The 144,179-nt window shown below is 43.5% G+C and overlaps 1 protein-coding gene across 3 annotated transcripts; it reads left to right on the forward strand.

Annotated features, from left to right (window-relative positions):
• Window positions 1-36,710: 36,710 nt before the first annotated feature.
• On the forward strand, window positions 36,711-88,971 carry LOC140905265 (ADP-ribosylation factor-like protein 8B). Of its 3 annotated transcripts, none has more exons than XM_073328234.1 (7): window positions 36,791-37,008; window positions 44,785-44,865; window positions 73,247-73,320; window positions 80,940-81,033; window positions 83,489-83,556; window positions 85,922-85,992; window positions 88,375-88,971. In XM_073328234.1, the coding sequence occupies exons 1-7, from the start codon at window positions 36,886-36,888 to the stop codon at window positions 88,488-88,490; spliced, it is 627 nt and encodes a 208-aa protein (XP_073184335.1). In that variant the 5' UTR covers window positions 36,791-36,885; the 3' UTR covers window positions 88,491-88,971. The 3 variants fall into 3 exon arrangements, with proteins under 3 accessions (XP_073184338.1, XP_073184335.1, XP_073184337.1); XM_073328236.1 differs by lacking the exon at window positions 88,375-88,971 and adding an exon at window positions 87,040-87,172; XM_073328237.1 differs by lacking the exons at window positions 85,922-85,992; window positions 88,375-88,971 and adding an exon at window positions 87,040-87,431 and having other exon boundaries at window positions 36,711-37,008.
• Window positions 88,972-144,179: the final 55,208 nt, after the last annotated feature.

Below are 144,179 nucleotides of genomic sequence, written 5' to 3' on the forward strand. Positions count from 1 at the left end.
ATTTCTGTTCTTTCACTGAATGAGTTAAACTCCCACCATCTGAAGGAGGTATTGAAGAAGCTACTGGGGTTTGAATTTCTGGGGAAGAGAGCAGTTGAAGGTTTTAAGGGATCACAGCTCTTGAACCTGGGCCTGTGGGTCCCCATGTAGTCCTCAGACCACAGCCACTCTCCATCAGCTTGATGGTATCAGCAGGGAGTGTGGGCTGCTGGACCCTAGTTCATCATAGGCACTGCCCACAAAGATCTCAATTGGAGAAGCTGTATGACCTCTCCCGTTGGCTCAGACTACTATTTAAGACAGAAGGAGTTTTGGGAAGTTGTCTGAGCAACTCAGCAAAACCCTGGCTGGCTGCTACATTGGTCCAGTGCTTAATTTGTGCCAGGGCTGAGCCACGGCACCTCTGGGCTTGCTGCATCAGTCATGAATGTAAAACAGTTGCTGGAGCCCTGGCAACTACTTGCTTGAGCCCCAGAACTTTTTTCATTACAAATTAAGCACTTACCCTGACTTTTTGCCTGACTCCTGGGACCTGTCTTGTTCCTGATGTCTGCCTTGTTCCAGATCTCTGCTTCTATGCCTTGCCCCAGGCTCTGATCCTTGGCTCAACTCCTGACTCTAACCCTGACTTTGACCTTTGGCTCTTGACTCTTGCTCCAACCACCACTGCTCTAACTGCCTGTTCCGGTCTATAACAAAGGTGAAGTAACAAACAGGATTAGGAAATTTTTTGACAATTATCTCTTTTCACACGCTTTGCTTGATGCAACATTCTTAGAAAAATTGGGGGACTAACATTTAATGGCTGGGTGAAGAATTTAAATTAAATTTTCTCTTCATATGTACATATACAGTCCTACTTCCAAAGAATGTGAATTGATCTTTGTCTGGTTTATTAAATTGCTTCTTTGCCAGAGCTCTGGTGAAGAGTTTTGGGATCCCGTGTGCCCTGCTTTGTCAAAAGGGGATCCCCTCTATATAAAATATACCATTTACGAATACTTGCACATCTCAGTTTTAAACATATTTTTTCACGAAAGTTCACATGAGTATAACTCAACTATTTGAAAGGTGGAAGAGGGTGAACACAAAGGGGGTCTGGCCAGCACTTAAACATATTCATTTTGTTAAACACTTGCAGATAATGCTTTATGGTACTCACCAAGCTGTAGTTAACATTAAGGGCAGCCTAAACTTACAGTGCTGCAGCGGCAGAGCTGTACCAGTACGGCTGCACCTCTGCAGCACTTGTGGTGAAGATGCTCTATACTGATGGGAGAGAGCCCTTCCATCCGCATTAAAAAAAAGCTACCCCCTGAGTGGCAGAAGCTGTGCACACTAGCACTATTCCAGTGTAACTTATGTTGTTCCGGGGGTGGAATAGTCACACCCCTGAGTGACACAAGTTTTGCTGACAAAAGTGGTAGCATAGACATAGTCTATAAACTAATGATTGAGGCTATTAAACACAAAACTATGTCCAAAGAACATTAAGGTTGCAAAGTTCAGCACTCAAAAGTTAAGGAATGCCAGCACTTTGCAACATTAATTCACCCCTCCTATGCACGTGCATTATGGTATAGGATTATACTGCTTTTTTCCATAGGACCTCTGACTCATTCAGCGTGCAGTATGGATGGTGCTCAATGAACGAGCAGCTATTCAATATTTTGTTTTATCCTCGTTCCATGCATGGCTCTAGGCCCTATTTACTGCACATTATTCAAACCCTGCTCTGAAGAAAAAAATATTGTCATCTTGGGCTTTACTATGGTACCTGAGTGCTTCACAAACAATTGATTTTCACAACAGGTCTAATGCTATTATCCCCATATTACACAGGGGGAGCTGAGGGTCAGAGATTAAGGTCAAAATTATCCACCAACTTTGTATGTCAGATTTGATTCACCACGACCTGAATTTTTAGAATCCTTAGCATAACAACAACATTTGATACATTCAAAGCACAGCTCCCATCAGTTGCAGCTAGGAGTGCTAACCATGCCAGCAAATGACAACCTCAGGGCTTAATTGCACTCTATGTTCATAGCCACATGTTTGGGGCAGTGTGGAGCTATATAGGCACATGGATTTGTCAAGAACAATCATTCCAAACCAATCTAATTTCCTTCTTTAATAGGTTTATTCACCTAGTGGATGGGATGGGGAAGTAGGTATGATTTATCTTGATGTTTAGTAAGGTTTTTGATACAGTCCCTCATAGGCAAACTAGGGAAATGTGGCCTAGATTACGTTACTATAAAGTAGGTGCACAACTAATTGAAAAACCATACTCAAAGAGTAGTTATCTATGTCTCACTGTCAAACTGGGAGGATGTATCTAGTGGGATCAGCAGGGCTCTGTCTTGGTTCAGTACCGGGTACAGTTTAACACTTTCATTAATGACTTTTATAATGGAGTGGAGAGTATGCTTATAAAATGTTTGGATGAAACCAAGCTGGGAGGGATTGCAAGCATTTTGGAGGAGAAGATTAGAATTCAGAATGACCTGAAGAATTGGTCTGAAACCAACAAAATGAAATTCAATAAAGACTAGTGCAAAGTACTATACTTAGGAAGGAAAAAATCAAATGCACAGCTACAAAATGTGGAATAACTGGCTAGGCAAGAGAACTGCAGAAAAGGATCTTGGGATCTTAGTGGATCACAAATTCAACATGAGTCAACAATGTGATGCGGTTGCAAAAAGCTAATATTCTGGACTGCGGTATTAACAGGAGTGTTGTATGTCACACGCAGGAGATAATTGTTCTGCTCTGCTCAGCACTGGTGAGGCTTCAGCTCGTGTGTTATGTCCAGTTTTGGGCATCACACTTTAGGAAAGATGTGGATAAATAAGAGAAAAAGTCTTGAGGACAGCAAGAAAAATGATAAAAAAGTTTAGAAACCCAGTTTTTTTAACCTATGTTTAATCCTGAAAAAAAGGCGGAGGGACCTGGTAACAGTCTTCAGATGTGTTACAGGCTGTTACAAAGAGGACGATGATCAATTGTTCTCCTTGTCCATTGAAAGGAGGACAAGAAGTAACTGGCTTAATCTGCAGCAAGAGACATTTAGATTAGATATTAGGAAAAACTTTCTAACTGTCTTCTGGGAATTGACATACATATGTCCTTACCCCATATTTTTTTTCCTATTGAGGTATCAGCATAGCTAGAGATGGAAGACAGCATGGGCAACGTTTTCAAAGGGGTCTCAGCCTAGCTAGTATTTGTTCATGTGCAACATTGTACATACAGTCAGCACTCACTTGTGCATAAGAATAGAATGTATAGGCACAAAGCTAGGGGATTTACCTGTGTGAATTCTAATCTTTGACAGTGACTGAAGTGAATGAGGACAAAAATTGCTCAAGCAGATGATTGCATAAACAAACTTGCATATGCATGGAAACACCATTTTGAAATCTGATCTCACATTCAAAAGCCAAGGTGAAATGAAAGATTACTGCCTTCTACATACTGCTTCAAGCTGTGAAAAGCAGCACCAATGATTACAATTTTTTTTTTATTTTAAAAGGTGTAAAAATTACAGTGGTATTGCCAGTTCCCTCATTCATTGATGTTGGTGTCACACTGTTTGAAGTGGCTCATGACCAAGAGTGCCAAATTCTGGAGTGCAAATTGGATACTATTAATTTAGGCTTAAATAGAGACTGGGAGTGGCTAAGTCATTATGCAAGGTAGCCTATTTCCTCTTGTTTTTTCCTACCCCCCCCCCCCAGATGTTCTGGTTTAACTTGGATTTAAACTTGGAGAGTGGTCAGTTTTGAAGGGGTTTTACCAGCAGGAGAGTGAGTTTGTGTGTGTATGGGGGTGGGGGGGATGTGAGAAAACCTGGATTTGTGCTGGAAATGGCCCACCTTAATTATGCACATTATAGGGAGAATGGTCACTTTGGATGAGCTATTACCAGCAGGATAGTGAGTTTGTGTGTCTGGTTTTTGGGAGGGGGGTGAGGGGGTGAGAGAACCTGGATTTGTGCAGGAAATGGCCCAACTTTATTATCATGCACATTGTGTAAAGAGTTGTCACTTTGGATGGGCTATCACCAGCAGGAGAGTGAATCTGTGTTGGTGGGGGTGGAGGGTGAGAAAACCTGGATTTGTGCTGGAAATGGCCCACCTGGTGATCACTTTAGATAAGCTATTACCAGCTGGACAGTGGGGTGGGAGGAGGTATTTTTTCATATTCTCTGTGTATATATACAGTCTGCTACAGTTTCCACGGCATGCATCCGATGAAGTGAGCTGTAGCTCACGAAAGCTCATGCTCAAATAAATTGGTTAGTCTCTAAGGTGCCACAAGTACTCCTTTTCTTTTTGAAATTCTGGGCAGACTCAAGAAGCAGATTTCACTAACCCAGTAACAAAGGTGAGCTCCCAGAGTACTACAATATTATAATGGAATAACAGACAGTCCCCTTAGACACTCTAGTCTATCTTGCCACCCAGGGAAGTTGGACTTAATGATATATTGTCACTTACATATTTAAACACACAAAGCAGTCAGGTTGCTCCCAATCCCAAGAGACTAGTCACTTCACCCCAGATCAATTTGTACCTTAGATCTCACACCAAAGACAACACTGCTAGCCAATCCAGTAATAAACTAATCATGTATTAACTAGGAAAAAGAAATGAGTTATTTACCAGTTAAAGCAGGCAACATATACACAAGTGAGTTCAGTCTGTGGTTTCAAGAGCAGACAGATCTATTAGGATTGAATATTTTTTTCAGGGCTAACCCATGCTAAGCAGCCTGAGGATTTCTATGCTTATGTTTAGGAATCCTTGCCCATCAGAATCCAGACAACATAAAAGAACCAGTCTCCCCTTGTCAGGTATTTTTTATCCCCTATACCCCAGAGTTCAAAACCGATGGGATGAGTTCATGTGTAGGTCTCTCCTTCCTGGAGGGAGTTAGGAAAGCAATCAACAAAGTCTCTGTCCTTTGATTCTACACAATGTGTCACGGGTCATCTTGGGTGCTTGTGAAGCACTTTACCTTAATCAACACTCCTTTTCATATTTTTTGAGTTATGCAATTATAGAGGTTTACAATGCAAACACTCAATATAACTTTATATCATGGGCTACAGAGGTTATCAATGAGATTAATACATGCAGGATCCTACAAGCATTGTATAAAGTCTAAATACTAAACATTATTTTTAACTTATCAATATCTATTTTGATGATGCTAACACAAGTGAGCTGGACTGGTTTCCACCTATGCATTTGTAAGTGCTCAGTGAGGCCTTGCGTGGGTTATCCCTGAAAAACAAACATTTGATTCTGATAGATGTCAGCTTTTAACACCATAGACTTAACTCAGCTGTGGTATAGGTTGCCTGCTTTAACCTATAAATAACATTTCTTTTTTCCTAGTTAATAAATCATTAATTTTATTACAGGACTGGCTACCAGCGTTATCTTTGGTGTGAGAGCCAGGGTACAAATTGATCTGAACACTGGCATTATCTGGCTGGTCTGGCAGAGTCACAGTTGGCATTTTGGGCTTCTAAATAGGAGTTATTTTTAAGAATCGATAAAAAGTTTCACTGGCTTCTGTGTATTATTTGGAACTCAATACACCTGCTTTTAAATGCTGTATTTGAGCAGCTGCAACAGATGTTTGCTTAAAGTTCTTACCCCTTTCTTGGCCAAAGAAATTTTTAAGGTTTAATATTTGAATATGTAATAACCCCTTACTAATTCTATATTGTGAGTTTGTGATCTATTTTTACTCAATCTTAACATTAAAGACAAAGAACAATGCAGTTCACCTTATAAAATAACCTTCTGAATTGTTATGCCAGATGCTTGTTTGATTTAAGTAACTGATGGATGGAGAAAGCGGGACTCGTAGCATCAATGGGTTAATAGATTGCAGGTGTTCCTAGAGCTAACAGCAACCTCTGTAAATCGTCACTCCCATTGATACAACTTTCCTCGCTAATGGAATTTTCAGTGATTTTGATATAGTAGCCCCTTTATGTTTTTTAAAGTTAATGCTTAAACCTAACAGAAAGCACATATAATATGTCTTGCAATCCATTATCTTCACATTTTCAGGTTGTCAGTCCTAATAGACATGTGCAGAAGAGTGTCTGAAGGTCTTAGATTTATTATGGATAAACAATGTTCTGATGGATTTTGGATAGCAAGTTATCATGAGCAAGTGACAACTTTTCCATTGTAGCTATAGACTTGAGTCCACCAGGCAAAGGGATTTCAGCCATTAATGTTTCAAGTTTAATCATGAATAATAATAATAAAAATAATAAAAATCTAGTGTACTGCTGGGCAGTCTTGATCAGCTTCAATACAAATACGTACGTCACTGCATCCCTGATAAAGGTCATTAGACCTTGAGTATACAGCCGTCACAAGACACCAGAATTTATGCATGTTTTTCTGCAACTGAGCCACCCCCTGCTCCCCTTCACATTAAGCAGCCCATATAGACACAATCCTGGTTACTCTTCACCTCTATATTTCAGAAACAGAGCTGAAAATAATCCAGGCATCCCCAACCACTGGAACCTCCCCTGTTAATATTTTATAAGTGGTAGCCTAGAGTTTCGGCACGCCCATAAGTATGTCAAGGGTAGGCTTTTTTCACATTTGAAATTATATTAGCTTGTGCAAGTTAATGACCAAACAAATCTCTGTCGTGAGCTAACATATGTTGTCAAAACTTCTTGTGCATGTGTTTGTTTCTGTCTAGCTCTCAGAGTTGTACTGCACTGGCAATCCTTTGCCACGAGAGAACTCTCAGGACCACAGGCAGGAGAAGAGATGGAGACACCAGGAGGAGAGAAGGTTTCCCAGAGAGAAGTGAAAAGAGTTTGGAGGCACCATGAGCTGAGATCCCATAGTGGGAGAAGTTGGAGAGGGGAGGGAATTGGAGGCACCAGGGGAGTGTGGACAGATCACTCTCTCTCTCTGTTGTGTTTGAGATAGACCTTCCCTTTCCATGGAATGTACCTGTGATGGAGCCTACCTCCATGGTGCCCTCTTGTGACCTACTCCTTGCTCCATCATAGCACCATATAGACATAGGAACATAGGGATCAGACCAATGGTCCATCTCATCCAATATCCTGTCTCTGACAGTGGCCAGCACCAGATGCTTTGGGAAAGTGCAAGAAATCTTATAATTGGACAATTATGCAAAAGCTCATCCACAGAGATTTTCTTCCTAACCCCCATCAATGAGTTCTCTGAAGTAAAATGGTTTATATACCTTTCCCAAACTCCTGGCTAATGTAACATTTTGATGTTTACATGATTTACTGTTTATTAATAGAGTCTTAGCCACAGGCCACTGCACATAATACAACATTTTAAATCAACACAACTCCAAAAAACAGATACAAATTTTAAAAACAAATTAAAAATGCAAGATTAACCCTTCCCTAGAATCAGTTACAACTTTAAAATCACCATTCTAATATGATCTATGAAAATAAGATAAAATATTAGGAGTACATAATTTCATTTAGGTCAAAATTAGCCAGTCTTTCACATACTTTTTTTCTTATTCTCTGACTAACCAGGCCAACAGGGTGACAATCTGTATTACTGAAACATTCAGTACACAGCAAGTATTCTAATTTCTAAGCTGATGTGGTAAAAGGCATCTGGGTTGGGAATGGGGAGAACCACTTATTTCGTTGACAGTGCAAATTACAAGACAATAAATAGTGTGGTAAGTCTTCAACCTGGCCAGACCTGCATGGGCAAAGACTTCTAGTGCCAATATACCTCCCTTCCAAATAGGTGGTCTGCATCGTTTGGAAAAGGAGACCTATAAAGGCCCTCAACATATTGTTCAAAATAGCCAAATATATCTCATAACTATGGATATCTTTTAGGTGAGAAAACCAAGGAGACATAGTTGTTGTATGAACAACTGCCATATCCAGTTGTTTGAGGATATCTTCTGCTCTGAGCTTCACTAACATTTTCACACTTTTGCCTACAGTCCTAAGCAAGTCAAGTTCTGAAAAGCCCGAAGAATGGAGAGAACAGTGAACTTGCAAAAGCCGAACTTCCGGGAATGTATCTTGTTAATTTGTTTCTCTAGACATAACCTTGGAAGGAGTGTCCATTCATATGCTGAATATGGAGCCAAGAGTTAATATAGAGGAGATGAAATTTCACATTCCCTTACCTCTGGCCTGAGTAAAGCAGCGGGAATGTAATTTGGGAGGCCAATGTTCTCCTTAAATATTATTGTTTTTCACAGCCTCTAATTTACTATGGTTCTTCCAGCCCAAAGTTTCACACCATCTAATATTTGGCCACAGACTTTAGCCCTGAAAACTCTCAGAGTTGGGATTATAAAATTGCGCCCATGGACCCAAGTGAAACACAGCACTGTTTGAATAGAACTTAGCTTTCTTTTTTACCTCCTCTACATGTTTATCCCATTGGCCATTTTATGTAAAACAAATATCCAAATAGGGGAAAAATCTGGCCCATTCTACATAATAGCCATCAATTGTCTATTTATGTAGCCTTGGTCAGCAACCAAAAACAATTACTTCAATTTTCTGGTAGTTTATGATTGAGTGCACCTGCTGGCAAGAGGAGCTGAAGTCCTTTAAATATGCTTCAAGCCTATAGGCGTTTGAGACAGAAAATCTGTGTCATCTTCATAAAGGACAGACACAAATCAGTTCAGAATTTTGGGAGGGAAATACTGCACCTCTTCTAAAGCCACCACCTCATTAATATAAAAATTAAAAGGAAAGGGTCCAATAACTAGCCCTGACAGACCACCTTTTGTGATAGATGTAGAGTCAGTTACCTCACCTTGCTGCCTTACCTTAACCTTGGCCACTGTTAGGCTATGAATGGTTCTCATGAGGTAAAGTAGTCCCTACAAGTTTCCCCCAGAGATGACCTCTGTCAACAGAACCAAAAGCCAATTTCAGGTTGACAAAGGGTGCATAACATTTTTGCTACTTGGGGAAATAGATATATTAATAAAATGAGAGGACAAAGTAGATATCAATGGTAGAACAGCCATTCCAGAAACTGGCTTACTCCTTAGCAAATAAATTACAATTCTCTGCCCAATCCTATAATCTCCCCAGGAGAGATCTGGTGGTAAATTATTTTTTTAAAAAATTTAGAGGTTAATTGGGTGATAATTCCCAGGATCTTTTCTGTCACCTTCATTTATAAATTCATTCCTCCTTCTGTAACTATATGGGCTTTTCACCACTTTGCTGGCACGTAACTGGTAGGTGCCTCTATGTGGGGGAGGAGCAGCCCAGATACCACATATCCTGTAAACACAAGAATCTCACAAATCAAAAGGATAGTTGTGGAGAGAAGAAATGGCATCTGAAACTTTACAATAAATCATCCACAGTGTAAGGGAATTTCTCCAGTACTTAGAGGTGGGGGGCGGGGGGAGGGGGGAAAGTTCTCACTTGGCAGGTCATTCAGCCGGACACTCCTGTTTTTAAATGGTTTGTCTCCTGTCTGGTACTGACACAAAATTGGACATGGTTTTTGTCTGGTATAATGGATGTGTGTGTGGTGGGGGGGAACCATTTTGAAGAGCATGCTCTTCTACCCCACTGCCACCCCACTGCCATGACCTTGCACACACCATGCATGTGAGATCTTGCCAGCAGCGGTAGGGTAATGTGCTCTTCAAAACAGCATCCTCCAGGTGGCACGACCTCACATGCACTGCGCATGGTGTGAGGTCACACCAGCAGGGGAAGAGTCACATAGGCAGAGGTGTGCCCAGGCTGCTCCCAGAAGTGCTGGAATGTTTAGTATTTTGGGGATGCATGCGTGACCACACTAGGTCTCTCTCTCTCTCTCTCTCACACACACACACACACACACACACGTTCAGCTTCTGTCTTGGCCAACTCTGCCTTCCAGCTCATTGCAGCCGATTCCCAAGTCCTTGCACCTCCTCTTACTGCTCTCGCCTTGTTGACTCTCAGGGCCCCGTATATATTAACCTGCTGATTAGTTCTCCATTAACAGCCAGTATTCAGCTGGAACAACTACTGCTGGTGCTCCCACCTCCAGCTGTATCAGCCAGCATGACAGGGAGGGGCAGGAGGGACTCCTCCTCAAGCAACATCTCTCAGCTTCACTCACATCCCACATCTAGATCCTTGGCTTCATTCACTACTTCTCGCAACTGCCTCTCCAGCCACTATGTACACTAACCTGCTCCTGCCACCCTGCTCACTCTTTGTCATTGGATCTGCTTCAGCTTAGGGCTGCTGCTACTGCAGGTCAGCTCAGGCCAGTCTCTGCAACACAAGGTGCAGCCCATCAGATCACTCACCAAAGTAGCCACATTCCTTTCTGTTTAGCTAGAAAGTAGGGAGTTACAGCCTGCAGCACTTGGAAGCTAAAGGACAACAATCAGCAACCAGCCACCAATGGCCAGTACCCTTTGGTAGTGCCTAAAGGTAGTCAACTCCAGGCCCAGCTTATTATCCTGGAGAAGCCCCCCCCCCAGTATAATATATATAACAAATCATTTTCTGACTCCTACTACACTTTTGGCACAACAATCTTTGTGGCAATGAGTTCCAAAGGTCATTTTTATTCATTTTTACATTTGTTTTTCTATTTAATTGACTGGCTCCTTATTCTTGTATCCTGAGAGAGAGTAAATAGTATAGGAGCATCCATTCTACCTTCATTACCCTTCATTACTTTGTACACCTCCCCTCCAGGCACTTTTCAGATGGCAATGCTCAGGGACATGGGAAAGCTGGGTTTGAGTTGGCAAGGTGCCTTAATGAACACCTCCCTCAGTGCACATAACTATTAGATTTCTTAATCTAAACCTGCCTCTCTGAATCACCTGCATCTGCTCTGTAGTGCTGTTCATTTCAGGGCAACTCAAAGGTACTGGCATACCTGAGAGGCAACTGCTGGCACTTAGCCCAATGTGAAAAGAACCTAAAATCGTAGGCCTATGCGTGCCAAATGGCCTCTTGCCTATCAGTAGTCAAATAAAAACAGAGACGGACAGGTTTGGAGAGAGACAGCCAACAAGAGCATTTTGAGGACAGGCTGAGATGTGGGTAGCATTCCAAGAACCCCAGAACAGTTCTCTTTCAGTATTTGCATCATATTAGTATATCTTGTTATACATAAAGCAGAAAAGAAACAGGAAAAGAAAATAATCCAGAACCTAATGTCATGCAATTGAAATTAAGATCCTGACAAATTCCAGAAAATTAGATAGGTGTACAAATTAAACCAGATCAAAAGTATATAGAATCATAATATTTCAACACAAAAAACAATATGAAAAACAGGCTAAATTCTTTTTAAAAAATCAGATTATAAAGAAGCATTCAGTCATGTAAAAATGCACTTACATTATTAAAAATGCTTTGAAAGGCATTTTATGCCCCAATTCTGCAGGCTGCTGGAAGACAAGTGCCCATGCAGAGCAACTTGCGAGATTAGGCCCTTAGGTTCCAAAACAGTGTTATGATGTTCCACATTCATGCACTTTTACTGCAGTACTAACAAAAATCATCACTTTACTAAATAATTTGGATAAAAGATTTTGAATACCTGCCAATGTTCTGAAACACCCCCCCCAAATAAAATAAAAAAAACAAAACAGGTGATACTAAGACAAGTATTTAAGGAGTGGATCCTCCCTTAAGCTGGCAATAACTGTGGTTCAACCTTAGAGACTAACCAATTTATTTGAGCATAAGTTTATGCTCAGATAAATTGGTTAGTCTCTAAGGTGACACAAGTACTCCTTTTCTTTTTGCGAATACAGACTAACACGGCTGTTACTCTGAAACCTGTGGTTCAACCCTTACTCACCTAAACCTGTGCAAACCCACTGTCATCAGATCAAGCCTTCAGTGACACCTGCACAATCCCTATTAACCTTCAATGGGTTTGCACAGATATCACTGAGAGCATATGCTGAAAACAAGGGGCTGCACATATATAGCTAAGAGCAAAATTTAACTTTCCAAGGGCATGTCTACATTATGAAATTAGGGCAATTTTATAGAAGTCAATTTTTAGAGATCAATTTTGTACAGTTGATTGTGTATGTCCCCACTAAGCGCATTAAGTCAGCGGAGTGCGTCCTCACTACCGTGTCTAGCATCGACTCACGGAGCAGTGCACTGTGGGAAGCTATCCCACAGTTCCCGCAATCTCAGCTGCACACTGGAATTCTGGGTTAAGCTCCCAATGCCCAGTGGGGCAAAAACATTGTCGCGGGTGGTTTTGGGTAGATGTCATCAGTCTCCCCTCCCTCACTCCCTGCGTGAAAGCAACTGCAAAGAATCATTTTGAGCCTTTTTTCCTGGGTTACCCGTGCAGATGCCATAGCACAGCAAGCATGGAGCCCACTCAGCTCACCACCACTGTTGCCAGCATTGTAAACACCTCACGCGTTATACTGCAGTTTGTGAAGAACCTGGATAAGAGACAGCAGCACGAGGAGGATTGTGAGGAGGACATGGACACAGACGTTCCTGAAAGCATGGGCTGTGGCAATTGGGACATCATGGCAGCAGTGGGGCTGGCTGATACAGTGGAATGCCGATTCTTGGCCCGGCAAACAAGCACAAACTGGTGGGATCGCATAGTCTTGCAGGTCTGGGATGATTCCCAGTGACTGCAAAACTTTCGCATGCGTAAGGCCACTTTCCTGGAACTCTGAGTTGCTTTCCCCCGCCCTGAAGCACAGGAATACCAAGATGAGAGCTGCCCTGACAGTTGAGAAGTAAGTGGCGATAGCCCTGTGGAAGCTTGCAACAACTGACTCCTACTGGTCAGTTGGGAATCAATTTGGAGTGGGCAAATCTACTGCGGGGACTGCTGTGATTCAAGTAGCCAATGCAATCACTGACGTTCTGCTTTGAAGGGTAGTGACTCTGGGAAATGTGCAGGTCATAGTGGATGGCTTTGCTGCAACGGGTTTCCCTAACTGTGGTGGGGCAATAGATGGAACCCATATCCCTATCTTGGCACTGGAACACCTTGCCAACCAGTACATAAACAGCAAGGGATACTTCTCAATGGTGCTGCAAGCACTGGTGAATCACAAGGGATGTTTCACTGACATCAGCGTGGTATGGCCAGGAAAGGTGCATGACGCTCGCATCTTTAGGAACTCTGGGCTGTTTGAGTAGTTGCAAGAAGGGATTTACTTCCCAGACCATAAAATTACTGTTGGGGATGTTGAAATGCCAATAGTTATCCTTGGAGACCCACCCTACCCCTTGCTCCCATGGCTCATGAGCCATACACAGGCAGCCTGGACAGTGGTAAGGAGCAGTTCAACTATAGGCTGAGCAAGTGCAGAATGGTGGTAGAATGTGTCTTTGGACGTTTAAAAGCTCACTGGCTCTGTTTGCTGACTAGGTTAGCCCTCAGCGCAACCACTATTCCCATTGTTATTACTGCTTGCTGTGCGCTCCATAATATCTGTGAGAGTAAGGGGGAGACGTTTATGGCAGGGTGGGAGGTTGAGGCAAATCGCCTGGCATCCAATTTTGAACAGCCAGACAACAGGGCAATTAGAAGAGCACAGGTAGGTGTTCTGAGCATCAGAGAGGCTTTGAAAACCAGTTTCATGACTGGCCAGCCTATGGTGTGACAGTTGTGTGTGTTTCTCCTTGATGCAAACCCGCCCCCTTTGTTGATTTTAATTCTCTGTAAGCTAACCACCCTCCCCCCTTCAATCACAGCTGGCAGAGGAAATAAAGTCACTATTGTTTTGAAACTATGCATTCTTTCTTTATTAATTAAAAAAAAAGGAAGATGACTGATAAGGTAGCCCGGGTGGGGTAGGGGAGGAGGGAAGGACAAGGACACATTGCTTATTGTAGCCACACTACAAAATAACAGCCTTCTGCTGCTTGGGCCATCCTCTGGAGTGGAGTGGCTGGGTGCCCGGAGCCGCCCCCCACCCCCGCATTCTTGGGTCTCTGGGTGAGGAGGATATGGAACTTGGGGAGGAGGGCAGGCGGCTGTACTGTGGATGCAGCGGCGATCTGTGCTCTTGTTGCCTTTTCTGCAGCTCCACCAGACGCCTGAGCATGTCCATTTGCTCCCCCATTAGCCTCAGCATTGCATCCTGCCTCTTCTCATCGCACTCACTTAATGCTTTCCTGGACTCTGCCACTGAATGCCTCCATGCATTCAGCTGTGCCCTATCAGTGTGGGAGGACTGCATGAGCTCAGAAAACATGTCATCACGAGTGCGGTTTTTTTGCCTTCTAATCTGCGATAACCTCAGGGACGGAGATGATATGGGGAGCATAGAAACATTTGCACCTGGGGGGAGATAAAAAGGCCGAGTAAAATTTAGGATGATACATTTCTGAGAACAAAAGAGAGACTCTTCCACAGTGAATCAAGCAATGCACAGCAGACAGCACATGTGCTTTAGGTACAAGGTCGCATTTTGCCTTTTATATTGAGTGCCTGCCGGTATGGTGACACATCACACATGGCTGGGCAACAGAATTCTTTTTCCAGGCAGCCATGGTAAGCCAAAGGGTACGCGGGTTTGGCTTCTAACGCCTTCATAACATGTGGGAATGTTTTCAAACTGCAGCGTCCTCCTTTCCCATAGCAAACAATGCTGGTTGGGTTTGCCATTTAAAAGGAGGGGCTGCGGTTTTCAGGTGGATGTGCAGCACACACCTTCCCCCACCCCTCCGCGTGGCTATTTGGGATGATCCCTTCACCCCTCCCCCCATCGTGTGGCTATGGGATGATCCCTTTTAGCCAAGCGCAAACAGCCCAGCATGAACGGGGTCCTTTTACTGTTCCCTTACAAAAATTCCCCTATTTCAACCAGGTGACCATGAATGATATCACTGTCCTGAGGCTTACACAGAAAGATAAAGACTGAATGTTGCTTGAATGCGACCAAAACCCAGAACCATTTGCTGCCATGCTTGTGCTGCAATGATTCCACACTACTTGCTACTGGCTTGGCATGGTGAAGTGTCCTACCGTGGAGGACGAAATAAGGCAGCCCTCCCCAGAAACCTTCTGCAAAGGCTTTCAGAGGACCTCCAGGAGAGCTTCATGGAGATGACCCTGGAGGATTCCCGCTCCATCCCCAGACGCGTTATCAGACTTTTCCAGTAGCTGTACTGGCTGCGAATGCATCCCAAGTCTTCCAGGCAAATCAAACATTAAACACTATTGCTTTTAAACCCTGTGCTGTAGTTACAAATGTGCACTCACCAGAGCTGCCTTCTCTGCCTTCAGGGTTGGGGATCCTGCCTTGGGAGGGTATTGGCTCCAGGGTGATGAAAAGGTCCTAGCTGCTGGGGAGAACAGATTCACCGCTTGCCTGCTGCGCATTCTCCTTCTCCTCCTCTTCCTCATCCACAAAATCCTCCTGTGTTGTGAGAGACTCCCCCTTGCAGGTGTCCACGAACAGTGGAGGGGTATTGGTAGGGTCCCCTCCTAGAATGCCATGCAGCTGATCATAGAGGCAGCATGAATGGGGCTCTGATCCAGAGAGACCATTTGCCTCCTTTTGGTGGGCTTGCCTGAGCTCCTTGACTTTCACACGGCACTGCTGTGTGTCCCTGTCGTAGCCTCTGTCCATCATGCCCTGTGCAATCTTGGCATATATATTAGCATTTCTTCTTTTTGATCGGAGTTCGGCCTGCACAGTTTCTTCTTCCCATACAGCAATGAGATCCCGTGTCTCCCGTTTGCTCCATGCTGGAGCACATTTGTGATTCTGGAGGGACTGCATGGTCACCTGTGCTGCTCGGCTTGCCATGCTGACCAAACAGGAAATGAAATTCAAAAGTTCCTGGGGCTTTTCCTGTATACCTGGCTAGTGCATCGGAGTTGAAAGTGCTGTCCAGAGAGGTCACACTGGAGCAGTCTGGACTGCTCCATAACGTTGATTTGCATCCTCACTACCCCAAATTCGACCCAGCAAGGTCAATTTTAGCGCTATTCCCCTCGCTGGGGAGGAGTACAGAAGTCGATTTTAAGAGCCCTTTCGGTCGACTCAATGGGGTCGCTTGTGTAGATGCATTCATTATAAAATCTACCTAAAGCGGCTAAATTTGACCTAACCCTGTAGTGTAGACCAGGACAAAACCTTTTCAACTGCTGATAGTGTGAGAGAGAGAAAGTTGTGCACTGCTATTCACATCAATGTATTGTGTCTGCAGGGCAGTGTAGGCATAGCCTTAGGCCTTGTCTACACTAAAGGGAAAAGTCGATCCAAGCTACAAAGTTTGAGTTAGATGAATAGCATAACTCAAGTCAATGTAGCTTAGATCTACTTACCATGGGGTGTGCGCTACGCGATGTCGATGACATATGCTTTCCTGTCAACCCTCCTTACTCTTCTCAAATCGGTGAAGTATAGCAGTTGACGGGTAAGCAATCTGCGGTTCAGGGGGTTCTGTACTCTTCCCCCCTCCCTAGTGCAAAGTCTCACTTTCCTGTTAGTTTTAGTTTTGCAGCCAGAAGGAGGCAAAACTAAAGGGAGCACAGCGCACAGCTAGGTTTCCATCAGCTGTCTCTGAGTCTGTTTATCTAAATGAGACACTTAGTGACCATGGAATCTCTTGATATCATGTTTAGAGATTCACTTTTCAGGATAGAGTTTAAACTTAATTAAAACATAGCGGGAAAAATTTCAAAAGCAACATAGGCACTTAGAAGCCTTGATTTCATTGAAAGTCTATAGGATTTAGGCATAGGCTACCAAGTCACTTAGCTGAGTTTAAAAATGTTGTCCGGTATTACTGACCCTTGTGATGACAATATTTTTCTTAAAAAAATAAAAAAACAAAACAACCACAAAGATTTTGGTGACAGACTTTCCTTTAAATATTCATACCCTTGACAAGTTTGATATAATCTTCACTGTTGGGATAGGGAGCTCACCAAATATCAACAGTCTTTCTGGTGGGAATCTGTAGAGAAGCCAGCTTATACAAAAGGATTGCCTGGAGCATCCCAAGTTTTGACTCACAAAGGGCTAGATTCAAATACTCTATCTAATACTATCTTACTCCATGAGTAGCCCCACTGAAACCAGTGTAACTACTTGGTAGCAATAAGGATGTCAGAATCTGACCTATCATGAGCTCTTTCATCTTCTTCTTGATCCCAGTGTACTCTTTGACCTGTCCCCTTTTCAGTGGTGCAAGGTCAAAGAATACACCACTGTTCTAAAAGAGTGTGCTGTTCTAAAAGAGACTCAGGAGTGGGGATCTTGAAGCCAGATCCTGAGCTGATTTAATTCAGTGTAGCTCCATGATGCGATTATAGGGCTTGTTACACCTTTGTCCCCTTTCTGCTCTCTCTGAGTGCACCCTTAAGGTGGTTAGCCTCATGCCTTTACATATTCTGGGGCAGAATGTTGCATGTCTCTCCGTCTTAGACTAGTGACCCTGGACTATAATGCCCTGTGTAACCACCATTCTCAGTCTGTAGGCTTGACTGAGTTCAGGCAGTTGCAGTTCTTCCCTTCATAAGCCTGTGACTGGTGGCATACACTAGTGATCTGACAGCCTTTTAAAACAAAAGTATTTATTTTAGCAATATGAAAAACTTATACAGAAAAAGGATTTTAAAACAATGAACAGTCTATACCTATGTCTTCCTTACCTAAAGCCCTACCATCCTTTGATGGAGACCCCAGGCAGGCCTAGCTTCTTCAGACACTACAGGGGGTTCTGGTGTCTATCTGGGTCCTCTGAACAATTATTCCCTCTCTTGGGGGAGGGTCCCTTTTAATCCTACCATAATGCTTTTGTTCTTGTGTTCAGAGGCCTTTTTCTTGTGCTGGTCAAGACTGGCTGAAGACAGAGGCAAAAAACATCAAAGCTAATAGCTCTGGTTCTGTCCCTTAACAACTTTTCAGTGCTCATTGAGAGATGGCTTATCTTGAGCCATTCTTTGCCAGCTTGCCTGTTTTCCAGATCCAATCCTGTTGAGTTAAACCACTATAGTTATTCAGACAACACCCAATAACCAGGCCAACATATAGTTGTATTGGGGTATAAAACCCTCACAATGGCCAGGAGGGGGTTGCTGAGGGCCTGTGGTACCAATCAACTCTGTCCCACTACACCAGCACTAGGTGTTAGGTGCAGCAAGGAGTGTTAGAAAGAGAGGACTTAGTTAGGTCAGTTGAGTGCTGACCAGGAAGGAGTGCTGACCTCTGCTTTGACTTATGTGAGAAAAGCCAAGTTTTAGCCAGGAATAGGAGACAGCCTGTCAACTAGATGACCCCCCTTGTGGATGGGCAGACTTGTCCCAGGGAAGCTGACCATGCGTTTGAAGACAGGCTCTTGTCGTGAGACATAAGCTGGGCCCCTCTGGTTTCTGCTCCCACACTCTGAGCCGGCTGCGCACCCTGCAGCTCATCTGGTTTTGAACCGCGCCCAGAAACCATCTGTACACGCTCGTGCTCCACACACTGCACTTCCTCACCCTCACGTCCCGCCCTGACACCAAATGGCAGGACTATCTTCCACCTAAAGAGGGTGAGGCGCCCCGGTGGGCCAGCCTTTATTCCACCTTGGTCCCTCAGCCCGCCGGGGACATCAGTTGGTGGCTCCTTCACAGAGCTGTGAGCGCGGGCGTGCACCTGGCACGGTTCACCCCTATACCCGAGGCCTGCCCCTTTTGCAGCTTGAGGGAGAACCTGGCGCACGCCTATCTTAAATGCGCCAGGTTGCAGCCCCTGTTCTGGATCCTCCAGAACCTCTTCTTGAGGTTCTGGCTGCACTTCTCCCCACACTTGTTCCTCTTTGCACACCCTATCCATGGCCCCACGAAATCACGAGACCTCCTCGTCAACCTTCTCCTGGCCCTGGCCAAAGTTTCCATCTATAATACCAGGAGTAGGATGTTGGACGAGGAGGTGCTCAGGGACTGTGGGGTCTATTTCTGTTCCTCCCTAGTTTCACGCATCCAGGCAGAGTTCCACTGGGCAGCGTCCGCTGGCTCCCTCTGCAGCTTTGAGGAGCAGTGGGAGCTGTCCAGGGTTCTCTGCTCGGTGTCCCCATCCGGTATCCTCATTTTGAACCTATGACCTTCACTCCAACCCCTGTTTTTCATTAGTTGTCCCCCGCATTTACTTGGTCCCTGGGTCCAGTGGTCCCTCCCGCTAGGCTGGCGGAGGGGCCTTTAGAAGTAGGTGGGCTTGTGCCTGCCCATCTCCCAGATTTTCCAATAAGACTGGGACATGGGTGAGCGCTAGGTTTCTCCTTGCACATCCTCTTCTCCCTCTGCCAGGGGGGTGTTATTCCAGGCGTGTCTCTCACCTGCCACTGGGTGATCTCTGGGGTTGTCCTTGCAGGGTTTGTTCATCCCCCACCCGCAGGAGAACTCACACTTGCTAGGGGGTGGACAGCCCCTCACTCTGCTGCTACCACAGATCTTCACACCAGTCACAACCCCAGGTCTGTCCTCCAGGCTGCCCCCGCCCTTTCCCTCTGGCAGGGGATCAGGATCATTCTTGACCACCCCAGGACACTCAGGGCCTCGTGTTCTCCTACCCTGTCCAGTGAGGTCCAGGTTTGTTTTCCTGGGGGCTCTATTTTGGGGCACTCCTTAGGCCCCTCCCCCTCTACTCCTTTGTCTTCCCCTTTCGGACTCTGTTGTCTAAGATTTTCTTCTGGTTTTTCATGAGGACCTTGGTCTTCCCCCTCATTGGGGTCCACTAGTGTAGGGGGTTTCCCTCCCCTCTTTGGGGTCCCTCCCCTTTTCCTTCCTGTGGGTCTCCTCCCACTGCCTCCTTTCCCTTTTGGAAAGGGGTCCCAGTCTGTCCCCAGTACCACTGGGTACAGTAACCCCTCCATTACCCCAATCTGTTTCCAGAAAAACCTGCCCCGGGCTTCCAGGGGCACCTGGGCCATTGAGCAGTGCTTCCTATCCCTGTGGACTCACTCAAGTTTCATCCTCGCCTTTGGGGAAAGCCAGTGTGGCTTTACCAGCCCCCTTTTGATGAGTGAGCAGGCCAAGGCCACGTCTACCAGGCCCCTCTGGGGCTTCCTCCCCACTGGCACCAGAATGATGGCTAGTCCTCACCCTTTCCCCCGCCCTCCATCATTAATCCAGCTGCAAAACTCAGCTAGGCCACATTCCATCTCTGGGCAGTCCCCCCTTTTATGTCCTGGCTGCCCTCACTGCCAGCACATGAGCTGTCCAGGGTGACTGGGGGCTCCCCTGGTCTCCTTCTCCTGAGGCCCTTCCCGGGGGGGGTGTTTCTTGGGGTCTTTTCCCCCACTCCAGGTCCTGGCATGTCCAATCCTCCTTCCAGGGGAACCGTGCCTCTGCATACTCCCCAGTTAACTTAATGGAAGCCTCCACAGTGCTCGGCTGGTGTGGCCTGACCCAGACTCTCATGCTTTCAGGGAAGCCCTATAAAAACTGTTTGAGGATCACTCAGTCCATAATTTCTCCCACCGTTTGGGGCTGAAGTGGCAGGGGGCTGATTAAGCCCTCCTTACTCAGCACCCTGTCACAGCCCTAAAGAGAAGAGTGGGGCTCTGCTGAAGAATTGTTGGATGACCCTCTTTTAAGTTCCTCCTTTTCTTTTGTTTTGAGTCTTTGATACCCTAGAAGGGTGGATCTGGAAAGTGTCTTAGCTGGAGTGCTAAGGCTCCAAGCACCGGCACCTATGTTAGGTGGTGGCTGACTATAGGTGACCCTGAGGCAGGGACTGCCATGCTGGGCCACTGGTGGGCACTGCAGAGGTCAACCTTGCCTCAACTATATTAATAAATTATCATGGAGCAATCCCAAACCTGCCACACTCCACTGAAGTCAACAGAGCTATGCCTGTTTACACCAGCTGAGGATCTGGCCCTTGGAGTCAGATCCCAGAAGCTCTCAGGATTTGTAAAAGAACAGTTGTTTTCCACAGCAGGTGTCTTGAAGATCAGACACTATCTTTCTCTTGTCAAACTGTATGCCCTTAACATTGCAAATACTTCTGATGTGGAGTGCCACCCCTTACCTCTTCCCCTTCTGATTCTCCTCTATAAACCATCTATATTAGCATTCTAGTTATGAATAATCTTACCAGGTTTCATCATACTTACTAACTCATTATCATATTGCTTCTAGCTCTTCATGTCATAATTGGATGTCAATTTTCAATTTATCCACACCTCAGTTTACAAATATTTGCATAGTATTTACTGATTGATAAATTAGGCACATACATACCATATGCAAATCAGTGTGGATGACTCATTTATATAGACAGCATATACTTCATTCATGATTCAGTTCTATTTTTACATTCATTTTTTTAAAGCTGTAGCACAATGTGTAGCTATATGCATACAGTCACCAATTAGTATGTACATAATTACATACTGTATCATGTATTTTCAACTTATAAAATCTCAGCTGATCTCTCTGATATCTCTTTGTGGATGTCTGTCAGCTCAAGCTCAACAGAGTTCTTAATCTTTCCACTCTAGCCTTCCCCAGCCACCTCCTTTCTCAATCACTGTGAATAACACCACCACCCTGTTTGTCACTCAAGCCAACAACCGGGCAACAACTTCAACACAGACCTCTCTCTACATCCTCACATCCAGGCTATATTTAAGTCTTGAAGACTGTTGCTGCATAACATCTCGAAGGGCTTGGCTACATTTGCGAGTTAGAGTGCATTAAAGGAGCCCTGGGTGCACTAGCTCACTACCCATCCACATTGGCAAGGCACGTAGAGCGCTCTGACTCCGTGGCTAGAGCGCTCCTGGTACTCCACCACGGTGAGTGGAATAACATTTTGTGCGCCCCTACTGGAGTGCCGCAGCACCAGTGTGGACGCCCTGGTCTGTTAGTGCGCTCTGATCAGCCTCCAGAAGTGTCCCATAATGCCTGTGCTGGCCAGTCTGGTCATCACTTTGAACTCTACTGCCCTGCCCTCAGGTGACCAACCATCAGACCCACCCTTTAAATTCTCTGGGAATTTTGAAAATCCACTTCCTGTTTGCTCAGCCAGGCGTGGAGTGCTCTCAGCGAATCTTTCCAGGTGACCTTGCCTCCACACGCCAAGCGATCCCCAGTATGAAGCAATGGCGAGGTGCTGGACCTCATCAGTGTTTGGGGGGAGGAAGCTGTCCAGTCCCAGCTGCGCTCCAGCTGTAGGAATTACAATACCTTTGGGCAGATATCAAGGGACATGATGGAAAGGGGCCATGACCAGGATGCACTGCAATGCAGGGTTAAAATGAAGGATCTGTGGATGCCTACCGCAAAGCCCATGAGGCAAACAGCCGCTCCGGTGCTGCCCCTGTGACCTGCCATTTCTACAAAGAGCTGGAAGCGATACTTGGGGGCGACCCCACCTCCACTCCGAGTACCACCATGGACACTTCAGAGCTCAGTTCAACAAGGTGGGAGGAGGAGGAGGAGCAGGAGAAGCAAAGCAGGAGCGAGGGTGCTGAGGCGGAGAAAGACACCCCGGAATCCCTAGATGCATGCAGCCAGGAGCTGTTCTCAAGCCAGGAGGAAGGTAGCCAGTTGCAGTGGCTGGTGCTTGAGGAAGGACAAAACAGCAGAGGAGGTTCCGTGAGCGGCTTTTATTTTGGTAAGGAAGTTATTCAGTGCGGGCTCTTGGGGCAAGGAGGGTTAGGGCTGCATGCATGCCTAGATGCAGAATAGGGTGTTGATGTGCTCTCTCACATTGCGGTAACTAGCCTCAGTGATCTCTTCAAAGGTCTCTTCCAGAACTTGGGCAATGCGCTTGCGCAGGTTTCTTGGAAGAGCCACTGTGGTCCTTGTCTCAGTAAGTCTAATTTGTCCATGCCACTGTGCCACGAGGGGCGGGGGAATCGTTGCTGCACATAGGCAAGCTGCATATGGGCCAAGATAGAAATTGCATTGGAGTAGAAGACCCTCCCTTGCTTCCCAGGTCACCCTCAGCAGCGAGATATCTTCCAGGATGAACTCCTGTGGAAAATGTGGGGACAGTGTTCAGTACAGGGGCCCCTGCAGCTGTTGGCTGTCCCCAAGGCACAGAAGCCCAGAGGACGGTACAGCCGTGAAACAATCAGTCACGCTTGACCCTGTGCTTACTCACCATTTTGGGGCTCCTGTGGGTTATGTGAGCTCGCTTTGGGAGGGGCAAATTATGCTATTGTGTAGACTGTGCTTGTCTTTAAGTACAGGGAAATCATTGCTCTGTCTGGTGTAAACAATGCTGCCTCTGTTAAGGGTTGCATTTTGCCTTTACAGATGCAACCTTGAGATCTCAGACGTACATGTTATCACCGGCCGAAAGACTCCAAAGAATCAGAAAGAGGCCATGTAGAAGCAAGGAAGACATGTTGCATGAAGTAATGCAGCATTCAAGTAATGAAAATCAAAAAGTGCAGGAGTGGCGGGACAGTGATAGGAGGATCCACCAACAGAATGAGGAGTGCCAGCACAAAAGCGCGGTGCTCTGGAAGCAAAGCACGGATCGGCTGATAAGCATAATGGTACGCCAAGTGGACTCTATCCAGGCACTCGTAGCCATGCAAGCGGAGCACTACCGCACCCGCCCCCCTCCCCCGGCAGCCCTTGTCCCAAAACTCTTTCCCTTGTGCCCCCATGTCACCTCCAACCCACTTTCCCCAACATCTGGGTTCTTACTGCCACCAGCTGCCTCCAACACCTGTGGCTTCACAGCATTCCAGACAGGACAGCGAAGTATGATAACAGGACAAATGCAAATCTGTGATTGTACCATTCCCCACCCCACCCCCTTTCCCTTTCTGTTTCCCAAGCAGTTGTATTTCTTTTCAATAAATGAATTTTCTTTTCAATAAATGGATTTTTTGGCTTTGAAAACATTCTTTATTATTGCATAAAATAAAAGATACCTTAGCCCAGGAAAGAAACAGGCACTGCAAGTCAGCGTAGCAAACACAGATTCCTACTAACATTGGAACCACTGCACTTCACTCCTGTGTAAGCCACCAGACATTACTGGTGGCTTTCAGCCTCAAATTGCTCCCTCAATGAATCCCTAATCCTTGCAGCCCCACGCTGGGCCCCTCTAATAGCTTAATCTCTGACTGTTCAAATTCAACCTGTAGGTGTTGAACCTTCGAGTTCCAAGCCTGCGTGAATTGTTCACCCTTCCCTTCACAAATGTTATGGCGGGTACAACACGGGGGTATAACGGTGGGGATGCTGTCATCGGCCAGGTCCAGCTACCCATACAGAGAGCACCAGCGGCCCTTTAAACGGCCAAAAGAACACTCCACAATCATTCTGCACTGGCTCAGACTGCTGTTGAACCGCTCCTTCCTGCCGTCAAGGCTCCCTGTGTAGGGTTTCATGAGCCATAGCATTAAAGGGTAAGTGGGGTCTCCAAAGATCACAGTGAGCATTTCAACTTCCCCTATGGCGATCTTCTGGTCTGGGAAAAAAGCCCTGGCTTGCAGCTTCCTGAACAGGCCAGCGTTCTGAAAGATGCGTGAGTCATGCACCTTTCCGGGCCAGCCTGCGTTAATGTCAATGAAATGCCCACGGTGATCTACAAGCGCCTGGAGAACCATCGAGAAATACCTCTTCCGATTAACGTACTTGGAAGCTAGATGGGCTGGTGCCAGAATTGGAATATGCGTGCCATCTATCGCCCCTCCACAGTTAGGGAAACCCACTTCTGCAAAGCCATCCACAATGTCATGCACGTTAGCCAGAGTCATGGTTCTTCTCAGCAGGATGCGATTAATGGCCCTGCAAACTTGCATCAACATGATTCCAACGGTTGACTTTCCCACTCCAAACTGGTTAGTGACCGATCGGTAGCTGTCTGGAATTGCCAGCTTCCAGATTGCAATAGCCACCCGCTTCTCTACCGTCAGGGCAGCTCTCAATCTCATGTCCTTGCACTGCAGGGTGGGGGCGAGCTCATCACAAATTCCCATGAAAGTGGCTTTTCTCATCCGAAAGTTCTGCAGCCACTGCTTGTCATCCCAGATTTGCATGATGATGTGATCCCACCACTCAGTGCTTGTTTCCCGAGCCCAAAAGTGGCATTGCACAGTGGTGAGCATGTTTGTGAATGCCACAGGCAAACTCGTGTCATATGCGTTACTCGAGTCGATATCATCGTCGGAGCCCTCACTGTCACTTTGGATCATAAGGAATAACTTGACTGCCAAATGTGACATGCTGGCGAGACTCATCAGCACCCTCCTCAGCAGTTTGGGCTCCATTCCTGCAGACCGAAAGGGAAGACAGAGCATGCAGTACAAAAAACGTTGAAAGATGGTGCCAAATGTGGATGGAAGCACAGGGATTGCTGGGATGCAAACCGATGCGAGCGTTGGGACAGGACCCAGAATGCCCCGCACTCCCTGCCTCCTTCCCACAAGCCACAGAGCCAGAATGGGAAGAGATGCTCTGTGGGATAGCTGCCCATAATGCACTGCTCCCAATGCCGCTGCAAGTGCTGCAAATGTGGCCACGCCTGTGGACAGACTGAAGAGCTTTCCCTACTGCGCTCACTGAAGGCAGGTTTAACTCAAAGCGCTCTACATCTGCAAGTGTAACCATGCCCTAAGATACAGCTTTATTCTATTCATCTACACACCTAAAGCTCTTATCCAGGTTCTCATCTCACATCTTGATTATGGCAACATTCTTTTTTCTAGCCTTGCAAATGCAATCTTGCCCCATTCATATCCATTCTGATTGCAAAGATCATTTCCCTAGCCTGTTGTTTTGACCGTATCACTGCTCTCTTTGCATTTTTCCATTAGTTCCCCCTTCTCTATCACATTAAACATAACCTCATCTTACATTTTCAAGGTCTTTCACTGCCTAAACCCATCCCACACGTTATCTCTCACTATTGAGAGGTCAGTGACTACCTCAACTGGCCCATGATACCAGCCTCCATTGTTCACTTGTTTAAATTTCTACACATGCACCTTCGTACTTTCTCCCATGGTGCTCTTCAGAGCTAGGAGAAACTCCTCATAAGTCTCCTCAAAACAAATGCATTATTCTCCTTTCAAATCCCTCCATAAAACTCTTCTTTGCCAAGATGCCTATGAAAAAACTTCACAATGGTTAGGCTGCTGGTGTGCTGAGATTACTGCCTATCAAGCTGACCAATAATGTTACCATTCTCTTGTACTCCTCCATCTATCTGTATCCATCTGTTGTCTCTTGTCTTAAATTGTAAGGTCTTTGGGAAAAGAACTGTCTTTTTTCTGTGTTTGTACACTACCTAGCACAGTGGCACCCTGGTCCATGACTACGGATCCTACTGCTATGATAATACAATGTTTGTTTGACAGTGCCCTAAGTGCAGCAGTGACAAACAAAATACAATTCATTAACAGTATTAATAGCCTCACTACATTCACTGTTCCCTCAGGCTAAGGACAGTTAGAGATGGGGAGATAGTTGGGAAGGCTGTTAAGTGTCAAGAGATGGTTTATTGAACAGGGGACCAATAATCTCTCACTTAATGGAAGGCTGGTGGCATCCTGTAGTTTTATAAGGAGGACACTGTTAATATCACTAACAAAGGACCTAGTACCTCACTGCAAGGCTTGACCAGTAAGGAGGGGCACAGGCCTAATTAGGTTGAAGCACCCTCTATCCCAAGCATAGTCTCAGTGAATGAAGCTGCATTCATAATGCACAAAACCCATAAAACTTAAGCTTCCAAAACAGACTTCTTGAGTTAAAAGATAATCTGCTTTAGCATGTCATATCTGCTCTTATATCCTTTTCAGTCCTCTAGCCACTAGAGCAAGAGACAAATTTATAAAGAAGAAAAACACTAAAGAGTTTCTGACGTTCCATCCAGCAGAGGGCACCAATGATGCACATAAACACTAACAGTATGTTACAGGGTGTTGATAAATTGTGTAGTCAGTTGCTTGACCACACTTAGGTTCATTATGAAATATACTCAAGAGATCAAATAACCAATGTCTGTCAGGTTTATTGCTATGAGCCAATAATAATATAGTACAGGATAAAAAGTCTATGCAATACCAGGTTTCAGAGTAGCAGTCGTGTTAGTCTGTATCCACAAAAAGAACAGGAGTACTTGTGGCACCTTGGAGACTAACAAATTTATTAGAGCATAAGCTTTCATGGGCTACAGCCCACTTCATCGGATGCATAGAATGGAACATATAGTAAGAAGATATATAGATAGATAGATAGATAGATAGATAGATAGATAGATAGATAGATAGATAGATAGATAGATACAGAGAAGGTGGAAGCTGCCCTACAAACTGTAAGAAGCTAATTAATTAAGATGAGCTATTATCAGCAGGAGAAAAAAACTTTTGTAGTGATAATCAAGATGGCCCATTTAGACAGTTGACAAGAAGGTGTGAGGATACTTAACTTAGGGAAATAAATTCAATATGTGTAATGACCCAGCCACTCCCAGTCTCTATTCAAACCCAAGTTAATGGTATCTAGTTTTCATATTAATTCAAGCTCAGCAGTTTCTCTTTGGAGTCTGTTTTTGAAGCTTTTCTGTTGCAAAATTGCCACCCTTAAATCTTTTATTGAGTGGCCAGAGAGGTTGAAGCATTCTTCTATTGGTCTTTGAATGTTATGATTCCTGATGTCAGATTTGTGTCCATTTATTCTTTTGCGTAGAGACTGGTCCAGTTTGGCCAATGTACATGGCAGAGGGGCATTGCTGGCACATGATGGCATAAAACACATTGGTAGATGTGCAGGTGAATGAGCCCCTGATGGCGTGGCTAATGTGATTAGGTCCTGTGATGGTGTCACTTGAATAAATATATGGACAGAGTTGGCATTGGGCTTTGTTGCAAATTTGGATTCAGATTACAATCCGCTTCTCCCCCCTGAAGTGAGGGTGTTACAAAGATGGGGATTCTGAACTCCCTGCTATCCTTGAAGTTTAGTAGTGGTTGGATATGGGGTTTTGGTGTAGGTCCAATCTCACTTACCACATATACATTTTATGTCATCATCATTATTGTTCAAAAATTATCTTATTCAAAGGGTACGTATACATTCCTCTTAAACATTTTTATATTTCCAACTATGTCTCTGGAATGGCATGTTGTATTTTTTTAGCTGGAATAAAGGGCCCAAAGAGTTAAAGATGTTAACATGACCTTGAAACTGTCCAACATTAAACAGTTTTTAACAAGGTTTGGGGTTTGTTGTACAGAGACCTCAGCCTGCTTAGTACCATGGCAAGTACACCATTAAACATCTCTTTAACCCTTTATTAAAGATACAAAAAAGAATGAAAAATAGTTAAAGCATTGGAAATCTAAGGTATTAAGTAAGGCTTTCATTTTAACATCACTTGTTCTTTTTTCCTTTAGCTGTAGAGAGTTTTTAAAAAGAAGGTCCCCCTTCACCAATCTGACTGTCTTTAAATTGTATTATCTATGGTAATAGCTGTCCCTTTTTAAGGGGGGTGATGAGAGCGAGGAAGTTAGTTGAAATGAGCTAGAACTGTTGTTGATAAAGTCTGATCAACACACATAAGCGTAACATTACTGTGGGTCATTGCTGAAACTAGTTTTCAAAGCCTCACGGAGACACAGAGCCCCTCAATGTGCTCTTCTGATTGCTCTGGTGGCTGGCTGCTCAAAATTGGCTGCCAAGTGGTCTGCCTCAACCCCACACCCTGCAGGAAACTTTTCTCCCTTTGTTTCACAGATATTATGGAGCACACAGCAGGTAGCGACAACAATGGGGAGATTGCATTCACTGAGGTTGAACCTAGTAAGCAAACAACACCAGCAGCCTTTTAAATGTCCAAAGGCACATTCCACCACCAATCTGTACTTGCTCAGTCTATGGTCGAACCGCTCCTTACTGCTGTCCAGGCTGCCTGTGTATGGCTTCATGAGCCATAGGAGCAAGGTGTAGGCTGGGTCTCCCAGGATCATGATTGGCATTTCAACATCACCAATGTTTTTTTTTTTGCAGTCTGGAAAAAAGTCCCTGCTTTCAGCTTTCTGAACAGACTGGAGTTCCTAAAGATACGTGTGTCATGCACCTTTTCCGACCATACCACGTTGATGTCGGTGAAATGGCCCCTGTGATTCACCAGCGCTTGCAACATGATTAAGAAATACCCCTTTTGATTTATGTACTCTTTGGCAAGGTGGTCTGGTGCCAAGATATCCGTCTATAGCCCCACCGCAGTTAGGGAACCCCATCACAACAAAACCATCCACTATGTCCTGCACGTTCCCCAGAGTCAATACCCTTCTTAGCAGAAGTCTATAGATTGCCCTGGCAACTTGGATCACAGCAGATCTCACGGTAAATTTACCCACTCTGAATTGATTCCCCACTGACCAGTAGCAGTCTGGCATTGCAAATTTCCACAGAGCTATCGCCACTAGCTTCTCAACTGTCAGAGCAGCTCTCATTTTACTATTGCTGCACTTCAGGACTGGGGAAAACTCTTCACACAGTTCCATGAAAGTGGCCTTATGCATTCGAAAGTTCTGCAGCCACTGCTCATCATCCCATAGCTCCATAACTATGCAATCCCACCAGTCACTGCTTGTTTCCCAGGCCCAGAAGCGGTGCTCCACCAAGTCAAGGTGATGCATGTCTGTCGCCAGCATCTGCGAATTGCTCCGGTCCATGGCTTCCAGCAGGGCTGTTGTGTGGCATCCCATTGTTCTGCGCGGTGGCTCCTGCTTTGGCTGAGTAAATACTACAGGATAAGGTGTGAGGTGTTTGTAATGCTCACAACAACAGTGTACAGCTGAGCAGGGTCCATGCTTGCCATGCTATGGTGTCTGTGTGGGGAACCCAGGCTTAGGAAAAAAAGTGCAAAAAGGGCTTGGTTTCTTTGCCATTGATTTCATGGAGGGAGGGAGGTAAATGCATCATGGAAGGCTAACGCCATGTTCCCATAACCACCTGTACAAATGTTTTGGTCCCATGAGGCATTGCAAGCCCAACCCAAAATTCCCCTTGGCTACAAGCACTGTGTAGAGCTCTGTGCGTTGATGCAAGCCCTGCTAGTGAGGATGCTCTCCGCCGATACAATATGCACAGTGGAGACACGCAAGATCGACTTACTTAAATCGGAGGCTTAATGTCAACTTACATAAAATTGACTTAACTTTGTAGCGTAGACATGCCCTAAAAGTTACACTACTCCAGCAATATGAATAACATAGCTGGAGTTGACGTAGCTTAGGTCGACTTACCCCTTCACTGCACTGTGTCAATGGGAGACACTCTCCAGTTGACTTACCTTACTCTTCTTGGGGAGCTGGAGTACCGGAGTCGACCAGAGAGTGCTCTGCCATTGATTTAGCTGGTCTTCACTAGACCCGATAAATCAACACTCGCTGCATCGAATACAGCAGTCTTGATCTCCCCGGTAGGGAAGAGAAACAAGCCCATGGTCTTATCAGCCACTCTGAGACCTGGCAACCTTGACATGAGTATTGGACTGCTTAGGGCACTGCTTTTAGCTTCCTCTTTCTGGTCATAGGCTTACAGCAGTGTTGCAAAATATGCAGTCTTGCCTGGCCAAGCCAGACTTACTAAACAGATGGAAAAAAGAGAGAGGTAGGAAAGAAAAGAAATAAAGGTGGAGAAGGAAAGAACACATGGTGGAAAGGGAGATGAAGTGCAGGTGGTGTTTGGGATTTAGCCAGAGCTGGTGGTGCCTGGGTCCCTCTTTCTCTGGCCCGGACATCTATCAGCATTAGGATGAAGAAGGCCCTAGGTCCCAGGAAATGGTGAAGGTGAATGAATGATGAATGGTGAAGGTGAATTTCATAATGATGAAACTTGCTCCTTCCCCTCCTCTCATCTTGCAGCCAGCGTCACAGTAGCCAGCTTCCCCAAATCTCTTTCTGAGGACCCCAAAAGTGCAATGATGGGTAGACTAGTCTGTTCTCTCATTATCTTGTCCACCTATTAGGCTTACTTTCCAACACACCAATTTTCGTTCACTGATCTCTGGTTCCATACTCTTCTTGTTCACCAAGTGTGATCTTAACAGTTGAACTCACAATTAGGTTAAATCTGTAGGGCCAATTATTACAACAGAGTATATTAAAAATAATAAGCCAGCTAAATCTTAAGAGTGCTTAGAGGACCCAACTGTGGTAGGTGCTGTACAGGCACATAAATCCCTGCCCAGGACAGCTTACAATCTAAATAGACAAGATGGGCAAAGGGTAGGAGAAAGGAAGTATAATTTTACTGATAGGCAGCTAAGTCACAGAGAGATTGACCTTCCCAAAGTCACACCAGATATTGAATGCAGATCTTCTGATTCCCAGTCCAGTACCTCAAACCACAAGAACAGTGTTCTTCTGAGTTGCAGCTACAGAGAGGTGTATTCTTCCAGTATTACATGCAATACTTTGTTTGACTGCCTGCCAACTAAAAACTAAAGAATTTGGCTTTTACAGCAAGAAAGGTCAGGTGACTACATTTTATAATAAAAATTCTATCAACAAAACTTTGTTGAAAAGGTATTAGCAGCGATCATTTAAAACTGATCCCATCAGAGTTTTTCTCCAATTTTGACAGGACATTTTCTGCCATATATGACTGGCTGTTTGTTTCCCTCCCAACACCTCGTGCCACTGCTCTCCATCTCCTCACCACAGCTTCACATCATACTTGCCTTTCATACCCTCATCCACCTCCCTTAAATGTCCTCTCTCCATTTAGCTTAGTTACCCCCTAACTAAATTCCATCTTTAACACTGTTTTTTTAAAGAAAACTCATGGAACAATTACAACATGACATTTGCAGGCCATTATGCTGTTCACTCTGCTTGCATGCTATATCCTCTTTCCCTATTTTGTCTGTTTAGATATTAAGCTCTGCAGGGTGAAGACTGTCTACTACTTTCAAAAAGAAAAGGAGTACCTGTGGCACCTTAGAGACTAACAAATTTATTTGAGCATAAGCTTTCGTGAGCTACAGCTCACTTCATCAGATGCATTCAATGGAAAATACAGTGGGGAGATTTGTATACATAGAGAACATGAAACAATGGCTGTTACCATACACACTGTAATGAGAGTGATCACTTAAGGTGAGCTATTACCAGCAGGAGAGCGGGGGGAACCTTTTGTACTGATAATCAAGGTGGGCCATTTCCAGCAGTGGACAAGAATATCTGAGGAACAGTGGCGGGTGGGTGGGGGGAATAAACAAGGGGAAATAGTTTTACTTTGTGTAATGACCCATACACTCCCAGTCTCTATTCAAGCCTAAGTTAATTGTATCCAGTTTGCAAATTAATTCCAATTCAGCAGTCTCTCGTTGGAGTCTGTTTTTGAAGTTTTTTTGTTGAAGAATTGCAACTTTTAGGTCTGTAATCAAGTGACCAAAGAGATTGAAGTGTTCTCCAACTGGTTTTTGAATGTTACAATCCATTGGTGATCTTCCTGAAAACACCATCCTGGCCACTATGGATGTAGAAGCCCTCTACACCAACATTCCACACAAAGATGGACTACAACCCGTCAGGAACAGTATCCCCGATAATGTCATGGCAAACCTGGTGGCTGAACTTTGTCACTTTGTCCTCACCCATAACTATTTCACATTTGGGGACAATGTATACCTTCAAATCAGCAGCACTGCTATGGGTACCTGCATGGCCCCACAGTATGCCAACATTTTTATGGCTGACTTAGAACAACGCTTCCTCAGCTCTTGTCTCCTAATGTCCCTACTCTACTTGTGCTACATTGATGACATCTTCATCATCTGGACCCATGGAAAAGAAGCCCTTGAGGAATTCCACCGTGATTTCAACAATTTCCATCCTACGATCAACCTCAGCCTGGACCAGTCCACACAAGAAATCCACTTCCTGGACACTATGGTGCTAATAAGCGATGGTCACATAAACACCACCCTATATCGGAAACCTACTGACCGCTATTCCTACCTACATGCCTCCAGCTTTCATCCAGACCACACCACATGATCCATTGTCTACAGCCAAGCTCTACAATACAGCCGCATTTGGTCCAACCCCTCAGACAAAGACAAACACCTACAAGATCTCTATCAAGCATTCTTACAAGTACAATACCCACCTGCTGAAGTGAAGAAACAGATTGACAGAGCCAGAAGAGTACCCAGAAGTCACCTACTACAGGACATGCCCAACGAAGAAAATAATAGAACACCACTAGCCATCACCTTCAGCCCCCAACTAAAACCTCTCCAAAGCATCATCAAGGATCTACAACCTATCCTGAAGGACGACCCATCACTCTCACAGATCTTGGGAGACAGGCCAGTCCTTGCTTACAGACAGCCCCCCAACCTGAAGCAAATACTCACCAGCAACCACACACCACACAACAGAACCACTAACCCACGAACCTATCCTTGCAACAAAGCCTGTTGCCAACTGTGTCCACATATCTATTCAGGGGACACCATCATAGGGCCTAATCACATCAGCCACGCTATCAGAGGCTCGTTCACCTGCACATCCACCAATGTGATATATGCCATCATGTGCCAGCAATGCCCCTCTGCCATGTACGTTGGTCAGACTGGACAGTCTCTACGTAAAAGAATAAATGGACACAAATCAGACGACAAAGTTTATAACATTCAAAAACCAGTTGGAGAATACTTCAGTCTCTTTGGTCACTCAATTACAGACCTAAATGTTGCAATTCTTCAACAAAAAAACCTTCAAAAACAGACTCCAACGAGAGACTGCTGAATTGGAATTAATTTTGCAAACTGGATACAATTAACTTAGGCTTGAATAGAGACTGGGAGTGTATGGGTCATTACACAAAGTAAAACTATTTCCCCTTCTGTTCCTCAGACGTTCTTGTCAACTGCTGGAAATGGCCCAACTTGATTATCACTACAAAAGATTCCCCCTCCCCCCTCACCCCCACCCCCGCTCTCCTGCTGGTAATAGCTCACCTTAAGTGATCACTCTCGTTACAGTGTGTATGGTAACACCCATTGTTTCATGTTCTCTATGTATATAAATCTCCCCACTGTATTTTCCATTGAATGCATCTGATGAAGTGAGCTGTAGCTCACGAAAGCTTATGCTCAAATAAATTTGTTAGTCTCTAAGGTGCCACAAGTCCTCCTTTTCTTTTTGCGAATACAGACTAACACGGCTGCTACTCTGAAACCTGTCTACTACTTTGTTTCCCATTGTTCTAGGCACTGTCCACCTTGTTTTTTGTTGTCGTCCCCTATGCATTATGGTAATAAACATAATCAAGAATTTGTGACATATCCCCAAACCCTAAAAAGCAAGGAAATTCCAAATTATGGGACATTTCAACCATATCATAATGCCACACAATGTTTCTACTGTCAGCAACAGATGCATTTCAAAAGGAATTTTCTTCTGCTTCTAACAAGCGAGGAAATGACACACAACTCAGTAATCTCCCTCTGTATAATGCAGAACTTTAATTGTAACTTCCGCAACATTAACAAATAATTTCAGGTTAACATATGCACCCAGATTCAGTGTGCGATATGTCTTGTATATATATATAAGGGAAATATAAGGTTTTGTGCAATACTATGAGTCAAAATAGCATGGTGAGTATTAGTGTGCTTCCTTATCAGTTGCAAACAAAAGGAAGTTCCTTGTGATAGTGAAAATCCACTCCGTAGGCAAAAACATCTAGTTAACCACAGGCTAGCATGTCACTTCAAATGGGTATCACCAAAACTTGAGTCTCAGAAAAGAATCTGAATGAGAGGATAGGGCCTTGTGACCAGAATTGAACAACTGTTCTCTACGTAAGGGGTAGTATGGGAAAAGGCATTCAGCTGGCTATAGGAGATTGACAGAGGGGAGAGGTATTCCAACTGTAGACTGACCCCCAAACCCAGGGGTGAAAGTAAGTCTAGGGACTTACCAGTATGGGGCTGGGCTGGGACCGGCTCTGGCCCCCGGAAGGGGCAGGGCCTTGGGCAGAAGGGGTGGTGTTGGGGGAGATCAGAGGCAGCCCCGGCCCACCCTGTAGCAGCAAGTGCCTCCTTCCCCCTCCCCGGGGTAACGGTAGCAGCCAGGGGCTCTGGCAGCAGTTTAAAGGGCCCAGGGCGGTAACAGCGGCTGGAGCCCTGGGCCCTTTAAATCGTCCCCGGAGCCCCGCCGCCGCTTCCCCAGGGCTCTGGCAGCAGGGCTCCGGGGACGGGGCTCCGGCCGCCACTACCGCCCCGGACCCTTTAAATCGTCCCTGGAGCCTGCAGGAGTGCTGGGAAAGCGGCGGCGGGGCTCCGGGGACGATTTAAAGGGCCCAGGGCTCGGCTGCCGCTACTGCCCCAGGCCCTTTAAATCGCCTTCCAGCCCCACCGCCGCTACCCCAAGGCTCTGGCAGCAATTTAAAGGGCCGGGGGCTCCAACTGCTGCTCGGAGCTGTAGGCCCTTTAAATTGTGCCTGGGGAAGCCAGTCCACCCCAGTACGGCGCACCGGCTGTTGTACCGAGGCATACTGGCTTACTTTCACCTCTGCCCAAACCTAAAGACAATGCCTCCAGCATGGACCCCAGGCCATCACCTGTCACATCACATCCTCCTCCCCCACACTGTACCAGTCTTGTCTATCTTAGGTACTTCTCTGGCCCCTATCACTGTAATATCGGAGTGCTTTACAATGTTAATGTATTGATTCTCCCACTATTTTGTGAGGCAAGGCAGGTCTACAATCCCCATTGTACAGATGGGAAACTGAGGCACAGAGGGGTTAAGTGACTTGCTTAAGGTCACACAGGAAGTCAATGGCAGAGTGGGGAACTGACCCTTGATTCTCCCAAGAACTAGGCTAGTGCCATAAGACCCCAAGAACTAATTTGCTTCTGCTGCACAACACCCATATACAGAGCCAGTGCCTTGCCCCGCCAGTGACCCTCCATGAAGACCCACCTTGTCAACCCTCACGATTCCCCTACCCCTCGGTGGCCCCCTTGTGATGACCCACCCTATGGCCCCCCACATGATCCCCACTCTTTGTCAGGGCCCACCCCATAAGGATCCACTCTTTCGCTCCTTATGTGACCACACCTCCATCCCGCCACCTGCCCTTCAGTAATAAAACCCTTGAAGTAGGTTTCAGAGTAACAGCCCTGTTAGTCTGTATTCGCAAAAAGAAGAGGAGTACTTGTGGCACCTTAGAGACTAACCAATTTATTCGAGCATAAGCTTCCGTGAGCTACAGCTCACTTCATCGGCTGCATACGAAAGCTTATGCTCAAATAAATTGGTTAGTCTCTAACTTGCCACAAGTCCTCCTTTTCTTTTCCCCTTGAAGTAGGGTTGCCAACCCTTCAGGATTGTTCTGGAGTCTCCAGGAGTTAAAGACTAATTTTTAATTAATGATTATGTCATGTGATGAAACCTCCAGGAATAGGGCCAGCCAAACTGGGCAACCCTACCTTGAAGGGGCCCACCCTATCACCCCTCATATGACCCCCGCAGTAACACCCGCCCTCTGACCCCCTCATGTAATCCCACCGCTCAATGACCCCCTCCCCCCAGGACCCACCCTGCCAGCCCTCATGTGATTCCCCGCCCCTCACGTGACCCCTCCACCGCCCCTCAATGACACCCCGCAGAGACCCAGCCTATCACCCCCAGGCTCATCCCCCCCCCCCCCTTTCCCGCAGCCCACGTGCCGCGGAGACCCGCCCGGCCGCGCCGTCCCGAGCCCCTCCCAGTCTGCGGCGACTCAGCCAGCGGCAGCCTGGGGAGAAGGGCGGTGGCTGGGATCACGTGCGTCTGCCCGCTCAGCTGCTCCGACTCCGCTGCTGTCCCCAGCGCAGCCGCCGCAGCGACCGGAGCCGCCGGAGTTGGGAGGCGGGACGGGGGCGCTGGCCGGGATGCTGGCGCTGGTGGCCCGGCTGCTGGAGTGGCTGCGCTCGCTGTTCTGGAAGGAGGAGATGGAGCTCACCCTGGTGGGGCTGCAGTACTCGGGCAAGACCACCCTGCTCACCGTGCTGGCGGTACGGCCCCGGCCCCGGCCTCCCCGCGGCGTGGTTGTCGGTCTCCGGGAGAAGGGGGCCATGGCGCTGGCCCTCCGGCGGGTTGGGGGGGGGGGGGCTCTGTCTTGTGGCTGTGCCTTTAATGAGATGGGAGAGTGTCTGTAGGGCAGGCGGGGGAGATCTGTGTCTGGATGGGTGGGGGGCGGTGTCTCGGGTGGGGGTGGTGTGTCTCTTTAAGGAGGTGGGGGGGGAAGGCTGTGTCTGGTACGCTGTCACTGGGGTGTCTCTCTTTAAGGGGGCAGGGGGACCCTATCTGCTGCCAGAGGGCCGTGTCTGGGATTGTCTCTCTTTAGGGGAAATGGAGGCGGTCTGTCCCTGGGTTTGGATGCAGCAGGCCCCTAGCCCTGCCTGCTGGATGAACCTTGCCTGTGGTTGGTTCACCCCCCCCCCCCCGGGAGTGAGCCCTTGGGACGGTGTGTAGTAGTACTGTGGTTTGGGGTCTGCGATCCCCTGTGGGGGAGAGGGGGGAGGCTGCAAGCAGGTTTCAGGTGGTCTGCCAAGCATGGCTGGCATTAGACTTGCTGCGGCCCAGGACAGAAAGCCGAAGCCCTGCCACAGGGTATTGCAGCTCGGGGCCCCAAGTCCCACTGCCCCAGGCTGAAGCTGAAGTCTGAGCAACTTAGCTTTACGGTTTCCCCTGTAGTGTGGGGCCCCAGGCAGTTGCCCTCCTTGCTATTCTCTAATGCCGGCCCTAGCCTTTATATGCAGAAAAACAGTTGTGGCACAGCTGGGCCAGTGAAGTTTTTATAGCCTGTTGGGTGAGGGGGGCCCCAGAAGGAAAAAGGTTGAGAACCCCTGTAGTAGTATATGGGGGAACATGGCTTGTATTTGAGGCTGGAAAGCAGATGGTAGCTAGAAAATTTGTTAGGATTTCTAGTGCCTTGTAGCTGAATGCCTGGCATTGCTCTTCCCTCCTGCTCACCTCCCCATGCCCTCAGGAGAGAGGGTTATTGCTTGTGGTGAAGTCCTCATCCTGTCATAAGATCTCTGTAGTGAGTGGGGGATGGGAAGAACCCTGGGACAGTGATCATTTTGCAACTGCTTTAATATCACACCAACAACAGATGTGAGTTTAAAGTAGGTTAGAGATGAGAAAATAGCTTTTTGATTATCGGGTTCATCTATCTCACTCTGAATCCCCTAGGCAAAGGATATTTGTACATTATACAAAGTCACTTTTTCTACAATAAAATAGTGTTTGTTTTATATAAATCATCACAGCAACACCGCCTATCTAGCCAAAATTCACCTGATAAAATAATGTTCTAGTCTGTCACTGAGACTTTATCACCACCTTCACTGAATCCCTTCAGTGACTCACACTCATCCATCACATCAAGTTTTAAACTTTTTTCACCTTACTTTCAATAGGTTTACATCAGCTTGTGTGTCTGATCTGCAGTATTATTGTGTCCTCCTCACACGATGCTGCCCTTAATGTCCTGTTCATCTCCTCTTCTCATTTCCACTTACATGCCCTTTTCCATTCTGTCCCTGTGCTTAGAAGGCCCACTCCATATCAGTTTGTCAAACCACCACTCTTCACATCCAAGTCCTTCCTAAAGATTTGCTTCCCTGATGCCAAAAAGTACACATTGAATATTAGAGCTGTTTGGAACATGGAATACTTATTTTGTAGGAAATTCCAAAATCTATGTAGAATAGGAATGTAACAATTTTTCAAAATGTTCATTGGAGCAAAATTCTGTAAGTTCATTTTGGAAGAATTCAAATGACATTTTGACTGTGTCCAAACATTTAGTTTTGACTTTTATAACAATGCATAAAAGTCTTGTTGATTGTAATGGAATATAAAGATTGAAAGATTTTTACTACTATGTCATGGCAGCCAAGGAACTAGGTAATAGGCAAGCTGGCCAGCAGGTAGCGATCTGAGGAGCTGACCAGTGTTCCCTCTTAATTTTTCCCACATGTGTGCGGAATGAATTTTGTTATGTGCACCAGTACAAAGGTGATGTGTGACACATCACCTCCATATTGGTGCACATAACAAAATTCATATGTGGGGGTGGGGCTGAGGGGTTCAGGGTGTGGTAGGGGGCTCAGGGCTGGGGCAGAGGGTTGGGATGTGTGGGGGGGTGAGGACTCTGGGGTGGAGCCAAGGATGGCAGGTTCAGGGCTGGGGCGGAGGGTTGAGGTGTGGGGGGGGAGTGGGAGTGAGGGCTCCAGCTGGGGGTGCAAGCTCTGGGGTGGGCCCAGGAATGAGGAGTTTGGGGTGCAGGCTGCCTCAGGGCTACAGTGGGGAGAGAGGACTCCTCCCAGTTCTCTCTCCCTGCAGCACCACCTGTGGTGGGGCTGCAGGATAGGCTCCTTTCCCCTGGCTGTGGCAGGTCTAGGCCAGGGCTAGGGGAGGGACGTCTCTTCCCCTGGCCACTGCAGGTCTGGGGCTGTGCTGGGTTGGGGCTGGCGGGGAGAGCCCGCCGCAGCCCTGAGCGCCTGCGCAGCGCTTAATAGGCTGCTGTGCAGCTTTGAGGGCACTTTGGCAACCTGGCTGGTCAACTCCTTTCTGCCTGATTTCTTTCGAAAGTTTCAATGGACTTGACACATTCGCATGGAACACTTTGATTCCATCAAATCAGCATTTTCTGATGGAAAATGTCGACCAGCCCTACCTGTCAATATGTACTGATCAGCTAAACTATCTTGTCTGTCTGTCTGTCTATTTATCTATTGTTACTCAAAGTTAATCTTTCCTTTGGGCTTCCTAATGGATCCCATTGTCTCTATTTTGCCTGTCATTGTTACTGTGATAAATGAAAGGGGGGTAGCTCCCTTTTGTGGACACGCAGCCAGCCAGTTAGCTATAGAATCCCTCTTGGTAGCTGTTCTCTACTTGCTTTATCTGTAAATGGTTTAAAAAGTCTGACTGCAGGCCTAGGTAAAAGAAAGTGAGTGGGCACCTGACCAAAAGAGCCAATGGGAGGGCTAGAACTTTTTAAAATTGGGGAAAAAACTTTCCCTTTGTCTGTCTGTCCTTTTCTCTGGAGAGAGGAGACAAATAGCAGCAATGCTATAAGAAGCTTTAAGCCAGGTATGGAAAATCATCAGATCATATCTAGAACTACTTATCTGAACCCCAGATATGGGAATGTCTAGGAAGACGCGATTAGAGTTATTTCTTTTATTTTTTTATTGGCTCGTGGACTCCTCTGTGCTAACCCCAAATGCTTTTGTTTTGCTTGTAATCTTTAAGCTGGACCTTAAGAAAACCATTCTTGATGCTTAATTATTATATTTGCTCTTTTTAATTCTAGCAATAGCCTAAGTTCCAGATATATTTTCTTTCTTTTTGTTTTTAATAAAATTTACCTTTTTTAAGACCAGGTTTGGCTTTTTTTGTATGTCCTAAGAGGTTTGTGCATATGGTGTTTAATTAGCTGTTGGCAACAGCTGATTTCCTTTGTTTTCTTTCTCAGCTCTTCCCCAGAGGGTAGGTGAAAGGGCTTGAGGGTACCCCCACAGGAAGGAATTCCCAAGTGCGCCTTCCTAGGTTCTCAAAAGGGTTCTGCACTTGGGTGGTGGCAACATCTACCCATCCAAGGTCAGAGAAAAGCTGGAAACTTGGGAGATCAATACCAGCGTGGAGTGGCCAGTATTAATATTTAGAATCCTTGTGGGCCCCCACCTTCTGCACTCAAAGTGCCAGAGTGGGGAATCAGCCTTGACAGTTAGTACTAACTTATGTTGCGGTATCATCCATATAGACACTTGATGAGTCAGTCCCTACCCTGAAAAGATGGCAGTTTAAGAAGACAGAAAACAGAGGAAGCATGTGAGGAAGAGATACAACATATAAGCAAGTGATTGGGGTGGTGATAAGCACACAACTTCAGTCCACATTTGTTTCTTGTTTTACTTTATAATATGGGGACCAAGGTGCGATGAAGGGAAATGGCAGCGGGGGTGAGATCAGAGGAGGAAGGAAGCAGGATAAAGAGGAAAAAGATGAAAGGATGAAGAGAAGCATGCAGGTGTTGGAGAGTGAGGCTAGCAGTGGGGCCACTGGGAGGGTATGTTGTGGGGAAGACCATCAATCAGCAAACAGAAAAGGACGTCTGCAGTTCAGATTGTAAAAGGCAGTTTGCTAACATATCTGGTATTCAGGTGATCTGATGATATGGGCCTCAGCGGTGCTGCTGTTAATCTAGTCTTGTTCTGCTCGCAAGGGCTTGCTGTGCCCTGGGGAGTTCTTGCTTGGCAAACAATAAATCATCTTGCCGCTTGCAACCATTGCAAAAATGGAAATAGTCTTACGATAAGACAACAGCACCAGTGTAATAATAAGTGCGGGTGTTAGCGCTTAATGATTTACAAGGAGTTCGCTTCCCACTAGCAGTGTGTTTATGGTGCTCTGTGCAGGTACACTGGGACTGGCACAAACTCTAAACCTTCTGCTGTAGGTTAGAGGAGAACAAGTTAGCTAAGAAATAACACCTTTTGGTCTTGGGCTGCATTTACATTAGCAAACTCTGTGGCTGTAAGTCATCACGTCACAGCTCAACCAGTGGTAGCAATGTTGGAAGTGGAGCACAGACAGGACCCTCAACTTCTTGTTGTCATGTTACGTAATTCTACTCAGAATGTGCTAGACAATATGGTCGTACAAAATGGGCTAGACAATATAGTGGTACTGTGTGTGCTACAGTTTCTGCCATTACTATAATCAGTGGAGATGCACTACTGAAAAATGACGTGTCTAATTTCTGCCAGCACAGATGCAGTCTAAGAAGAATGTTATGAGATGAATCACTTTTAACCATATTTTCTGATTTGGGGGAGGGCACAGATTGCAGCTATGGAAAAGAACATGTATTGTGTCCTTCAAGTTGGAGATAAGGTATCATGATAGAGAAGGGTTGTTTGGGAACCAGTTCTGAAGTAAACAGTCCATGATAAGTGGTTCACAGTGGATTATTCTTGAATACAATAGACCTGAGGGGATTGGAAGTGTGTGGGCAGGGGGAGGGGACAGGTTGAGTGGGAATAGAGAAACCATCATGACAAAGGACTGAGTGTATTAAACTCAAACTGTGGTGGACCATAAAACACAGGGATAGGATGTTGTTTGTATTGCAGTAGCTTGAGATCCTTGTCAGGGTCCCACTGTGCTAAGCCATGTACAAACATATTGTGAGACAGTCCTTGCCCTGAAGAGCTTGGACAAGATTTTGCCCTGTTCTACCAGTGTAAATCCAGACAAATTCCACTGTATGTAAAGGAGTTATTTGGGATTCGAGCCTGTATAACAGAGCAGAATCTGGGCCATTGTTAATGGTAAGAGTGACTGTTCATGAAAATAGTCCATGTAGTTAACTCGGGTTTCAGAGTAGCAGCCGTGTTAGTCTGTATTCGCAAAAAGAAAAGGAGTACTTGTGGCACCTTCGAGACTAACAAATTTATTTGAGCATAAGCTTTTGTGAGCTAGAGCTTATGCTCAGATAAATTTGTTAGTCTCAAAGATGCCACAAGTACTCCTTTTCTTTTTATAGTTAACTCACTATTTGGAACTATTTAATTCAGTATGCCAAAGCATTTATAAATTTGTAAGCATGTAAAACACAGGCACTCAGACTAGATGATCACAATAGTCACTTCTGGCTTTGCAAGCTATGAAAAATTCATTTCAAAACCCTCAAGCATCAAGTCTTTTGTCTCCTTCAGATTGTCGTTTGTTTTATTGAAATATGATAGAATAAGGATGTCTGACTGCACACCCCTGAATAATTATCAGACTTATTTTTTTCACTTCAAGGCTCCTTATAGTTCTTGAAACAAATAATCTTATCAACAGATTCCTTGATAAGAAACTAAACTGTAGCTCATGAAAGCTTATGCCCAAATATATTTGTGAGTCTCTAAGGTGCCACAAGTACTCCTTTTCTTTATATGCTGATTGGGCAACAATTGGTAATTCTCCTCCGTCTCCACCCCCACCCCTCCCAGTCTTTCAGCTAGAAAGTCCAAGATTGTTTATGGAGAAGAGAACTATAAAAATAATGTCTAGCTTGTAACTGTTTCTTTTCTGCCATAATAGAAATATCTCAGAAAGATGAAACCAGATATCTAGATAGGAAACATTAACTGTTTGTGGAAGCCAATATATACATTGTATCTCCAAACCAGGGCTGTTATGGCTTTTATTTTATTACATATGTCTTCCTTTTAAATATGTCTGATGTATACTTTGCTAATAAAAATGGAAGACTTCCTTTCTTAGGATTAACCAAATTCATGGCTTTTAATGGATTCCTGGCATAACTTTCTAGTTTTTTCCCCAAGATTCCACTGTTTGAAGAATAATCACATTTCTTCTGGTTTCTCGTTTTGAAAGTCAGTTCAGCATAAAATAATTATTCAGCATATAATATTGAACAAATTAGACCAACGTCTTTACCAGAAGATTGAAACTAGCTAGGCTTTGTCTGATTTTATTGGCATTCCAAATTTCTGCTTCTGTTGCTGCTAGGCATGTGGTTTTATATAGGAGCACAGATACAATTGTGTTTGATGATGATGTTTGCATGTGGAGGCATTTATAGAAAGTGAATGAAGCAAAGAACAAGAGAGGGGACATATAGAAACAAAGGATGGGGGCAAAGCACGGGAGAAAATTTATCCATAAGACTGCCTATAGAGAAGTTTGTTGTCCTGGGAACAATATACCCTGAACAAACCAAAGAACTAACTAATAGGAGTTGTTTTAATCTGAAAGGTAGAGAACATTAAAAAAATCATCAAGTGAGAGTAACAGATCTTTATTGGAAGTTTTGTGACTTTTTAAGCCCTAGATTAACACTGGTTTACCATAGTTGGTAGATAAAGGATAGAGCGATGGAATCTTATCCTCTTAACCCCAGTTAATGAAGGGGAAAGATGCAGCAAGTCTGGTATGACCAGTGATAACACTGGGAATCAGTTAGTTGTCAAATGGCATAGAAAATAGCTCCAGTGTAAAGTTGTTAGTGGGAGAAAATGCCGACTATATTTATTAAAGGTACATTTTTGGAGGTGATGGGTGGAGAGGGCATAATGAGTCCTTTACTTAGGTTCTCATTTTTGACCTCCTCCTCTCTCATGGTCTATTTTAGCGCTTTGGTACTATGGTAAAGTACGCTTTAAAAAAACCCTAAGTTCCTTTATTGTAGCAATGCTCATTTCAACTGTGAGGCACTGGACAGGACTTCCCTTAACTTTGTGTATGAGAGAGTATTTTCCTAAAATTTCCCAAATTATCACTCACTCAGCTCCACTTATTGCAGGAATAAGAACCTGAGGGGAGGTGGTGCTTCCAACACCAAGCTACTCAAAATATCAGTTATTCCCTGCAGCACCACCCACTTTCACCATTGTTACCTTTGGTGGAGCTGAACCTATGGTAGCACTGGTGAGGAACTTTAGGAGAAATATCCTTTAGTGTTGTCAAGGCCTCATAGTAATCCAACAGTGCTGCCCCCAGTTTAGCTAAAGGAACCAGATGAAGTGTGTTGAGAATTTCTTTGACTACTTAGGATAATCAATCTAGGAACAAGAGGCCAGACATGAGTCAGTTTTCTCACACTGGCAGGACAGTGTGTTAATCAAAGGATTGGTTCATATTATTTTAAATAATTTACATAATTCTCAATTTATGTTGTGAAAATGAGATTATTTAGATTACAAATGATGAATGTATTCTTAATTAGTTATATTAATTATAACTTTTCTTTTTTTGGTTAGTCAGGGCAGTTCACAGAAGATATGATTCCTACAGTAGGCTTCAATATGAGAAAAATAACAAAAGGAAATGTCACCATAAAGGTAAGTGTTCTTGTTTGAATTATACAAAAGAGGAAGTAACTATTAAAACCAAATATTTTAGCATGGAGTGTGTGTGTGTGTGTGTGTGTGTAATATTTAGTGAGCATGGTGAAAATGGCTGCAGTTAGAATAATTGATCACAGCTGTCATTTTTGTTGTGTGATATAATAGGATGGACTATTCTTTTTAACAATCTTTATTGAGACTTCTTTTGAATATGCACTCTGGTCAGTTATTTCAAGAAACCAACAGAAATATGTTCACTTTTATGAAAACAGTCCTACATAGTGAAGAACACATGATTAAAGTAATCAAGCAAACTTAACTCAGTCTATTTAAAAAATAAAGTTAAAACTATTTTCTACACCTGCCACTGCATCTCTTTCAATTCTTGTGACTTTTCGATGACTCTTATACGTTTGAACTAATAATCTTCTCTGTGCTCTCTTGCTGTGTGAAAAACAGGAAAAATTTACTTGACAATACAAGGATGTAGTGAATCTGACTATATGAAGAGCTGTCCAATGCACAAATTAAACTGAAAATGATGATTTTTTTCCTCCAATCTTTTTCAAATATAGTAATCTTACAGTTAAAACATCAGTGCGGGTGAAAAGCAGACAAGTGTCTAAGATGACAATGTTCTTTTTTAGATGTTTCAGGTCAAAACATGTCATCTTTTTTCCAATAAATACATTCTTATTTTATTTGTCACTGGGAAGTCCCTGCCATGCCAAGCCTTCCCTCCATACTTCTTCAAATGGAAGAAGTTCAAAAATTATAGGATGGGCTGAAGGAATTTCTTTTGGCTCCAACTGATCTAAATTAGAGCAGTATTGAATATATTGAAATTACTGTGCTGTCTCATATGTAAACAGTTATCTGCTACTTCTCCTTTTTTCTTGTCTTCCGTCTTCTCTGTTCTCCTTCATCCTTTCTCCTCCATTTCTTGGAAATTGTCTCTCTTCCCTCTGGATTTGTGGGATTCCTGCACCTGGTTGAAAGCCTTGCCTACTTAGGAAAGTTTGAGAGGGTTTTTGTTTGCTTGTTTTTTAATAGTCTAAGATATTAATTTAAACTGTTGTTAAACTGCCAAAACCTGTCTGTACACTCTTAGGGTATGTCTACACTACGAAATTAGGTCGAATTTATAGAAGTCGTTTTTTTAGAAATCGGTTTTATATATTTGAGTGTGTGTGTCCCCACAGAAAATGCTCTAAGTGCATTAACTCAGCAGAGTGCTTCCACAGTACCAAGGCAAGTGTCGACTTCCGGAGTGTTGCACTGTGGGTAGCTATCCCACAGTTCCCGCAGTCTCCGCTGCCCATTGGAATTCTGGGTTGAGATCCCAATGCCTGATGGTGCTAAAACATTGTTGCGGGTGGTTCTGGGTACATATCGTCAGGCCCCCGTTCCCTCCCTCCCTCCGTGAAAGCAGCAGCAGACAATTGTTTCGTGCCTTTTTTTCTTGACTTACCTATGCAGACGCCATACCACGGCAAGCATGGAGCCCGCTCAGGTAACCGTCACCGTATGTCTCCTGGGTGCTGGCAGACGTGGTACTGCATTGCTACACAACAGCAGCAACCCCTTGCCTTGTGGCAGCAGACGGTACAATAGGACTGGTAGCAGTCATCGTCATGTCCGAGGTGCTCCTGGCCACACATGCATGCAGGGACTACATTAGAAGTTACTTGACCAGGTCATTCTCTTGAGTCCTGCAGTCAGTCCTATTGAACCATCTTACGGTGAGCAGGCAGGCGATACGGATTGCTAGCAGTCCTATTGTACCATCTTCTGCCGGGCAGGCAAGAGATGAGGATGGCTAGCAGTCCTATTGTACCATCTTCTGCCGAGCAGCCATGAAATGTGGATGGCTTGCAGTCCTTCTGCACCGTCTGCTGCCAGCCAAAGATGTAAAAGATAGATGGAGTGGATCAAAACAAGAAATAGACCAGATTTGTTTTGTACTCATTTGTTTCCCCTCTCCCCCATCTAGAGGACTCATTCCTCTAGGTCACACTGCAGTCAATCACAGAGAAGGTGCAGTGAAGTAAATCTAGCCATGTATCAATCAGAAGCCAGATCAACCTGCTCGTTCCAATAAGAACAATTACTTAGGTGCACCATTTCTTGTTGGAACCCTCCGTGAAGTCCTGCCTGAAATACTCCTTGATGTAAAGCCACCCCTTTTGTTGATTTTAATTCCCTGTAAGCCAACGCTGTAAGCCATGTCGTCAGTTGCCCCTCCCTCCGTCACAGCAAAGTCAGACAATCGTTCCGCGCCTTTTTTCTGTGCGGACGCCATACCAGAGCAAGCATGGAGGACGCTCAGCTCACTTTGACAATTAGGAGCACATTAAACACCACACGCATTATCCAGCAGTATATGCAGCACCAGAACCTGGCAGAGCGATGCCGGGCGAGGAGGCGACGTTCGCGCGGTCACGTGAGTGATCAGGACATGGACACAGATTTCTCTGAAAGCATGGGCCCTGCCAATGCATGCATCATGGTGCTAATGGGGCAGGTTCATGCTGTGGAATGCCAATTCTGGGCTCAGGAAACAAGCACAGACTGGTGGGACCACATAGTGTTGCAGGTCTGGGACGATTCCCAGTGGCTGCGAAACTTTCGCATGCGTAAGGGCACTTCCATGGAACTTGGTGACTTGCTTTCCCCTGCCCTGAAGCGCATGAATACCAAGATGAGAGCAGCCATCACAGTTGAGAAGTGAGTGGCGATAGCTCTGTGGAAGCTTGCAACGCCAGACAGCTACCGGTTAGTTGGGAATCAATTTGGAGTGGGCAAATCTACTGTGGGGGCTGCTGTGATGCAAGTAGCCCACGCAATCGAAGATCTGCTGATATCAAGGGTAGTGACCCTGGGAAATGTGCAGGTCATAGTGGATGGCTTTGCTGCAATGGGATTCCCTAACTGTGGTGGGGCCATAGACGGAACCCATATCCCTATCTTGGCACCGGAGCACCAAGCCGGCGAGTACATAAACTGCAAGGGGTACTTTTCAATAGTGCTGCAAGCTCTGGTGGATCACAAGGGACGTTTCACCAACATCAACGTGGGATGGCCGGGAAAGGTACATGACGCTCGCATGTTCAGGAACTCTGGTCTCTTTCAAAAGCTGCAGGAAGGGACTTTATTCCCAGACCAGAAAAATAACCGTTGGGGACATTGAAATGCTTATAGTTATGCTTAGGGACCCAGCCTACCCCTTAATGCCATGGCTCACAAAGCCGTACACAGGCACCCTGGACAGTAGTCAGGAGCTATTCAACTACAGGCTGAGCAAGTGCAGAATGGTGGTAGAATGTGCATTTGGACGTTTAAAGGCGCGCTGGCACAGTTTACTGACTCGCTTAGACCTCAGCGAAACCAATATTCCCACTGTTATTACTGCTTGCTGTGCACTCCACAATATCTGTGAGAGTAAGGGGGAGACATTTATGGTGGGAGGTTGAGGTAAATCGCCTGGCTGCTGGTTACGCGCAGCCAGAGACCAGGGCAGTTAGAAGAGCACAGGAGGGCGCGGTATGCATCAGAGGAGCTTTGAAAACCAGTTTCATGACTGGTGTGAAAGTTCTGTTTGTTTCTCCTTGATGAAACCCCCCGCCCCTTGGTTCACTCTACTTCCCTGTAAGCTAACCACCCTCCCCTCCTCCCTTTGATCACCGCTTGCAGAGGCAATAAAGTCATTGTTGCTTCACATTCATGCATTCTTTATTCATTCATCACACAAATAGGGGGACGACTACCAAGGTAGCCCAGGAGGGGTGGTGGAGGAGGGAAGGAAAATGCTCCACAGCACTTTAAAAGTTTACAACTTTAAAATTTATTGAATGCCAGCCTTCTGTTTTTTGGGCAATCCTCTGTGGTGGAGTGGCTGGTTGGCCGGAGGCAATCCTCTGTGGTTGGGCGTCTGGGTGTGGAGGCTATGGAACTTGGGGAGGAGGGTGATTGGTTACACAGGGGCTGTAGTGGCAGTCAGTATTCCAGCTGCCTTTGCCGCAGCTCAACCATACGCTGGAGCATGCTGGTTTGATCCTCCAGCAGCCTCAGCATTGAATACTGCCTCCTCTCATCACGCTGCCGCCACATTTGAGCTTCAGCCCTCTCTTCATCCCGCCACCTCTCCTCCCGGTCATTTTGTGCTTTCCTGAACTCTGACATTATTTGCCTCCACGCATTCGTCTGTGCTCTGTCAGTGTGGGAGGACAGCATGAGCTCAGAGAACATTTCATCACGAGTGCGTTTTTTTTCTTTCTAATCTTCACTAGCCTCTGGGAAGGAGAAGATCCTGTGATCATTGAAACACATGCAGCTGGTGGAGAAAAAAAAAAGGGACAGCGGTATTTAAAAAGACACATTTTATAAAACAGTGGCTACACTCTTTCAGGGTAAACCTTGCTGTTAACATTACATACATAGCACATGTGCTTTCGTTACAATGTCTCATTTTGCCTCCCCCCTCCCCGTGGCTAACAGCGGGGAACATTTCTGTTCAGCCACAGGCAAACAGCCCAGCAGGAACGGGCTCCTCTGAGTGTCCCCTGAAGAAAAGCACCCTATTTCAACCAGGTGACCATGAATGATATCTCACTCTCCTGAGGATAACACAGAGAGATAAAGAACGGATGTTGTTTGAACGCCAGCAAACATACACTGCAATGCTTTGTTGTACAATGATTCCCAAGTACGTGTTACTGGCCTGGAGTGGTAAAGTGTCCTATCATAAAGGACGCAATAAGGCTGCCCTCCCCAGAAACCTTTTGCAAAGGCTTTGGGAGTACATCCAGGAGAGCCGCGAATGCCAGGGCAAATTAATCCTTTCACATGCTTGCTTTTAAACCATGTATAGTATTTTAAAAGGTACACTCACCAGAGGTCCCTTCTCCACCTGCTGGGTCCAGGAGGCAGCCTTGGGTGGGTTCGGGGGGTACTGGCTCCAGGTCCAGGGTGAGACACAGTTCCTGGCTGTCGGGAAAACTGGTTTCTCCGCTTGCTTGCTGTGAGCTATCTACAACCACCTCCTCCTCATCTTCTTCGTCCCCAAAACCTGCTTCCGTGTTGCCTCCATCTCCATTAAAGGAGTCAAACAATACGGCTGGGGTAGTGGTGGCTGAACCCCCTAAAATGGCATGCAGCTCATCATAGAAGCGGCATGTTTGGGGTTCTGACCCAGAGCGGCCGTTGGCCTCTCTGGTTTTCTGGTAGGCTTGCCTCAGCTCCTTCAGTTTCACGCGGCACTGCTTCGGGTCCCTGTTATGGCCTCTGTCCGTCATGCCCTGGGAGATTTTGACAAATGTTTTGGCATTTCGAAAACTGGAACGGAGTTCAGGTAGCACGGATTCCTCTCCCCATACAGCGATCAGATCCCGTACCTCCTGTTCAGTCCATGCTGGAGCTCTTTTGCGATTCTGGGACTCCATCATGGTCACCTCTGCTGATGAGCTCTGCATGGTCACCTGCAGCTTGCCATGCTGGCCAAACAGGAAATGAGATTCAAAAGTTCACGGTTCTTTTCCTGTCTCCCTGGCTAGTGCATCTGAGTTGAGAGTGCTGTCCAGAGCGGTCACAATGGAGCACTCTGGGATAGCTCCTGGAGGCCAATACCGTCGAATTGTGTCCACAGTACCCCAAATTCGACCCGGCAAGGCCGATTTAAGCGCTAATCCACTAGTCAGGGGTGGAGTAAGGAAATCAATTTTAAGAGCCCTTTAAGTCGAAATAAAGGGCTTCATCGTGTGGACGGGTGCAGGTTTACGTCAATTTAATGCTGCTAAATTCAACCTAAAGTCCTAGTGTAGACCAGGGCTTATTCTGGTATGAGTACCTTTTTTCGGTTTAGTTTGGTGGGTTTCATCTAAACCAAAAAAGCCACTCTTCTACTAGAATAAGAGTGTCCACGTGAGTGGGCTATACTGGTATAGCTGTATCAGTATAACTGTCAAAACTTTCCCATGTAGACAAGTTCTGTGCTTGTACAGCACCAAGTACAATAGGTTCCTGGTCAATGACTAGGACTCTTAAGTATTAAAGTTATACAAATAGGAAATAAGACCTTAAACATTGCATTTCAATGTTTTAATATTTTGCATTCAATTTTTAATGTTATTAGCTTGTAGAATAATCATAGGGCGAGCTGTTAGGTCCCAGTATATTGAGGTTACCTAAACAATTGCATTATAAAAGATTCTTGCCAACTTTTTTTGAGAAGATCTAACATCTCAGTTATTTGCAGAAGGCCTTTGAAATTAGGCAGAATGAAAGCTCTCAAGCTACAGAAGTATTCTTTTTCTTTTTTTAATGGTCCTTGAAATTCTGTTCAATTTTGGCTGAGATATAAACTTAAATATCACAATCTTTCTGCTGTGGTTTGCACTTGTGGGGAAAACTTTGACAGCATGCCAAATAAATAAACATGAACATTCTAAGGCTGGGTCCACACCAAAACACAGCAGCTCTCAAAGTTAGGAAATGTGAGCTTTGCAGTTGCCTGTGAAACGTTAAATCTGCCATCTTGTGCATAAACTTTATAATATAGCCTTTAAATTACATGACCACAAACTATTTTTTCTACGATCCCTGTCTTCGTTAGTGCAGCGGATGGATGAATAAGGGGCAAGGGGAATCTGGTATTTCCTAAATACCAAGTGTTTCAGTTTGCAACCTAAATAACATTCTTTCAACATAGGGGTGGCTTTTTTGGGGGTATATGATACAATGTATATTACATGAACACAATTGCAGAATATAATCCAAACTAGCCAAATCTCTTTGAAACAAAAAAGTTCCCTCTGAAGATATGACAAATCTTAATTGATTTACTCCCCAAAATGGGGAACAGTCTTCCTTATTTGAAGTTTTGAGCAACAACCACATTCTGCCATAATCATAAGGGAATATGTGCTATTTCAAAATATTTCAGAAATACAAAATACTATATTTTTGGAATAAAATGCCTGTTTTTTCTTCATATTTTAGAAAGAAGGGTAAATGTTGGGCGAGTTATAGAACAAACTTCCCCAAGTTATAAAGAAGGGAATGATCCTATTCTATACTGGAAAATGCTGTGGGAATGCTCACATAGATATTGGGAGCAGCTCAAGAAGAATATTTCTGCTGTCCAGAAGAATATTTCTGCTGTCCAGTTCTCCTAAATTTCATAGCTTTCCCAGAGTTGGGATAGAGACTGGATGAGCCATTTACCCTCACGAACAAGCACTTGTCATGCTGTTCTGTTGTATGCTATTTTCTCAGATACCAACTTTTTCAGCAACATTGTACTAGACTTCATTCTGCTTCTAGCAATAGCATGACTCAGAGCAAGTCTTCCTATTAGTGGTCTGCGGCAAACATGTGAGAACTGGTGGCAATTTGTGCAGATGAGATTGATGGCCAGATAAACTTAGTAACTTTGGTGTGGGACTGTCTGAGCAGCTAGCCAAGACTAGCATTACCTACAGCAGCAAGCAGTACTCAGAAAAGATAGAGGAGCTTAAGCTCCTCTATGAAAATGCCTGTGACAATAGTAATAAGCCTGGAAAATATGTCTGGTCTGTGGAGAATTGGACCAGATCCTCAGAACTCATCCCTCCAACCAGCCCAAAGTGCTATAAGGTTCATTTCATTGCAATGGTAGAGGACAAAGAGGATCAGAAAGAAAACACTAGCTCCGTGAATCAGAGGAGAGAGAGAGAGCCAACTGGGGGGTGCCTAAAAAACACTACCAGAAACTTTTGGGGGACCTAGGATCTAGAGATAGCGGAGGAAATAGCAACTGAACTGGGAAGAGGAAATAGTGGTTGAGGGACCATCACCTGTGTACAACAGGTATACTGCTTTTTATTCTAAATGTGTACCATAGAGACTGACTTTTTCATCCCCCCCATCCCTGACTTGTGTATTTGTTATTTTCAGGGGTTTTATGGATGCTACCATTAGGATAAATTAAAGGCTAGCCATAACTTCACATCAGTGTCACTACCTGTCATGCAGCACTTCCAGCCATTACTTCCCTCAGCTTAAACCGTTCTCCTTACCTTCCCCTACCACCCCTTCTTCATGTCTACAGCACAAGTAGCAACTGCCAAACCCCTGTTTGTCCCACCTGGTTCTATTGCCCCACAGTCAGCATCACCCTTGGTAACACTCAGCCTTTGGCTACATGATCTCGCCATCCCCACTTAGCGTGAAAGTGCCCAGATGAACATGCCCAGCGGTTGCTGTGCCAGGTCATGTGTCTGGACTGAAAATGGAGGACAAGAACTGGGAAAAAAATATTTTTTTTTAATAGAAACTGCATTATAAAAAATATACGGATAGGAAATTTTTTGAAAGATTCTTCATATCGGTCACTGTAGCTAAAATACTCGCATTGCATTGCATGTGCTAGGCCATTGCACCTTATTAGCAATCACAGTTCACTTTTTCTGTTTGATACATGAAGTATTCCCAGGCATTGTGAGAAACAAAGGCTAATTAGGGGGAGCTGCTCAGGCTTTTAGGTTGACCAGCTGATGTCCACCAAGGTCCTCAAAGGTTCTATACCCTTGTTTGCTCATTGAAAGTAATGTGGCTGAGGGTTCTATTTATACATTTTATTTTTGATTAATTGTTTTAATAAAATCGCAAAAACATCCCCAAAGCTAAGATACTGTTAATAATATTCAATAATACTAAGACTAAAGCAATACAACTTTCAAATAAACAAATCGCGGTTTACTCAACAAGTTAGCTTCAATACTGGATTGGAATTAAATAATCAAATTAGTTAGTTGTAAAATTAATACAAGAAGTCTAAATTCTAAGAAGGAATTCAAGGAGGTGGCAGTCCATTTGGCTATATACCAGTTATAAGAAGTTTACCAAAATTGGTTGTATCTATAACTTGAAGATGGCTAAATATTTTGATAATGAAATGAAATGATTACTTTAAGTCTAAACTACTATCTTAGAGCTTCTTCCTTAGATTTCAGTTGCTGTGTAGTGTAGTGTAGTGGCTAACCCTTTCCTGCCCTATCCGTAAACAGAGATAATACAGCCCAGACCTAAAAGAACACTAACAAAACTCTTGTTTAGCAGTTGACAGCTGAGAGCTTCAAGTTTCTTAGGACGCTCAAAAGCAGAATGCCGAGCACGCTTTAGTGAATATCTTTTGAGATTGTTTTAGGGCCGTTTAACCTAGGGAACTTTCTTCGTGGTGCCTTCCCTAGGTGGCTTTTTACAGGCGCTCATACACCCAGGCATAAACAACCCTACCTTTCAACCCTAAAAACTAGAGAATAAAAAGGCTGCGATGTCTCCCAACTAATAAAAACAAAGACAAAAATAGAAAAAGTAAAAATAAGATACTGAAGATTAGGGTTTCTTTATTCACGGTCAGCAGTTTAAATAAATCTGACCCAAAATTTTATAAAAATAACTGCAAAGATCCTAGCAACAACCAGCCATTCAACATTCATCCATCAACAAAATTAAAAACAAATTTGAACATATTATGACCAGATATTGTTCTTGCAAACAATACAATTTAGTAATCTTGATATTTATGACCTGGGTCAGAAATCAAACAGCTTATCTTTGAAAGTGTCATGTTGATAAAGAAGCTACTTAAAACCTCTCAAGAAATAAAAACAACTAAAGTTTATAAAAGGTCTCTGTTCGCATATATGCTATTTCTCTCACAGGATATTATGCTAGAAAAGTGTCAGACTATTAGGTTTGGGGGAATAAGTGAACTATCTTTCTTGTCTATTTTCAAATATTAATTTTTTAGAAATCTAGTGGAGATACTAATGAATCTGAACATTTTTTGCTCACTTTTCTGCAATTATGTCCTAGAACCTTTCATAAAACGAGTGTTTGACTTTTGTAATCAAGGCAAAATTCCTTCCATCCCCACAGAAACTTGCACAGCATTTCCCTTCAGAGAGCTGATTCTGTACTGTCACCTGTATGAATAATTCTAGTGTGAATTTATCAGTCTTTCCCCTCTCTCCCTTGCAGGTGTGTTCTGCAAACTGGGTGGGGATGTTTTTCTGAGGCTCCTGTTTGCTTGCATTAACATTTTAGTCCTGGTACACTCACCACCAGCTGTCCCCTTCAAAGGTGTTTTTTTCCCACCTTCGAGGATCACTTTCTGATAACAATCTAGCACCCCCAATTACCCCTATAATTATGTGCTAATTTTAATTTTAGGTCCTTAAAAGTTCTAGGCCAAGGAGAAAGGGCATTGGAATTGAAAACTGAACTGAAATTATCTTACAGTATTTCTGTGGTTAATTGTGGTCATTTCATCTTTCACTGTAATTGCCATGGCAGTGTTATGGACTTCTCTGAACAGTGGTGGGGAAAGGAAATGAGAGTCCCAGTGATGAAAGCGTTATGAAACAGAGGGCCAGGGAACAAATCGAGTAAGGAAGACCTACTTCTGGACACACACAGTGACATTACTGGGACTCTGAATGTTCTGGGTCAAGGAACCCAAAAAGAAGATTTAGGCAAGAGAACAGGGAATTGATGCAGGACTGTTGGGGCTTGAGAGGGAAATTGATTCTGTTGAGTATATGAGAAGTCAAGAAAACCTGAGTGCCTAAGTGGAAAGTAACCACAGGGAAGGGTACTGGAGTGAGTGAGTGAACCCCGAGGTTGGTGGGAACATGAAAAGATGTGGGGGAATAGAGGAGCCTGGGGGTGGCAGGCAGAGGTATTGAGGTGAGGGGGCCCAGAGTGGGGAGATATTTGGGGGAGGGGGATAGAGGGAAATTGAGGGAGACCCACAGAAGTGGATTAGAGGGAATTGGAGAGGAGATGTGTAGCTAGGATGGTGGGGTGGCAGCTGTGTTGCCAGCTCTTGTGGTATTTTGGTGAGTCCAGCAACTTTGCAGCGTGGGTACTGGTCTATTGCAATCTCATTGGAAGATCCTGGGAACTCTAACATTTTTGCCTGTGCTGTAACTTTGCTGCAGTTCTGGCTGGAACCACCAGAGGCAGGCACTGTCAGGTTGAGCTGCAGTTCTAGCTGTTGCCAGCAGGGGCTGCCCCTCCACTTGCCGTGGAATCTGCTCCCTCAGTTGAGCTGCTGCCTATGCAGTGCATGGAAGCCCCAGGGGAAGGCAGCTCAGGGAACCAGTGCCGGATTAAGGTATAAGATAACTAAGCTACTGCTTAGGGCCTCACAATATGAGGGACCTCTAATAAAGAAAAAACTGACTCCATTTCAAATTTTATCAAAATCGGTTGATGAATAAAGGAGATACGGGAAAAAGAAAATGCTCTCTAAATATAGACATTTTTATTCAAATATGACAAATATACACTACACAAATACCCGAATCCTTCACTAATTGTTCATTATTGACAGGCGGGAGGCTGGGGCTGAGAAAAAAACAAAAATTGCACTTGTAAAATTAGTGTTTCTATGAGTAAGTCTGCTATCAGTCTCTTAAGGCAGTGTTTTGTTGGCAAGCTGCTACTGTTAAAATTCTGACCGTACCATCATACCTTAGTTAAACAAATAGATAATCTCACTGCCGATAAAATCGAGAAGAATGTGAGGGCAGAGATGGCAGTGTTGTGAAGCAATCCTGCCAAGCTCGTGCTCGTATGTTAGTGTGTTCTTTCTTCTTTTGATTAGTACAATTGTGTATTTTAGTGTGCACGCCGCTTTCTGCTTCATGAGCTATCCATGCTTCACATGATTGAGTTTGCAGGTGATCGTCTTATGGACTTGGGTCGAGTGGATCTTGAGGATAAATTTGTGTTGGCTTCCCTCCATCAGTTTCGGGAACTTCACAGTAAATATCCAAGAGTGCTGACGAAAGGATAGAGGGTTTTGAGAGAAATTAAGAAAGATATCATATATATCAAAATATTCTGAGTACTTGGTGAGCAAGTTATTTCAAACTCTGTGCATGTATGATTTATAGGCTATTAAAGCCTATAATAATCATTATATTTGCTAGAATATAGGCTAGCTTTTCTCATTTTCTCATTGCCTGTCTAGAGATTACCAGTCTTTTTTCTAGTACATTCTTTGTCTCTTTCGTGCATATAGCTTCTTGTCACTCTGTATGTCTGAGGTGTTTACTCAAGATTAATTAGTGGTCCTGAGGAGACAGAGTATAGAGAAGCGAATGTGAAGAGAGGGGTCTGCCTAGAAAAAAGACTGAGATTTTCTGCTCACCTGGTTTGGAGTGCACAAGAGAGCATACTACCTATAATATATTATCTAAAAATTCTTATATAGACTGGAGTATAGTGTCCAGTTCTGGGTGCCACGTTTCAGGAAGGATGTGGACAAATTGGAGAAAGCCCAGAGAAGAGGGACAAAAATGATAAAGGTCTAGAAAACATGACCTATGAAGGAAGATTGAAAACATTGGGTTTGTTTAGTCTGGAAAAGAGAAGACTCGGGGGGGGGGAAGAGGGCGGGGATGATTACATAAGTTTTCATTTATGTAAAAAGTTGTTACAAGGAGGAGGGAGAAGAATGGGTTTTCTTAACCTCTAAGGATAGGAAAAGAAGCAATGGGTTTAAATTGTAGCAAGGGAGGTTTAGATTGGACATTAGGAAAAAAATCCTAACTTTCAGGGTGGTTAAGCACTGGAATAAATGCCACAGGAGGCTGTGGAATCTGCATCATTGGAGATTTTTTATGAACAGGTTAGACAAACACCTGTCAGGAATGGTCTAGCTAATATTTAGCCCTCCCATGAGGCAGGGGACTGGACTAAATGACCTCTCAAGGTCCCTTCCAGTCCTATGATTCTATAAATCACATATCCTATGCATAATAGATTGTATTTTTAAGTACGGCAAAAGAAAAATCCCAACAATTCATTGTTTTGTAGCAAAAATTAAATTGGAATAAACGTTTGTAAATATATTTTATATATAGCCTGAATAAACTTTGTGTTTCCCTAGCAAAATTAATCAAACATTTTTTCATTTATTCATGTGAAAAGAATAATAATTGTCCTTATTCATGGTGTAAAAATATTATATATCCTCTCTTGTTTTCCTGTGAGTACATAGACAAAATAGCACCAACTTTCACAGAAATATCCTGGTAAAATAACACAGGTTTTCAGCATATATAATATATATATTAATAAAAATATTATTTTTGTTGTATTTATATATAAATCTCAAGGTTTATAATATAACATTAAATTTTTTACTTGTTACAATAAAAACTTTCTGCTATTAATTTTAGTACCAATCTTAGATAATTCAGCATAACCTTCTATAAAAACAAAACAAATCAATTTATTGGAAAAATACAACCTGCATACAATTTTCTGATGGCTTGCTTATTACCTGGGTGTAATTCAGATCAATATAACTAATAGTTGAGCTTTAAGCTTATGGGTTATCCGCATCCCATATCCTTTATTGCCTCTTGTTGCCATCTTATATCCTCTAAGAGTCTCATTGCGTATTCAGACAATGAATTCCACAATTTAAATGCCCCAGCAGAGAAGAAAAAATTCCTGAACTCTTCTAGTAAACTGTATTATTTACTGTATTTTTTTAGTATTTGTGTATATTGTATTATTTACTTACATATGCAATTAGTTCAAAGAATTTGTCTAAAATTGATTTCTATCATGTCATCGTTACAGAGAGGGCTGCTGAAAATGAAGATTATTCTATTTTTACAATTTAGCCTTTGTATAGATGCAAATATAAAGCTTTCATGTTTTGTATATTCAATGTCCTTTCTGTGAAAATAATAAATTCCTTTTTTTTTTAATGGTATGGGGCTTCTTATACTTAAATTCACAGAATCATAGAATATTAGGGTTGGAAGAGACCTCTAGTCCAGTCCCCTGCTCAAAGCAGGACCATAGCTTAGGGCCTCAGCGTGTCATAATCTGGCCCTGGTTGGAACAGAGAGGTGAGAGAAGGAAGTGATCCTAGGTGTGCATGCTTCCCATCTTTACATCCTGTGGGGAGCCAGTTCCTTTGCTGCAACTGAGCTTCAGCATGGAATGGGCCAGGCAGCGGCCGTAATGGGGAGTGGAGAGGGATCTGGGCAGGGATAGTGATTTGGGAGGAGGAACTGAGCAGTGTGTGCCAGGGATTGAGGGGAGAGAAGGTGCTGGGACAAGGCCAACATCTGGTGATGGGGGAGGCGCAAGGCTGGGTCTGTGCCCAATGGAAGTGGAGAGCATGAGACAGAATAATGCCCATTGGATGGAGGGGCCTATAGGGACCAGGGCATGGATGAAGAACCACAGAACAGTGCATGGGGAGGGGATCAGGGAAAGGTGTTGAAGTGTCCCACCTATCAACTAGGAGTAAAAAAGAGTAGGTCCTCCCAAATGTGAAGTGTGCGCGCACATCTCCCCCCTCCCCCACCCCCACGAATTCAGAAAACAGACCAAAAAGGCAATGGGAGTGTAGCTCAAAAATCGTGAGTTTTGTAATCTCATGATTTTTTTTGTTTTTGTTTGTTTGTTCTGTCATGATTTTTCAGCTCAGGGGTAGTCAGTACTGGACTAGGTAGAAGTGGGTGGATGGAATAGAGGGGAACAAAGCAAAGGAGGAATTTGAGAAGGAGAAACAGGGTGACCAGAAGTGCCCTCCCCCCCTTTCCTGATTCCTATTCTATATAATGAGGAATTTTGTGGATGAACAGCTAGGGCTTGGGCCATCAGAATGTAGTGTTTGGTCTTGGGGTTATGGGACAGAGAAATATGGGATTTAGGGAGAGAATGTAATTGATGAAACTGGGGCACAGAATAGACTAATAACCACTGGGGGCACAGTGGCTCTCAACCTTTCCAGACTACTGTACCCCTTACAGGAGTTTTGCGTACCCCCAAGTGTCACCTCACTTAAAAACTACTTGCTTACAAAATCAGACATAAAAATACAAAAGTGTCACAGCACACTATTACTGAAAAATTGTTTGCTTTCTCATTGTTACTGTATAATTATAAAATCAATTAGAATATAAATATTGTACTTACATTTGAGCGTATAGTATATAGAGCAGTATAAACAAGTCATTTTATGAAATTTTAGTTTGTTCTGGCTTCACTAGTGCTTTTTACGTAGCTTGTTGTAAAACTAGGCGAATATCTAGATGAGTTGATGTACCCCCTGGAAGACCTCTGTGTACCTACCCCCAGCGGTGTGTGTACCCTTGATAGAGAACCACTGGACTAAAAACTGAGAACTGAACTGTTGGAGGGGGAGGCACACAACGGATGAATTTCAGAGCAGGATTGGGTGGAGGTTCAATCTCAACGGTCTCAGGCCTCTTTGCCCTGCTGAACTAGGCTATGGGTAGGAGTGACCGAGAGTGAGTAAATCCTGAGTTCAGCCCCAGAGGCAGGAGCGGGAGAACTACTCGGTAGACCCCAGACCTGAATGGGGGGAGCAACTGTGGGCATGTGGAAAAAGTTGTGAATAGAGCCCTGCGTGGATAGAAATTTATACCTGTGAATGCAGATCTCCTTGGATAGAAATCGGTATCTGCAGAACCGCAGGGCTTTCCCAGGAACCATAGCGGTGAAAGGAGCAGAATGTGGGGCTGCCACTCCCAGGAGCCAGCAGCCCATGCCGGCAGTGCCTCCAGCTCAGCCCACTGGGACAGGCACCAGGCTCGCTGGCAGCTGTCCCTGGTCACGCTCTTGTGTTGAAGCGGTGCACATGCCCCCAGACAGGAGATGCAGACAGCTGCATAGAAGGGCAGGGGCAGGGATGGGGCTAGAGGTGGTACAGCTGTGCCAGAAGAGCTGCTGACTTGGGGCACTGGCTCCATGTTCTGCTCCTTTCACCGCTGTGGTTCCTGGGAGAGCCCTGCAGTTCCACGGATACCAGTTTATATCCACATCTGCGGATATAAATTGGTATCAGCATAGGGCTCTAGTTGTGAACTGTCCAGGAGAGCTCAAGCTGGCATTGCCAGCCCTCCTTCTCTGACTGCTTAACTACTGCTGCAACAACTTCTCGTTCCCATGGAATATATAGTGCTGTGAGTCCTGCTGCCTTTTCACTGTTCTTTAATAATAAAGACCTCATCTTTGCTTTAATATACGTTATTCAAAACTGAGGCGACAAATTGATAATCACTACATTAATTACTGACCCATCTCTGTAGGCCAACAGCCCTTCCTGTCCTGCTTTCAGTCTCCCAAATAAAGCTGAGCGAATAACACATATTTTGGTTTGGTGGTCAAATTTGCGGGGGAGGAGCAGGAAAAGAGTTGGGGGATGGATAGGTTCCTTTTGAACCGAAACTGATGGGTGGGTTTTTCCTTTCCCCCCTGAAATGAAAATGCAACAAATTTTTGTTCGAGTTGAAATGAAATGTTTTGAATGTCCAAATTGACACTTCTAAATGAAATTAAATTTTGAAATGGTTCTGCAGATTTCTTTTTTTAAACAAACTTTTGGCGCTTCTGAAATTTTTATTTTATTAACTGACTGGGTTTGTATAACTCACTGGGTTTGTATAATCTAGGAGCAGTTTCATGAGCCATGGCAAAAGTGGGTATGCATTGTCACCCAAAATCAGTGTGGGTTGAGGCACCATTAATGTCAATTTTGTTTAATAGGAATAGAGTTTCGTTTTGTGCCCTCTGAAAAGTCCAGTTTTTGAAAATTCTGGCAGCATGCCCTTTTTCTGGCCACCATACATGTCCATGATGATTCACTAAGATCTGCATTGCCACTGAGTAATACCGCTTTCTGTTAATGTACTCTTGGCCTTTTTTTCAGGAGCTTTGTATGCTCAGCTGTTTTTGAGACTCAGGCCCTAAATATGTTTCCATTTGATCATTAGAGAAGAGTATCATGATTAAATTTTAAAAATATAGTGCATAAAGTGTGTGTCTGGGAAAATTACTCTTGTTTCTCTCAGAAGTAACACAATATTGCTTATCTTGTTACCTAACTGGAAAAATGTCATAGAGTTAGGGCTTCATCCACCTACAGAAAATTGACGGAAGGGTTCTTCAAAGGGCCAGGAATTATTTCAAAGAACATAGTGTTCTCTGATGTATTGCCTGGTGGAAATGTAGTCATGTGAAATATTGTTTTCAATGTATACAGAGCGAGTCATAAAAGGAATCTGCACTGCAAAAGGTGAGATGATAGACCATTAAGAAGTACATCTGGCACATCATTTGCATTGAGCAGGGGAGTGTGTCTTCCACAGCAGCTAATTTGGCTAGTACTAAAAGAAGGCATCTCTTATTAGATACCCTGTATACCTATCCACAGAGATGATTTGAAGGAAATTTCCATTGTTACTTTAATTGAACTGCTTTTTCCCATTTCCTTGACAGTGAAGTTGAGTATTTCCTGAGTGCTATTCCCACTGTGCTAGATGAACAGTTACTGATAATTACTGCCTTTATATTGTGACTTTGGGAATTGGCATTAAATATTATAGGTGTGCCTAGGACCTCTGTAGAAGCACCTTATTCCTCCCTACTTGTCAGTGTACACTATAATGTTGTCAGAAATTGCTGGTGTATGTTGCCCTGTGAGCAGCACACTAGAAATCTGTTAATCTCTGCACTGTCCAAGGATTTAGTCTCTCCCTGGGGAGTTTGGTTCCCATCTCTGTTTCTACAAGATTTCCTGTTTTTACTTCTGAAAACAGTTTTTTTTGTTTAAATCCTGTCTGGTTGCAAAGATAACCTTCTGAGTAGAAATAAATGTGGTTGTATGGAGGCAGACATTGAAAGAACAGCATAAGACAAAACTACCCTTTCCCTTCCTGCAACTTTCTATTACCGGTCAAATCTTTCCACAATAAACGCTTATCAAAAAACCACCAGTGCATTGAGTCTCTAATCCACCTACAGCTTTCCACACTCTTAAGCCTGCCTCCAACTGCATTCCTGCTCCCTTGCTAAAACTTTCCTGGGCACAAAAAGGGAAAGATTTTCCCCTTAAACCTGTTATTCAGCAGGATAGCTGGAATTTTAAGAAAGAGTTTTACGCCCAGATAAAGTATGGAAATTGGACAAGAGGGATTCCTGTTTTTGAAGAATTTGATTTAACAGATCAGTGTAAGGACACTAAAAGGAATGGTGAATTTAAAGCATACTGATTACCCTAACTTGCTAATTAAAACGTTAACTAGTGTTTGTACTGGACAGCCCTCTCAGAATATGAAACACTTCTTATATGCTAAGAATTATTACTCCACAGAAACAGGAATGAATGAAACAATTTATAAATTTCTGTGGGGAATATGATCTGCCTCTGAGATTTAGTCTGAACAACATCTGCTTAATGTGATTTACATATCCTCTTTAGCAATGCATCCACCTAACAAAGAATCTTCCTCCTTATTCTACTCCTGGGGGAATTCTGCACCTGTGCATAATTAGTAAGCCATGTGTACTTTTAATTTTTGCACAGAAAAAAGCTGTTGCTGAAAAATTGCTGCAGTTCCACCTTTTGCCCACCATAGGGCACTGTGGCAATAGAACACAGCAGCTGTTCCCAGCCAGCTAGGGGGGAGAGAGTCTGCAGAACCTTCCTCACAGTGCCTGTAGGGCCAGGTCGGGAGATGGGCTTTGGGGAGACAGTGTCAGGCTGCTGGAAGGTCAGATGGGCTCATAAGGGCTAGTGGGGGAGGACAGACTGGGGCAGGGGCTGAATGGGAGTGGAGGCACAGGGCTACATGGGGCGGGGATGCAGGGCCACTTGGGATGGGGAGAGTGGGTGTCTGAGTGGGGGTGGAGGGACACATATGCCTGATTGAATGGGAGAGGCCAGGGGTCAGCCAGGGTCTGCATGGGGGAAGCTCCCTAACAGTCCGTCCCCATCTCCCCCCCCCCCCCGCCCAAAACCTGTTCCATACTTTTCCCACCCATACCCAGCAACCCTCCAAGTTCACACCTAAGCTTCTTCCCAGCAATTATTTCCCTCTCACTGCTCTGTCACCCCAACTCTCCCCAGCCGTTGCACTGCTTCTGGGGAGTGCGGGAAATATGGTTCTCTATTGTAGTTTAAATGAATCGTTACTCAGAGTTCTATGTTAATAGGCCTACTAAGGAATCTGTTTTTCAAAAAACATTTTCTGAATCTTTTTTGTTGTCTGCATTGTTACAGACATACTTGCTGACAGGTATTTTGAAATAAATGACCAAAAATAATTGAAACTGGTGTGATTATATTGTGTTATTTTTACAAATAAAATATGCAGAATTTTAAAATCTTGTGCACTGAATTTTTAATTTTTTGGTGCAGAATTCCCCCAGGAGTAGTATTCATTTTGGACATACTCCAGGGCATTTTCCAGTTCTTCAGCTGTGCTGGTCAACTTGGGATAATCTTGCCTATAAAATGTGGCCATTCTAGTCATGAGGGATCAAAGAAGACTGCAGTAACAATTTAAAGTCTAATCTACATTTAATATCACCTAGCACAGTGGTTCTCAGCCACGGGTCCGGGGCCTCCTAGGGGGCTTTGAGAAGGTTTCAGTGGGGCCTGTCAGCAGGGCCAGCATTAGACTCACTGGGGCCCACGGCAGAAAACTGAAGCCCCACTGCATGGGGCTGAAGCCCAGGTCCCTGAGTCCCGCCACCTGGGGCCAAAGCCTGAGCAATGTAGCTTTGTGGGGGCCCATGTGGCATGGGGACACAGGCAGTTGCCCTGCTTGCTACCCCCTAACGCCGGCCCTAGCTTTTATATGCAGAAAACCGGTTGTTGTGGCACAGGTGGGCCATGGAGTTTTTATAGCTTGTTGGGGAGGCCTCAGAAAGAAAAAAAAAAAAGGTTGAAAACCCCTGATCTAGACAGTTTGATTTTTATAGTGAGTTGTATCTTGTGCTATTCAGTCATGGCTTCCCTCCTTTACCAGTATATACCCAACACATAGATTTTCCCTGTATCAGCGGTCCCCAAATTGTGGGACGGATCCCCCTGGGGGGCACAGGGGAACGTTTGCGGGGTGGGGGTGCTCGGCAGGAGTGCCACCCATCCCTGCACTGTCACCAGGTCTGCTCCAGCCCCAGCTCAGGCCCGAGCCACAGCCTTGGCTCCTGGGCCCTAGCCTCCAACCCAAGGCCCCACTCCCAAGCGTGGCTCCAGCTCCTGACCACAACTCCAGCCCCACTCCCAGCTGCAGCTACAGTGGTGGGGAGGGAGAGAGACATGAACAGGTTCCATTACAGGTAAGGGAAGGCATGACTGAGAAAAATTGGGGACCACTGCCCTATACACTGAATACTGTGATGCAAAAATGAGTTATGTACTCCGCATACAGGGCATGCACAAGAATACATTTCTATGACCAAGTCGAATGTATGTCTTGAGTCACCATCTAAGCATGTATCTTTAACCCATGTCTTTCCTCCCCTTTCCTCTTCCTGGTGTATGTTATATCCTCATTTGTCTGTCACATATGTCATTTGGATTGTGAGCTGTTTGGGGCAGAGGCCTGTGTTTTCTATGGAGTACCTACCACAGTTGTGGGCTCTGTAAAATGATAAATAAGCATAAGAAGGATGGTACTAGTATGAACAATAGTTACCTAATCATTTTTATTTGGATAGGTAAAGGGGTACAGATGGCAGTTCATACACTACCCATTTTTTTTGTTAATCAGTTTTGTCTGTTTTCTTTCCCTATTAGCGATAACATCAGTGTCTCCAGTTATAGATTAAATGTTTTCCAAATCCTGTCAAATACATTCGTACCATTTTGCATGCTGTATGCCATTCTCCAATGGACTGCCAACAGGTTTATTGAGAAAACTGATTCATACTCAGTTGGAGATAACTTGTCTTTCCAGTGTTTCAGGATGATTCTGCTGATTAGACTAATGCTCATATATCTGAAGAAATATTGCATAGATCAGGTATATTGTATCACTGTATAGGGTGGAACTGATATCTTTGTATCTCAGATTCTCATTTTTACTCCAAGCTACAGCGATTGAATGGATAAGACAGAGTCCGTCTGGGCAAAAATTACATTGAGGAAGAAAACTACTGGAGCCTCCCCTGGGATAGTGCTTGGGGTGTGCTATAGACCGCTGGGATCTAATTTGGATATGGATAGAGCCCTCTTTAATGTTTTTAATGAAGTAAATACTAATGGAAACTGCGTGATCATGGGAGACTTTAACTTCCCAGATATAGACTGGAGGATGAGTGCTAGTAATAATAATAGGGCTCAGATTTTCCTAGATGCGATAGCTGATGGATTCCTTCAGCAAGTAGTTGCTGAACCGACTAGAGGGGATGCCATTTTAGATTTGGTTTTGGTGAGTAGTGAGGACCTCATAGAAGAAATGGTTGTAGGGGACAATCTTGGTTTAAGTGATCATGAGCTAATTCAGTTCAAACTGAACGGAAGGATTAACAAAAATAAATCTGCAGCTAGGGTTTTTGATTTCAAAAGGGCTGACTTTCAAAAATTAAGGAAATTAGTTAGGGAAATGGATTGGACTGAAGAACTTACGGATCTAAAGGCAGAGGAGGCCTGGGATTGCTTTAAATCAAAGCTGCAGAAGCTATCGGAAGCCTGCATCCCAAGAAAGGGGAAAAAATTCATAGGCAGGAGTTGTAGACCAAGCATGTTGGATGAGCAAGCATCTCAGAGAGGTGAGTAAGAAAAAGCAGAAAGCATACAGGGAGTGGAAGATGGGAGGGATCAGCAAGGAAAGCTACCTTATTGAGGTCAGAACATGTAGGGATAAAGTGAGACAGGCTAAAAGTCAAGTAGAGTTGGACCTTGCAAAGGGAATTAAAACAAATAGTAAAAGGTTCTATAGCCATATAAATAAGAAGAAAACAAAGAAAGAAGAAGTGGGACCGCTAAACACTGAGGATATAGCAGAGGTCAAGGATAATCTAGGCATGGCCCAATATCTAAACAAATACTTTGCCTCAGTCTTTAATAAGGCTAAAGAGGATCTTAGGGATAATGGTAGCATGACAAATGGGAATGAGGATATGGAGGTAGATATTACCATATCTGAGGAAGAAGCGAACCTCGAACAGTTTAATGGGACTAAATCAGGGAGCCCAGATAATCTTCATCCAAGAATATTAAAGGAATTGGCACATGAAATTGCAGACCCATTAGCAAGAATTTTTAATGAATCTGTAAACTCAGGGTTTGTACCATATGATTGGAGAATTGCTAACATAGTTCCTATTTGTAAGAAAGGGAAAAAAAAGTGATCCGGGTAACTACAGGCCTGTTAGTTAGATATCTGTAGTATGCAAGGTCTTAAAAAATTTTTGAAGGAGAAAGTAGTTAAGGACATTGAGGTCAATAGTAAATGGGGCAAAATACAACATGGTTTTACAAAAGGTAGATCGTGCCAAACCAACCTGATCTCCTTCTTTGAGAAAGTAACAGATTTTTTAGACAAAGGAAATGCAGTGGATCTAATTTACCTAGATTTCAGTAAGGCATTTGATACCATGTCACATGGGGAATTATTAGTTAAATTGGAAAAGATGGGGATCAATATGAAAATTGAAAGGTGGATAAGGAATTGGTTAACAGGGAGAAAAAATCTAGTGCGGTCTTGGGATGCATCAGGCGAGGTATTTCCAGTAGCGATAAGGAGGTTTTAGTACTGTTATACAAGGCACTGGTGAGACCTCACCTGGAATACTGTGTGCAGTTCTGGTCTCTCATGTTTAAGAAGGATGAATTCAAACTGGAACAGGTACAGAGAAGGGCTACTAGGATGATCCGAGGAATGGAAAACTTGTCTTATGAAAGGAGACTCAAGGAGCTTGGCTTGTTTAGCCTAACTAAAAGAAGGTTGAGGGGAGATAAGGTTGCTCTCTATAAATATATCAGAGGGCTAAATACCGGAGAGGGAGAGGAGTTATTTAAGCGCAGTACCAATGTGGACACAAGAACAAATGGATATAAACTGGTCATTGGGAAGTTTAGACTTGAAATTAGACGAAGGTTTCTAACCATCAGAGGAGTGAAGTTTTGGAATAGCCTTCCAAGGGAAGCAGTGGGGGCAAAAGATCCATCTGGCTTTAAGATTAAACTTGATAAGTTTATGGAGGAGATGGTATGATGGGATAACATGATTTTGGTAATTAATTGATCTTTAAATATTCATGGTAAATAGGTCCAATGGGATGTTAGATGGGGTGGGATCTGAGTTACTACAGAAAATTCTTTCCTGGGTATCTGGCTGGTGAATCTTGCCCATATGCTCAGGGTTTAGCTGATGGCCATATTTGGGTCGGGAAGGAATTTTCCTCCAGGGCAGATTGGAAGAGGCCCTGGGGGTTTTTCGCCTTCCTCTGTAGCATGGGGCACGGGTCACTTGCTGGAGGATTCTCTGCTCCTTGAAATCTTTAAACCACGATTTGAATACTTCAATAGCTCGGACATAGGAGAGAGGTTTTTCACAGGAGTGGGAGGGGGAGATCCTTGATGATGCGTTGGAGAGGTTTTAGTTGCGGGCTGAAGGTGATGGCTAGTGGCATTCTGTTATTTTCTTTGTTGGGCCTGTCCTGTAGTAGGTAACTTCTGGGTACTCTTCTGGCTCTGTCTGTTTCTTCACTTCAGCAGGTGGTCATTGTAGTTGTAAGAATGCTTGATAGAGATCTTGTAGGTGTTTGCCTCTGTCTGAGGGGTTGGAGCAAATGCGGTTGTATCGTAGAGCTTGGCTGTAGACAATGGATCGTGTGGTGTGATCTGGATGAAAGCTGGAGGCATGTAGGTAGGCATAGCGGTTAGTAGGTTTCCGGTATAGGGTGGTGTTTAAGTGACTGTTGCTTATTTGCACCATAGTGTTCAGGAAGTGGATTTCTTGTGTGGACTGGTCCAGGCTGAGGTTGATGGTGGGATGGAAATTGTTGAAATCGTGGTGGAATTCCTCAAGTGCTTCTTTTCCATGGGTCCAGATGATGAAGATGTCATCAGTGTAGCGCAAGTAGAGTAGGAGCATTAGGGGACGAGAGCTGAGGAAGTGTTGTTCTAAGTCAGCCATAAAAATGTTGGCATATTGTGGGGCCATGCGGGTACCCATAGCAGTGCCGCTGATTTGAAGGTATACATTGTCCCCAAATGTGAAATAGTTATGGGTGAGGACAAAGTGACAATGTTCAGCCACCAGGTTTGCCGTGACATTATCGGGGATACTGTTCCTGACGGCTTGTAGTCCATCTTTGTGTGTAATGTTGGTGTAGAGGGCTTCTACATCCATAGTGGCTAGGATGGTGTTTTCAGGAAGATCACCAATGGATTGTAGTTTCCTCAGGAAGTCAATGGTGTTAAAGCTGTCCACAGACATACATAAGAGATTGTAACTGAAGTCACTAGTTTATTGCTTGTATTCTGTCATTTCTGCTATTTTGTTTAATGTTTTATTTTCCTTTCTTTAATAATAATAGCCATGATTAATACTTGTGATTATTTTGCTTAGTCTTGATCACTGTGTCCTCTAAGGTATGTAAAAGAACTCCTATGACTAAGTAGTGGGAGTCACCCCACTGAGTTGGCTTTAAGAGAAACAATAAAAGATGACCTAGCATTTCTTGTTTCTCAGGACTAAAATATCTTTACTAATTTTTAAAATAAAATAACTTGTCATCCAAAAATTTAAAATTACCCTTTTTCTACCCCACATAAGGTAGAAAAAAGAGTCCCATCTGCTCCTGGGGGTTATCAAACCAGTTCCCCTTCCTTCATTGGGAAAATAATCTACTCCAGATACCTTCTGGTACTCAAAAATAGAGGAGGATGGAGACCAATCCTGGATCTCAGAGCTTTGAACACATTCATCCAAAAGCAGAGGTTCAGGACAGTAACACTACCAACAATAATACCATTGTTTGATCCATGGGACTGGTTTGTGGCCCTCCACCTTCAGGATTCATATTTTCACATAGTGGTGCATCCAACTCACAAACCCTTCTTGCAGTTTATTGGCAATGAGTGAGTGCTTCCTTTTTGCTTCTCAGCTTGCCCAAAAGAGTCTTTATGAAGGTCTTCTCAGTAGTGGCAGCCTAACTACAATTGGGTATAATGGTCTTCCCCAGTCCAGATGAGTGACTCTTCAATGGTTGGTCATTCCTTGAGGTTCAGTCCACAACCAACAAGTCCTATGCCCTTTTCTACTCACTGGTGCTGAGGCTTAGCATGGAGAAATCCACTCTGATATCCATTCAGTACATTGAGTTCATCGGGCCACTGTGGATTCCATGATTGCCAGGGCTTGCTTACCTATGGACAGGTTCATCACTATGTCCAACCTGATCTCCAAGCTCCAGCTGAGCCCCCAAGACATAGCGAGTACCTGGCTGCAATTACTGGGTTGTATGGCAACCTGTACATTCGTAACACCTCATGCCAGACTGCATTCCTGATGTCTTCCAGCCTGGTTCAGGACTGTCTACATACTGAACAAATACAACTTGTCCGAGTGGGTGCAAGAGTCCTTACAGAGTTTGTCCCACTCTTGCATCCTACCCCAATAAGGATTATAACCACAGATATCTCCCTGTTAGGCTGAGGGACTCACCTCCAGGACCCTATGGCTCAGGGCAGATGGACTTTTCAGGAATCTGCCATACACATCAGTTCATTGTTCATGCAGCCACTTATTACACGTAATGGAGGGCAAGTTAGTCAGGATCATGGCAGATAACAGAGTGGCCATGTGTTACATAAACCACCAGGCAATAAAATTGTGGAACTGGTGCATAAATCACCAAGTAGGTGTACTGCTGAGATGTCGATCAGGTCTGCAGAACCATAACAAACACATTTTGCTAGGATCACAAATTGGAACCAAACAATCCAATCCTATTGGAAATATTCTTCACCTGGGGGATTCCTGGAGATAGACCTCTTTGCAAAGTGCCACAAATTTTGCTCAAGGGGAGGACACAGCCACGGTTCCCTAATACAGTGGTCCCCAACCTGTGGGGCACACTCCCTAGGGGGTGCATAGAAATATTAAGGGTATGTGATGGAACCCAGGTCAGCCCCCATGGGGGGCAGGAAGGGAGTACCACCCATCCACGGCCTTGGTTCCTGGCCCCAGCCTTGGTTCCACTTCTGGATGTGGCCCCAGCCCCGGCTCCCGGCCCCGGCTCCCAACCACGATTTGGGGGAGGGGGAGTGGACCACTGCTCTAGTGGAGATGATTTCCTCATCTCTTTGCCACAAATTTTTGCTCTATGCTTGTCCCCCCACACTGTTGTTTCTTCAAGTCTTGAACAAGATAAAACAAGAAATTTGAGATCATCTTCGTAGCACCAGCTTGGGCAAGGTAGATACGGTTCTCAGACCTGATTCGTCTGTCATTATGGCCACCACTTCTTGGACTTCTGACAGCAGACCTAATGACTCCGGGATCAGGGAGACTGAGCCACCACAATCTCCCCATACTACATCTTGAGGCCTGTCTCCTGGAGGTTCTTGGGCATAGAAATGGATTGATCTTTCAAAATATGGAACGTACTGTTGAATAGTAGGAAACTGTCCATGAGAGAGACTTACATGCAAAAATGGAAGCAGTTCCACTCCTGGACAAACCAGCAGGCATTGTCTCTTTCCAAGTCACGTCTCAGTCACATATTTGACTACCTGCTGAGTTTAAAAACCACAGGTTTGTCACTCAGCTTCATCAAAGTCCACCTAGCAGCTATTATAGCTTTTCACCTATCTGTTGATGAGGTTTCAGTGTTTGTGTATCCCATGTCTACGTTCATTAAGGGCTTACCAACTTCTTCCCACACATCAGAGACCCTGTGGTGCCTTGGAACCTTAATCTCATTCTCAGTGTCTTAAGGAGACCATGCTAAAATCCATAAAGACATTCACTCCTCTATTTCTCTTTCAAAATCTCCTTGCTCATAAGAGAGTAGTGGATTAGGAGCCCTTGTGGAGGATCCATCCTATGTGGTATTTTACCAGGACAAAGTGCCTATGCCCCTATCCTCATTTCCTGGCAAAGATCTCCTCTGGCTTCCATATTAACCAAGACATTCAATTGTAAGTCTTCTACTCTAAACCTCACAACTCTAGGGAAGAAGTTAGTCTTCACGCTTTGGAGCTCTCATGGTCTACCTACAAAGAAATATGCCCTTTAAGGCCTCTCTTAAGCTTTTTGTCTCTTTCATGGACACAATGAAGGCAACCCCTGTTTCCACCCAAAGACTATCAAAATGGATCTCAGTTTGCATAATGTCATGCTAAAAAATCTCTGGCATGTGATGCCCCTTCTGGGATGGCTGCCCATTCACCAGGGTGCAGCCCACCTCTGTCGCCCTGTTTAAGAACACTCCCATCGCAGATTATGATAAAGCTGCCACCTTGGCATCCATTCACATCTTTTTGCAGCACTACACTATTGTGTATGCTTCCAGGGCAGATGCAGTCTTTCAAATGGCTGTTCTTCAATCTGTACTAAATTGAACTCCTCAGCACCTGTCCCCATAGTTTGGAAACTTCTTGAGAATCACCTGAAGTGGAGTACCCATAGGGACAACTACTCAAAGGAGAAGGAGAGGTTACTTACTTGTACAGTAACTGGAGTTCTTTGAGCTGTTTTGTCCCTATGGATGCTCCACTACCCACCCTCCTTCCAGTCTGCTTCAGAGTCCTTGCTTCTGGCAGGATTTCATCTTGGAGAAGGGATTCAAGTGTCATAGGATCTGCTGTCCCCACTATACCCTCAGATTGGGACATGAGACTGTACAGGGGATGGACCACTCAGACAATGCTACCAAAATCTATGATCAGAGGTTCATGGGCGTACACACCTGACACTGAGCACCCATAATGACAAAACATCTCAAAGATCTCAAACATCTCCAGTAGCCTTTGCTTCCATTGAAGTCAGTGGGGCTACTCACATGCTTACGGTTAAGCATGTGCATAAGTGTTCGCAGGATTGTGGCCTGAGTGATTATTTTCAACCTATTAAACTCTTTTTTGTAGAATGTATGTATATTTGAGCTTTTCTTTTCATGTGGTGAACTGATTAGTCATATGTCTCATCACTGAGTGGTTCTCCAACTTTGCAATTGACTATCATTTTCTTTCTTCTTCTGATTGTCTTGACCTCATATCTTTAAAAGCCTCGTCAGCGATCAAATGTGAAAACTATTGAGATAATAGAGGTAGCCAGATTAGTCCATCATTACACTGGCTCATTCTTTTCCCCACCCAGCTTTTTACTGTCTGTCCTTCATGTCACTAGAGGGCTAATGCATCCTTTCTTCCAGTCTCCTTACCCTCACACATACCGTTGTTAATGTGATTGAACAACTTCATCTTTATAGACATTAAAATTTAACTTAAGACTTCTGTTCTAATTTCTAAATCTCTGTTCATGCTAATGGTATATTCAGAATAACATCGGAAGCCTTTTTTCCCCTCCAGGTATGGGACATTGGGGGACAGCCAAGGTTTCGAAGCATGTGGGAGCGCTATTGCAGAGGAGTCAATGCAGTTGTGTAAGCTTCTTCATGTATCTCTTTACAAATCAATGATTTAAATATTTTTTGTAATATTGCCAATTTCCACTTTCAGTCCCCTCCACCTACAGATATTTCTCAGTCATTTACCTCTTTTGTGTGACTGCCTGCTTTCCATCATGGTTATATGTTGAATTTAACTTGGTAGACAGTGCTTTAAACCTTAAAACAAAAAAAGCTTTAAAACATGGAGTAGCTTTTTTCAACATTTAGTCTCTGGCCCCAAAAATAGATGAATTAACCATACTTGTGGATACGATTATGTTACAGAGGTCGCTACTGTCATTGAATCGGTGAATTTTGCCATTTGTTTCAGTTTGACGCTGCGAGAATGCCTTAAAATGCACCATTCCATCCCTGTAAAACTGTTCAATTTTTTTACTTGTAAGAACTAGAAGTATATGGAAAAAAAAACAAAATAAATTTACTAACATTTGTTTGACTGTAAACAAAGTGAGTGGTGGTGAATGCAGTCTTCCAGCAACAGTAACTAAGAATGTAACATCATGTGGCCTTCATTAAATTTCACAAGTAAGAGTCATGCATCTTGTAAAAGAAGGGCTTATAGCAATTAATTTGAAATTAGACTAGGAGAACAACAGCAAACAAAAAAAAAATTAGCAAAGTAGCAAAATCAAGCGCTAAGCAGTAACCAGAGCAGTACATTCCGTGAAAGTGGAGGAAAGTTATTTTTTATGTCATGCAATGTACCTGTTGATTTTATGAGAAAGGCTGGCTGTGATAAGTATAAAGAAAAGGAGTACTTGTGGCACCTTAGAGATGAACCAATTTATTTGAGCATAAGCTTTCGTGAGCTACAGCTCACTTCATCGGATGCATACTGTGGAAAGTACAGAAGATCTTTTTATACACACAAACCATTAAAAAATGGGTGTTTACCACTATAAAAGGTTTTCTCTCCCCCCACCCCGCTCTCCTGCTGATAATAGCTTATCAAAAGTGATTACTCTCCTTACAATGTGTATGATAATCAAGGTGGGCCATCTCCAGCACAAATCCAGGGTTTAACAAGAACGTCTTGGGGGGAGGAGGTAAGTAAACACAAGGGGAAATAGGTTACCTTGCATAAGGACTTAGCCACTCCCAGTCTCTATTCAAGCCTAAGTTAATTGTATCCAATTTGCAAATGAATTCCAATTCAACAGTCTCTCGCTGGAGTCTGGTTTTGAAGTTTTTCTGTTGTAACATCGCAACTTTCATGTCTGTAATCGTGTGACCAGAGAGATTGAAGTGTTCTCGGACTGGTTTATGAATGTTATAATTCTTGACATCTTATTTGTGTCCATTTATTCTTTTACGTAGAGACTGTCCAGTTTGACCAATGTACATGGCAGAGGGGCATTGCTGGCACATGATGGCATGTATCACATTGGTGGATGTGCAGGTAAATGAGCCTCTGATAGTGTGGCTGATGTGATTAGGCTCTGTGATGGTGTCCCCTGAATAGATATGTGGGCACAGTTGGCAACGGGCTTTGTTGCAAGGATAGGTTCCTGGGTTAGTGGTTCTGTTGTGTGGTATGTGGTTGCTGGTGAGTATTCGCTTCAGGTTGGGGGGCTGTCTGTAGGCAAGGACTGGCCTGTCTCCCAAGATTTGTGAGAGTGTTGGGTCATCTTTCAGGATAGGTTGTAGGTCCTTAATAATGCGTTGGAGGGGTTTTAGTTGGGGGCTGAAGGTGATGGCTAGTGGCATTCTGTTATTTTCTTTGTTAGGCCTGTCCTGTAGTAGGTGACTTCTGGGAACTCTTCTGGCTCTATCAATCTGTTTCTTCACTTCCGCAGGTGGGTATTGTAGTTGTAAGAATGCTTGATAGAGATCTTGTAGGTGTTTGCCTCTGTCTGAGGGGTTGGAGCAAATGCGGTTGTATCGCAGAGCTTGGCTGTAGACAATGGATCATGTGGTGTGGTCTGGATGAAAGCTGGATGCATGTAGGTAGGAATAGCGGTCAGTAGGTTTCCGATATAGGGTGGTGTTTATGTGACCATCGCTTATTAGCACCATAGTGTCCAGGAAGTGGATTTCTTGTGTGGACTGGTCCAGGCTGAGGTTGATGGTGGGATGGAAATTGTTGAAATCGTGGTGGAATTCCTCAAGTGCTTCTTTTCCATGGGTCCAGATGATGAAGATGTCATCAATATAGCGCAAGTAGAGTAGGGGCGTTAGGGGACGAGAGCTGAGGAAGCGTTGTTCTAAGTCAGCCATACAAATGTTGGCATACTGTGGGGCCATGCGGGTACCCATAACAGTGCCGCTGATTTGAAGGTATACATTGTCCCCAAATGTAAAATAGTTATGGGTAAGGACAAAGTCACAAAGTTCAGCCACCAGGTTAGCCGTGACATTATCGGGGATAGTGTTCTTGACGGCTCGTAGTCCATCTTTGTGTGGAATGTTGGTGTAGAGGGCTTCTACATCCATAGTGGCCAGGATGGTGTTATCAGAAAGATCACCGATGGATTGTAGTTTCCTCAAGAAGTCAGTGGTGTCTCGAAGGTAGCTGGGAGTGCTGGTAGCGTAGGGCCTGAGGAGGGAATCTACATAGCCAGACAATTCTGCTGTCAGGGTGCCAGTGCCTGAGATGATGGGGTGCCCAGGATTTCCAGGTTTATGGATCTTGGGTAGTAGATAGAATATCCCAGGTTGGAGTTCCAGGGGTGTGTCTGTGATTTGATCTTGTGCTTTTTCAGGGAGTTTCTTGAGGAGTTTCTTTTGGTAACTTTCAGTGGGATCAGAGGGTAATGACTTGTAGAAAGTGGTGTTGGAGAGCTGCCGAGCAGCCTCTTGTTCATATTCCTACCTATTCATGATGTCAACAGCACCTCCTTTGTTAGCCTTTTTGATTATGATGTCAGAGTTGTTTCTGAGGCTGTGGATGGCATTGTGTTCTGCACGACTGAGGTTGTAGGGCAAGTGATGCTGCTTTTCCACAATTTCAGCCCGTGCAAGTCGGCGGAAGCACTCTATGTAGAAGTCCAGTCTGCTGTCTCAACCTTCAGGAGGAGTCCACCTAGAATCCTTCTTTTTGTAGTGTTGGTAGGGAGGTCTCTGTGGATTAGTATGTTGTTCAGAGTTGTGTTGGAAATATTCCTTGAGTCGGAGATGTCGAAAATAGGATTCTAGGTCACCACAGAACTGTATCATGTTCGTGGGGATGGGGGGGCAGAAGGAGAGGCCCCTATATAGGACAGCTGCTTCAGCTGAGCTAAGAGTATAGTTGGATAGGTTAACAATATTGCTAGGTGGGTTGAGGGAACCATTGCTGTGGCCCCTTGTGGCATGTAGTAGTTTAGAAAGTTTAGTGTCCTTTTTCTTTTGTAGAGAAGCAAAGTGTGTGTTGTAAATTGGGGACAGTGTATACCTTCAAATCAGTGGCACTGCTGTGGGTACCCTCATGGCCCCACAGTATGCCAACATTTGTATGGCTGACTTAGAACAATGCTTCCTCAGCTCTCGTCCCCTAACGCCCCTACTCTACTTGCGCTATATTGATGACATCTTCATCATCTGGACCCATGGAAAAGAAGCACTTGAGGAATTCCACCACGATTTCAACAATTTCCATCCCACCATCAACCTCAGCCTGGTCCAGTCCACACAAGAGATCCACTTCCTGGACACTACAGTGCTAATAAACGATGGTCACATAAACACCACTCTATACAGGAAACCTACTGACCGTTATTCCTACCTACATGCCTCCAGCTTTCACCCTGACCACACCACATGATCCATTGTCTACAGCCAAGCTCTGCGATACAACTGCATTTGCTCCAACCCCTCAGACAGAGGCAAACACCTACAAGATCTCTATCAAGCATTCTTACAACTACAATACCCACCTGCGGAAGTGAAGAAACAGATTGATAGAGCCAGAAGAGTTCCCAGAAGTCACCTACTACAGGACAGGCCTAACAAAGAAAATAACAGAATGCCACTAGCCGTCACCTTCAGCCCCCAACTAAAACCCCTCCAACGCATTATTAAGGACCTACAACCTATCCTGAAAGATGACCCAACACTCTCACAAATCTTGGGAGACAGGCCAGTCCTTGCCTACAGACAGCCCCCCAACCTGAAGCGAATACTCACCAGCAACCACATACCACACAACAGAACCACTAACCCAGGAACCTATCCTTGCAACAAAGCCCGTTGCCAACTGTGCCCACATATCTATTCAGGGGACACCATCACAGGGCCTAATCACATCAACCACACTATCAGAGGCTCATTCACCTGCACATCCACCAATGTGATATATGCCATCATGTGCCAGCAATGCCCCTCTGCCATGTACATTGGTCAAACTGGACAGTCTCTACGTAAAAGAATAAATGGACACAAATCAGATGTCAAGAATTATAACATTCATAAACCAGTCCGAGAACACTTCAATCTCTCTGGTCACACGATTACAGTCATGAAAGTTGCGATATTACAACAGAAAAACTTCAAAACCAGACTCCAGCGAGAGACTGTTGAATTGGAATTCATTTGCAAATTGGATACAATTAACTTAGGCTTGAATAGAGACTGGGAGTGACTAAGTCCTTATGCAAGGTAACCTATTTCCCCTTGTTTTTTCCTACCCTTCCCCCCCCCCGATGTTCTTGTTAAACCCTGGATTTGTGCTGGAAATGGCTCACCTTGATTATCATACACATTGTAAGGAGAGTGATCACTTTAGATAAGCTATTACCAGCAAGAGAGTGGGGTGGGGGGAGAGAAAACCTTTTGTAGTGGTAAACACCCATTTTTTCATGGTTTGTGTGTATAAAAAGATCTTCTGTACTTTCCACAGTATGCATCCGATGAAGTGAGCTGTAGCTCACGAAAGCTTATGCTCAAATAAATTGGTTCATCTGTAAGGTGCCACAAGTACTCCTTTTCTTTTTACGAATACAGACTAACACGGCTGTTACTCTGAAACCTGTGATAAGTATATTGGAAGTGCAACTCATAAGCGCAAATGAGAGGCATTACAAATGGATGAAGATAGAAATTTTTAAAAAAAGCAGAAAGCTGTTTAATATCAAGACCGAAGAGCAGCTTTACAGGAGAAATGTAGTGTTCAAGTTAACAGAAGTCTTCTCTGCTGCAAATATTCCCCTGAATACCCTCGACAATCCAAAACTGTGAGAAGGTTTTTAGAGAGCAAGGTAAGTGTTATACCAAGTGCAGATCAACTTAGAAAGTTTTACCTCCCCAAAATGTTTGACTGGCATTTTGAAGAATTTAAAAGAAAAGTTGCAGTCCTGTGAATGAATTAGCATTGTGGCAGATGAAACAACCAATTCTGAAGAAAGATGCGTGCGTAACATTCTTGCCGTCCCATTCCCGCAAGCAGTGATAATGCAGGTGAACTCAAGCTGGGTGTTTTTTTGTTACACTGTAAAGTTTTGGAAGTAGTTGATTTAAAAACAGTCAGCAAAGCAATACGGGAAATTGTTGAAAAATCCACAATACCGTTTGATTCCATCACTGAGTTTGTGACCGATAATGCCACCTACATGGGAAAAGCTTGGGATTGAGGTTTGAAACCTTTGTTTTTAAATGCTGTATCTCTTACATGCATGGCACATTTGCTTAACCTTCTGGGCAATCTGAGGAGGAAGATACTATTGAAAGTAAATGAATTAGTTGTGTCTGTGAAACATGCTTTCACTGCCTGCCCTGCCAGAAAAGCCCAGTTCTGCATGTTTCTAATGGAAATAGCACAAAGTCCTTCCATCTTACCAACCCCCATAATAACCATATGGAACAGCTGGTTCAATGCGGCCCTTTATCACATTGGACACACTGAAGATTATGTTTCATATTTTTTACAGAGGAGAATGGTTATAGCAGTAGTTCAAGTTTTCAAGAGATCGTTATCCTTGCCAATCCGCAGCATTTATTGAAGAACTCCAGGCTCTAAAAGAGTTTGCACCCCAAATCATGAACATGCTTACAGCTTATGAAGAGCTCACAGTTCTTGCTCATGAAGTCAAAAATTAAGTGTGTGACCCTGCATTGTGGGTAGAGAGCTGCTCTGAATCTTGCCAACACCCAGCAGCAAAACCAGCACTCTTGGAAAGCTCAAACAACAACAACAAAAAAGGTGTCATACATGGACACTGACTCAACCTCCCACTGTCACCCATCTGCTGCCGCTTTCTTCGGGCATGCCGTGTATTTGAGCCAAACCAAGCAAAACACCTTGAGGTTTGTGAAAGCACAGAATTTGAAAATATACCATTGTTTGAAGACAAAATTGCTGCACTTAGAAGATTGGGCTTGCTATGGAGCAGTTCAGGAATTGAGGAAAGAGCATGTTTTCCAGTTCTAAAGAAGTATGATGGCCAGATTCCCAGCTCTGTCAGCAGTTGCCCTGCGATACTTAGCATTACCAGTCAATGATGTTGATGCCAAATGCTCCTTATCCTATTAAAAATGTGCTTGGTGTCAATAGACACCACATAAAAAATAACTTCTTATACCAAAATTGCAACAGTTTGTACAAGGGACTTAACAAAAATAACTGATTCTTTTTAGTAATATAGCTTTTCATTATTTTTGTTTGAAAATTGATTGCACACAATGCATATATAATTTCAAAATAGTTTACTTTGACAAGGAAATGAAAATTATTGCGTTAACATTACACTGTAATACTTTGTTAAATTGTTAGGCAATTTTTGTTGCCATGCCCATACTCTGATTTTGTACATTTTTACCATAATTGTTCCGTGAACGTTGCCTAATTTTACTGTGACAAAATCATATCCATAGTCGTACTAAAATTCAACAAGAAAAATCTACTTGGTCACTAACACTATCTTTTGTGTAAAAGTGGGATCATTTTCTTAACCCAGTCATTCTTGGTCATATGCAGTGAGTTAAACCGATGGCCAGATTTTGGAGGTTGGGAGAAAATTTCTCTCAAATGGTCTATTGGAAATAACATGGGAACATTAGAAGGATATACACTTGTAGAATTTAGGAACCTGATCCAGATCCCATTGATGTTAGTGAAAAGGCCAGGCCCAAAAATCAGGCCCTAGATGAAGATCTATTAAATTATCCAGTCAGTCCCCTCGCTTATGCAAGATTATTCCCTACACTTCAATTATTCCTGGAGATTTTGATTCTCACATACGTATTTGCCGGGTGCACATGCTTCACGTCCGTTTGCCCGATATAGTTTAGTAGGTGGTGGTTCCTTATGCTTGGAGTGTAATACTGCCCATCTCCTGCCAACTGAGAAGGTTACTCCAAAAAAAATCTTTTTTTAAACTATGTTTGGATCTGACAAGTCATTAAGTAAAAGGACGTGGCACACGTATATGGTATATTTTGCACATCCAGCATCCTTTGTATTGCAATCAATTACATTTTCCAGAAATTTCTGTCTTCCCACAACCTGTATTTAATTTTCTTTTTTTTCTTTATTCCCAATGAAATAGGAAAAATTGATATTTCAAAAATCATCTGCTCAGTGGGGGAGGAGTGGGTACATTGGACACATTTCAGATATTTTTAATAATGTTTTCTATGTGTAATGGATAAAAGTACAAGTGACAATTTTCCCATTTTAGTTACATGGTGGATGCAGCAGATTTAGAAAAAGTAGAAGCTTCGAAAAATGAACTACACAGCTTAATAGACAAGCCACAGTTGCATGGAATTCCAGTAAGTGTTTTTGAGTTTTTGTATTTATGTAATTGGTCTGCTATGGTGTCATTGATATTCAGACATGAATAAATGGATTTATTTACTTACTTAATTGTTCACATGTGAATTTAGACTTTATAGCTTGAGTCTGGGATTTTCAAAGAAACCTAAGGGCACCTGACTCCCAGTGAACTCCATTCCCTGAAACCTTTGAAAATCCCAGCCCAAATGTGATGCAGGTTGGCTATACAACACTAGAACTGGTTGGACATTTTTTTCACTGAAGTGGTTTTTTGATGAAAAATGCCATTTTTGTCAAAATTGAAAAGTTGCATAAAACACATCCATTTCAATAGAATTTTGTTTAGAAAAAACAGAAGTGAAGCTTTTTAATAATGTTGAAATGTAGTGTTTTGACATTTTCAGAATGAACTATTTTGATTTTGTTTCAAAATTACTTTTTTTTATATTAAATTATTTTTTTTAAAAAAAAGGTCAAAATCTGAATGAAATGCTTTGATCGACCTGAACTATTTTTTGTCAGACTTTTATTTTCCATTACATTTAGAAATGTTGTGGCTTTATTCCTTTTCAGAATGGAAAAAACCTCGAAATCGCAGAATTTCCCACAAAACATAAAATCCAGTTCTGTTTTTGTGAGAATTTGTGACAGTTTTCCACAGAGCTCTGGTTATTATCACATGGTATCACTGCTACAGTGTGTGTTTGTACATCTTCTGGTGTGAGGGTCAATAAAAATTTGGAGGTGGATTGAGCCTATCAAATTAATTGCACATAGGGCATTATCAGTTGGTAATACTTTTCAGTCAGTACCAGTGTGGGCCAGATTTGAACTGGTGACCCAGAGATATTAGTAGCAATATCTTAAGATGTATGAGACTTGTCTTTGTAGAGGCTGGTTAGCAGAACTCAAGCATGAAGTAGTCATCCGCTTCTACAGGTCAAGGAAGATGTTGGCTGCAAAGTAAAAACATGTAAATATAAAAAAGAATGCAAAAATTAATCTGTCCTCAAGCAGGATCTTGACTTTTGGCAAAGAATAATGTGAGCTTGAAGCACCATTAAGTAACTGAGGAGGTGGAACTGAATGTTTTGTTAAAAATAATTTGCAATTTTATAATAGGTTATCCTCAGCCTTACATCATTCTTCTGTCTGGATACTGATATCAGCAAAAGAGGACATGGGGCCCATCCACAGAGATGATGTTTTGGGAAGGAAAATAGATTGTTCTCTGACCCAGGACAAAGAGTATTAGGAACGTAGGGCTATTGCTTGGCCCCTGCGTATTTTCTATGGGCAACTACTTCCAGTTCTGACCAGTCATTGACCTAGGAAAATGCTAGCTAAAAGAGAGCTGGATGAGAAGGAGTAGACAATAAACTGACATCCAGATAATTGCAGTAAGATGAGATTTGCAGAATGAATCCAGACAAAATTTCTGATCCCACCCACTATTGCAACAGAAAGATTTGAGACCCCCCTCTGTAACCTCACTGCATATTATTGGACGAGTCAACTAGGGAAGAGAAAATAGAACTGCAGCCAGGATTTACAAGGACAGGGACAAAAAAGTAGGGAGCTCCTATTTCAGTTTTTCGTCAGATTTCCCCATACTGTTGTGCTCCTTACCTACTGAGCATGAGGAGATTGAAAGGGATCTGAGATTTTTAGCAGTGCATAATGAAGTTCCTTTCCTTTTGTGTGCTGTTATATCACAGTCTGTGGGTCCACCTAAATTTTCAGGTTGCAATAGTATGTCGTTTTTACTTATTAGTTTGTTGCAAGTAACTAGTATTGAACTATTCTTTATTTACTGCAGTTATTCCTTGGCATAATAGGAAGATAGTGTTATTAACCCAAGGATGACAATGAATGAATTTTAATGTGTTATTTCATTTTAATCTGGACTTTTACTTGCAGTTGTGACATACATTAAAACAGTAATGTGACCATGATTTTAAAACCCCTCCATCTCTTATTTTGTCTTCCATTAAAATATACAGGAAGTTTATCCAGTGTTAAGTTATACATGGTGCACTTTGTACTCTTTATGCAGTTCTGTGAGCACAAGCATCTATTTTATTTTATTTTTTCTTACATCTCTTACCTAGTTCTAAATGGAGGCTCCTATGACTGCTTCTGCATGGAAGGGATACGGGGTGGGGGAGGGAATATGGCACTGGCTGCTTTTTGTGTGCCTAACTTGAAGCACCTTAAAGGGTTGTAATTTTGAGCCTGTGAATGCTCAACCCTTTGTGAAAATCGGGCCCTTTTAAGGTGTGTTCCATGTGGAACACAAATATCACTAGTCACTTTTGAGAATGTAGGCCATCATGTCTTAAATATTTAGGTGTTAAAGGTAATAGAATGAAATTATGATACTAAATAGTTAATAAAATTAAAAAAAATTACATGAAATTTACATTAATTTGAATGTGAATTATTTCACAGGTGCTAGTCCTTGGAAATAAAAGAGACCTTCCTGGTGCACTGGATGAAAAACAGCTAATTGAGAAATTGTAAGTAGCTGGCCTATCTAAATAGTTGGGGCATTCTGAAACACTGTTGTGTAAAGGCAAAATCATTGGAAGCGTACTACAGTGACAGATTCTATTTTACATTCTCAGATGCTCCAATTTAGCTGCACTGGTATCTAAAATAGCAATGGTTGATGACTGAGGAAACCACTATTGAATCTTTCCTTCTGATAGTTTCAGTTGTATAAAGTTGTTTCAGATATCTTTTTTTTCCTCATCACTGAAGATGCAACTAATGTAAAGAGTTTTGTTCCTTCTTACGCTATCCAGGATGCATTGTAATGGCAGTTTTATGCTTGACTGTTGTTAGAAGAGAGTCATTTGAAACTATTGTCTGTAAACTTAAGCAACTCAATATTTTTGGCATACAACCAAAGCACATAGCTTTTGATTACTGAAACTTGCTTAAATTATTACAGTGGGTAAGGGAAATCTACTTTTGTACAAAGAAGTCTAATACATAGGGACCTAAACAAATTCCTGGCCATGAAAAATGGGTCATGGGCCATGAAATCAGATCTCCCCAGTGAAATCTAGCTATTGGAAGGAAGGGGGAGGGAGCAGGGCTCAGGACACCTAGCATGCACCGGACTCCAGCTGCTAGTCCCAACGGGGCTGGGGAGGGACAGGACTTTCTCTTCCTCTGCAGGGACTGCTTCCAGTGGGAGATCAGACCCACCTCTGGGTACCTCCCACAGCTGCAGGAAAATCCGCAGCAAGGTGGGTCTGATCAGTGATGAGCTGCCAAAAGCTGAAGAACAGGTTCCTTCAGTCGCTCTGGGTCTTCAGCACTTCGGCAGCAGGCCCTTCAGTCGCTCCGGGTCTTCGGTGGCACTGAAGGACCCATTGCAGAAGGCCAGGAGCAAGTGAAGGACCCGCCACCAAAGTGCCGCCGAAGACCTGGAGCACCTCTGGGTGAGTAAAAACTAAAAAGGGATTCTCAGGGGAGCCTCCCCAGCCGAGAGCTCAGGTGGGCCGTACAGGACAGTCCTGTGGTGCGGATGTGGCCCGCGGGCCGGAGTTTGCCCACCCCTTTAACAACCGGTTCTAAACTGGCTTCAAAATTTAACAACCGATTCACGCGACTCCAGCTCGCCGCTGGGTCTGATCTCCCCCCCTCCCCTCCGAGAGCAGCCATGCAAGGAAAGAGGAAGTCCCTTCCCTCCCCAGCCCCACCAGGACTAGCAGCTAGGAGCCCCTGTCTGGGACGCTCACAGCAACATGGGGGAGATCAGACCCATCTCCAGAAACCTACCCTAGCTGCAGGAAGCTCCATGGCTGCTGCCTTCTGAGCCCAACGGGTGGCAGAGAAGTGAGAGTGGCAGTCCCGCAAGCCCTTTTTGGGTCGGAATCCCCATGGTTACAACACTGTGAAATTTCAGATGTAAACATCTGAAACCATGAAAATGACTAATTTTAAAATCCAATGACCATGAAATTGACCAGGATGGACTCTGAATTTGGTAAGGCCCTGCCAATACAGCAGTAATTTTGCTTAAATAAGTTTGTGCATCAAACCACTTTTTCATTTGTGGGATGCAATCCCTTTTGAAAAAGAATTCAGAGAGGAAGGATGGTCCAGTGGTTAGGGCACTAAGATGGGACTCGGGGGACCAGAGTTCAATTCACTGCTCTACCAAAGACTTCCTTTGTGACCTTGGACAAGTCACTTAACCTCTCTGTGCCTTAGTTTCACATCTGTAAAATGGGGATAATGGCAGTTCCCTACCTCACAGGGGTGTTGTGAGGATAAATACATTATAGACTGTGAGACACTCAGACACTAAATAGTGGGGGACATATAAGTACCTAAAAAAGACTAAAAATATTATTTAAAATACAGATTTTTTTTCCCCACAGGCAGCATCCACATTTATACAGGAATCTTAGATCCTTAGTTCTTAACCTAGTAAACTTCGCATGGTGTTGTGAACCTCCCAAAGATTGCTGTTGAGCTCCTTTGAATACTATTGTTGCAAAATGTTGTAAACTCATAAAAACGTTGGTTTCTGATACAAAAGGGTGAAAGTTTACCTTTTAAGACAAGGCATTGTTTCCTAGTTACTACTAAGAAATATTGTCTCAGACATATGGATACCTACTCTTTTCTATCTTTCTCTATTAAACCTGGCTTAATCAGAAAGGCTTTGAAGCCCTTAAAACATTTAACACTTTAAAAAATGCACTTATTGTAAGCAATAGTGGAGTTTTAAAGTTGCATGTCAGAGGTTAGAGTTTGGCCCTTTGAATACAAATTTGCAAACTTAACTTAGTGGATTGTGTGGAAAATGCTTGGGTTTGGTTTTGTGCAATAATAAAACTACTTAATGGAATTTCCTTTCTATAGAAACCTTTCAGCTATTCAAGACCGAGAAATCTGCTGCTATTCTATTTCCTGTAAAGAAAAGGATAACATAGGTAAGCATGTTATTTTGACAATACTTTCTGTGCACTACTTACATTATGATTGAGATTTTAATGGGGAGTGAGCATCCAACTCCCTTAGGCAGCTTTATAGCTGGAGACGTTTTGACCCAAGCCTGTTATTAAAGCAACCCTTCAAAACAGTCTAGAAATTTTAGGAAGCAAATAGAGTAGTCAGACAGACATTTAGTTCTGCAGAAGATCATTAAATTACTTTAATTGAAGCCTTGAAGATGCATCTTAAACATAAACTAAATATATTATACAATTTGTGGTACTTGCAGACTGTTATTTCTTGGATAGAAAGATACCAGTATGTTATCTAATTTAATAAACTTCTGATGGATACTGGTCTTGTAGGCAGCTGTCAAGTAGATGTTACTCCTAGGGGCTGCTGCAGACTTTTAAGCTTTAAGTCCTCTGTACTAGAACGTCTTTGAGTTCAAAGACATCCCAACTAAGCACTAAGGAGTTCACTATTTCCCAGACCACTTATTTAAATATTGGATGTTTTTCCATTCTTTAGCAAAATAGTGCCAGACCCTCAGCTGGTGTAAATCAGTGGAGCCCCATGGACCCAATGGAATTATATCGATTTACATCCGCTAAGGATCTGCTTGACTCTTCTATCCTACACAAAGCTGGAGAAGAGCAGGGCAAGGAGAAGTAATCCCTTGTCTTCGGCAGAGCAATAGAAATCATTACCATGCCCTAACCCAGTACTCCCTGCCCCTGCTCCCCTCCTCCCATGGAGCCTGATAAACAAATAGGGAAAACTGTGGGAACTCTCATCTTGAGCATATCACAGCGGGGGATGGGTCATGTGTAAAGTGCCCAAGACTGTAAGCTACCTGTGAAGGTCTTGGCCTTGAAACATACCCCAACAACACCCCAAAAGCTTGATGACAATTTTCTTCTCTCCTCACTCTTTTGAAATGGATATAAAGTCAAATGTGAGGCTTCTGGGTTTTTTTATTGTAACGACCTTCTAGCATTCTCATGTCCCTTCATAGATTATTTGTTTTTTATCTGTCCTTGCAGACATAACATTACAGTGGCTTATTCAGCACTCCAAATCAAGGCATTGTTGAAGAAAACTTTTGCTGAAGATAACTTTTCTTTCCAAATCTCACTGGTCCCCACCTGCTATACACTATTGAAAAGATAAGGAATGAAACTAAATACTACCAGGACTCACTTTCACTAGATTTGTTAACAAATGTAAAATTTCAGTCAATTACGGCCTTTAAAAAACAAACATACAGACATCCAGAATGTCTGTATGTCTGTCTGTCTGTCCTAAAAGCCTTAATATAAAACTGAAAAAAATGAATACTTTTTCTGAGCTGGAATGTTTTGAGTTTATGCATGTGAATTGTCAACTGTTCAGTAATTTTTTTAAATATGAAGCTGAATAAACTGCACAATAGAAACTGGTGTGTCTTATTGTAAGGCGTATTGCAGAGATGATAAACATATGCGCACAGTATTTATGGTTATGTTGCTATTAATATCTATTTTCAATTGCCAATACTGAGTTAGTTAGTTCTTGAATATTCAAATCTTCCTTTTTTTAAAAAAAAGAACGTATCAATCAAAATGTTGTTTAAATGGCCAGATGTGGAAAAGAGCTGTTTAAGAATTTGCACATTTATAATCGGGTACCATAGTCTCCTCATAGGCATAAATGACTCATATTCATTTGTCTGTTTTATGTAAAAAAAAAATCCCTTTCTCCACGTTGTGGCAAATCCCACTCCACACTCTAGTAGCTGACATTGAGTGTGTGACTGCAGTGAAAGTGATGTGATGTCCCACCACGTGGGTGAAACAGGATGCCTGGCTTCATGCAGGGAGGTAGATGTATTAGATCCCTACAACAGCTGCCCATCAGCACCAACATATAGAGGAGTAGGCCAGAGCGCATGGATCTATGACCGCACAGACTGACTAGCCATCCTACCCTTCACACCCTCTATCGATTGGCCATTTCCTCCCTGAGGCTGCAGCAGCACTCCAAGTGGTTCTAGTGCTGTTGTGTGGCCTATCAGTGGAATATTCTTTCCCTCCCTGGCCCCTGCAGAACTCTCCAGCACACAGCCTAGGTCCTTGGGCTCTGTACTGGGATTAGGATTTGCTCCTTTGCCAACAGGCTAAAGAAGCAGTTAATTCTTTTTATATTACTGTGTGTACCTTATTATTCTTCAATCCCATACATTAGTGATATCCCCCTGCCCTGAAATGCATTCTTATGGAACCTGTTGTATATGTACACAGATCAATATGATTCTATTAATGGAACTTTAAGGCGCAAATAGTGAGTAGACCTTCAGAGGTAACCAAGAGAGCTGACCAAGGGCTAAATCTTTCCTTTAGATGTTTGCAGGTGCAGCATGGAGAAAAGCTGTTGGGTTTACTGGTCTAAAGATGGCATGTGGAGAGATGGCTACAGCAGTCAACATAAAGTGGTTATATATTTGAGCACTACTTAAACATTATATGTACAAATGATATAAATGGTAATAATTTTGATGCAGCTTCAGTTTGAAGATGCTTTTTGGATGTAGCTTTAGTGAGTCATTCCCAGTACCATGCTAAACAAAGCTGATGGAATCTTATTTTACTGTCTACCAGTGCCACTGCAATCAAGATTGGCTCTTCTGTCAAACCCCCTATTTTCAGGGGCATATAGCTTGTTTGTAAATGTTTGCAGCATGCTGGTATTTGCATGCAAAGTCACAGTCTGGAAACCATTTTGTCTAGCAGCTAAAAGAAAATAATGTGGCCACTTTACAACTTCGAACAGGAAAAACAAAAATGCAAGTGTCTTGGGCTGGGGTATTTTTGTTTTCTTATAAACAACATTGATTCCAAACTTGGACAAGTAACTGTAGTTTAGTAGTCTAATTGCCTTTGGTATTTTGAAAACCAGCACTAGTGACAAAACTAATAAATCTTGAACAGTGATTACCAGCCATGCTCAGTTTTTGTCTTTTTAAGGGACGGGGCTACTGCTGCTGCTGGAGGCAGAACCTCAGCACATCCCAGAATCATGTTGTGCATGCCACAAAGCGAGCTGCATCCACGCCAAAGGTCTCCATCACTACCAGGACTGTGCTGCTTGTCACGAGGGGATAGCTCCCTGAGAACGTTCTATGCTTCTGCTTCTGCATGGGGAGTTCCAGGGGTGTGTATCCATCCCTGCTGTTCCATTCATAGTGTGGGGACATTTCAACCACTTCACTGCAGGAGGCTTGGGTGTGGTTGCCCCACTGGATTCTTTGCTTGCTTGACACCTGGTGGCAGCAGCAGCTGCCGACCTATGTAAGTAATGGGTAAGGAGAGGCAGCGCTTACTTTCCACCTTCCCCCTACTTGTGGTTGGTTCTCATTTCTTTACTCAGAGAAACTAAGTAGCATGCTTATTATGTGCAGCACGCATCCTCCTTCGCAAGCTGGAGTCAAGGCTCTTCAGAGGGAACAGGCTCATGTTTGGAGCCAGCTGAATGAATCCCAGAGAGCAGGCGGTGTGAATGAGGGATTTGATGATTAAGAATGTCTCATTATACAGCATCTACTGAATTCCTTCCCTTCCCCCCTACTGTGTGAACCTGTTTCTGAGCCCCAGCCAGCACAGTGCAGACACTGGCCTTGCTGTCCCCATTCAAAATATCCTGTCCATTTTTCTTCCTCAAGGATAACTTTTCAAAGTGGGCTTAATTGTAGATGGGCTTTTATTGTCACACACAATAGCAAGGCTAGGGAGATAGGGTGCATCTGACTGTAGAAATTGGCATCATCCTGTTTCTGAGGCTATACACAAACATACAAGATCACAGAGACTAGATAATAAGACATAAGGGTGCAGAATAAAAGACTTAAAAGGGGTTTCAAACAGCTTCCTGAGAGTACCCACCCCAACCAGCACCAAGCTGGTGTTAGTGCTATACAAACCCGCAGCCCCAGCCCCTGGTGTGAGAGCCATATTACCGTGTTTCAGGGGCAGGCTGCAATGCAGAGCTCTGTGGCTACTTGCTGCTTCCTTGAGCTCACAAGAGACTCACAATGAGAAGCTTACTGAGTTTGAGTAGCCTCCAAGCTGCTCTAACTTATACCGAGGGCTGGGCAGGGCCCTGAACAGCCCAGCATGCAGGGAGCACAAAAGTGACTTAGACACATTTTGTTTGTATGTATTGTATAAAGAACTTCTGTAAACTTAGAACATAAAATTGTCGTTAAATGGTATGGGGGAAAAAAATCAAAGGAAAGTCAAGTTACCAGGCACATGAAACAACCCTGCACAATTGCAGCAGAGAACAGTGACTCAGAAATAATTTGTTTCTGAACAAGTCATTTTGTAAAATGCTGGTACTTCAGTCACCTAGGCAAAATAGTAAACTGAATAGCTTTGTTATATGCTCTAGTAGAGCGTGTCCTAACCAGCTCTTAGTGGTGTTCATAGCAAGCTTGTAGGACAAGTAATGGGTTCATGTGTAAGTGGCCAAATAAATTAACTAACTCCCAAAACAATATAGTAAGGTATAAGTCTTTCCAGTGATGCCAGGGGGCAGCTATCCAATAAACAGCAGCAAATAAGGCTTATTTTAGCTGCAATGTGGAAATGATGTTTCCCTGGTTCATAGGTTTTCAAACTTTTTCACCTCTTCTCTCATTTGCAATCACATAGCATGCCAGTGATAACTACAGCAATTTCTTATATTGTACAGTAATATTAAGAGAGTTTTCAGCATACAAGTATGTCTTTCAATGCAATGAGAAATGCATTGATGAGATGCATAAATGCATTAATGAGAAAGAGAACCAAGTCTGGGTGACCAGCCATATTTCTGTGGACACCAGAGGCTCTCAGACCAGTGTCGGAGAATTTCTGCTCCGGATGATTCCATGTTCCAAATGAGGCTTTTGCCGTGATGTGCTGGAGTGAGTTGGTGAGGGTCCACCAGTGAAACTGAAATTCCACCAGTGAACTGACGAGAGTGAAGTGATTTCCCTGTCTCTGAGGGGAGTTCACCCTTTCTCTCAATACCGCTTAATCATCCCTAGCCGAGACAGTTGATCCCTGGGGCTCATACAAACACATTTGGAAAAGTTTTGTTGGCCACTGGAATGGACCAGATTGCACCAAATGGTAGGTAGCTTCCAAATATGGCCCCAGAAGAACATAACTCATCTCCCTTCCAGTTCCACAAGCTGAGTGCTATGTGATGCTAGCAATACCCTCAGTATACTTTTCAGGAGCAAAGTATAAACGTTTACAGTGAAGTGCACTTATAATAAGCGTGTTGGCCAAGCTGTGTCATCTCATTCCTTGGTTATTGTTACATGCAGATGAAGCGGAGAGTGTTTTTGTTTAAGTGGAAAACATGTTAATAAACTTCTTCAATTCTTCCTCCATTTTCTGTGCAGACACATGCAGTTCTGGTATGCAGGCTATAGTCTTTGGTTAAAGGAAGGGAATTGTGGGAATCTCCTTTTGATAATATTGGCAGCACTTCACTGGCTTTGTGCTGACTGCCTGTCAGAGCTCTGTTGGGTCAAGGGACTGGCATTGCATAGGTAGTCCAAGCACAAACGATACTCCATCCATTGGGTCAGGTCGCTCCCTCCTATGTTAAAAGTCAGAAAACTCAATCCCTAACTAAGCATCTTCCTCGTACAGTTGAGAGGAGGGGTTTGTCCCCCTTTGGAAAAAGGGCTGGTGCCAATCCCAAGAAGGTGGGACCAGGGGTGCAGTGGTCCTGTTCCTCTGCCCCCTGCCTTTCCTCCTCCCCTAGCTTCCTGATAGTGCCACCCCAGTGAAGTCATTCTAAAAGGGACTCAGCCTGACAGCAGTAGCAGCCCTCTGGGACTGTACTTTCATTCTGGGTAACATCTCTAGTGCTGGAGGTGGGCGGGGAGTGACATACATCCTCTCGATGCACCTACTCTCCTTCCACTCCCCACCCCACATGGACCCTGGACACACAGAAATTGTGGGAGGAGATGGTGCTGTGATTATGATGGAATTCCTCTGGTGGATGGAGGACTTTCTTGTGGATAAAAGGGGGGTAATTTGGCCCTTTGATGCTCAATTGCCTTCTCAGTCATGGATTAACTAGGCAAATGAATGGGTATATGTCAAATGTATACCTGTAAATGTACTGGCTTGCAATACTAATGTAACCCCACACCTCCTGGATGTGGTGCTCTGTCCCATCTAGTGGCACTAAGACCATTTAGAGAGAGATTAATAACACTTGTAACATAGATTCCGGTCATCGGCGGGTGGGATTGAATGTGGAATCTTTGAAGTTTAGTGCATGGGCCTCTACTGCATGAGCTAAAACCCACATAGACTTTAGTTAAGTCTGTAGCAGACTTACTAATCTCTCTCTAAGTGGTCTTGGTGCCACTAGATGGGATAGAACACCACACTCAGGAGGTGTGTGGGTTATACTAAGACTTAACTCTTAAGAACAGGTTTCAGAGTAGCAGCCGTGTTAGTCTGTATTCGCAAAAAGAAAAGGAGTACCTGTGGCACCTTAGAGACTAACCAATTTATTGGTTCGTCTCTAAGGTGCCACAAGTACTCCTTTTCTCTTAAGAACAAACTGATAAACTAAACGCCACTTACCAAGAATAAGATATGAGACATGAGTTTGTTAATTTGTTTTTAACGTCACAAATAAACAGAGATACAGATTAATGTTCAGCTGGCATAGTGTACAATTTCAGCAAGCGGGTTTTTGATCATTTATCCTTTATATTTATTTTCAATACTATGGGCCAAAGTTAGAGGCTTGGGTCCACAAACAAAAGTGCACCCTTAACTGCATGTGCAGTTACTGTGACTGAGTATAAATATGGTAATAACCTGTGAATAGATAGTTGAGCACCTGACTAGCTGTTTAGATAAGCTGTGTAAGGGTAGGCTTGAGGCCACCTTTTTGGAAATACGGTCCCATGTGCAGAAGAACCCATCATGTCTTCTCTGTAAAAATTAATGTAGATTTACAACGCTACATAAATTATTTGCTACTATAAATATTTATTTTAATTTATTGCCAATTCATGAAAATAAGCACCATCAACATTCTCTGGGTGCATTTACCATAGTATGCACAAGGCCACAGAATCCAATAGTCAGCTCAACTAAATTGCCCCTGCACTACTGACATGTTGTTGCCTTCACCATACTCCAACTCAAAACAAAATCTCACTCCTTTAACCTTCAAACGCCACCACAAAAACCACTCCTCTGTCCCCTCCCAAATACTTGTGAACAAAGGTGGTGATGTGCACTGTGTGAGGAAGGCTAACAAATCCAGACTCTGCCACCTCAAAGATGGGAATGAGTTCCAAAGCCAAGGAGCATTCAGACAATACGATGCTGGTGGTTCTTTACATGATCTCAGATCCAGCCATATGTCAGGGAAAAGAGAGGAATAGCCTACACCTGCTCTTCAGCTGTGAAGTGTTTCTTAGGTTGTGCCATACAACAAGCTACTACAATCAAGAGACAGGCTGGGAGCCATGTCCGAGCAGAAAAGTGGGTGTAGAAAATGTCTTACACAGCATTTACAGACAGGCCCCAAGATGCTGCAGTTCCACCTAAGGAATGGGGAAATGGCTTGGCCAAAACAGGAAATGGCTTTGCCCATCCCCACCAAACTACCTTTAAAGATTGGGAAAGGTGCAGTACACTGTACACAGATACCCCAGTGCAGGGCTGCCTCAGTGATGAAGAATGAATGAATGGGAGACCAGCTTCCTTTCGTGGTTTGGGAGATAAATGTCCTGTCTGCCTCGTTCCATGTCTGAGTTAATGACAACTCACGATGGTCGAATAACAGGCTCAACTGGAATGATTTAATCAAAGATCATCAGAGATTAATATAGCACTATGCAGAATACAGAAGGTATAGATACATTACCCCCTTTATGTGATGATATGATAAAGAGCTGGCTCTGTGTCTCTTCTTCATTGTAACTGGAGGGACACAGCAGATTCATTCCCCAACTACATTCCAATACCAGTATCATTATATAGGGTTTTCAAAGAAAACAATATGGTCTGAATCTCAGTTTACCTTATTTGTGTGAAGGCATGATTATTTACAAGTGAGAGGACTCACAAGTGTGTAATGTATTTCAGTGGGTCTTTCTTACCCCATAATTATTCTTGCCTCTTGATTCCCCAACAGAAGATATCTGGCATATATACACAGCTGAAGAGCAGGTGTAGGCTATTCCTCTCTTTTCCCTCACATACTGCTGGATCTGAGATCGTGTAAAGAACCACCATATATATATCCATATTGTCTGGATATATATATGGTTTCCCAGACTATCTGTACTTCTATGGACATACAGGCATCCAGGATTATTAAGTACCGTCTAGCACATAGAATTCCTGAATAGGGTAATTTATGGGCCTTAGAATTCAACATATTCTTTGTTAATCTCCTAAAGATTCTAAAGAATAGTTAATAGTAAATAAATAAAATATACAGAAAGTGAAGGACTAAAAGGGTTAATAATTACTAACAGATACTAACATCCTGCTAAGATTTTTTTTTTTGCAGCAGAGGTCAGACACCAACGTAATATGTAGGCAATGGGCCTCTGTAGCGCCCCCCCTTTTTTTAAAAAAACCCTTTTATTGCTTTATTTTATTACTTACAATCGTTATTGTACTTCTTTCTCAACCACAGTGGCGAACGTCATCATCCCATCTGTCACTCAGGCCTGTAAACTGGAGGTCATCTTTGACTTGGACTTTCCTTGAGGTCTTCACATCCAGGCTACATCTAAGTTTTGCAGACTCTCTCTTTCTAAGATACAGTCTTTCCTAGCCATTTATACAACTGAAACTCTTGTCCAGCATCATCACCTTGCATCTCAATTACTGCGTTTTTTTTTTTCTGGTCTTCACAAATGCAGTCTTGCCCTGCTCATACCCATACCTATTTCTTTGAGTATGTCGCACATCTCTCCGAATCCCTCCACTGGCTCCCTCTTATCTATCATCACTTTCAAAGCCTTTCACAACCTATCCCCACCCTACGTTTCACCTCTCATTCAGTATAGAAAGATTGACTCCCATATCTGATCTGCCCAGGATGTCAGCCTCCATTGTCCTCTTGTTAAATTTTCAAGCTTTCTCCCATGTTGCCCCTCACACTTGGGGAAAGCTCCCTGTAAACACATGAAAAACTAACTCATTATTCTACTTAAAATCCACCCTTAAAATTTTCCTTTGCTGTGATACCTACAGAAAACTCAACAGTGGCTAGACAATGTTAGCACACTTGACAATATATGCTAAGACCATAGCCTATCATGCTGACCAGTATGATCTCATTGTTTCTTTGTACTCTTCCATCTTTATGTATCCATCTGTGGTAGCTGAAACCTGTCATTATGTACTAACACGGCTGTTACTCTGAAACTTGTCTTAGCTTGTAAGCTGTTTGGAGCAGGTATTGTCTTTTTATTCTGTGTTTGTATAGTGTCTAGCACAATGGGGTCCTTGCCCATATACAGGGCTCTGTGAGAACACAAATAATAAGAAAACATTCGATTTTTCCTTATATGCCAAGGCTTCCTTAGTGTTTATGGCCCAGAGTATTTGGGTTTCTGAATCCTCAGAAATCATGAGCTTGGACTATGGGGTTTAGTTCTTTAGTTCTCTGAATACAGGAAAGAATAAATGGAGCCACCATTTACGTAAACATCCATATTTGGGCATGGAATGATACTTTTCAGTTAATATGGAGAAGGTGAAATTATTAATCTATAATTTGTGAGTCTTCCTTGTGTTTCCTACAAGCAAATACCAGTGTATAATGTCACCTTCTAACACATCTGTGCAGTTGCCATTAGTCTATCTACTGTTTAAAATGACCCTATGATCAAATAGACAAAAGTTAACATGCCCATCTTCAGTGTGCTCACATTACGGAAGAGTGAAATTATGTGACCTGTTCCAATCCTTTTAACCAGTTCCTCAAACTTTCCATAATGTGCTCTATCCCTCCTGCTCCCCTTTCCCATGTAACTGGAAAGGTCTCCAAGTCACACGTAATATACAGCCATTTTTCACACACTTGATAAAGCTACACTGCATGCCTCACTTGTATCAATTATGCAAAAATTAGAGATGACTGGCTCATAAATGCAGGCAGAATAGTATTCTTAATGTTGCAAGAAAGCAGCACTTAACCAACAGTAGACAGCATAGTATCTGGTACTGGAACCAGATCCATTCTTTTGAGGACCTGTTGGCACACTAATGGCAAAATAAATTGCAACATGCTTGTGCCTTTTCCTGCACCATCAAGACATCTCTAAAGAAATCCAAGGGTTAATCTAACCCCCATTTACACTTTATTTGCTGTTACACTGCTCCTTGTAATAATTTTTTCCAGCAAAAAATGCAGCAGAATCGTCATGCCCTTTTTTGCCTGAGTGTGTGTGTGTGTGTGTGTGTGTAATCATCAGAAAATATATCCCAAGTGGGGTCACACATCTCTGAAAATTCAGGGAAAAGATATAGAATTCTGAGAATTAGGAGTCCTTTCTTCCTGGGGAATTATACTTCAAAAGAGCTTTGTTTGCCTAAGGCTTTTCTTACTGATGTATATTATTGGGTTTTCATAGATGGGTTTTCATAAATCCGGAATTGTTACACTGGCCTAACTGGATCAAAAATAAAGTTTAAAAGCTGAAGTTCAGTTCATCTTAAATTTACCATAAAAGAGGGAAGCACTAATAAAATAATACTGGAACTTTTAGAAAAGGATTTCCAATTAAGGCTACTGTAAAAGAAAGACTCAAAGTACAAAGAAACAAAGAGTCAGAAACCAGATCTAATGAAAGACTGAGCATAAGGCTTTTTCTGGAATATCAGTTTCACTGAAACTGTAAATTAACAAATTGATTTCTTTATACAATGGATTAAAGATTAGTGCTCAGCAGGAGTAATTTTCTTACTGCAGAAAGCAGTGTATTGATATTTATTTTGCTTGGTTTTAATTATATTTAGGGAGTTGTACTTAGAGTATTATAGTGGAAGACTTTTCTTGAGGAGGTTTAAAGAATTGCCATACATAATGCAATAAAGATTTTGGGCTAGATCAGGCCCCAGGTTTTGTATCTTTAAAGACCCACTTCTACAACAATGCTTATAAGAAATGACTCAGTAAAGACATTTATTTAAACAAAAACAAAGGAAAACTAAATTTTCTGTTCTACCATATTACACTCCAAGCTTTGTTGAGTAACCATGAGATCTCTTTGCAGTATCTTCTGTCCATCCTCCCACAGTCCCTTCCTGCTATCTTGATACTTTCTTCATCCCAACATGTCTGAAATAAGATTGTAAACTCTTTGGAACAAGGGCCCCTGTCTTCTTATTTGTAGCATAAAGCTTTAGCATTTGTTTGGATGCTGGGAAGTAATAAATAGCATCCAGCAAATATGGGTTTCTGCTTTTAATTTTAGAAGAATTATACCTGATAAAGATCTTTTTGCCTCCATTGACACATATTCAAGGAAGGCTTTGTGGCATTGGTATACATCCTACAGAAAACTATGCAGAGAAGACTTGGGGAAATACTGGGAAAGGATTTGCAAAATGTTATTGAAACAGATGCTGAGACTTTGTTTCAGCAGGTTTTTGTGACCCCTTTTGTTGGCTTTTACTAACATTTGTGACAGCAAGAACACAAGCATAACTAAGGAAAGAGGACATATTGGAAATTATTTTCTTAATGAGTTTATTAAGGTTTACAATGACTTAGTTTCCAAACAAGTATTCCTTTATTAGTTCAAAGGCCACTTGGTATTGATTATATCCAAAATATCAACATATGCGTATACACCCCAATATTCTATATCCTAGCAACACTAGAGCTAGAAGCACTGGCCAAATACTCACTGCTGGCTCAGGCCTGGAAGACACCTTCCCATCATGGCATGAGTCTAGAGGGGCAAGGAAAAGCTTTGACAAAGAATCCTTAGAAAGCCTTTTGTTTTTCAGACACAATAACATACAAGCAATGTCATTGCTGGTTATTGGATCTTAGCTAAAGTCAGCTGAAGAAGTTTAGGGCTGCACTCTGCTCTCTTCATGGTTTTTCTCCTTATCTCACTTTGCCATATTTTTGCCTCACTACTGGACTAAGCATTTCTAACCAAATTATTTACTGCACCTGCTGCCCAGTTAGCCATGTTTTCTTTATTTCTATTGGTCAGTCCAAACCTTAAATAAGATATCACTGGTGTTTCCAGGCTCACTACATGTTTTAACACAAACAATCCTTCTTTCTCATGAATTCGTTCTTTTTGATCACATGCTTTGGGCCTATCATTCATGCTAAGATCCAAACTCAGTTTAAAACTATAGTTCACCCACGTCTAATATGGTCCTATACTCCTACAGGACATGTCACACATACTTATTTCTGAAAGCTATTTGGCTTTTAGAGTCATCCAGTCAGGGACCAGAAGCAACACACAGTGCAGCACAGTGCTTCTCTGTCCTGCTGCCCCGAGAGGGCTGGGATCAGGTCACTTCCTGCTCACCAGTTCCCCCCAAGACCATTGGTACTGAGGGAACCGTAGTATTGCCAACCCAAGCATTCAAACATCATGAGTCATCCCCCATTATCACCAAAGATCCGGAGATTGGCTTAAAAATCAGGAGAGCTTTAAAAGTAGTACCTTGGGGTTCTTTTCATTGGAGCCTTTGGGAGTCACATCTCTTCAACCAAGAGAGCTAGAAGCTTACTTTAGAAAAGAAAGAAAAGAAAAGACTGAGATTATCACACAATCCTTTGACTATGGAAGCTGAGGCTTACCCCCCGCCACCCTGAGACCTGAAATACTACTACTAGATTTGGCAACACTTGAACAGTGTCTGCTGCTTCCTGAGCATAATGGGCCATCAGCAACTGGCAACCCACTCCAAAGACCCGTAGGGAAGTGAGAGGGAGACATCAGGCATCTCTGAAGAAAACAACAGTTAGTAGGGGCCCCAGGGTTTGTTTGGGCACAAAGGATGATGGTGCGGGGGAACGAGGGACCCTAACTGAGGAAAATGCAAGAGGCTATCCAATCAGATGAAGGAAGAATGTTCAACAGGGTTTGTGAAACCCACCACTGTGCAAATTTTCATCTCACTGCTCAAGTGGACATTCAAGTTCAGTCTGAGTAGGTTCAGTATGAATGTTTTGTCCAGTCTAGGATAAGAACCTACAAGCCATTCCACAGCCCAGTACACACATTGTTTTGATAAAAGCTGAGCAATCCTGAAAATGCCTAGTAATCCACAGCCAAGAGGCCTTAAGCATCTGACTATCCAAGCTTGCTGTATGATTTTTCCTAAGACTGGAAATAATATCCATTAGGGAAGCACTAATGCCTAATGGGTAGGGCATTAGAGTGGGACTCAGGATACCTGGGTTCAATTTGCTACTCCTGAAAGACCTGGGGCATATCACTGCACTTCTCTGTGCCTCAGTTTCCCCATCTATAAAATAGGAGTACATGATATTGACCCCCTTCGTAAAGTGCTTTGAGATCTACAGATAAAAAGTGCTATACACGTGCTAGGTATTATTATTATTTGCATGGGGCCAGATGATTTTTTTAAAAGGGCTTGATCCTGTAGACCTTACTTGTAAGTACTCCCATTAAAGTTTTCAAGCGAAAGCTCTAAGATAGAAAACCAAAACATGAGTTTGAATTGCATGTGCCTTTTTTGTTCATGTAGTGTAACCATGTTATCATCTGGTATTGAAAGGGTATTTATATAGGTTTCATCAACCAAGATCAAACCATTTTTATAAATGTTTGGTTTCTATCAGGCAATGCCATATACAGTAACGCCTCACTTAACGGTGTAGCTAAGTTCCTGAAAAATGCGCCTTTAAGCAAAATGACGTTAAGTGAATCCAGTTTCCTCATAAGAATTAATGTAAATAGGGCGGGCTAGGTTCCAGGGAAAATTTTTTTTTGCCAGACAAAAGACCACACACACAGAGTATAAGTTTTAAACAAACAATTGAATACTGTACACAGCGATGATGACTGTGAAGCTTGGTTGAGGTGGGGGAGTCAGAGGGTGGGATATGTCCCAGGGAATGCCTTATTGCTAAATGATGAACTAGCACTCGGCTGAGCCCACCAGGGTTAACTCATTGTTGTTAATGTAGCCTCACACTCTCAGGGCCGGCTCTAGGTTTTTTGCCACCCAAGCAAAAAAAAATAAGAGTGGCCGGGACACCGCCCCTGGCATTGTGCCGCCCCAAGCTCGTGCTTGCTTTGCTGGAGCCTAGAGCCGGTCCTGCACACTCTACAGGGCAGCACGAATGGAAGGAGGGGAGACAGCATGGCCAACTGAGACAGAGACACACACCCTGTGTGTGAGAGAGAGATGCACGTTTCCCCTTTAAGTGCACTGATACCACTCTTAAGTACACTGCCTTGTTAAGGTAATCAGCAAGCTGAGACTGCTGCCAGGAAGCTCCCTCCATCCCGAGCCCTGTCGTGTGTCCCCCCTGTGCTATGGAATTGGGGTAAGCGGGGTGCAGGAGCAGGGGGACACCCTGACATTAGCCCCCCCTCCCCAGCAAGCAGGAGGCTCTGGAAAGCAGCTCCAAGGCAGAGGGCAGGAGCAGCACACGGCAGTGGGGGGGGCGGGACAGCTGAACTGCTGGCAATTGATAGCCTGCTGGGCGGCTGCTGCACAGGGAACTTAGGGGAGCGGGGAGCTGATAGGGGGGCTGCCGGTCCACCCTGGTTCCAAGCCCCCACCAGCTAGCTCCAACGGGCTGCTCTTCCTGCAAGCAGTGGACAAAGCAGGCAGCTGCCAAAAGACGTTATAAGGGATCATTGTGCAATTTTAAACGAGCATGTTCTCTAATTGATCAGCAACGTAAGAACAAAACAACATTAACCGGGATGACTTTAAGTGAGGAGTTACTGTACTTGATATTATCCACTTGACTATGCCAACAAGAAATGCTCCTTTTGATGTATGCAAACATTGTAACTGATAGACAAGAGAGTTCTGCTTGACTCAATTGGAGATACTGGGTTTTGCTGGCAACTGGAGAGGTTTGGACCCTGCAGTGTTTATTAAACTGGTGAACTGGATATTGCTGAGTCAGAACCTTCTAAATTGCTTTGGGCTACGAAGGGGCAGGTGTCCTCATTTGCTCTAGCTTTCGGGTCATTTACAGCCAGCCAAAGAAAATTCTCTTGCTCTAATTAAATGAAATTTGTTTTGTAAGCAAATAGGCTGCTGGTTTTCTTGCCTCTGTTAGTTTTATTTCTAATTTGTAGCAGAAATTGGATTTTTTTAAAGAATGATTTAATGTGCAGAAACCAATGGTCCTCCTGTTAAATATACTATACAAGCTCTGGTGAGTGATGTGTTATGTGCCTTATGATCCTTAGAAGGAGAAAGATAAACTAAGATATTCATATTATACTTCACAGCCAAACTAGTAGTTATGTAAAACAAACTGCAGCCTGCTCTTGATTGTGAAATCGGAGTTGAGGACAGATGCTATATCGATATATTTCCAGGATAGAAAGGCTGAGTGCAATAAAGATGAACTGGTTGGCCAGAATCATTCACTTGTTCTATATGCCACCAACTGATTTACCTTCATCTTTCTCCTCCTTGTGATTAATACTGGGATTTGCCATTGCCTTTGTGCTGAAAGACCCTGAGTCAAATTTAAGATATTGCAACAAAATAAATTTATTTAAAACAACATAAATCTTCTATAAGCACTGGGATTCCTTACGTTTGTAGGTTTCAGAGTAGCAGCCATGTTAGTCTGTATTCGCAAAAAGAAAAGGAGTACTTGTGGCACCTTAGAGACTAACAAATTTATTTGAGCATAAGCTTTCGTGAGCTACAGCTCACTTCATCGGATGCATTCAGTGGAAAATACAGTGGAGAGATTTATATACATCGAGAACATGAAACAATGGGTGTTACCATACACACTGTAATGAGAGTGATCAATTAAGGTGAGATATTACCAGCAGGAGATTCAGTATTTTCCACTGAACGCATCCGATGAAGTGAGCTGTAGCTCATGAAAGCTTATGCTCAAATAAATTTGTTAGTCTCTAAGGTGCCACAAATACTCCTTTTCTTCTTACGTTTGTAGGACTTGCTGGACTTTATATTACTCTGGTAATTTTTTGGAGGTTAAACTTAGTTCATTGTCATTCAGTGGATATAGCACAGACCAGCTTCTGCCATTAAACTTCCTCAGAATGCTCCCACTCAGATGTAAGTGTCAGAAACCACCATCCCTTAAATTCTTCTGTGATTATAATTTGAGAGACACTAAGGACCAGGTGAATTCCCTGTGTTCAGATAGTAGCAGTCCTCTTCCCTGCTTAATAATGAATGATGTGATCAATATAATGAAGGTAAAAGGACTTATTTTCTACTCACAATTCTTTTGGGGGCTATAGATTAGTTTTGATAGCTAAAGTTAGAACTGAGGCCCAGATCCTCAAAGGTATTTAGGCTTCTAACTCCTATTGAAATTAAGTGTAACTTTAACTACATTCCTTGTGAATTATTTGTCCTTACTAAGGACATTTAACATCACATCATTCAGCTCCCAAATAAAATTGAAAGGACTATTTCTCAGTCATTGAATATCACAAATCTTAGTTTTCAGAGTAACAGTCGTGTTAGTCTGTATTCGCAAAAAGAAAAGGAGGACTTGTGGCACCTTAGAGACTAACCAATTTATTTGAGCATAAGCTTTCATGAGCTACAGCTCACTTACAAATCTTAGTGGAAACCTTTTGCATGCTCTTTGTAAAGTAACAGCCTTTTGTCAAACAATGGGAGGCGATAGTGCTGAAGTTTGGAATTGGAGAGAGAGATTCCGTTGCTCTAAGAACAATTGACTTTGTTTGTAGTGTGACAGTGTTGCCCTAACATTTGGTTTAGGTTTTTATCAGTGCCCAGACAGACTTCACAGAATGGATATCAGAGAGATGGTGCAGATGCTTCAGCCCTAAGAGAATGCAAGAAGTCAGAGGTTTTTGACGGAACAATACATCACACTGGTTCAAACCAGAAGTAATCCCTGTCTGGGATGGTCTTTTATTGAAACAGTCTATAGCACATTTCAGCTAAACACAAATAAAGGGTCCTGAGTATCTTCTCTCTCGCCAGGTACTAGTGACAATTATGCACAGCTAAAAAAAACACTACAATTAACAAGCCTTTGTCTGATGTTGGTTAGGCAAGAGCTGAGAAAAGGCTTCATTTTTCCGCTAAACTGTTAATTTTCTCACCTCAGCCTCCCACCCACCTTCTCCCCATTTGTCTGTTTTGACCACCTGTAGTGTCCTGTCTGGCACCAAGACTGTAAGATCAGTAGGGCAGAGACTGTCTTTGTTATTTGGCTGTACAGGACTTGGCACAGGACTTGGTGGAGTCCAGTCCCTGGCTGGAATACATAGATGCTGCTGTAATACAAGTAATGAATAAAAATAATACAGATAATTTGTACTCAGCCAGCTATTTTAAAGTCATCCAGTCACAGGAGCCTTACACTAGTCTCTCCCTTTAAAATTCCTCTCCTGAGGAGAGGCCCTTTTCTTAGAGAAACAGAGGACAGGGAGCTATGCTAGTGGCCTCCTATTCCCCCTCCCCCCATGTTAAGTGTAGTTATTCTGAAAGAGAGACAAAGTGTTATCTCAGATACATAGGAATTGCCATACTGGATCAGAACCATGACCCAGCTAATCCTGTTATTTGTAAGTCACAATGCCCAGTACCAGATGTGTTAGAGCAATGTTTCTCAATCTTTTCAGGTTGGAAGGAAAAAATGTTCAACCTCGTTTCTATAAAAGAGCAAAAAACATCTCAGCAATAACAATGATAAGCCTATGTCATTTATTTGTTTTTGTGTTTTGAGAGGTTAACTGAGAATAATTGACCTTGAAGGGTAAGGGTGTATGGGGTAGGGAGATTTTGTTTGCTTCAGATTGTAATCAATTTTTCAATGTCTTGTGATCCCTTTGATTGCCCTTCATGAGTCCCCCAGAGGTCATGACCCACCAGTTGAGAAACATTGTTTTGGAGGAAGGTGCAATGAAAACCAGCAATAGGCAATTATGGAATAACCTACCCAAGGACGGTTCCTTTTTAATCGCTGTTCGTTAGAGACCGATTTGTGCTCTGACCCTTGAAGGTTTATAACCTTCCAAAATGCTTTCTCTTTTTAATCATATTATCCATATAAATGTCCAGTCCTTCTTTTAATGCTGCTAAGCTCTTGAACACAATGAAGTCTTGTGGCAATGAGTTCCACAAGCTAATGGTGCATTGTGTGATACCCCAAAAGTCCTGTACATCTCTAAAAAACCTCTATACCCATTACAGGGAACTTTGCCTCAAATGTTACTGCCTTGTCCAGACATTTAATTTTTGGAATGAGGTAACAGATTTCTCTTTACTGAGAGAAATTAAGCTCTTTAATTACTACTGAAATTCTAGGTTGATGGGGTAAAATCCTGGCTTCGCTGAAGTCAATGGCAAAACTCCCATTGACTTCAAATCGGTTGGATTTCACTAACCATATCTTTGATAATTTGTGCCAAAGTATGATCAGTTCTTAGCTGTTGGCGGGCAGATAATAAGATTGTCTATTTTCCATTTCAGAACAGACTGCCAATAATTGAGGCACATTACAGAACTGGAGAGATTCCATCTGGAGAATAAAAGAATATGTTTTCTGTTTGCTCCAACTAATTAACAAGGACAAAATTCTCCTAAATGTCTGTATCCGGAGAGCAGAATATGACCAAAGGCTGGTTTTTCTATTAGTGCCATAACTACTTCTGACATTTTGATTTATTTTTATTTTTCAAAATATGGTGGTGTTATCTTGATGTGTGAAGGAGTCTTTAGTAGTGAAGGGGGAATCTGAAAAGGTTTGGAGGTTCAGCTAAGCAGAACAAGTTTCATTGCTTCTGAATTCATCCAGACCTCTTTGGTTTAGTAAAATGGCAGGAAATCTTACAAGCTGAAGGCAGTGAGGGTTAATGGATAGGACTGGATTCTATTCTGAGCTCTGTCGTGACTTGACCTCCGGTTCAGCAAACATGCACTACATATTAGTATTGTTACTGTGAACTTTCTGTTTCTTCCATTGTCTGCTGCAGCAGAAATCAGGGAGAGAAGAGTCAGGCAAAAATAAAAAGTTAACCAACCCTTTTCCAACTCCAAAATATGAAAAGGGTGAAATTACTCTTCCAAAAATATTAAAGTATGAAATAACATCTTGGGTCAAGTGACTGGTAACAAAACAGTCTTCCATTTCTAAGTAACCAGTTCCAATCTCTCCCAAGCCAATTGTGACCAAAGGCAGTATCCATCCGTTCAGATGGCATTTGGGGGTCTATGAAGCCCATGTTTGCAGCCTCTCATCCTTCTCATTTGGGGACTTTACAGACATCCAAGTCAATCTTAGCTTGTATTTAAAATCAAGTTTTAGTCATTTTGTTCACAAGGCTAGCTTTGAAAATATAGATTGGTCCCAACTATTGAAAGTCTGTCAGGCTGATGTTTCATGGCGTCTCCACGATATAACAGCAAGTCAAAAAGTGAGGCCATTTCTGAAAGCAAAGCAATTGATGTTTTGAATTTTGAAATTTCATATTATTTTTAAGGAGAAAAACATGTCCAGCAGCTCTATAGATCGTTAAAAAAAACTGAAGAGAAGGAGCTGGATGGAGAAGAGTGTGGTGAAATATTGCTAAAACTTAGCCAGTCTTTCCTGTGTGTTTTTCGATTTTTTTTAAAAATGTGCATGTGTGGACGGGAGGGATTGGACTTTGCACCAGCTGTACGTGATATTTACATTCATTCCAACCCTCTCCCACACCTGCCCTTTGAATCCCATTCGCCACAGCTCTCCGGGTTTTGGAGTGGACCCGGCCCCCCTGCGTGGCTATAGAGGTTGCTCAGTCCACCACTGATGGCTCTAAGACTTCTGGCTGCTGGCCAGCAGTGTAGCAGCCTCTCACTTCCACAGGAATATTACGAAGGTTGCTGACTTGGGCAAGCCGGCAGTAAGATGCACACAGACTGGTCTTTTATTAACCAAGAAAAGGCAAAGAACTTGACAGGCTCTCAAGTAAGCTTTTGCAATCCCCCTAAAGCCTGAGAACACTTTACTACATTCCTTAACCTGAGGGCCAGTACCTGGCCAGTTTTCTGGAGAATGCAGCAAAATCAGTTTTTAGCAATTTTAGAGTGACTTCAGCTAATTATCCACCTGTGCACCTATCAGTTAGCCCCAGCTGGTTTTCTCTGCCTCGTCACAGTGATCATCAGGAAGTGACTGCTGTACCAGTGAGGATTCTCTGAATTTCCTTAGCAGCACAACTCCTAAAAGCCAAGTCAAATGATTCCCCTTTCATTAGGGAAGCTCTCAAAGCTCCAGGTCATGCAGACTGCATCTTCCACTAACAATGGAGTTTTGCTTCTAGAGCACAGTACACAAGTGGAAAACAATAGCAACAATGACAAACAAAAACCATCACCACAAGAAACCACCATCCTCCACTAAAAGGGACGGGTTCCTCACTATCTGAGGCAGTGTGTGGAAAACAAAAAGCTACAGTAGATTGGAGGCTGCGGATGGCAGGTAAGTATCATACATGTGACCATTTGTCCCAGTAAATAACTCTAGAGCAGAAGTGATTTCCTAGAACAGTGGTTCCCAAACTTGTGTTACTGTATTCCCTTCTCCATGGAGTTACCTAACAGTCTTTGCACCCTGTCCATCCCCCACCCCCAGCTCCCACCTGTTGCAGCAGAAAGTGACTCACTGCGGGACAGTGGCAGGACTGACTGGCTCCATCCCTGGAAGAACACATGGCATGGTAACATGACATGGAGTGAACGAAAGCTTCTGCCCCCCCTCCCCTGCTCAGAGACTTTTTCACTCCTGCAGGCTCTGGAAGGTTCAAAATAAATGCAACTGTGGCTGGCCAGGTGTCTGGCTTTGGGTAGCAGTGGGGAGAGCACATAGGGAGCCCACAGCGGTCAGGAGGGGGCAAAGGGGGAAGAGCAGCAAGCTGTAGGAAGGGCAGGGCTGGACTATCTCCTCAACTGCCAGGGATTTCCTATGCACTCTCCTGCTGCTGCCCTGCCACGGACACCCAGCCAGGTGCAGACTCTGATGTTCCAAAGACTTAAGCATGTGCCTAACTTTATGCATGTGTGTAGTCTCATTGATTTCATTTGCGTAATGAAGGGAAAGGAGGGGGTGATCTGGCAATATTCTGCATAACTCTTATGCTCCCCTTCTTCTTGAACCTCAGCTTAACAATTTGTTGAAGCACAGGTCAGAGGCTGGGCACTGCAGGTGAATGCTTGGAGGTTGGAGTGTGCATATCCCTAATCTCCAGAGGGACAGCGAAGCCTGCCTAGCTTGAGAGGTCAGTGCTTGCGCTGCCTGTGGCTGGTGGTGTCAGGGAGCTGACCCATGGCAGGCACAGACAAGGCTTCCTCACTCAACGGGCAGACGGTAGTGAGGTGCATCCCACTGCTGGGTACCCCCAGGAAGCATCACACATTTGCAGGTATTCTTCCCATGCATTGTATAGGGATCTTGAGCACCTAACTCAGGGTTTGTGGATTCCACTGTGTGGGTAGACACCTAAAAGTTAGGTGTTTTAAATCATTCTGCAAATATGCTCATCTGTTGTACAATGTGGCACTATTAACACATAGCAATTTTTTTTATTATGACACCCTACCCCCATTTGCTCCTGTTTGTTATTTGAAAGGACCATATTATCTACACTGGATATTAAAAATCAACTTGTCCAACACTATATGTGCCAAATCTTTTGTTGTTGATCTATATTGACATAATCTTTCCTTCCCCATGAAGAGCTCCATCAGTTAGCTCTCAGCTAGCCTAGCACCACAGCCCCCAGAACAGACCACGCTATAATCTTCAAGCAAGTGTAAGCAGAGGCTGAATGAGCTCTCCCTTGTCATCTAGTCGTGAGCTGTGGAAAAAGACTTCAGGAGCTGATCTTGTTTGCATGGACACACCCACCCTGCCTAGGTGCTCAGCATGATGGGATTGCTTGCCTAAATGATCACTTGTGGCTGGTGTTGGATCCCCAGTCTCCTTGTTATTGGGGCAGAAGTAATAAAGGGTTGTTATCCTTGTTGTGTGAACCAAGGGCAGCAGAACTGTACCTGGCATACTCCAATTGAGGGACTCACCCTCAACTGAATGGCACTCGCTAGGCAGGGGACATGGATTCCAAAGCCCAGTGAGTTGAGAGAGGGTGAGAATAGGTATTTGGTGGGTCCTGTTTAAGAGACCCAGACACCATTTGACCTTTCCTTTCTCTGTAGTATAATAAAAGAGCTAATTTAGACTCAATTGAGAGTTTTGTTACATGCTACAGAACTGAAATCACTGATACCTAGGTCAAAGTGTTACACCTACTGTAGGACAGTGTCTCTATTGCAAGAGACTGCCCAGTGTGTACCAGCAGTAAGGCTCTCCCGCTAGCAGCTGAAATCACTGAGAGTGGTGTTAAGTGTGTTTGTGGGGGGTGGGCCCTGAAGACATCTTAGCAAGTGGCCCGGGCAGCTGGTGGAGATGTGCAGCCAGCAGGGAGGCTGGTGGAGAGAAGCAGCCACCAGGGCAGCTGGCAGAGAAGCTGGTGGAGAGGGCCAGAGCAGAGCCCTGTGGAAGTGTAGCAATCGGCCATTGGGGCAACAAGTGAGTGTTCGAGCAGTGCAGCATGTAAGGTGCCTCCTTATCCCTACCCCTTGCCTTCCACACAGGGTGGGAGGTGAACTCTGTGGATGAACCTCTGAACTCTGGAGCTGCACTGGCCAAGGACAGCAACTGTGAGTGGGGTACAGAGAAGGGACAGGCATGTTAAAGGGACTTTCGTCTTGCTGAACTTAAGACCCTGAGGGGAAAAGGAAACTGCCCAGCTTACTTGGGGGTAGGTCTTTTGCTCATGATTTGGTTTATGAACCCTAGTTGTGGTGTTTTCCTAAATTAATGCTGAGTGAATTCCCTCCTTTTAATAAAAGTTTTTGCTACACTCAGACTCTGTACTTGTGAGAGAGAAAGTATTGCTTCTTAGAGGGCTGGTGTGTAATTATCCCAGGTCACTGGGTGGGGGCTAGATCCAGTTTTGTGTTGTATTGTTAAAAACCCTTAGATACAGAACTCGACCCTTGTTGCTGCTGTATCCCTTCTGCCCAGTAAAGCCACAAGCAAGCATACAACCACAAACTGACAAACAAAAGCTAGTGAACAGGAGTAGCAAATGGGAGTTTTGCAAGGGAGTTTACACAGGGTACATTAGAGGTAGTTACACCCAACAAACTTACTCTGAACTTAAGCCAATAACACCCCCCCACAAGAGAAGTCTAGCAGCAGAGGGGGGGGGGTGACATACTAGGGTACAATTCAGACCAGTGGCAGTCTGTGTCACCCATGTACTGCAACCTTGGGTGCCTTACAATGCCTTGCTGATGTAGCTCCACCTGGGCTGCTCACAAACAGCCTCCCAGCATGCAGGCCACACCCTGAGTGTCCGGGTGTAACTGCAGCCTGCCAGCTACATCCTGGCTCTCACCAGCTTTGGTTATACTGCAGGGTGACTCCAACACCACCCCAGAAACATATATCCTGTATTACCCAGCCCTCTCCTGACTCTATAAATATTTTAAGTCCATTATTCCTTTAAGGGAATAATGTGCCATCTTATTATTGTAAATAGTTCCCAAGACACTTCAATTTAAACACACTGGATTAGATAATCCAGTAAAATAAGTTTATTAACTACAAAAAGATTAAGGGAGTACAAGTAATGAAACATAAAAAACCAGAAATGGTTACAAGAAAAATAAGGATAAAATACTTAGTAGTGCCTAACTTAACAACCTATATTAGATCCAAGCAAAATTTCTTACCACATGCTTCCAGCAAGGTCACTGACTAAACTCTTCAGGTCAGGACCTCCTCTGCCCCCCCCCCCAGCAGTTTCCCTTTGTCTTATTAGGTGCAGAGAATGTACTGGGCAGTGAGAGAGAGAGAAAGATCTGGGAGTATTTGCCCCTTCTTTTTATAGTTTCAGTTCCTCTGTTGAAAACCATTTCCAGCTAGGAACTAGGAGACTGAGTGGGTACATAAGGATATTTCCTCCTGTTTTTCTCACCTGTTTGAACTTCCTTTCTGTTTTCTCTTCCTGCTTGATGACTGTTTATTGCTTATATGCAAAGTAAGGCAAACATACACTCCTTTGTTCAACACAGGCCTGTTTGACCAGCGTGGTGCTATATGAGTTTTGAACATGTACTCTTAACATTGCACAGGGGACTCTTATAACTTCACATACAGTGTTGCCACACACATTTTATCAGGACAGAACTGATGAACAAATCATGAGTTTTCATATCATACCTTAACGGGCATACCTTGTACAAAGATAATTACAGTAGTGTATGGGGTGTGAACACAGGAGTGTATTCTGTTACAGGGATTTATTGCACTGGATGCAGAATATATGATTACCTGCTTTGTAGGCAGGTGGCATATGTGTTCTTATAGTGCAAGCAGCTAATAGCTTTTAGAGGCGCAGATGCTGTCATGGTATCCTATCACACTGAGCATACACCTCCTGGGAAGTTACTAGCAAGAGCCAGGTAATAGTAATGGGGGATTCAATTATTAGAAATATAGATAGTTGGGTTTGTGATGACCTGAGAAACACATGGTAAATTGCCTGCTGGGTGTGAAGGTTGCAGATCTTATGAGACATCTGAACAGACTTATGAGCAGTGCTGGGGAAGAGCTGGTGGCTATTGTACAGGTAGATACCAGTGACATAGGAAAAGGTAGGAGAGAGGTCCTGGAGGCCAAATTTAGGCTGCTAGATATGAGATTAAAGTCCAGGCAGCATTCTCTGAAATGCTTCCAGTTCCACACTCAAGGCCTGAAAGACAGGCAGTACTGCATGGTCTCAAGGCATGGATGAGACAATGGTATAGGATGGAGGGTTTTAGGTTTATTAGGAACGAGGAACCCTTTTGGGAAAGGAGGAGGCTATACAGGAAGGATGGGTTCCACCTACACCAAAACAGAACCAGACTGCTAGCACGTAAAATAAAAACGTTTGTAGAGTTTTTTTTTAAGTTAAGGGCTGGGGGAAAGCTGACAGGTACATAGGAGCACACTGTTCAGGTGGAAACATCCCTTAGGGATGAAGTTATTAAAGTGGGGACTCTTTATCCCAGTAAAGAGGATCGGGAAGAAGTTGGTAAAGTACAGGTAGGAGTTACTGTGCCACACATAAGAGAGTCCCATTTAAATAAGACACGTGAACTGAATATTGACAAAATGTACAAGTGCTTATGTACAAATGCTAGAAGACTAAATATTAAGATGGGTGAACTGGAGTGCCTAATACTAAATTAGGATATTGATATAATAGGCATGACAGAAACTTGGTGCAATGATGCTAATCAATGGGACACAATAATACAAGAGTACAAAATATATGTAACCTGTCCTTGATATGGTCTTTTGAGAGGTCTCTACTGATCCTGACTGGCTTTCTTTGGTTAGGCCCTGATCAGGACAGTTCTTGGCCCCGGGCCTCTAGTTAGACCTAGAAGTCTGTTTCTGTCTCTTTGGCTGTGTTTCTGGAGGCAGCCTGGTGTAGCAGTGGTACCCCTTCACTGTCCCAGGCCTTTCTACCTCCTACCTTCTCTGAGCTCTCTTTTTATAGCAGGCCTTGTTTCCCCTATTGGTTGCAGCTCTGGGTGCCAGCCTCCATGATTGGCAGTTGTGGCAGCTGCATGGGGGTGTGGTCAAAGTGCTTGCCAGTATGCAGAAGATGCTCACCTCCCACTTCTGCCTCTGCTCAGTATGGGGTTTGTAGACCCCCATTACAATATAGAAATGGCAGTTTATGTCATGCTGGAGAGGGAGTGGCACTATATGTGAAAGAAAACGTAGTCAAATATAGTAAAGATCTTACATGAATCAAACAGTACCATAGAATCTCTGTGGATAGAAATTTCTTGCTTGAATAATAAGAGTATAGCAGTAGGAATATACTGCTGACCAGGATGATGACCATGATTGTGAAATGCTTAGGGAGATTAGAGGGGGATTTAAACTATCCCCACATTGACTGGGAACATGTCACCTCAAGATATCATACAGAGATAAAATTTCTAGACACCATTAATGACTGTTTCTTGGAGCACCTAGTCTTGGAACACACAAGGAGAGAGGCAATTCTTGATTTAGTCCTAAGTGACACACAGGACCTGGTCCTAGAGGTGAATACAGCTGAACCACTTGGTAATAGTGACCAGAGTGTAACTAAATTTAACATCATTTAAGGGGGGAAAATACCAAAGAAACCAACCACGTTAGCATTTAACTTCCAAAAAGGTCACTACATGAAAATGAGGAGGCTAGTTAAAATAGAGATTAAAAGGAACAGTATGAAATGCCTGCATGCTGCATGGAAACTTCATAAAAACATGACAGTAGAGGTTCAAACTAAATGTATATCTAAAATCAGAAAAAAATGTAAAAGGACCAAATAATGCCACACACAGCAGAGTAAATAAGGGGGTTAGAGAGAAAAAGACATCTTTTAAAAATCAGAAGTCAAATCCTACCGAGAAAAATAGAAAGGAACATAAATTCTGACAAATCAAGTATAAAAGTAAGATTATGCAGGCCAAAAAAGAATTTGAAGAGCAATTGACTGAACACACAAAAATTAATAGCAAACAATTTTTTAAGTGCATCAGAAGCAGGAAGCCTGCCAAACAATCACTGGGGCCACTGGACGATCAAGTTGCTAAAGGAGCACTCAAGGAAGTTAAGTCCATTGCAGAGAAGCTAAATGAATTCTTTGCATCAGTCTTCACTGCAGAGGATATGTGGGAGCCTGAGCTATTCTTTTTAGGTGATAAATCTGAGGAATGGTCCCAGACTGAGATATCAATAGGGGAGGTTTTGGAACAAACTGATAAATTTAACAGTAAGAAGTCACCACGAGCAGATGGTATTCACCCGAGAGCTCTGAAGAAACTCAAATATGGAATTTCAGAGCTACTAAATGCAATATGTAATGTATCATTAAATCAACCTCTGTACTAGATGACTGGAGGGTAGATAATGTAAAGCCTATTTTTTAAAAAAGGCTCCAGAGGAGATCCTGGCAATTACAGGCTGGGAAGCCTCACTTCAGTAGCAGGCAAATTGGTGGAAATAATAGCAAAGAACAGAATTATCAGACATGTATATGAACATATGATGTTGGGAAAAAGTCAACATGGCTTTTGTAAAGGGAAATCATGCTTCACCAATCTACAAGAATTCTTTGAGTGTGTCAGCAAGCATGTGGACAAGGGTGATCCAGTTGATTTAAAGTGGAGTTGGACTTTCAGAAAGCCTCTAATAAGAACCCTCACCAGAGGCTGTTAAACAAAGTAAGGAGCCATGGGATAAGAAGAAAGGTCCGCTCATGGATCAGTAACTGACTAGAAGATAGGAAACAATGGGTAGGAATAAATGTTTAGCTTTCACAATGGAGAGAGTTAAATAGTGGGGTTCCCCAAGGATCTGTACTGGGACCTGTGCTGTAAAACATATTCATAATGATCTGGAAAAAGGGGTAAAAAGTGAGGTGGCAAAATTTGCAGGCAATACAATTACTCAAGACAGTTAAGTCCAAAGCCAAGTGTGAAGAATTACAAAGGGATCTCACAAGACTGGTTGACTGGGCAACAAAGTAGCAGATGATATTTAATGTTGATAAGTGCAAAGTAGTGTACATTGGAAAACATATTCCCAACTATGTGTACAAAATGATGGGGTCTAAATTAGCTGTTACCACTCAAGAAAGCGATCTTGGAGTCATTGTGGATAGTTTTCTGAAAACATCCACTCAATGTGCAGCAGCAGTCAAAAAAGCGAACAGAATGCTAGGAGCTATTAGGAAAGGAATAGATAATAAAACAGAAAATATTATATCACTACATAAATCCAGGGTACGCCCACACCTTGAAAACTAAGTATAATGTAGTTCTGGTTGCCCCATCTCAAAAAAGATATATTAGAACTGGAAAAAGCACAGAAAATAGCAACAAAAATGATAAGGGTATGGAACAGCTTCCATAAGAGGAAAGATTAAAAAGACTGGGACTGTTCAGTTTAGAAAGGAGACAACTAAGGGGGGGGTATGATATAGGTCTATAAAATTATGAATGGTGTGGAGAAAGTGCATAGTGAAGTGTTGTTATTAACCCCTTCCCAAAACACAAGAACCAGGGGATACCCAATGAAATTAATAGGCAGCAGGTTTTAAACAAACATAAGGAAGTACTTCTTCATACAGCACACAGTCAACTTGTGGAACTTGTTGCCAAGCTGGTTGTGAAGGCCAAATGTATAACAGGTTCCAAAAAAGAAATAGATAAGTTCATGGAGGATAGGTCCATCAGTGACTATTAGCCAAGATGGTCAGGGATGCAACCCCATGCTCTGGCTGTCCCTAAACTCCAACTGCCAGTGCCTGCACAATCTTAATCTGCCACCTTGGTGTATGCATTATGATACAGTCTCTGATTACCTGATCAAATGCTGTTATCTCTCAATCAGGACAGCAGTATCTCAGGGTTGATAGTGTTGACTTCTGCAGGAGGCACAGGAGGATGAGAATTGATGTCTTCCCTTCATCCACTGGTAGCTGGAGATCATCCATCAGTGCCACTAAAACTGTTTTATGTCCTGGCCTGCATCCAGATTGTGCTAGGTCTAAAATATTAAATGAGCTTCTAGCTGGCTTTTGTTTAGCTTCTCTATATGCTTGCTCAGGAATGGAAGGTTTAATATTGGTTGATAGTTGCTAAAAATGATTACCCAGGGAGTGTTTCTTCAGTGTCAGCCGTACTATTGCATGTTTGAAAGAGGAAGGGACGATTCCCTTCCTGAATGAGCTGTTGATTATTTTGGTCATGAGTAACACCAATTGCGCACGAGCAGAGCTGGTTGGAACGTTTTTGGTTAAATTAAATTGTGCTGAAATACGCTGTTTTGTCAAAGCCAACACGTTTCATAGAAAAACATGTGCACACCCCAAATTGAAAAGCTCAGTTTTGGTCCAAAATTGGACATTTTGAGACAATTCCATTTTTGCAAAAAAGTTTGAGTTCCAGTGAAGACCAAAAACAAATGTCAAAACCTCAACAGTTTTATGAAACGGAATCATCTTCCCTCTGGTCAGCTCTGCTTATGACTCTTTCACCAACCAGGAAAAGCCTGGGTCATTCGCACAGGTCTTTGGCTAAGACTCCATTAGGATGGCCAATACTTCTTGAGGAGTGCATTTGCTGAACCCTGGAAGCATGGAAAGGCTGTTTGCTTGCTGGCACAGGGGGACACGGTCCATGCTGTGTGAGAAGCCTTTCCAAATATGCATGACCGTTTCAATGAAATAGGATGATAGTTCTCTTTACATGGTATGAGGTTTTCTTATGGGCTGTAGACACTTATGATTGATTAATTGGTTTACCACCATGGATAGTTCTTCAGGGTTGGATTTGTCTGCTTCAGCAGATACTAAGAGGAAGGTTCTCTTGGCCTGTAAAATAGCATAGTCTTGGAGAAATTCTTTGTGTTGTGAGTAAAAATTGAGTAGGAGAAAATACCTTGAGTCTGTATCAGAGGGGTAGCCATGTTAGCCTATATCCACAAAAACAAGGAGGAGTCCGGTGGCACCTTAAAGACTAACAGATTCATTTGGGCATAAGCTTTCATGGGTAAAAACCCCCACTTCTTAGGATGCCTCTGAAGAAGTGGGTTTTTTTTACCCATGAAAGCTTATGCCCAAATAAATCTGTTAGCCTTGAGTCTGTGTGACCCCCTGCAAGACTCCTAAATCTGTTTCCATTTGACAATGAAGCAAATTGTTATTTTGTAAAAATCAAGCAAAAGTATACCCTTCTATATCAGAATGCACCTGCAGCAAACATATAGCATGCATTTCAGGAAAAGAGCTTTAGTTCTCCAGATTAGAAGGAAGCAATAGCATTTGGCCACGCTACTGCAAGAGGTGCAAAGACCAAGGAAGAGTCTCCTAAAAAAAATAAAAATAGAACAAACACACACGGCAGCTTGAAGAAGATTAGGGCATAGATTCTTGAAAATATGCTCCACAACATATACCTTCAGTATGAGTGAAATGATGTGCTCATGATAAGAAATTCAACGAAACAGCAAGGGTGTCCTACACAGGAGCCTAGTCATGTTTGATTCACAAGAAATGTCTGGGCCCAGTGGGCCAACAAGCAAAAAAGATAAAGAAGTGAAGCAGGTATAAACTACATGAAATTCTTAGCACATTCGATAAAAAGGTGGTTGAGCACTCTGTAGATACATTTTGAGAGTGAGAGACAGAACATGCTGTGGACCATGGATATAGGATGAGCTATACCAGCCTTATAACAGTTAAGCCTTTCTTCCCCTCATTCTCTAGAATTTAATAGCAGGAAAGTAAGGAATAGCAATGAATCTGTGAAGAGTACAAGTATTTAGCTATCCATATTAAGTGCAACCCCCTTATTGAACGAAGTCATATTGCTTTAAGTTTCTGGCATACACTATTTTTTTGAATGTCAAATAACCATTATATTAGATCTTTACCTTTTGCAGTAACAGTTCAAATCCAGCCCAGGGTCACTGAAACTGGGACAATGTGAAACTAACTTGCCAGCAAACAGATGTCCATCTTTCGTACACCCATCACAACCATGACTGGCATTAATTGACTCCCTGTGTTGATAATCTTAGTAAGAGGTCAAAGGCTGAAGGTGCAGGTAGACTGAATTCTCTACCCACCATCTGAGTCAGTGAGGAGGCAGGCTGGAAGGACAGCATAGAGAAATATGGCAGAGCCAGCCACAGCATACATCTCGTATATTATGTCTACACTACGAAATTAGGTCGAATTTATAGAAGTCGGTTTTTTTGAAATCGGTTTTATATATTCGAGTGTGTGTGTCCCCACAGAAAATGCTCTAAGTGCATTAAGTGCATTAACTCGGCGGAGCGCTTCCACAGTACAGAGGCAAACGTCGACTTCTGGAGCGTTGCACTGTGGGTAGCTATCCCACAGTTCCCGCAGTCTCCGCTGCCCATTGGAATTCTGGGTTGATATCCCAATGCCTGATGGGGCTAAAACATTGTCGCGGGTGGTTCTGGGTACATATCGTCAGGACCCCATTCCCACCCTCCCTCCCCCCGTGAAAGCAAGGGCAGACAATCATTTCGCGCCTTTTTTGTCTGCTGCCAGCCAAAGATGTAAAGGATCGATGGAGTGGGTCAGAACAAGAAATAGACCAGATTTGTTTTGGACTCATTTTCCTCCTCCCCTGTCTAGATCACACTGCAGTCACTCACAGAGAAGGCGCAGCGAGGTTAATCTAGCCATGTATCAATCAGAGGCCAGGCTAACCTCCTTGTTCCAATAACAACGATAACTTTGGTGCACCATTTCTTATTGGAACCCTCCGTGCAGTCCTGCCTGAAATACTCCTTGATGTACAGGCACACCCTTTGTTGATTTTAGCTCCCTGAAGCCAACCCTGTAAGCCGTGTCGTCAGTCGCCCCTCCCTCCGTCAGAGCAACGGCAGACAATCGTTCCGCGCCTTCTTTCTGTGCGGACGCCATACCAAGGCAAGCATGGAGGCCGCTGAGCTCATTTTGGCAATTAGGAGCACATCAACCACCACACGCATTATCCAGCAGTATATGCAGCACCAGAACATGGCAACGCGATACCGGGCGAGGAGGCGACGTCAGCGCGGTCCCGTGAGTGATCAGGACATGGACACAGATTTCTCTGAAAGCATGGGCCCTGCCAATGCATGCATCATGGTGCTAATGGGGCAGGTTCATGCTGTGGAACACCGATTCTGGGCTCGGGAAACAAGCACAGACTGGTGGGACCGCATAGTGTTGCAGGTCTGGGACGATTCCCAGTGGCTGCGAAACTTTCGCATGCGTAAGGGCACTTTCATGGAACTTTGTGACTTGCTTTCCCCTGCCCTGAAGCGCATGAATACCAGGATGAGAGCAGCCCTCACAGTTGAGAAGCGAGTGGCGATAGCCCTGTGGAAGCTTGCAACGCCAGACAGCTACCGGTCAGTTGGGAATCAATTTGGAGTGGGCAAATCTACTGTGGGGGCTGCTGTGATGCAAGTAGCTCACGCAATCAAAGATCTGCTGATATCAAGGGTAGTGACCCTGGGAAATGTGCAGGTCATAGTGGATGGCTTTGCTGCAATGGGATTCCCTAACTGTGGTGGGGCTATAGACGGAACCCATATCCCTATCTTGGCACCAGAGCACCAAGCCGGCGAGTACATAAACCGCAAGGGGTACTTTTCGATAGTGCTGCAAGCTCTGGTGGATCACAAGGGACGTTTCACCAACATCAACGTGGGATGGCCGGGAAAGGTGCATGACGCTCGCATCTTTAGGAACTCTGGTCTGTTTCAAAAGCTGCAGGAAGGGACTTTCTTCCCAGACCAGAAAATAACTGTTGGGGATGTTGAAATGCCTATATGTATCCTTGGGGACCCAGCCTACCCCTTAATGCCATGGCTCATGAAGCCGTACACAGGCAGCCTGGACAGTAGTCAGGAGCTGTTCAACTACAGGCTGAGCAAGTGCAGAATGGTGGTAGAATGTGCATTTGGACGTTTAAAGGCGCACTGGCGCAGTTTACTGACTCGCTTAGACCTCAGCGAAACCAATATTCCCACTGTTATTACTGCTTGCTGTGTGCTCCACAATATCTGTGAGAGTAAGGGGGAGACGTTTATGGCGGGGTGGGAGGCTGAGGCAAATCGCCTGGCTGCTGGTTACGTGCAGCCAGACACCAGGGCGGATAGAAGAGCTCAGGAGGGCGCGGTACGCATCAGAGAAGCTTTGAAAACCAGTTTCATGACTGGCCAGGCTACAGTGTGAAAGTTCTGTTTGTTTTTCCTTGATGAAACCCCCCACCCCTTGGTTCACTCTACTTCCCTGTAAGCTAACCACCCTCCTCTCCTCCCTTTAATCACCGCTTGCAGAGGCAATAAAGTCATTGCTGCTTCACAGTCATGCATTCGTTATTCATTCATCACACAAATAGGGGGATGACTACCAAGGTATCCCAGGAGGGGTGGTGGAGGAGGGAAGGAAAATGCCACACAGCACTTTAAGCACAGCACTTTAAAAGTTTACAACTTTAAAATTTATTGAATGACAGTCTTCTTTTTTTTGGGCAATCCTCTGTTGTGGAGTCGCTGGTTGGCCGGAGGCCCCCCCACCGCGTTCTTGGGCGTCTGGGTGTGGAGGCTATGGAACTTGGGGAGGAGGGCGGTTGGTTACAGAGGGGCAGCAGTGGCAGTCTGTGCTCCAGCTGCCTTTGCTGCAGCTCAACCATACACTGGAGCATTCTGGTTTGGTCCTGCAGCAGCCTCAGCATTGAATCCTGCCTCCTCTCATCACGCTGCCGCCACATTTGAGCTTCAGCCCTGTCTTCAGCCCGCCACTTACTCTCTTCAGCCCTCCACCTCTCCTCCCGGTCATTTTGTGCTTTCCTGCACTCTGGCATTATTTGCCTCCACGCATTCGTCTGTGCTCTGTCAGTGTGGGAGGACAGCATTAGCTCGGAGAACATTTCATCTCGAGTGCGTTTTTTTTTCTTTCTAAGCTTCACTAGCCTCTGGGAAGGAGAAGATCCTGTGATCATTGAAACACATCCAGCTGGTGGAGAAAAAAAAAGGGACAGCGGTATTTAAAAAGACACATTTTATAAAACAGTCGCTACACTCTTTCAGGGTAAACCTTGCTGTTAACATTACATACATAGCACATGTGCTTTCGTTACAAGGTCGCATTTTGCCTCCTCCCACCGCGTGACTACCCCCTCAACCCTCCCCCCTCCCCGTGGTTAACAGCGGGGAACGTTTCTGTTCAGCCACAGGCAAACAGCACAGCAGGAATGGGCTATACTGAGTGTCCCTGAAGAAAAGCACCCTATTTCAACCAGGTGACCATGAATTATATCTCACTCTCCTGAGGATAACACAGAGAGAGAAAGAACGGATTTTGGTTGAATGCCAGCAAACATACACTGCAATGCTTTGTTCTACAGTGATTCCCGAGTATGTGTTACTGGCCTGGAGTGATAAAAGTGTCCTACCATGAAGGACGAAATAAGGCTGCCCTCCCCAGAAACCTTTTGCAAAGGCTTTAGGACTACATCTAGGAGAACCGCAAATGCCAGGGCAAAGTAATCCTTTCACATGCTTGCTTTTAAACCATGTATAGCATTTTAAAAGGTACACTCACCAGAGGTCCCTTCTCTGCCTGCTGGGTCCAGGAGGCAGCCTTGGGTGGGTTCGGGGGGTACTGGCTCCAGGTCTAGGGTGAGAAACAGTTCCTGGCTGTCAGGAAAACCGGTTTCTCCGCTTGCTTGCTGTGAGCTATCTACAACCTCCTCCTCCTCCTCATCTTCTTCGTCCCCAAAACCTGCTTCCGTATTGCCTCCATCTCCATTGAAGGAGTCAAACAACACGGCTGGGGTAGTGGTGGCTGAACCCCCTAAAATGGCATGCAGCTCATCATAGAAGCGGCATGTTTGGGGCTCTGACCCAGAGCGGCTGTTCGCCTCTCTGGTTTTCTGGTAGGCTTGCCTCAGCTCCTTCAGTTTCACGCGGCACTGCTTCGGGTCCCTGTTATGGCCTCTGTCCTTCATGCCCTGGGAGATTTTCACAAAGGTTTTGGCATTTCGAAAACTGGAACGGAGTTCTGATAGCACGGATTCCTCTCCCCAAACAGCGATCAGATCCCGTACCTCCCGTTCGGTCCATGCTGGAGCTCTTTTGCGATTCTGGGACTCCATCATGGTCACCTGTGCTGATGAGCTCTGCATGGTCACCTGCAGCTTGCCACGCTGGCCAAACAGGAAATGAGATTCAAAAGTTCGCGGTTCTTTTCCTGTCTACGTGGCCAGTGCATCTGAGTTGAGAGTGCTGTCCAGAGCGGTCAGAATGGAGCACTCTGGGATAGCTCCCGGAGGCCAATACCATCGAATTGTGTCCACAGTACCCCAAATTCGAGCTGGGAACGTCGATTTAAGCGCTAATCCACTTGTCAGGGGTGGAGTAAGGAAATCGATTTTAAGAGCCCTTTAAGTAGAAATAAAGGGCTTCACTGTGTGGACGGGTGCAGGTTTAAATCGATTTAACACTGCTAAATTCGACCTAAAGTCCTAGTGTAGACCAGGTCTTAGTCTGAGACAAGATTTCATGCTAAGCAAGGCTGTCAAATTGGTTTTGACAGGCATTACATTTGTGTGTGAAGATGTAAAATATAGTGATGTCAAGACTGTGGATTTTTTAAATGGTTAGATGCAAGTCATTAATGAGCAGTGGATATTTTGCTGCTCATCTGGGGTTAATGGTTAAATCTACCATTACAGTGGCAGTTCAATCAATAACAAAAACCTGTCAAAAGCAGCAGATAAAAGGATTCTCTGTTGGCAGTGGCTACAAAATGCTGAATAAAGCTGGTCTTTGAGAGAGGAGTTGATAAATGCTCAGTAAGGGGCTCTTTCACCTTTCAAAAGGTATTCTGTTATTGGAAACTATTGATGGAAATGAGCACTACTTGTGATGGAAACTATTTTTTTAACCTATTTCTGATCACTCTGTTGCCAACTAGGAGTGCATAATAAAAAGCAACAAATTAACTTTTTAACTCTAAATAAAGTCTAGGATTTACAATGTAAATGCAATGGCATGAACAGTCTTTTGACAGTAAATAAAACTTTACACTACACGTAAATAACAGTTCAAGTGACTCAGTTTAGCAGTGACAAAAGCTGTTTCAATTTCCCCTTTTCATAACAGAATAGCACTTAAAATGAGTCAATTTACTGTAGCATTGAGAAAGATTGTTTTCAACTCTAGGCGTTCTCTTAAATCTCTTTAAAATTAAGTAGATGGTTGCCAAATTGATGCAATTACTTACATATCATAAAAAGGGTTTTAAAACCATAAAAGCATCTTCTAACCGTATTAAATTGAGGCAATTTGCCAATAGGAATTTTAACCTTCATCTGACGACCAGGAACCCATTTGGACCCTAGAGGTGCTTTCATATGTGTCTGATTGTAGCTTATATTGGTAATTAAGGAGCAGAATTACCTAGATATAAATCAGCAATACGTTTCCAGAGGTGTCCCTGTCTGCAACAAAGTGAAACACAGTGCACTGTGGATACTGCATTTATGTTAATTGGTGCTGTGTGAATTATACTGACATTATTCACCTGTTATCCTTCATATGTACCATTTTGTTTTCCAATCAATATTTCTTACAGTGAAAGGCACCTGGAACCAAACCAATCCCATTAAAGTATGGCAATTGTACAACAAGGCATGTGAAATTCAACTAGTGGTTATCCCCTATGCAGTGCACAAAGTGTGCTAGGTGATTTATATACCAATATCCTGATCCTGTAACTAGCCTCTTATGGGCAGACCTCTGCAGTTGTTCTGAGCCTTGTGATTTCAATGGATCTCTGTACTGGGACACTTGTAGGATTGGGGCCCACCCTGCCTGAAGGAAACTACATTCTGATTTTAGATATAATGGTGAGCAAAACCAGCATAAGTGGCAGTGGGAGAGATGGCAAGTGAAAGGAAAATGAAGGATGTAACAAGATGACATTGTTGCTGCTGGGTAGTTTCATTTTCATTTATGTAGGCCTGGTCTACACCTAAAGCTTAGTTCGACCTAACTACTTTGCTCAGGGCTGTGGAAAAAAATTGCATGCTGAGAGACAGTTAGGTGGACCTAACCCTCACAGTAGGTGCAGCTAGGTTGACCTAACCCTTGCTGTAGATGTGGCTAGGTCAATAAAATAATTCTTCCATCAACCTAGCTGCTGCGTCTCAGAGAGCTGGATTAGCTACAACAATGGAACTCCCCACCTTTCCCCCGCCCCCTGCCCTCCCAGTTTGCAGAGGCTAGTAATATGCAGTGACAGAAGCAGAACCCTGATTAGGGGGCCTATAAAGGCAGCCATTGGCACAGGAGCCAGCAAACAGAGCTGAAAACAGGGGCGTTTGAGTGCAAGTTCTGTTGGAGGAGTTTGGGGGAGGTGTGTGTGTGTGTGGTGTTTGGTTTTTTTGTCTGGTTTTCTCCTTGACAGGAGTTTAGATAGATGCAGCAGTGGTAATGACCCAAGGAATGGAAGAGACAATGAAGACGACTGGATGGGGAAGCTGTGGCATGTACATTAACCTGGAGTGGGTACCTGGAAAGAGCTTGGTCTGTAAGAAGTGTTGCCAGGTAGAGATGCTGCAAGAGAAAATCCAAGGTTTTGAGATGCTATGGTTGAATTTCGAAGAGAATTTAAGCAGATGATGGAGGGAAGGCAAGAAGAGGCTGAAAGGAAAAGTCAAGACTTGCAGGTGCAATCTGGACTGAAGAACTCTGAGGGGAGATGGCTGGGTGAGGAAAGTGTCCAGTGGAAGCCTGTGACTATGAGAACCAAGCAGAGGAAAAGACTGGCTAGTGAAGGAGAAATAGAGCTCAGGAACGGATATGCTGAGTTGGAAAATGAACAAGTGGCACAGAAGGCAGTAACTGATGGTAGAAGGGCAAGGAAGGAGAGAAGAATGGCTAGTCCTATAAGAAGAGGGGAAGATGACCAGATTTCGGATTCCCGGGAGGATATAGGTTGACTCGCAGAAGAATGCAAGAGAAAACAAAAGATAAGACTTGCAAACAGAAACAACAGGAGGAAGGCTGGAGAATCACACCAACACCAGGAAGAGGCAGAACTAGGTGACTGGGATACCTTGCTAAGAAGAACTGACAGGCCTGTCACCAGAGCTGATCCAGAGAACAGAAGGGTGTGCTGTCTGCTGGAAGCAAAGATACAGGATGTGGACCTGAGGCTGAAGAGAATCCTAATGGGAGTAGGAAAGAATCCACTGATTGTCCTTCATGTGGGAACAAATGATACAGCTAGATTCTCACTGAAACACAAGAAAGGAGACTGTCAGGCTGGGGAAGATGCTTAAAGAAATGGAGGCTCAGGTAAACTTCAGTGGGATTCTACCTGTCCCTAGAAGAAGAGAAAGAAGCAAGACAAGATTATGATGATCAACAGATGGCTCAGGCTGTGGTGCTATACGGAGGGCTTTGGGATGTTTGACCACTGAGACATTCATGGACAGAGGACTGTTCTTATGGGATGGACTCCACCTCAGTAAGGGAGGGGAAATAGGCTTCTGGAATGGAGGTTGGCACACCTGATTAAAAGAACTTTAAACTAGGAACTCAGGGGAGACAGTTGGGAGATGCTCATGTAACCTCCACTCCTGATTCTAACATTGAGCAGGAGGAAAATCAAGTAAGAGAGGATACATCAATGGAGAAAGGAACAGCAGTGGGTAGGAGACTGGACATTAAGAGAAAAGCTAGTGGGTTGGAGAATGGACGTTAAGAGAAAAGCTAGCAAGAAGAAGCACCTTCTTGTCAACTGTTTGAAATGGGCCACCTTGATTGCATTGGCCTCATTAGCACTACAAAAGTGATTTCCCCTCTCTTGGTATTCACCCCTTCTTGCCAACTGTTGAGAATAGACCATTTCCACCTTAATTGAATTGGCTCATTAGCATTGACCCCCCACTTGGTAAGGCAACTCCCATCTTTTCATGTGCTGTGTATTTATACCTGCCTACTGTATTTTCCACTCCATGCATCTGATGAAGTGGGTTTTAGCCCACAAAAGCTTATACCCAAATAAATTTGTTAGTCTTTAAGGTGCCACAAGGATTCCTCATTGTTTTTGCTTTTTGAGAAGATAACTGATTTTTTTAGACAAAGGAAATGCAGTAGATCTAATCTACCTGGATTTCAGCAAGACATTTGATGCAGATCCACATAAATTATTAGTTAAATTGGAGAAGATGGGAATTAATATGTGAATTGAAAGGTGGTAAGAAACTGGTTAAAGGGGAGACTGAGGCATACTGAAAGGTGAGCTGTCAGGCTGGAGGGAGGTTACTAATGGAGTTCTTCAGGTATTGGTCTTTAGGCCAATCTTATTTAACATTAATATTAATGACTTTGGCACAAAAAGTGGGTGTGCACTAATAAAATTTGTGGATGACATAAAGTTGGCAGGTATTGCCAATATGGAGAAGGACCGGAATATCATGCAAGAAGATCTGGATGACCTTGAAAACTGGAATAATAGAAATGGGATGAAATTCAATAGTGTAAAGTACAAGGTCATGCATTTAGGGACTAACAATAAGAATTTTTGCTACAAACTGTGGACTTATCAGTTGGAAGTGACAGAGGAGGAGAAAGACCTGGGTCTATTGGTCAATCACAGGATGACTATGAACCACCAATATGATGCAACTGTGAAAAAGGCGAATGCAGTCCTAGGATGCATCAGGCAAGGTATTTCCAGTTGAGACAGGGAAGTGTTATTATCATTATACAAGGCACTGGTGAGGCCTCATCTGGAATACTCATCTGTGTGCAATTGGTCTTCCATGTTTGGGAAAGATGAATTCAAACTGGAACAGATGCAGATAAGGGCTACTAGGATGATCAGAGAAATGGAAAACCTACCTTATGAGAAAAGACTCAAAGAGCTTGGCTTGTTTATCTTAACCAAACAAAGGCTGAGGGGAGGTAGGATTGCTCTCTGTAAATACATCACAGAAATAAATACGAGGGAGGGGAAGGAGTTATTTAAGTTATAAACACAATGTTGACACAAGAACAAATGGATATAAATTGGCAATCAACACGTTTAGGCTTGAAATTAGATGAATGTTTCTAACCATCAGAGGAGTGAAGTTCTAAAACAGCCTTCCAAGGGGAGCAATGGGGTCAAAAAACCTAACTGGCTTCAAGTCTGAGCTTGATAGGTTTATGGAGGGGATTGTATGATGAGGTTGCCTACAATATGTGGCCCATCTGAGACTGTTAGTAGTAAATACAGTAGAACCTCAGAGTTATGAACACCTTGGGAATGGAGGTTTGTAACTGAAATGTGTGTAACTCTGAACAAACCGTTATGGCTGTTCTTTCAAAAGTTTAAAACTGAACGTTGACTTAATACAACTTTGAAATTTCCCTGATTGCGCAGCTTGCCAAGCACACCTAGCAGCTCTCCATTGCTATGTGCAGCTGCCTAACTAACCATGTCAGCTCTATGCTCATAAGAACAGCCATACTGGGTGAGACCAATGGTCTATCTAGTCCATTATCCTGTCTTCCTACAGCGGCTGGAGCCAAATGCTTCAATGAAAATGAACAGAACAGAGCAATGTATCGACTGATCCATCCATTAGTTGGGGATTGGTCCTGCTTTGAGCAGGGGGTTGGACTAGATGACCTCCTGAGGTCCCTTCCAACCCTGATATTCTGTGATCCCCTGTTGTCCAGTCAGAGGTTTATGGACACTAGGGTAGGGGAGTAGTGTCCCTGACTACTGAGGCTAACAGCCATTTATGGATGTATCCTCCATGAACTTATCTAATACTTTTTTGACCTCAGTTATACTTTTGGCCTTCACAACCTCCCTTGGTGATGAGTGCCACAAGTTGACTGTGCGCTGTATGAAAAAGTACTTCCTTTTGTTTGTTTAAAGCCTGCTGCCTATTAATTTCATTGGGCAACCTCTGGTTCTTGTGGTATGTGAAGGGGTAAATAACAGTTCCTTATTAACTTTCTCCACATCATTCATAATTTTATAGACCTCTATCTATCCCCCCTTAGTTGTCTCTTTTCTAAGATGAACAGCCCTGGCCTTTTTAATCTCTACTCATATGGAAGTTGTTCCAGAACCCTAAGCATTTTTGTTGCCTTTCTCTGTACTTTATCCATGTGCTAGACGTGTGTCTGCCTGGACCAACAGGAGGTTTTGGATCTCCGGGGCCTGTGGGGAGAAGAGGCTGTACAGGCACAGCTATGGACCAGCCACGGAAACATGGAGATTTAAGAAAAGATTGCCCAGGGGATGCAGGGTTTTGACAGAGATCAGCAGCTGTGCCACATGAAAGCCAAGGAGCTGTGACAGGCATACCACAAGGCCAGGGAGGCCAGCAGTCAATCTAGTACTGAACCACAGACCTGCTGCTTTTATAAAGAGCTGCATGTCATACTGGGTGGAGACCCTACTAGCACCCACAGATACTGGGGATACCTTGGAGGAGCCTAAGACAGAGACCCCTAACATGAACAGTGAGGAGGAGAGGTGGGATAGATGTTGGTGGGGAGGGGGGAGTCCAGCTATGCTACAAACCAGGATCTGTTTGAGATTTCATCGCTGTCTAGCCAGTCTCACCAGCTGAGCACAGATGAAAGAGGAGGGACCTTGGGTAAGTGTGTATGCATCCATTTTCCCTTACAATGTACAAATGTAAAGATGGTGCTCAGCCCATCCCCAAGATAACAAGGCAAAGACATCAACTTTTCATTGTTTTACTTGTTTGAGAATCATAGAACTGGAAGGGACCTCGAGAGGTCATCTAGTTCAGTCCTGCCTTGAGTACAGGGGACTAAGTATTATCTAGACCATCCCTGACAGGTGTTTGTCCAACCTGCTCTTAAAAAGCCCCAATGATGGAGATTCTATAACCTCCTCAGGCAATTTATTCCAGTGCTTAACCACTCTGACAGTTAGGAAGTTTTTCCTAATGTCCAATCTAAACCACCTTGCTGCAACTTAAGCCCACTGCTTCTTGTCCTATCCTCAGAGGTTAAGGAGAACAGTTTTTCTCCCTCCTCCTTGTAACAACCTTTTATGTACCTGAAAACTGTTATCATGTCCTGTCAAGGTTCCTTCCCCACTCTGAACTCTAGGGTACAGATGTGGGAACCTGCATGAAAGACCCCCTAAGCTTATTCTTACCAGCTTAGGTTAAACGCTGCCACCACCAAAGTGTTATACAAAGAACAGGGGAAGTGCCCACTTGGAAATGTCTCCCCCCCCCCCCAAAAAAAAATCCCCCCAAGCACTACACCCCCTTTCCTGGGGAACGCTTGATAAAAATCCTCACCAATTTGCATAGGTGAACACAGACCCAAACCCTTGGATCTTAAGAACAATGAAAAAGCAATCAGGTTCTTAAAAGAATTTTAATTGAAGTAAAAGAATCACCTCTGTAAAATCAGGATGGTAAATACCTTACAGGGTAATCAGATTCAAAACATAGAGAATCCCTCTAGGCAAAACCTTAAGTTACAAAAAGATACAAAAACAGGAATATACATTCCATTCAGCACAACTTATTTTATCAGCCATTTAAACAAAACAGAGTCTAACGCATATCTAACTAGATTGCTTACTGACTTTTTACAGGAGTTCTGATCTGCATTCCTGCTCTGGTCCCGGCAAAAGCATCACACAGACAGAGAGAACCTTTGTTTCTCTCCCCTCCAGCTTTGAAAGTATCTTGTCTCCTCATCGGTCATTTTGGTCAGGTGCCAGCGAGGTTATCTTAGCTTCTTAACCCTTCACAGGGTTAAGGCTATGCAGAACTGTTTGTTTGTGTACGTAGGGATGTCCCTTGTATCATCCTGAGAGATCTTGATAAAACTTCCATGGAGATACTCTGCAATGCTCTCCTGTAGGCTTCTAGGGATGGCAGCCTTATTTCTTTCTCTGCAGTAGGACACTTTCCCACACCACTGCACAATGCGATTGCTGGGCTCCATTACAGTAAACTGCCTACTGGCATATGGGCCCAAGCAGCTTCAGGACACCACCACCAGCAGCTGTGCTCTCTGTGCCTTTGTTACCCTCAGGAGTGAGAGATCAGTTAAAATTGCCACCGCCTGTGAAAAACAGTGCCAATACTCAGTGCCGTTGCCTGATACTCATAACCATGGAAATAGAGACCACAATTTTATTGTTTCATCCAAATTAAAATCTTAATGCCCCCCTCCTTTCCTCCCCCTCACCCCAGGTGGGCTGTAGTCACCATGGCTGGGACTGGAGAGTGGTGCTGTGCAGAAGTACTACAAAGCCAAAATATCAATAAGCAAGTCTTATTAAAAGTTTGTATGGGGAAAAAGGGAAAACAGTTTTGAAACTTATCTTTCCCTTTTCATGGTGACTGTAAATCCGGTGATACATCTATCTGTCTTATCTGTAGCTGCTGATCTTGCAGCCTTAGGGGTGCCCCCTCTACACCCGTGGAATACCTGAGCCTGAGGAGAAAGAAGAGGACATGTTCAGTAAGATCATGCAAGCCACTGTTGCATTACACTGTGAACAAAGAGCCTGCTGGATTTTTTTTTAAAGACAACATGGAGATGGACAGAGACAACAGGAGAAAATGGAGAAAGGCCCAGGAATCCCAGCAGGAAAAGGAGAGGGAGATGCATTAGGACATAATGGGGCTTCTCAGGAAGCAAACACAAATGCTGCAGACTCTAGTAGATCTTTATAGGTCCAACAATCCTGGACTCGCCGCCGTGTGCAGTTCTTGGAGAACTCCATGGAAGCAGCTCCCTACCCCCAACAACATTCTGTGGCCTCATGGGCCGCATCCCTACCCCAGTCTTACCACTGCACACCAGGAGATAGTAAGGACAACCACATCTTCAAGTACACTGACCTGTGAGAACCACGGTTAGTGTATGTGTAGGCAAAATGCACTACATTTCTGCACTGAAATGGGCAGATATTTGCTGCCTTTCCCACTTTAAAGTTCTATTCTGTTACGTTGTTAGACATTTGTATTGTTCTGAGGTTTTCTATTTGCACATTTTTGCCACTCAAATTTCTATTTTTTGAAAATAAAATATTTTAGTTCACAAACAGCTTGCAGAATACTCAGTGGCATTCAAAGCACTGAATACTTGCAAGGGTACAGCACCACAGAACTCAAGAAAACAACCAGTCACACGTGTAAACGTACAGCAGGCACTGCATAATTCATCGGGCCAGTACAGTACACAGTGTACTATTTATACATGTGCAGCAAACACCGCATAAATCATAGGTTCAGTAAAGCACACAGTGTAATATTTATAAATGTACAGCCAGTATTATTCAACTCCTATCGGCACCCAAAGTTACAGGGCGAGAGAACAGTCCAACACAGAACACAATTGTGGCGGACTCTAAAATGCTTTTTGAAAGCCTGCCTCAAACGTATAGCTTCACATTGAGCTCCTCTAATGGCCCTTGCGTCTGGCTGTTCAGACTCAGCCGACAGCCGTCCACCTCCACCCCAGTGGCAACTTTTCCACCTTTGTCTCACAGATATTAGGCAGGACACAACATCCAGCTATAGCCATTAGGGTATTTTTCTCACTGAGAGCCAATCTTGTGAGTAAGCACTTCCCTTTAATCTACCAAAAGCACATTCAACTCTCATTTTGCACCTGCTGAGCTGGTAGTTGAATCTTTCCTTGGTGCTGTCGAGGTAGCCAGTGTATGGCTTCATGAGCAAGGGGTAGGTTTAATCCACCAGAATCACTATTAGCACTTCAGTACTGCCAGTGGTAATCTGCTGGCTGGGAAAGAATGCCCCGGCTTGCACCTTTCTGAACAGTCCTGTGTTCTTAAAGATGTGAGTTTCTTTCACCTATCTGACCAGCCCATGCTGATATTGGTGAAGCATCCCTGGTGTTTAACAATAGGAAATAGCCCTTTCTATTGAAGTACTCTGTGGGAAGGTGGGCTGGTACCAAAATAGGGGTAGGCATACCCCTTTGCAATGGAGTTCCTGAACTGCAGCAGATCCATCCACTATGTCCTGTACATTGCTGACAATCACAGTCCTGTGTAGCAAGAGACAATTAATGGCCCTACACACTTTCACAACAATGGCCCCCTCTATGGATTTTTTTCCAACTCCAAAATGATTTCCCATTGACCATTACCAGTCCAGAATTGCTAGCTTTCAGCGTGCAATCACCATTCACTTTTCCACTGTCAGTGCAGTTCTCATTCTGGTGTCCCTGCACTGGAGGGCTGTGGTGCGCTCAGCACACAGATCCAGGAATGTGGCTTTTCATATCCTAACATTCTGAAGCCACTAGTCATCATCTCAAACCTGCATTACGATGCAATTCCACCAGTCACTGCTCATTTCTTAGGCCCAGAAGCAGTGCTTCACGATCTGCAGTTGCTCCATGTATGCCAACAATAATCTTGAATTATTTTCCATCAGCCATCTGTCCTTGAAGAAATCATCATGTGCCCTGCTGTTGAAGGTCTTCCTGTGGGTCTGTAAATACCACATACTCATGTGTCCTATATTTGTAGCATTCATGAGAATAATGCAGAGCTCTACGGGCTCCATGCTTCTGTCAGAGATGGTGGACACCAAAAACTGCAGTGTGGGTTTGTGGGATTTTAAAAGAAAAAGGTGTAAAAAATTATGGGTGGGCATTATGTAATTAAGAATGGTGTGTGTTGGAAATTTGACCCCTAGCTCCCCGAAACCCGTGCGTGAGTCCTTTACACCCCACCCAGCTGGATGGTGACATGTGGCACACTGGGATACCTACCTATGGTGCATTCCACTTTGCATTGACACAAGCACTCGTGGCGAGTACATGCAGCCTGACACAAGCAGCCAAGTATGCATGTGTACGATCTATATACTTACTTGGGTCACTGTATGCCAATGTAACCGGCATCAAGCAAAGTTTGTAATGTAGACATGGCCTCTGAGTACATTCTGAAAAAGGACAGCAAGATTTGGCCCTATGAAAATGGCCTGTCCTATGGTATTGTGATGAATGTTCCATTTCTGTGTCCAGCCAAAAACAATAATGCAAAGGCATAGGGGAAAATGTTAGAAAAATGGAATTATTTCTATGGAGTTCAATTCAGCTCTTCAACAGAGCTGGGTACGGGTCCATGTTTAGAGGAAGACTCAGGCTAGTTCTCATTTTATTCAAAATGGTTTACGGATCCCTAATTTTCAGGTCACGGCAAATATTTTCAAAATGGCTGATCTGTTCCCCCTCCAAGTTTAGAACTCAAATAAATGCCAAATGCAAAGTTTTTTTTCAAAATCATTGCTGATTTTAAAGCTTTTATGATAGCTTTTACCCTGAAGAGCATGCGGCACACTAGAGACAGCAGTAGTGATCTGTTCATACGCCTCTGGGGTCAGCTGCTCGTTCCCAAGAGCTCTTTAGTGAGGACAATGCTCCCTAAATTTCCATTTTGATTAATAGGTAAGAGCGACTTTTAGCCTCCATCCTTTTATGCAGCTGCAAAACCCAAGCACATTATAGAGGTGTCAAGGTTCCTCCCCCACTCTGAACTCTAGGGTACAGATGTGGGGACCTGCATGAAAAACCTCTTAAGCTTATCTTTACCAGCTTAGGTCAAAACTTCCCCAAGGTACAAAATATTACACCCGTTGTCCTTGGAGTGGCCGCTACCACCACCAAACTAATAGTGGTTACTGGGGAAGAGCTGTTTGGACGCGTCCTTCCCCCCAAAATACTTCCCAAAACCTTGCACCCCACTTCCTGGACAAGGTTGGGTAAAAAGCCTCACCAATTTGCCTAGATGACTACAGACCCAGACCCTTGGATCTTAAGAACAATGAACAATCCTCCCAACACTTGCACCCCCCCTTTCCTGGGAAATGTTGGATAAAAAGCATCACCAATTTGCATAGGTGACCACAGACCCAAACCCTTGGATCTGAGAACAATGAAAAAGCATTCAGTTTTTTACAAGAAGACTTTTAATAAAAAATAGAAGTAAATAGAAATAAAGAAATCCCCCCTGTAAAATCAGGATGGTAGATATCGTACAGGGTAATTAGCTTCAAAAACATAGAGAACCCCTCTAGGCAAAACCTTAAGTTACAAAAAAGATACACAGACAGAAATAGTTATTCTATTCAGCACAATTCTTTTCTCAGCCATTTAAAGAAATCATAATCTAACACATACCTAGCTAGATTACTTACTAAAAGTTCTAAGACTCCATTCCTGTTCTGTCCCTGGCAAGAGCAGCATACAGACAGACTCAGACCCTTTGTTTCTCTCCCTCCTCCCAGCTTTTGAAAGTATCTTGTCTCCTCATTGGTCATTTTGGTCAGGTGCCAGCGAGGTTACCTTTAGCTTCTTAACCCTTTACAGGTGAGAGGAGCTTTCCCCTGGCCAGGAGGGATTTCAAAGGGGTTTACCCTTCCCTTTATATTTATGACAAGAGGCAATAGAATTTTTTTATAATGAGCTGTATTAAGAAATTCATCTCTCCTCAACCATGAGTATCTTCAACCGAAAAATTGCAGGCAAAGGATGTTCCTGCGGCAAGCGACCGTACACCAGTTCAAAGGCAAGAATTCCTTACACTGAAGTATACGTTGATCCTCTTCTATACTTTCCAAAAGCACATCACTGACTCATCTTGTTTATCTAGAACCACCATATAACTGATACATTTTCCTAACTATACAGATTAGTTGATGCTGTATTTTTTTAAATTGGAATAATTGCTAAATTTTAATTTGTTTATTAATTAGTTAATATTGATTCAGCACACGGTGCATAAGCCTTCATGTAAGAAACATCTGGAGCTCACAGACTGACTGTTCACCAGATAATGCTTTAGTCAATGGACAATTTAGAGGAAAAGCCAATTTTTTTTGGGGGGCCTTTGTGTCTCAAGAGTTTTATGTTTTTGTTTTTCCAATCCTACCACATAACAGTTCAATGCATTTTTATGGTGATTTCTTATATCTTCTGATCCTGCTCTTGCATTCCTTAGTGAGAGAAACTAAATCCACCAGGATTTCAAGAACTAATGCTCTGCATGGTTCTTTGTCCTATTGGAAAAAAATGTCCCCCCTCACTTGTGCTAGCTTTTTTTATTTTCTTTCCTATTGTGCTAGTTTTCTTCTCTTATTCCCTTTTATTGTCTTACTTTCCTTTAGCTGTTTTACCCAAGAGAAAATGCATTATCTGTTTTTTCAGTAGTATTCAGGATTTTCTTGCTGCTATTTTAGAAAATGCTCCCTTAGTCTGTCTCTCTTTCTGCTCTTATTGTGTTGAAGCCCCTGCTTCTGACTGTTTTTCATCTTTTATCCTTTGCTAAAAGATGCTTCTTCTGTTCTGGAATGCAAATAATTTCAGCAAATGTTATATTCTCCAAGTGTAAAAATAGATGTGTGTTAACTGAAGATAGAAACACACCATTCCACTCTACTCATCTGGATACTAGAAACATACTCTCAGACAACTGGCTTTTCATCTTTCTGTTGGGTAAAAGCAACCAAACAAGGAACGGCTTTGGGTTTTTTACCTCCTCTGCTTGCCTACCCTGCAAGCAACATCATGCCCCTCCAAAGCCAAGAACGGCGGTTGTTTGTTTAGCTGAATACTCAGGCTCTGCTCCTGGCTGCCCTCTCCTTGTCCAGTGAGATTTCTCTTCTCTACTTCTTTCTGCCCTTTTCCCCTCTGTTCCACCTCTTCGTTAGTTTGTTCATGAACTGCTTATGGTCACCAGATAAATGTTCACTCTTTAGTCTCTATTCCCCCAACTCTGTCTTTGCAGCTTTCCCTTTTTCTGTAATTCTCATCCCAACATCTTCCTTCCACCTTCACATAGTGCATCAGGACTGGAATTAAATCTACCTTTTCTCCATGTCCTTTCTGTCTCCACTCCCTCTCCTGCCCTTCCCCTTTTGGCCCCTCTCCCTTGCTCTTTGTTTAGCTATCCTACTTCCCTGCTGTCTCTCAACTTTGCCACCTCACCTTCCCCCCGGCCCCCCCACACCAAACAAGAGCATGTACTGGCACCAATGGAAGAAAGAGTGCGGAGGCAGCTGCAGATTTTAAAGGGCCAAAGTGAAGTGGCAGTATTGAGTGGGTTATTTGAGACCTGCCCCTTATTTTCCATTCATCCAATCTTTCCATTTATTTCTCAGTTTGGGATGCTGTCACGTGATGTGGATATTATACATTAGTTTGCTTATATGTTGCAAAGGGACTCCCCTTGCAGGTATTTGTTGTCTTCAACCAAAGGCACATTTGGAGCTAAACCTTTGAAAGCAGGTGGGTTACTTGTTGAATAAGACAACCATCAAAGATTTAGCCCTTGGACAGACTCCATCCAGAACTGGTGTGTGGCAACTGTTAAAGTGTCTTGTGCAAAGTGCTGTGCAGGGAATCCACTGTATCCTGCTGCCCCAGAGATTGTCACAGGGGAAACAAAATGTCCACACAGCTATAACCAGTTAGAACTCTGTTTTCTTTTTTCACGAGCTGCTCGCATTTTGTATTTACTTTCCTACTTAGAATGAAACATAGCCTGTCACATTATGGACTAGGTACATAATGTTAATATACTCTCCTATAGCACCATTCCTTTAAATTCATTTACTTTGTTTCTTGTTTGGCATGGATTTCTTCTCTTGGTACATTGATGTTATGTGGTAATCACCCTTAATTTCATTTTTTAAAAGAAGTCAGCCTTTGCCAGCAATTACCACACTACAGCAGCTGAGATACTAGTTATTTAGTATTTAATTATACTCTGCAAAGGGTAGTGCTGCTGTTTCTCACATACCAGAGTGGTAACGGGTAAATGCAGACTTTTAAAAAAAAATTCATGATCACTATACATAAATATAGACCTATAGAAATATCACATGATGGTTCAGCTGAGACTGGTGGTTCATCTAAATCAGGATTGTTGCCCCTTTTTCAGCCCAAGTGACTAGTTAGAATTTAGGGCCCTGGAGATGTAGAAATTGTTGATGAAGTCTGTCACTGTTTTGGTGCAGGCTGGCTTGTTCACAAGGCATATACAAAGTCTGGCTTCCCCGAACACAGGAAGAACCAAAAACAAAGCAGCAGTTTTAGGTTAGAGGCTCAGGCTTCTCTTAGCCACCACCCCTGACCCTGAAACTTTCTCTAGGCTTCTCCCAGAATCACATCATGCTTCGAGGCTGCTGCTTGGCTGTCTAGTTCTCCACAGTCTCTGTTTCTTGTCTGCGCCCCAGCTTGTCTTTTGTATACCTCCATAGACACAACCCCTCACTCCGCCCCAACTTGGTCAGAACAATACGCAATGGAACTCTCTACCCACATGGTGCTAGTTTCTGGGCAGAATCTATTAGGCCTTGTTTTAGGTGTGGCCCTGAACTTTCACTTACAACTATCTTAAGTGAAGGGTGTGTTCACACATCAGTTTCAATAAGGTTTTAGCTCAGCCAACAACAAGGGTTAACAGCTCATAACAGTATCTTGACTCTGACAGTTACCAGTGCTGGGTACCTCAGAGGACTGTGCAGGAAACCCTGCAGTGAACACAATGGGGTAACTGCCCATAGCTGCAATTAGTCAGTATTTGGCTTATGCCCTGTAGCATGAGAGTTTATATCCCTTCTAATTTTTAAATATCCTATTTAATATAACTGTGATGGGGTCTCGGTAGCCATAAAATGCCATATTAATGTTTTCAGAATCCAAATAATTTTCTTTGAATCCTACTAAATTATGACCTTGATACCTTGTTTCACAAGTAATTATGCATATTATGTAGGTCACAATGTTCTCTTTGTATGATGATGTAACAAAGAGACTGGGTCTATCACTTAGTGTGGAAACAGAGATGCTGCTAGCAGCTGCTGAGAATTGGATGGCATGTTTCAGTTAAACCTATCCAAGGTGATCTTCTTAGAAACATATGCTTAATCTCTATTTTTTCCATTTTATACACCATACCTTCTCATAAGGCAACATATTCCACATCTCCAGGAATGTAATTATAGCAACAATTGGAAATATGTTTTTTGAAACAAAATTCCTCAAAATATGAGGCCCGTTTCTGCTCTGTTTCACCAGCATTATTCTGAGTTATTCTGGATTTTCCACTGGTGTAAATGAGAGCCCAGCATTTGACCCAAGAACTTTATACCTTTTATTAGCTAGAACTTAAATGGAGTTAAAAAAAGATTTTCTACACTAATTGATATCAGAACTGAAACTCATTCTGCTTAATCTGTAAGATTGCCATTTTGTTAATTTTATTTTTTTGACTGCACTTTAAAGAATTATTTTGCTGCATGTCCAGTGACTTTAGTTTTTACATTCAAAACTGTAAAAATTCTGAATTGAGGGAGGGAAGGGAAAAACAAACCCATGAACCTTAGTTGGTGAGCGTGGGCCAGCTGCAGGTGTCTAGGTTTTGTGAAGACATACCCTGAGATGCTACCAGAATACAGATAACACATGATCATAAGAGGTCACTGAAGTTATAGGAGAGGATGTCAAATGGACTGTAAGAAAATATCTTAAATAACATTACATTTCTTTCCCAAGTCCTTAATTTTGTTCTGCTTCAGGAGAGAACCTTTTAAGTGAGGGCTTTGCAGGTAGATATTCAGTAGCTACTAACAATATTTCCATACACAGTGTCCATTGTCTAGAGGAGACCAGAAACTGCTGAGTTAGCTTGGCACAGTAGAGCTCATTAGACACATCAGGAAACATGTCTTTCCACCCATGCAGCAAGCCGAGGCAGCAAGTACTTCCCCAGTGTTTTGTCTGTGACCTTACGTTGCTGTTTGTGGAGTCAAGTTATTCATCATTCAAAAATGTTCCAGTGACCACTGGTTATTGTATCCAAATCTCTGTGAATCCCAAAGGTTTTGTTATACTTTTCCACAAATGATTATTCATCCATAAAAATCTTGGATTGGAAGCCTCCCATTCATCAAAAAGTTTGTGTCATAGCTGGGGAGCAGATGTAACCCACACACCTTCTGGGTGTGGTGTTCTGTCCCATCTAGTGACACCAAGACCAGGGGGTCTGTCGGCATTACACAGACACAATACCAGGAGACTTGAGTGGCACAATTAGGGTTGCCAACTCTCTAATTGCATAAACCCAAACACCCCTGCTCCCACCCCTTCTCTGAGGCCTTGCCCCTACTCACACCATCCCCCCTCCTTCCACACTTGCTCTCCCCCACTCCTCACTCACTTTCACCTGGCTGGGGCAAAGGGTTGGGGTGCGGGAAGGGGGTATGGGCTCTGGGCTGGGGGGTGGGGCCATGGGGTTCGGAGTGTGGGAGGGGGCTTTGGGCTGAGCCTGGGGCAGGTGGTTGCGGTGCAGGAGGGGTGCAGGTTGTGGGCTGTGGGAGGGAGTTTGGTTGGGTGTGGGATCTCAGGGCTAGGGCAGTGGGTTGGGTGTGGGAAGAGGTGAGGGGTGCAGGCTCTGGGAGAGAGTTTGGGTTTGGGAGAGGCTGGGGCAGGGAGCTGGGTTGTGGGAGAGGGTGAGGGTGAGGGGTGCGGGGTGCGTGCTCTGGCCAGGCGGCGCTTACCTCAGGCGGATCCCAGAAGCGACTGGCATGTCTACTCCTAGGCTCAGAGATGGCCAGGGGGCTCTGTGCACTGCCCCTGCCTGCAGGCACTGTCCCTGAAGCTCCCATTGGCCATGGTGCCTGGCCAATGGGAGTTGTGGAGTCAGCGCTCAGGGAGGTGGCAGCATGCAGGGACCCCCTGGCTGCCCCTGCACCTAGGAGCCAGAGGGACATGCCAGTCGCTTCCAGAAGCTGCGTGAAGCCACGGCAGGTAAGGAGCTCGCCAGCCCCGCTGTGCCACTGACTGGACTTTTAATGGCCTATTAAAATCTCCCAGATTGGTTGGAGTAGCCACCAGGAGATCAGTCCCGATTCCAGGAGACTCCTGGCCAGCCTGGGAGGGTTGGGAGCCCTAGGCAAAATACATAGTTAAAATGAACAGTTTAATAGGCTGAAAATCCAAACCGTTCAGTAAACACTTACAAATAACAAACACAGAGGCTGAAAACAGGATGAGTCTGCAAAGAGATAATGGGAGATGAATTCATAATTAATATTATTCAGTGAGTAATTCAAGCAGTTCAGGTCCCCAGTGCTGTATGGTACATAAGCACATGCATTACTTTAAACATGTTTGTAGTCCCACTGAAGTCAGCACATGCTTAAGTACCTTCCTGAATCAGGGCCCTAATAGGGACGACAACTGTGAATACTGTGTTTTCCTCTTCCAGCATCTGTATGTAGACTTATTATCAATTGCCCAACAGGTGTGTTTTTGACAGTCTTTGCAAATGATTAAAATAGTCATTTCAGAACATTCAGTATTATATTGTATTGATGTTATCTTTCTGTTAAATGACAAAGGTGCGAGTAATTGCCTTGCCAGGAAAGGAGGAATTAGACAGCTGAGTGACTTCTCTAACTTTAAATATTTTGAGAAAGATAATACAGTTGGAATTAAATTGTGTCCTAGTCACCATGGATAGGTTTCAATGGGAGAACTTGCTACATCTGGATGCTGAAAGCTCACATTTTAATCTCCCATATTAACCTGATAAATTGTGTATTAGAATTCAGAACACAGGCAGTCAAGGATGTGCTATTGCTTTAAGTCATAAAACTGTCATGGAGAGAATTTCTTTATATACTGACCTACTTTTACATCCCGTTACCCACAAGCTTCACTTACTTTTAGCATACTAATAATTTAAACTAAATTCCACTGCATACGTAGCTGAACAAATTGGATAAACACACACCTAAAGCTAGCTTCTCCTCAACTTCTGTGGACTGATAGCCTTCTCCTGGAAGTAATAAAAGAAAAGAAATATCTCACTAAATGTACTCGTGTTCAGTTGCAGTGATTACTGTATTTCACAGAGGACCCAAATTAGTAATTCAAAGAACATCCTACAGTGGCAGTGAAGGCCAAAACTTTCATGGTTAACTGGAAAAAGAGGTTTGCAATGAAACCTGAGTGGTAACCATTTATGCACAGAAGTGCAGCTTTTTCTTCCCCTTATTTTGGATGAACAGGAAAGACACTATCTATATTCTGTTCACTTTCCTAACCAAAGCACTGAGCAGTGTTGTGGAAAGCTCCTCTACCTTCCTTCCTTTTTACATTTCTTTTTAGTGAAGTCATGTTTATTTTAAAAAAGTCCACACAAAACAACCCCTCCCCACAAAGCCCCAACAATGTCCTCCAAAAAATCAACCCTCTAGCTCCCCATCAAAACGCAAAACAACATGGGCTGACTGCCACTGGGGTCTAAGTTTGCTATTTAACCACTGAACTTCTGCAAATCAGGCCGTCTTACACTGAAGAGGGATTACCAGCAAGGGAATTTTCCCTTCCATGGTACTAATTCCCATTCAGAACAGTAACACTTTCTTACTTGACTGCAGGACATTTAGGACTAGATTTTGAAACCTTTGGTCATGCTGAGAAGCACCTTTCTCTGAGTAATCTCATTGATTTTAAAAGGATTACTCATAGAGTAAGGTACTACCCAACTTGAGGAACAGTATAAATCTGAGTGATCACAGCTTTCATTTGCTATTGATCTGGGAAGGATTCAAACAGCTGACCAGCTCCATGCCCTGATAATTACCATTTGTCTGAGATAGCCAGTCCCGTTTCATATTCCCATTAAAATATTGATTACTTTCTAGAGCTGTAGTAGTCAAGAGAATTTCCCAATTCATCACAGCAAGAACTGCTGGAGATGCCAATTGTGGATCCAAAGCCCATGAAGTCTTTAGGAAATCTTTGAGGGAAGGTCCATAGGGAGGATGAGGAAGTGTATGGTTAAGGTACTGGACTGGGACTCAGGAGACCTAGATTGAATTCCTGGCTCTGCCCCATATTTTTCTGTGTGACTTTGGGCAAGTCACTTAAACTAATGCCCTGCCCTTTCAAGCGTCACTGCATGGGTTCAACCCTGTATTTGTGTATTAGCATAACTGATTTCTTAAGCCCTCAGCGATGCAACCTGTGCACAGTGAGCTGCATGGTCTTGGCCTTATTAGCTACCCTGGATCCTGGCAAACTTTCACTGAAATTGAGCAGCTTAAGCATTGGGTTTAGCTCATTAAACTTGCTGCAGTAAAGTGCAGGACATAATGGACCTTAATCTCTACTGATGTGGACCTGGTGTAGTCACCTAACCTATGTAAAGTGGGTGGGGGGAACCTAGTCAGGCAGAATGGTAGCAGTTCCACTCACTTTGCACAGGGGCAAATGGCAATGTGAGATGTAAAACCATGGAGAATTAAGAGAAGCTGAAAAAATAAATAGAAAAGAGGTAGGATGAATAATGTAGGGTGGAAATTGAAACAGAATGGAGAATAGCAGGAACATTAGTGTCACATTTCAGGAGTTGCTTAGCATGCATCTGTGGAGATGGTGGTTTAATTTATATTTTTTAACTAGTTGGGTTAGAACATTTTTGGGATTAACCAAAAAGACCCAACAGGCAATAAGTTCCCAGTGTGCAATGATGTTCATCAGGGTAGCAATGGTGATAGCTCTTGCAGTGCTAGTAAATTACCTCATTTCCTAAGTAGAAATGGCCAAAAGGAATGACAGCTGTGTCCAATCAAATCAAATATTCAGTGGCTCAAATGTGGACATGTTGTTTCATATGAAGAAGAGTCTGGTCTTGTTACTATAACAACTTTGCAAACCTCATCAGAAGCCTTGAAAGCTCCTAAACCACCATTCTTTTTAGCTCAGACAAACTCCGTTGACATAATTTGTTTTACTCTGTTGTGTGCTTTCTTTTACAATTTTACATATCATGTTTACAGTTCCAGTGACATACTTGACACTTCTTGCTCACCCTGGACAATTTCAGCCTTTAACTGAAATCAAGATTTAACACAGCTCAATAACCTAATTGGTCATAGGTAGAGACAAGATATTTACAAAATTTGTCATCTAAAATTTGGCTCACAATATTATGATGATTGGAAATTTTGTCTTGCAGCTACATCCTTAGTAGATATCCAGACATTAAAATATTCTATAGTAGGAATCTCTTCATGTCAGCAGTGCTGTGTTAGCTATTGATTATTTAAAGTGGGGTTCAACATTAATACATAGATACATAGCACAAATCCCTAGCAATGTTTAATGAATATATTATATTGCTGAATCTTCTAACTTGGGCAGGCTTTTTTCTCCTCAGGACCTGAAATAGTTCAGATAGGGAAGTAACTGATGGGACTCTAACATTTTAGTATTATACTTGTAGTATTATCTACAGGGCTGTCAGTTGCTCCCTTTTAACACTAGAGGGAGGTGTGTGTAAAGGCACTAGAGAGTATACTGCTTGTACTTGGTATATAATGTGTTTAACAAAGGAAATTACTTTTAAAAGTAAATGAGAATTTTGAAACAAAGGTGAGAAGCAACATAGTTTAGTGCAGAGGTGGGCAAATATTTTAGCCCAAGGGCCACATCTGGGTATGGAAATTGTATGGGGGGCCATGAATGCTTATGAAATTAGGGCTTGGGGCGCGGGGGGCAAGGGCTCTGTCTGAGGGTGTGGGCACTAGCTGGGATGAGGGATTGCGGGTGCAGTAGAATGCTCCAGGCTGGGACTGAGGGGTTCGGAGGGCAGGAGGGGGATCAGGGCTGGGGCAGGGGGTTGGGTCATGGAAGGGGGTCAGAGGTGCTCCGGACGGCGCTTACTTCAAGCGGCACCCAGAAGCAGTAGCATGTTCCCCCTCTGGCTCCTATATGGAGGCGCGGCCAGGCAGTTCTGTGCACTGCCCTGGCTGCAGGTGCCACCCCTGCAGCTCCCATTGGCCACGGTTCCTGCCCATGGGAGCTGCAGGGGCAGCCCTTGGGGTGGGGGCAGTGTGCGGAGCCTCCTGGCTGTCCCTATGCATAGGAGCCAGAGAAGGGATATGCTGCTGTTTCCAGGAGCTGCGTGGAGCAGGGCAAACCCCTGACACGCTCCCCTGGCTGGAGTGGGCAAGCCCCGGACCCTGCTCCCCGGCGGGAGCTCAAGGGCCAGAGTAAAATGTCTGGAGGACCATAGTTTGCCCACCCCTGGTTTAGCGCATAGGATGCTGGAGTGGGAGTTTGGCAATGTGGATTCTAGTCTCTGGTCTGCCACTGACTTTGTGTGATTTTGGGCAAGTTGTTTTACATTTCTGTTTTATCTCCCACCCTTGGTCTAGCTTGTCTGTTCGGGGGCGGGGGAGGGGGGGCAAGGATTGTACAGTGCCTAGCACAAGGGGTTCTGATTTCATCTGGGGTGTCTAGGTACAACTGTAAAACGAATAAGAAATAATGTTTTAAAATGAAAGAAATAGATACACTTGGTGTATGTAGCCTAGGTCTGGAGTTATTGTCTTAGACACAAATATGACAGTAAATCCATCCAGTCAGCCTTAGAACCTTTTCAGCAGCATTACTTACCTCATTCATTTCATATTACATTTTTAGAGTGGGACCCGAGTGCAACCACTTTGGGAAGGGGAAAAAATACAGACAACATTTTTGAAAAATCTAGAATTAAAAACAAAACCTATTGAAGACATAGAATACTGTAGGGGTACATCAGTGGCATGTGTGATGGATTAGATGCACAACTCCTGCTAGCAATAATTAGAGGTGAGCATTTAATTTCCTGTGCTGAAACTTTAGCCTGTAAGTGCTATTCTTCACCATTTTTTTTGGCAGCTTATGTGCTAGGAGGCATACATAAGAAAGTGTCCCTTTTCTCCATCTCCCCCTTCACCAGGCTTTTTATGCTGACAGTGTCTGGCTTGATCCAATGCCCATTGAAATCAGTGGATGGGCTCCTATTGACTTCAGTGAGCACTTGATGGAGACTTTAATGAGCGGGTTAATGTATACACAATCATCCCACTCAAGTGTTCCAGTTTCAGATAAGGCAGAGGAACAAAATGAGACCAGAAAACATTCTGGAAAAGGAACCGTATTCAGAGAGCCAAGATGAACTGAGATAATTATTTTCTTCCACCTCTCAAGACACGAAGATCATCCATTTCTCCAAATTGCAATGGACAAATAGTTAGCAGTATCCCGGGGGAAATCACACATGGGAGTGCCATCAGAGCTGATCAACAGATACAGAATAGGGGATAAGTGGTGAGGTTGTGGCACAGCAGGGAAAGACCTCACTGTTTATAACAGATGATAAATTGAATGAGTCATCAATGTGGTGCTGTTCCAG

The sequence above is a fragment of the Lepidochelys kempii genome, chromosome 1 (assembly GCF_965140265.1).
Source record: "Lepidochelys kempii isolate rLepKem1 chromosome 1, rLepKem1.hap2, whole genome shotgun sequence".
Lineage (NCBI taxonomy): Eukaryota > Metazoa > Chordata > Testudines > Cheloniidae > Lepidochelys > Lepidochelys kempii.

Excerpts from the sequence above, each read along its gene's own strand:
- LOC140905265 (XM_073328234.1), top strand. The coding sequence starts at position 36,886 with ATGCTGGCGCTGGTGGCCCGGCTGCTGGAGTGGCTGCGCTCGCTGTTC. Across the intron at positions 44,866-73,246 it reads AAGGAAATGTCACCATAAAG|GTATGGGACATTGGGGGACA; the intron begins GTAAGTGTTCTT and ends TTTCCCCTCCAG. Across the intron at positions 85,993-88,374 it reads TAAAGAAAAGGATAACATAG|ATGTTTGCAGGTGCAGCATG; the intron begins GTAAGCATGTTA and ends TCTTTCCTTTAG.